A 144,179-nucleotide genomic window follows, 5' to 3' on the forward strand; every position below is an offset into this window, starting at 1 on the left:
TGTTCCAGTGTGTGTGTGTGTGTGTGTGTGTGTGTGTGTGTGTGTGTGAGAGAGAGAGAGAGAGAGAGAGAGAGAGAGAGAGAGAGAGAGAGAGACAGAGAAAGCAGGAGGCTGTGGGTGTGGTTTCTCCTTCCCCTATATCATGTAAGCATGCTAAGAGTGCCCATAATAGGATGACCAGTATGTTTCTCTTTCAGGGAGGACTTTGAGTTGATCATTTTGTACAGAGAAACAATTACATGGTGAGAGTAACAAAAATTAGGATTTTTAAACTAATTCTTTTATTATAGGGGGTCTTGAAATAATTCACTGAAATTTCTGACTGTTCTTTCTTCAAATTTATTTCATGTGCTTGGGTGTTTCAGAATGCTGTGACTTTGATAGAACTTAGGAAGTAATGTGTACCTGTATTTGTTGCCATTTATGGAATTTCTTAATACTTTTAAGTATTTCTGATAGAATGTGGATAAGAAAATGGTTTTTGCCCTTGCAAATCTATTCACTAGAGTTTTAAGACTTTGCCTTCGAAAATCAATGTCTTTCTACCTTGCTGAGTTATATCAGTTAACACAGAGTGATCATTTTTCTTCAGGAGGCCAAGACAGAGATGGACAATCTGGGGTCTCCTGTTTGTCCCTGTGTGCACAGCTGATACAGAATTCAATTCTGTAGTGCTACTGTATGACCTGTCCTTAGCTCTTCCTTGGGGAAAGGCAAAGTTTCAAAGCCAGCCATTGAGGTGATTGTAAATTCCATTTTGTCCCATGAAAGAGAAGTTAATCCTAGCAAATGCGGTGCTTTCTTTCCTAAGTTATTTGTGGACCATGGAGCATACACTAATAGACATTATGCTGTTTTTTGCTATGGCAACTGCAATGCATTGTCATCTAAATCTTCGTGCATGCATAATATCAGAGGCTTGGTGCCCATAGGACAAACCACAACAACATGGGGAGTGAAGCTGATGTCAGTTCCCTCGTTTTGTTTTAATGTCCTGCTGAAATATCTCTGAAGCCTCACAAGACGCTTTGCTTTGATCAACATCCTTCAACCTTCAAAGGCATCCTGGAGGTGTTTGTGAGACAGCTGCTTGCTGAAATAACCTTGATTGCTTTTTCTAAGAATTGTCACTGCACGCCTCAGAGATCCGTGGAGTCTCTAGCAAAAACTGCTGATAGTAGCACCCAAGTTCATCTCTATTCAACATGCTAAGTCCCCCCACTATTTTTCACGAGTGACACCTCAAATGATTGTGCACACAAATGTGCTTAAATGTAAGTCGTCTAAGATACCGGCCATTTTTTATTCCCAATATTCGCATAATTTTTCTTATATAAAAGTAACACATGCTCTAAGAGACTCTTAAAAACTGAGAACAAACTGAGGGTTGATGGGGGGTGGGAGGGAGGGGAGGGTGGGTGATGGGTATTGAGGAGGGCACCTTTTGGGATGAGCACTGGGTGTTGTATGGAAACCAATTTGACAATAAATTTCATATACTGAAAAAAAATGACAGAGAACTAAGGAACGAAGGTAAACCGATTATTGTTCTAGTAAAAGTTTTATGAAGTCAACAATAAAAGAATTAGATAAATTTAGGATTTAGAGGACTCAATGATCCTTTCAATATATTATGAAGTCATAATTAGTATAGTTCTTGGAATGAACAATTCTCTTTGGGGGTGTTTGGACACAGGGTGGTATAGGCCATTAAAATCAAACACACAAACATTATTATTACAGGTGGCGGTATTCAGTAAAAGTTTCTCTGTATTTACTTCATTCTAGTATTAGAAAATAAAAGTATCCTAAGAAAGAGTAGCCATAAATCAGTACATCTTGTGCCTTTCTAATATACTGCTACCAGGTGCCACTATGTGGTATAAAAGGAATAAAACTATATTCCTGAATGAGATGATCGAAAGGATGGGGGTTTTCTGGAATAAAGTATTTTCACTTGAAATCTAAAAAAAAAAAAAAAAAAAAAGTAACACATGCTCAATTGTAGAAAATTCAAAAGTTCACAAATATGAGAAGGAAAAATATCCTGAGACCACCACTGAAACCTGAGAGTATTTCTTTCTGTAATGTGTAATGTGTAATGTGAATAGGTTTTTGTAATGTGTACAGTAATCTGTAATGTGAATAGGTTTTGTTTTGTATATTGTTAATATAATTGTAAAGAAAAATGTATACAGAATAGAGCGTACAGGTTTATTTTTAAGCAGTTGCATTATATCTGCCTTTTAATAGTAAAAAGAAAAATCATCATGACATGACACTGACTTGTCGATTAAAGCTCCCTCACTCCATTAGCATTCTCATATTTTCCTGTTTCAGTTCCCAAGCGTTGCCAATATTCTTTATCACACAGAAGGGAAAAAAAAAAGTTAAATGGCTGGACACTTGAAGAAGTGTTGGTTTGGGACACATAAAAATCAACTGAATTGTAGGGTTTTTATTAGTATTATTATTATTGGACAAAAGAACATACTGGGCTGGAAGGTATTCTGTTTCACCCCCTGTGTTTGGAAAAGTGAAATTTCCAGCTACTTTTGGGCTGCTCACAGAGAAAAGACGGTCAAGGTGCTGGGGAAGATAATTAGCATCCACCTGGAATGGACCTTGTGATAGTAGATAGGGAGCTCAAAAACCATCTGAAGGAATTAGAGGATAAAAAGCCATAGTGATTTAGAAACTTTTGTAAACAGAATAGTGAAGGATGGAGATAAGAACAGGAGGAGGAAAAGGAACTAATATTTGATTTGGTACTTGGGCCAGGCACTGTGTTAGGCACTTTCCCAATATGACCTCATTTATCTTTACAGTATGCTACAAAGCAGAGTGATACATTGAAGCACAGAAACCGGAAGTAACACAAACCATTTTCTTCCAGTCAGGAATGACAGAAAGCTATCAGGTAGATTTTCAAAGCAAATCCAATCAGAAAAAAAGAGGGTTTTTTTTGTGTTTGTTTGTTTGTTTGTTTGTTTGTTTGTTTGTTGAGATATGTACAGATCATGGATAGTTGACAACAGCTAAGATTTTGTAATATCTGCTTGAAGTTTTTTTTTTTTTAATATTTGAGATAAAATATTTTCATCACGAGTTCCCCTTACTCTCAAACCACTTTCTGATCTTCCTGCTCACGGAAGTAACTCATATCATGGATGTCTCCTATCTTTCTACTTTATTTTTAAAGTATATTACATAACTTTGAAATTTTTGGTTTTAGTCATATATTTTTATACCAAACACGAACAACTGTTTTAAAGACGGTAGCATGAAGAACTGATATGGGAAAGCAACCAGTTAGAGAAAAAAGTAAGAGATATAATCTACTACTGAAAGTTCATTTTAGCAGTATTCATAAACTGAACTCATCTTTGCAAATTCCTATATGGTCCATCAAGATGACTTCAATGTTTCAAATGTTTAAAATACATAGCAACATTTCTATTCTTCTGGAGTTTTCATTTAATAGAAATATATACATTAAAAATAAAATCAGAGGGGCGCCTGGGTGGCTCAGTCGGTTAAGTGTCTGACTTCGGCTCAGGTCACGATCTCACGGTTTGTGAGTTCTAGCCCTGCGTCGGGCTCTGTGCTGACAGCTTGGAGCCTGGAGCCTGCCTCAGATTCTGTGTCTTCCTCTCTCTCTGCCCTTCCCCTGCACACGCTCTGTGTCTCTCTGTCTCTCAATAATAAATAAACGTTAAAAAAAATTGTTTTAAAAATAAAATCAGAAACTCGATCAAAATGACTCACATTGGCAGTATGTTATTAGAGGAGAAATGTTTGCAAAAAAGGTCCACATGGTCTCTATTATTTCATTATCTAAGATTACATTTGAAAGTTTTATATATATATATATATATATATATATATATAAAGTTTATTTATTTATTTTTGAGATTTAGAGCATGAACAGGAGGGGCACAGAGACAGAGAGAATTCCAAGCAGGCTCTGCACTGTCAATGAGAAGCCCGACATGGGTCTTGAACCCACAAACCATGAGATCATGATTTAAGCCAAAATCAAGAGTTGACACTTAACCAACTGAGCCACCCAGGTGCCATTGAAAGTTATATTTTTAAAAAGTGGTTGAATTCCAAACATAAAGACATGAAAGCAGCTTTAATCTATTTTGATAAAAACATGTTTAGTCTAGGGGTGTCTGAGTGGCTCAGTCAGTCAAGCTTCCGACTTGGACTCAGGTCATAATCTCATGGTTCATGAGTTCAAGCCCTGCATTGGGCTCTGTGCTTACAGCTCAGAGCCTGGAGTCTGCTGCAGATTCTGTGTCTCCCTCTCTCTGCCCTTCCCCAATTTGCACTGTCTCTCTCTCTCTCTCAAAAATAAACATTTAGAAAAATTAAAAAAATAAATAAAATTTAAAAAATATGTTTAGTCTAAACACAGAAATATAAAATACAACCTTTCACATTTATCCTGAAAAATCCTTTTTGATGAATATTTATTTAATGTGAATTAACAAAGGGAAGGAACAACACAATTTCATCTGTTGTGAAGATGTTGGATAGTGTATTAAATTAACTTAATTAATTTAATTAACAGTATTAAATAATGTACTGATATGGAATATTTGGATTATGACCTACATTACCTGTACCAAAATCTTGAAATTAATGGGAAATTTATACAACTGTTTGCAAGATTTTATATTATTAAGGGAGAGATTCACACGTTAAAAAAAAAAACAAAAAAAAAACCCAACAACAACAACAACAAAAACAGAAAGTGAGAAATGCTAGGTTGGAGGCTGTCCAAGGCCTTCCTATTCTGAAATGCCATGACTAGAGGGCTCTCATCCTTCCTCCACCCACGAACTGAAGGCCTTGACCGAAAGAAATGGAAAAAGAAGATATATAATAGCTCTGGTGGATCGATTCACCCATGAGGTATAAATCAAAGGGAAAAGTCGGGATTATTTTTAAGAAAATCTATGTACCCCCAACCTCAGATGAACCTTCTTGGACAAAACATTCCAACACAACAAAATGCTAAGCTCAGAAGTTGTACCTAACACTGGTTCTCAAAACTATTTTGACTAACAGAACTTTAAATTTCCCAGACAGCAATATTTCTAATATTACAAATTATTTTTTTTCTGCAAGTTGGCTAGTTATCAAGGTTAACATGTTAAGCATTTGGTAAGCCTGAAATGGCCTAAAATGACTGATGGATAATTTGAGTGTGCCCTCTGGCCTTTCTCTGGATTGAACTTCCTGTTGTATTTGGGGAAGGTAGTCAGTGTGCTCGATAAGTAATTACTGCACTTTGGTGTGAAAATTATGAGAATTATAGAGAGATATATTAAAGGGTTGAATTCAGCGTTATCGCAAATTAGCTAATCTAGTCTTTTGGCACAAAATAAGCAGCCTGCTTTGTACACATTTGGAAGGTTTTAAAAACAAATCAATATAGCCATACACTCTGGACTATGCTAAATAGAGCTGCCGATCCGCACACACTTCTTCGCCACAGTGGGCCCATTGTGGAGAGCCGCCACATCCAAAACACCTTCCAGCTGTTGTAGGAACCCACAGGAGAAGCAAGTGCAGACGCAGACACCCTCAGTCAGATAATTACCTTGATTAAGATTCTCAGAATTAAACGGAGTTTAATCAAGGACCCTGTGAAATTGTGAGAACGCCAGTTTTCTGGGCTTGTCCTCCTTTTCTGCAGATGGTGAGTTGCCAAACAAAATCAAAGGAGTCTTAATTACAAGGATGAGAGGCAAAGTCAAAAGGGAATGGAGAATCTGTGCTTTGTGATAGAGATGGACCAGCACCAATCAGCGGCTCCCTGGCACACTCCCCTCCCCCCTGCACGGACAGAGCTACAATGCCTCAAAGCTGAACACGCTGTCACCGTTCCTCAACATTCCCGACAATCCGAGGCACTGAATTAATAGGTATGCCAATATAGCCAAGGTAGTGGCTAATATTGAATCCTCTTATGATACATGCGAAGTTTTTAGGCAATATTTGGACTGATATTAGACAACCACGTCACTCCAGCCGTTATTAAGAAAGCATGACCCAACCTGAATCTTAATCAAACCATTATTGGAAATACATCGCCATATAAAGAGAAAGCCTGAAAATCAGGTATATGGGTGGTCAATACTTTTTCGAATTTTCCTGCTTCCTCTTAATTTGAGTTTGGATCACAAATGGAATTGATTATAAATGTAATCCATCCTATGATATGTGTCAATGTCTCCTTTAAAGTCCACTCACTAATGTCCTTTTCATGTACACTGCTACTAAGCCTTCTCCCGCTATCCTGTATGTCTACATTTGGTCTTTTGATGTGTTAGGCCTTATAGTTCTATTACTTTGTTTTGTTTTCATAAAATTTGGCCTATTATTATCAATAACATCAATGAATCATCATCTATTGGTACTAGTTAATTTGGTGCAGCCACCCTGGGGATAGGATATTATAAAAACCACCGTATCCCCTCCCCAAGTCATGTTTATAATGTCTTTTGACATTATAAAACATTTCAATACCAACATCAATAACATATCAATATATAACATTTCATGATTTATATTTTATAAATTAAACATAATCCATCCCTGTGTATTTTCCCTTTATTTACCATTATTACAAGCCACAGATGCAAACAGTTCATGGTCAATTTTCCTACAGGTTTCCTCTTATCAATGCTCTATAATTTCGATTTTTAGAAACTTGCAACTTTTTAAATTATTTTGTTTAGTTCTTCAAAGATTTCCTTTGAACTACTCTTCATATACTCTCTATCCTTTGGCACTGAAAGTTTTACATTTCCTCTTTTTCTCAGGTTCAATACCATCTCCCTCCTATATTTGGACACCTAGTGAGCGGTAGATTCTTCTACTTGGGCTTATTCTTATGATTTATGTTTACATTTTGTTCCATTTATGTATCTGGAATGATCTCTGCGGCTTCCATGTCTGTATCTCTGAGGATTTAAGGCTACATCTCTGACCATATGTCATTAATTGCTTTTCCTTCTGCAAGGTACTCTACACAGGTCTTCCCCATCATTTTTGCCACTACTGCTCATTCTTTGTTTTCCTTCCACCTTTTCTTGCTATACAATTTGCTATCCTATTTTCCAAAATTCTTCCTAAAGTGCCCTCTCACATCCTTGCTTAATTTAACAGATAAAGAAATTTTACTCCAATCATACAAATTCAGGTTTCAACTCAACTGAATGATGTGTCTTCTCTGCTGCATGTTGTGTGGATATGCATAAGCGATTTTTATCACTCTTTAGACATTATACACTCAAAATTTCTTAACTGCAAATGACATCCCAAACAATTTGTATAATATGCCATATATGAGAAGTAGCACAACACTAGAAGTTGAGAAACTTGCATTTTCACATGTAGAGTTTTTTTTTTTTTAATTTTTTTTAACGTTCATTTATTTTGGAGACAGAGAGAGACAGAGCATGAACGGGGGAGGGGCAGAGAGAGAGGGAGACACAGAATCGGAAGCAGGCCCCAGGCTCTGAGCCATCAGCCCAGAACCTGACGCGGGGCTCGAACTCACGGACCGCGAGATCGTGACCTGGCTGAAGTCGGACGCTTAACCGACTGCGCCACCCAGGCGCCCCGAGAAACTTGCATTTTCATTCTAACTCTGTCACTTTTTTTATGGACAGTTTTTGTTTTGGTTTGGTTGCTTTGATGTTCACAGGGAACATAGTAAAGTAAAATTGGTTGATCTGTATAATACTTGTATTCTAAGTAATGTCATCCATTTAACTTTCAGAAATTAATTTTAAAAAATAAACATTCCAGGGCACCTGAGTGGCTTAGTCGGTTAAATGTCGGACTCTTGATTTCAGCTTAGGTCATGATCCCAGGATTGTGGGATGGATCCCTACCTTGGGCTCCATGCTTATTGTGGAGCTTGCTTGAAATTCTTTCTCTCTCTCTCTCTCTCTCTCTCTCTCTCTCTCTTCCCTGGGCCCCACCCCCCTCTCTAAAATTAAAAAATAAACATTCTGATTCTCCCCCTATAACTGGCTCCCCCAAAAAGGAAACATTTTTTAAATGTATAAATACCCTGAATGTATCTTTTGTAATTTTGCTTGATGTGCTTTTTTTATATCCTGAATTCTATGGAAATTTATTAGTCATTTAGAAGATGAGGTCTCTTACTTACTTTTAAATTGGGCACGGAGCCGTAAGGAGGTACCACTGCACACTTATTAGAAAACTAAAAAACACTGTATCGGGGCACATGAGTGGCTCAGTCGGTTAAGTGACCGACTCTTGATTTTGGCTCAGGTCATGATGTCATGGTTTCATAAGTTCAAGCCTCACATGGGGCTCTACACACTGACCTCACACAGAACCTGCTTGGGATTTCCTCTCTTCCCTTCCTCTGCCGCTCCCCCGCTCACATTCTCTCTCTCTCAACATAAATAAATAGGCTTAAAAAGAAAAAAAAAAAAAAAACACTGACCATCTCAAATGTTAATGAACACGTGCAGGAGCTAGATCCTTCATTCACTGCTGGTGGGAATGTAAAATGTAACCACTTTGGAAAGTAGCTTGGCAGTTTCTTAAAAACTTAAACACATACCTACCAAGTGATCCAGTCATTCCATTCCAAGATATTAATGCAAAAACTGAAGTATATATCCATACAAAGACTTGTCATTAATGTTCCTAGCAATTTATTTTGTAGTCGCCAAAAAGTTGGGAACAATCCGGGTGTCTATCAAGAGATGAGGAGATAACTGATGGACGCATAAACACGTGGTAAACACATGAGCACATCAGTATGTCCATACAATGGCACACAACTCAGCAATACAAAGGAATAAATTATTCATATACCCAGAAACATGAATAGATCTCAAAGTAATTTTGTTGAAAAAAAGACACAGACAAATCATACTGTATGAGTCCATTTGATAAAAGTAAATATTTTTTAAGGTTTATTTAAATTTGAGAGAAAGAGAGAGCATGAGCCAGGAGGGGCTGAGAGAGGGGGAGAGAGAACCCGAAGCTGACTCCTCACCATCAGCACAAAGCCCAGTGCGGGGCTCGAACCCATGAACTGTGAGATCATGACCTGAGCCAAAGTCTGATGCTCAACCAACTGAGCCACCCAGGAGCACTCAAATTACACATTTTAAACATATGCTGTGTATCAAATATCAATTCTATCTCAATAAAACTGTTTACAATGAAAAAGAAATTGGAGATGTAGAAATGTCATTCTACTCAACAGCTGGAAAAAAAGGGAATTTTTAGCTTGTTGAACTTTCTTACATTTTTATAAAATTAACTGTTTTGTTTTTGTCAGTAAAATCTTGTCTTAAAGAAAGAAAAAATAATTAAAGCATATTGCTTCTAATCTAACTGGGGTTGAATATGATTAGAACCATGACGTTTGCTTACATTATCACACTTTCTTGAATATGCACAAACACTCCTTTGTGATCAAAGTGGTCAGAGGTACAATATGAGCTTGAGAACCCTCTAACCAGTTGGTATAGGGCAGGCCCCAAAACAGAGATCAGCTTTGAGATATCAGTATCAGGAAACTGGAAGGGAACAAGAGCATTTAGCAAAGTAGCTGACAGTGTGGAGTCCACAGCAAGATGTCCTGGGTTTGAACTCCAGCTCTGACACTGACTTGTAGTGTAACTTGGCAAATTATAAAACTTTTACCTTCAGTTGGCTTATCTGTAAAGTGGGGGTGATAAGAGTGCCTACCACGCAGTGTTATGAAAAGGATTAAATGGGCTAATTTATTTAAAACACTTAGATACCTAACACTATAAAGTGCTATTATTTGTTGTTCAATAAGAACCCAGGATTAAACCATAAGATGATCAATTAATGTCACCCTAGATCTGGAGTCGAAGCAATCACAATTCCATTAGTTGAAAGTTTGATAAGGAAAACCATAACTTGAGCATAATTATAAAAAAGTGATTATACGTAAAATGGATTTAAATTTTAGTTGGAAGAAGTATGCATGTTCGTAAGCTTTAACAAATCAGACTTCTTTATTTCTTTCTCTACCTCTGGATTTTCAGTTGACTAATTTTAGAAGCTTTGTTTCTTGACTTTATCCCCCATGTAACCACTACATGAAATAATTCAATGCAGATATGAACCTTGGTTTATAGTATACAAAACTGTTGACAAAGCCAACAACTACACGAAATAGAGTATTTTTTTCCCCAAAGTCTCTTCATTTTTCTCCTTGGTGACAAAAGAGAGAATTACCTTATAAATGTACTACTACAAAATGTTACTTTAAGATCATCATTTTCCAGTACATTTGTTAGGCTGTTTTAAATTTTAGTAAAGAAAATCCAATCTCAGTAATAGAGAAGTCAATATACACATGTGTATATGTGTATACACATATACTTGGAATAGAATTGAAACTAGAAAGGTTTCACTTTTATTGCCACATTTCCAGCATCTAGAATATTCCATGGGACATAAGAGAGTCCTTGTAAATATTTGTATAATGAATGAATAATCAAGAATCAAGGCAACCGTGGGGACAAGCAACTCTCTGTTTTTATGTCATGACTCATGATCTTCATGTTTTTTATTTCTTTTACCTCCAATTGGCCTATCTACCCCACATTCTCTATTTCCAGATCCCATAAAGTGATCATCTTGTTACTTTAGTACTACCCTTCATCCCTGCTAAACAGCATGGGTACTACTCAAACTAAAAAATACACTACTCTTTTTTTTTAAGTTTATTTATTTTGAGAGAGAGAGAGAGAGAGAGAGAGAGAGAGAGAGAGAGAGAGAGAGAGAATCTCAAGCAGGCTCTGTGCTGATAACACAGCCCCGATGTGGGGCTCGAACTTACAAACCGTGAGATCATGACCTGAACCAAAACCAAGAGTTGGAGGCTTAACCGACTGAGCCACCCTGATGCTCCCACTTTTTGTTTTTATTCTTTTTAAGTCTACACTACTCTTAAATTAAGTTTCCTCTCCTGGTTCACATTATGAACAGCACCAATGAAAGAACAGCCTGTGGCATTTTCTGGAATAAAACATGATAAGTGGAGCAGAGCATTCTCAGAGATCATAAGTACAATCCCAATTTACTGCACCAGTATCTGAGAGAAGAGAGACCTCACTGGCAAGTCATGAGGAAAGAGTTTATGATATCAAGTCCTCAAAATATTCAAAGTAACTCTGAACATCAAGTGAAAATATGATATATTTACTGAAGAAAATTGCTAAGAGTATGAATTAGAAAGAACTTCAGTTATAAAAAAAATCCAAAAAAACTGAATGATACTTAATGAAAGGAAAAAAAAAAAAAAAAGAATTACAGGGCAACCAAGTGAGATTGTCAAATGACCTTACCACTCAGTTTCAGTTTATCAGTTCTTGACTACTGACATAGTAGTTAATATTGTTATCACAACTATCTGTCTTTTTCATATAAGCTCTTTGAACAAACGATTTGCTTTTTAAAGTATATTTACACAGCACTCTTCAAGTACTCACTATTACTGCATTCAAAAATGTGATGTTTATTTCATTCTGGGTCATATGTCTTTTCTTAAGATAAATAACAGCTCTAAACTTACAAGAGGAGAATAGGCTTATACCCATAATTTAAAAAAAAAAAAAAACTATTTTTCCCTAGGACAAATGACACTAGAGCGGTAGAATTGCCTAACTTGCCAGGAAAGAGTATATAGTCATCGAGGAAAAAGTGACCTTAAACATAATGCAAGTTCAAGTTCTATCCTAAAACTTTCAATTCAGTGGGATCATTAGTGCCCTTATGTGTTATCCAGCCCAACACTTCAAATATATAAAGGAAAACTGAGCTTCAAAAATAATGATCCTTCTTTCAGGAGTTGGTAGAATAGAGAAAAAATTATACACCATCAACAACCTTGATCTTATTTATAACTATAGAACACTACCCCTAACATTTGCAGACATACATACTTTTCAAGGACATGTAGTATGTTTACCATGATAAACAATGTGTAAGCAATTGAGACAAATATACATAAATTTTAAAACATAAATTATACAAAATATGTTCTCTGATCACAATGCAATAGAACTTAAAAACAAAAATATATCTAGATAACCCAAAATATTCAGAAGTTAAATAATTAATTTTTAAAAAGTCCTCAAAGTCAAAGGAGAAATCATAAGAGAAATTAGAAAATATTTCCAAATAAATGAAAATATATCAAAATTTCATAGAGGCAGCTCAAGTAGTGCTCAGAGAGAAATTTAAAAGCTTTAAATTCAAAATAAGTGTGGTATAAAATCAATTACCTATGGTTCTATCTTTGGAAGCGAAAAAAATAGGAGCAAAGTAAATGGAAAAAAATAGAAGGGATAAAAAAACTGTAAAATATAAGCAATAGAAATGACTAATACAGTAGATCGAAAATTAGGGTCTTTGAGAGGCTCCTGAGTGGCTCAGTTGGTTAAGCGTCTGATTCTTGATTTCAGCTCAGGTCATAATCTCATGGTCATAAGATGGAGCTCTGTGTAGGCTCCATGTTGGGTAAGGAGCCTGCTTAAGATTCTCTCTCTCTCTCCCCCTCAGCCCCTCCCATGCTCATGCTCACACACTCTCTCAAAAAAAAAAAAAAAAAAGAAAGAAAATTAGGTACTTTGAAAGATCAACAAAATTGATAAATTCCTTTCTAAACTGATTAACAAAAATAATATAAAGTGCCAGTATCAATAATAAAATATGTATGATCACTTCAGATCTTACAGATTTAAAATGATACTAAGAAAATATTTTTAACAAATTTTATGGGAAAAAAAGTAATAGCTTAGATGAGATGACAAATTTATTGAAAAGTACAGCATACCAGAATTGGCACAAGATGAAACACAAAATCAGAATGTCACTATCAACGAGAGACATGGAATTCATTATTAAAATAAACCTTTTCACAAAGACCAGTGCTAATATTTTCTATAATACTAATATTATTATAGAAAAGACTTAGGTAATGTTTACTGTTTTATGTTATATGATTATGCTATAATTAGTTGTGTAATAAAATTATTTGTTAATCATAAAGTATGAAACTGAGGGGCGCCTGGGTGGCTCCGTCAGTTAGGCGTCTGACTTCGGCTCAGGTCATGATCTCACAGTTCGCGAGTTCGAGCCCCGCATCAGGCTCTGTGCTGACAGCTCAGTGCCTGGAGCCTGCTTCAGATTCTGTGTCTCCCTCTCTCTCTGCCCCTCCCCTGCTCATGCTCTGTCTCTCTCTGTCTCAAAAATAAATAAACATTAAAAAAATTTTTAATAAAAAAATAAAGTATGAAACTGATAAACTATTAATTATACACAATATTACATAAAATGTGTGATTTTATCTAGTATGTTACAGGTTTATTATTACGTTTATAATGTTTTTTACGTAGCAGATATCTTATATACATCATCTCATTTAACAACAATCCTGTGATCTAGGTATTATTATGTCCACTTTATCCAAGAAGAGACTAAGGAGAAGAAAGGCTAATTACCTAATAAAAGGCAGAGCTGGCTCTAGAGTCCATTGTGATGGGTTGAACTTAGAAGGTGGAAGGAAAGAGTTTGATACTAAAATACTCAAATGCTCCCAGCTTTGGTGACCAGTGTAGGGTGGTGCCATTAATGGGTTTAAGAAAGAGTAGTAACCACCCAAATTCCACGTTTGTGGAACTCTACGTGTCTAAGTAGTTCAGAATTGTTCTAATCCTTATTTTTCATGCCTACTCTTGGATATAAGAGAAGTGAGATTCAAAGATATTGGATTACTTACTTTCAGTAGATTATGCAGCTAGCTAATAAAAAAGTGAGAATTCAGATCCATGACTCCAAAGTCTTGCATTTTTAACTACCATATTGAGGGAAAAAATGCAATTCCACGTTATGATATACTAAATGTGGGATGTCTTCATGTGATCCAGATTAATAGCCTTCTGCTTTGTACCTTAGAAAAAAGGTACAGCAACCAAGTAGTCACTGAAGCCATATTAAAAGGCGAAATGCTTCATTCTGCTTGTGTAGACAGAATAGCTGCCATTTTAGTTTTAGGAAAGTACAACAAATCTAACAAGAGACGTATGGAAGCTGACATATTAAAGCCAACTCTCCAGAGTTGACATGCCAAGAATTCACGCTCACCTCTAACCTCTCAGGTAGCATAATTCATGTTGAAAGTAAAGAGCTTCGTGATATGCAAGCTTGGTTTTAGTGTGGAGGGAAGAAAAGGGATGATGTCAGAAGAGAAGAAAGATTTTGAGTGCTTCACAGTGTGGTATCCCCTGAACTGTTTTGACTTTGATCTGGACCCACCAGCAAAACTCAGAAGAGAAGAAAAAGTGCATTTCCTCCCATTTCAATGGGACACTCAAAGATCAGCTACTTCATCCCTGGTATAGGTGTTGACAGGAGGTGATGGCTGGTGCTGCACCCTGGCTGGCACCAGGGCCCAAAGTGCAGTGACTACGGACTCTACACCTACATCTACCTGCAGAGTACCAGAGCATCCAAAGAGGGATCGTGGATACCTCTTTAATGACCAAAGGGCCATTGATTGCTGTGCAAGGCAAGAGTCCATGGGAGGTCTGCTAACACATACAGAGAAGAAGGAGGCTTAGTGTCTAAACCAATGATGGCCTGGAGAACAGGAGATTGCTTTCCTGCCGTTATTCCTTGCATCTGATTGAATTGCTTTGGCTGTTACGGTCTGAGCAAACACACAGTAGCAGTTGTTCACTCTTTCCTGTCTCTAAGCATTTTTTCTGAGCTCTGCATATCCAATTCTAGTCAGTCATTCTAAAACCTGTTCCGGGAATCCTGAGCATCTAACCTAAAATCAGGATTCCTTTTGTATTGAGGATGCAGAATAACTTAGAGATTTATACTGCAATGTTTTACTTGTGTAACATACACACTAATATTTTCCAAATTATATTTATCGGTGCATTTTAATGCCCAAATGGCCTACAATTTCACTAGCCTCTTCATATTTAAAAAATAAAGTTATACGTTCACATAATTAGATATGATAAATGCTCAGAGAATTACATAATGAAAAGTTAAGTTTTCCACAACCCCCTGCCCTCAATCCCTCTTCCCAAAGGGAGCCACTATTAACAGGTAATTGTCTGTAAATTCAGAACAGTTTCCATGCATATAGCTACATATATATTTTTTAAACATAAAAAATAATCATACTATTCTTACTTTTCTGTAACATAATTTTCACTTAATAATGCATCTTGAATATTTTTATTCAATCAACCCATACATATCTACATTTCAGCAGTGTCTCTCATATGGGCGTATCATAATGCACTTACCAAGAAACTTAATTACAGTGACTTTTTGTTATTAATTGTTATTATGAAGAGAGCTACAGTCAAATCAGTGTACTTACACTAAAAACATTTTTTTAGTATAGTTGATGCACAATATTACATTTGTTTCAGGTGCACAACATCGTGATGCAACATCTCTATACATTATGCTATGCTCACCCCAAGTGTAGTACCATCTATCACCATACTGTACTATTTCAGTATCATTGACAATGTTCTCTCTGCTGTACCTTTTATTCACATTATTTTTTCACTCCATAACTGGCAGCCTGAATCTCCACCCCCTTTCACCCATTTTGCCCATCTTCTCACCCCCTTCCTTCTGGAAACCATTAATTTGTTCCAGGTCTGATTCTGATTTTTGTTTGTTTATTCATTTGTTTAGTTTTTTAGATTCCACATGTAAGTAAAATCATATGATATTTGTCTTTTTTAGCCTGACTTATTTCACTTAGCACAATACACTCTGAATCCATCCATGTTGTCACAAATGGCAAAATCTCATTCTTTCTATGGCTGTATGATATTCCTCTGTGCGTGTGTGTGTGTGTGTGTGTGTGTGTGCGCATGTACCACATCAACCTCATCCATTCATCTATGTATAGACACTTAAGTTGCTTCCGTATCTTGGCCATTATAAATAATGCTTTAATAAACAGGGATGCATAATATCCTTTCAGATTGGTATTTTCATTTTCTTTGAGTAAATACTCAGTAGTGGAATTATTGGATCATATGGTAGCTCTATTTTTAATTTTTTCAAGAATCTCCATACTATTTTCCACTGTGGCTGCACCAATTTACATTCTTACCGACAGGGGACAAGGGTTCCTTTTTCTCCACGTCCTTGCCAACACTTCTTATTTCTTGTCTTTTTGATTTTAGCCATTCTGACAGGTGTAAGGTGATAACTCACTGTGGTTTTGATTTGCATTTCCCTGATGATTAGTGATGCTGAGCATCGTCTCACTGTTGGCCATCTGTGTCTTCTTTGGAAAAATGTCCTCTCAGGTCCTCTGCCCATTTTTAAATTGGATTATTTGCTTTTTGGTGCTGAGCTGTATAAGTTCTTTATATATTTTGGATATTAAACCCATACTTATATGGCCAATTAATCTATGATAAAGGAGGCAAGAATATCCACTGGGGAAAAGAAAGTCTCTTCAACAAATGGTACTGGGGACACAGGACAGCTACATGCAAAAGAATGAAACTGGACCACTTTTTTAAACCACACACAAAAGTAAATTCAAAATGGATTAAAGACCTAAATGTGAGACCTGAAACCATAAAAATCCTAGAAGAGAACATAAGCAGTAATATCTTTGACATCAGCAGTAGCAACATTTTTCTAGATATGTCTCCTAAGGCAAGGGAAACAAAAGCAAAAATAAACCATTGGGACTACATCAAATAAAAAGCTTTTGCACAGAAAAGGAAACCATAAACAAAACAAAACAAAACAAAAGGCGACCTGCTGAATGGGAGAAGATATTTACAAATAACATATCTGACATCAGTGTTCTTATATCTTGATGCATTTTAAGTTTCAAATATATTTCAGATTTGGTAAAAAAAAAAATTGCCAGATTTCACTTGAGAATAGGTTTCATCAAGTTCCATTTTCACCAATAGTGTATGCCAGGCTTTCTGTCTCTCCAGACTGATGTTATGAAAACTTTAAAACTTTTGTTCAACTGATTAAAACAGTACTATATGGCAGTAAATACTATTGGTAATAAATTGCAGAAATATGAGGTTTTGAACATAATAAAAGTAATAGTAATAGATGAGTGCACCAGATTTGTTTGTTGATTTCAAATTCTGGTTCTATGTTTCACGGGTTGTATTTTTTCACCAATATGATATTGGGGTACTTAAAAAGTGAGAGGAAAAAAATCACTTGAGATTCCTTTGAAATTAAATGAAAGAAGATATAGACTTTCTTCCTATTGTGAATTGTGTATTTTCACATCTCCCTTAACAAATCAGCTTGGAATTTATAAGAACTCCAAATATTGAATTTTCTGGAAAATCAAATATTTGCCTTGGAAAGGAGAAATCGCATAGTCACTAAGGATAGTTAAATGGATTTACAAATAAGAAATACATTTTATCACATCATAGGATGTATCTCATTGACATGAAGCTTTTATTACATTGATTTTAGGGAGTAATTTTTATTGTACATTTGTACCTTTCTGGATGGCATAGTCACTGGAGAAAGAGGAGTAAAGGAAAGAGGAGTCATGGGAGGAAGAGTGAAAGACAAGGAGAGTAAAGGTAAGGGAGGGAGAGAAAGACAGAAACACACTGGTGTGAAATGGCCTATTTTTATTTCCTTGTACAATTCTCTTTACTTACTGAAAGATGGTTCTTTCTGACATAGAAGATTCACGCTGAATAATTCCAGTGTATAACATTTTCTTCTGAATTTTGGTTTGATTTTGTTGAAGCTGATCCCTGAGTAGACTGGGTTCACATTTGGAGGATTAACAGGTGTAAGTCAGCAGAAAACAAAATGCTTAGATGAGAATGAAAGATAACAGAATACACTTTAAACTGTTCAGCTTCAACGAATTCTCATCCAGAGTGATAGCCTATGAAATTAACAAAGATACCTTCACCAGTGGCTTTGTTTTAAATGGTGCAGGAGTGTTGTGCAAAGGGAACATGGATACACATGCTACACGGTGTAAATATTAAATAATGTTTAGAGGGTAAAAACTTATAAACAGAGAAACAGCAGAGAACACTTGATCCCCCCAATCCCTCATTATTCCATAGAGATATGTGCTAAGGCGAGCAGAGCTGGGCTGGATTCTTTCTCACTGAGGGGCCTGCCGTTTGAAAACTTCACATATATTTATAAGAACCAGGGGGGCAGGGAGAGCCTATATAGCTCTGCAACAGTGGAATTTCCATTGTCTAGAAGAGAAATGGGGGGGGGGGGTGCTGGGAAAGTCCCTCCAGTCTGTTCTTCCACTAAACTAACCCAAATCAGCTAAGTCAGGTCTTCACTACGCTGCCATAAGCAGAAGGAGGATATGTCTCCAGAGTCATCCGCAGATTGGTCTCTCCCCTGTCAGTCTGCATGTTAGAACACTGAATTATTACACACAATTAACTTGAGTCTCGGATTTCAATAGAATGTAGGATAAACATGACTCAGCTTTTCTTTTGTTTCTTCATTTCACTGAGCCTTTATTCAGCATTTTGGAATTCTAACCCTGCTACTTGCTATATGTATGACCTCAAGCAAGTTATTGAACTTCACTAAGCTTCAGCTTATTCACTTGTAAACCGGGGATAACAATTCCTATATTTGGTGGTACTGTTTAAGGAAGAAATAAAATGAGTCATGCAAATGCTTATTGAAATATGTTTCTTTCTTTTCTTTTTTTTTCTCTTCTTTCCTTCTTTCTTTCTTTCTTTTTCTTTCTTTCCTTCTTTGTTTCATTTTTTTTTTGGAAGAAAGGAAAGAAACAGTGTTTTCTAATTTGGTTATCCTGGAGAGGAAAGACCATCTAATTCTAAAAGCCCCACTTAATAAAATTTTTACCTAAATAGGACATGTTAAATTGACATCTCTAAAAGTCATTACTTCCTAGTTTTTATATCTCTGTGCATAAGGTCTTCTATATGAATAAAACAATGTGGAGTCTTTGAAATTCCTAAATCTTATGGTAGGGGGGTGTTTCTGAATAATTGTCCCATTTTTGACACAATGTGCCACAAATAAAGCATAGTTTCCAAACAGGTCCAAATACCCTCTGTAGTCAAGTAAGTGCAGAGCAATTAATTCTGGCTGAAGAGAATAGACCGAGACTACCAAGAAAGCTGCATTTACTGTAGATATTGAAGTACCAGGTGACAGAAAGGTCATGATTGTCATCTTCAAACCTACCATATTGAAACGGAATTGTTTAATTATTTTAATGTGAGTGACAAGATCATAAAAAGTAACCTCCAAATATCTCTAGTTTTAAATTCACAAAACTAAGTTCAGCTCAAATTCTAATCACCTGAGAATTTTTAATTATTTTACTTGTAGTTCTTGGTAATTCTTAAAATAGTATGGTTAACATTCAAGCTCAGACCTGCTATTGGCCCATTTCAACTCATGGACACAAATCTAAGCAGAATATGTCTCCTTGGTATGAGTGTTAGGGAAACAGGACATCAAATTCTTCTTTGGGTATTCTACAAAGGGCTTTTATTTGAGAGAGAGTGTCTCAAGAATATGTTTGACCTGAGGCATATCTGAAATGGAATAATAGAGACATGTGTCAAAATAGACTATTCTGTTACCTGCAACATTTCCCCAAATCTCCCACTGGTAACATAATGACATTTTGGTTCTGAAAAGTAGGTCCTCTCTGGTGGGAAAAGGCAGAGTCATAAGATCATCAGTTCTATACTTCCTAAAATCTTAAGGTACCAGGAAAAAATGTCACATTTTTCCCATTTGAGAACTCAAGTTAAAATGTCTTCAAAAATAGAAGATAAGTGAAAATTTTATTGTGTTTTATATTTGGGGAAAATATAAAAACAGTTACCTACTTTTGTAACGTTTGTCTCTAAAGGACAAAAGGGTTATGTTTGCTCATGTCACATCATCCATGGGCATTTGGGAACCTCTGAATTTTAGAGCTGCATTTGGGCCACTTCCCACTGTTGAGCAAGCTAATAGGCCTCAATTTGTCCATCTTGACCTCACATATTTTAAATGAGGATTAAATGTGGTCGTAAATAGCATGACCCTTATGTAGAACTTCTAAAAACGCAAATTCTCTTTTATTTTGTAAAAAAAAAAAAAAGGTCTAAAAATGCCATCACGCAGAGGAATCATAAAAGAGCAAATGACTGATTCTCTACCCCAGTTGCAAAGCAATGGTTCCTGAAATGCACTGCAAAATGCAGTAAGCTTAGACAGCTGCATTGGTCAGTTCAAACAGCTGGCAGCTGGCCCCTTTTCCCCACTAGTGTGACTGGAGAAATATAATAGTGTTAAGAGGTTGGCTTTTAGAGTCCAACAGTCATGATGCTGAATGATGACTCCACTATTGACTGCTGAGTCATTTACAAGGTACCTATACTTTCTGAGGCCATCTACAACATGAGTTAAGTAAAGTGTCGGCACAAAACTTTGTACTGCATGTTGTAAGCGCTCCATACATGTTATGTTTTCTCTATTTTTTTTTAAAGAAAAAAAAATCAGGTAATGTGTACAGTTTGAAAATTCCTGCTAATCAGAAGGGAAAAACAAAAGGACACTGAACAGAGTGCTTTGCACAGAAGAGAAAATAAAGGTATTATTAGGGGAACATGGTAAAGAACCCTAAAACCACCAGGTACAAAAGAACTATGTTTTCCTCTACCTTAACTGATATTACAACAAAATGCTATGACATCCATACAGCACCTCCAAATATCCTAGTGGGAACTTTGAGGGTTTTTTTTCATACGAGATTCTTGAGTTTGATTTCTAGCTGTCAATCAGAATGCTACCTCTAATCTTAATAGTTCCTGTCACTGAATTTTGATATGAACCCCATTAAGTTTTGTTGAAAAGCAGCCTCTATAATACAGTTGCCCTCCAAAGCTAATGAATAATGTAACATATTGTTCATATTAATTCATAAAACCCATAAATAATGAGACAAGAAATCTAATCAGTACATTTTAGACATAAATGTTTATCATTAAGAATTATGTGATGAACTATATTATATTGCAATTATTATTTTGTTAAAAAATTTACGATTTAACCCGTATGATGTCTGTATCCTGTGCATTTTAGCTTACTCCTAGGTAGCTAGCTGTTTGCCACTAAAATAACATATGGTCGAATTAAACAGATGTCATCACTTGTAGATGGGGTCCAAATTTTACAAAAGTTAACACAACTATGTAACTCACAGAAAGTCAAAAGAATTCTAAGCTCCTCTCCCCCCAAATAAGGTATGTGCCAAGTGGAATACAATTCTGGAAGAAGATAATCACCTCCAGGAAATTCCAAGGGGAGAAGTTGTACACATTGTCCACAGCCTCAGTGCACTGATTCAGAGTAAGGTAGCAAGAAAATTAAACAAACAAACAAACAAACAAAATAACCAAACAACTGGTTTTGAGACACTGTCTTTCAATACTTTCAAATGAACTCATCTCATTCTTACTCACGGAAGGAAAACACGTACACAATTCTGTGAAACCAAAGTCAATAGAAATATCCACATACCCAAAACAAGGATTTTTTTCAAAGAGAAGAGATGTGCCGAAAGTATTCCTAATATCAAATAACTTTGTACTTTTTTTTAATTTGACGATGTTTCTTTTGTGAAAATAAGTGGAAATGCAGCCTCCAAATTCATAAACTACTTCTCTTTCTGTCTTTCTTTTTTCTGGAACCTACCCAACTATCCAGAGGTATAAAATCTAGATCTCTTCAAATAGCAAGTGAAAGAGGTTTATCCTTACTTACAAAAAGTGGAGCGATACTAGAAAAACACTTCCAATTATAAGGACAAGACTTTTGCACAAGCAGTACGAGCAAGTTCATGGAGAAAAGAGCACTTCCGTATATTGTTGTTGGTATGTCAACTGGCACAAATGCTGTGGAGGACACTTTGACAATGTCTATTAAATAAACGGTTTACAACCTTTCACGTCAGAATCTTTTCCTGTAAGAATTTACTCTATAAATTTACTCGTACATGTGAGCATGAAAATGCCTGCTATCACGTTCGTTCGTAACAGCAAAACAGCGGTGGCTTCACTGCCCAGTGAAAAATGTATGACTATAAATTTGGTGGCATTAAGTAGAGATGTAAATATGGATAGGTGAAGAAGTTTTCAGTCACCACAAGAATCTCAAATGAAAGTATCCTCCTCATTTAGGCTAGGAGACAGTAAGCCACATTCAGAACATCTGATGGAAGGGAAAATTCAGAATGTTAAAAATGAATGAATGAATGAATGAATGAATGAATGAATCAGCATTTCTTTAGTGCTGAACTGATAAATGTAGTGCTATAAAATGCACAATACCTGGCTACCATAAAATGGTATTTTTATCTCTGCTTCCCATGCTTATATTTTTACAAATGGCAACCCTAAGCACTGTGATCCCTAGAGATTTATATTTTTTCCTCAGGATAAAGATTATGCAAATTATCTTTACAATTAATTTCGATTGCATAGAAGAGCAATTTATCTATCTCAGTTTATACTCAGTTGAATGTAAATTTCTCAATAAGATGTAAGTTCCTTGAAAGCCAGATTTTGTTTGTCCAATGTTGTATCCCTAGCACCTAGAAGAAAGAACTAGTGACCCACCATAGGCAATCAATATATATTTGATGAAAAATCACTAGGGTAATTCTTTTAAAGTTCTTCATTTGTAAATATTTCTGATGCAACTGTATTGTTCTTCCAAAAATAAAAATAATAAAACATAATTCTGGTCCGCAATGCACACTGGTCTATACCTTTACATATTTATCTTAAGCATCTTAGATAATTTGGGTCATCCACTGATGCAGAGAAGTCTAAGAACTTCCAAGAGGTAAAAGAACATCCAAGTAGCTGGCACTCCGTGTTATATGAAAACAGTAGGATCTGTTTTCATTCTATAGGCATACTAAGATTATGATGTTTACGATAAAAGCCTAGGGATACTAAAAAAGACAAGTTTATTGTGAAAATGGTTCTGCCATTAATTAGCTTGTCATTTAACCATGCTCTTTAATACTGGGTTTCCCTATTTTTATCTGGAAAAGTGCAGGATTAGGGTTGGGGAACCCCTAAGCTCCTCCCAGCTTTAAAATATTTGATTCTATGACATGGCATATACTGCTGTTACAAATTGTGCTCTCAATATGGAGTAATCTACAGAGCATAGATGCTAGATAGAAACTCACCCATGAGGCAAAAAAAAAAAAAAAAAAAAAAAAAAAAAACATAGAAAACCAACAACAATCTATTGTCATTTCCGCTCCTGTGCTGCTGTGTACTTACAAAAATTACTCGAAAAAAATTTTGACATGGGTATTAAATGCAGCATCTCTTGTCTCTCTCCCTGACCTCCACTTTTTTCACATTTCTAGAGCCTTCCATCTCCAATTCAGCACTTGCTGATGAATTTAGAAAAAGAAGAAATCTCTACATGGATTATTCATAGATCACTTGCTAATTGAGCAATGAAACAGATATTCACATACTGTTGTACCACTTACTGGTATAAAATGACAATATAAAAAGAAAGCTTTCAAAACATGTATAACATTTGATCCAATAATTCCACTTATTCAAATGTACTCTTTTAAATTATTTTGAGATAATTTCAGAGTTATGAAAGAGTTGAATACATAGTTCAAAGATTTCCTGTGTATCTTTCACCCAAGTTATCCAAATGTTAACACTTTACCACATTGTCATTCTCTCTGTCTATGTCTTGTCTGTCTCTTTAGATATTAAAAGCTATTCATTAGAGCATAATTTATACTGGAGAAAACTGGAAAAAATCTAAATGACAAGCATCAGAGAAATGATTCCTTAAATTACAGCATATCTACTATATGGAATATTAAACAGGAATTAAGATGTTGAAAGTGATTATTGTAAAGCTCAGGCTTATTAGATAATGCTAAATCAAAAGGAAGTTAATAAAATTTTAAATGATCATTATAAAGACTATAGTATAATGCTTATTAAATATTGCCAAGTGAAAACTCAGGATACAAATGTAAGAATATTTAAATACACTCATTTGAAAAAAGACAAGAAGGGAACATAAAAAAATAAATGAAGTCATATATATTTTATCGATTACGAATAGGAATGAGTTTTCTCTATTTTCTAAATACTATAACTTGTTGTGGACTATTCTTTAAGATCTTATGGATGGCTACTTGAAGATAAACAGGAGAAAATACTGAATTTGGCAAATTAATCATAAGATTATAAACAGGAAGCCATATGAATCACACACTATAAACTCTACGTTTCATGGGAAAAACAAGAAAAGAAGTAAATTTTCCCAAGGAGAAAATAAAGAGGACTCAAAACAGAGGAGAGATTATCTGAATAGAAACTTTCAAGAAAATCAAACACACAGGTTTTTGATGAATGTTTAACAAACAGAATGCTGAATTCTGCTACACATTGTACACATTGATTTAATGTTTTACTTTACTACATGATACAACTGGATTGCTTCTAACCTGAAATTTTGCTGAGACATTTTATTCTCTGGGTATTACTAACAGATACATACAATCTGACTGCCAGACTGAGCACAGAGTATAAACCAATGAAACAGATATTTTAAGCAGTTAGAATTTCTGATAATTAAAATCTAAAAGAAAAAGATGAGAATCTTTTAGCAAAGAACGTTCCATGTGTATAAGTGTTAAAAGTTGGATGGCATATTCCATACAAAGGGAAACACTTTTGAAAACAAAATGTTAAACGTCCACTGAATTCTGCTGCCACGGTGATTCAGGGTATAAAGAGCTCTGTTTCAGAGATTTCACATAGGAGATGTTTATTCGTCATGCAGGAGGAAATGATTAAATATCAAGTGGGCAGCACCAGTAAAAATACATGGTGAATTTCTGTCAAGAAACCTCTTTATCAGAAAATCTAGTCTGCATACAGCAGAGGTGATCAGTCCCTTAGTAGAACAACTAGGTACATACAAACTGGATTCCTTCCCAACATGACACTACCTGAGTAGGTTTAACACGTTAGAAGATGGTCCTTCAAAACCAGACTCTATTGAAGATAATACCTTTATTGTATCTAAGATATACTTCATGGTGCGTTAAAACTTTGCTCAAAGAACACTGAAAATCTAAAGCTGATCTTAACTCTAGAGGGAAACTAGCTTTTTTCTCTTTTTAAGAAAAGGATGCCTTTATTCTGCTCACAGCTGAGTTTGTCATCTATTGTTATTTCACAGATGACATAATTCACAAGTTATTAAAGGTTTCACTGCAGTCTGAACCTTTTATTGCTACACATTCCAAAACACTTTCAATTTTTTCTAACTACTCTCTAAAGTAATTTCAGTCCCAAAGAATAGAGGAAGAAAAAAATATACATTGAACATATAAAATAGAGGCAGAACACTGATCTATTATGACATTTACCTTTATGAAAGAAAAGATGAGATGACTGCTCATGGCTATATTATTTATAAGTTACTTCCCACTTATCTTATAGACACTTGGTAAAGAGATGTTAGGATTGGCGCGCCTGGGTGGCTCAGTCAGTTAAGCACCCGACTCTTGATTGTGGCTCAGGTTGTGATCACATGGTTCTTGGGATAGGGGCTCTGCCCTGATAGGCCCTGATAGGGCAGAGCCCAACTGGGATTCTCTCTCTCCCCTCTCTCTTCTCCTCCTCTGCTCAACCTCTCTCTCTCTCTCTCTCTCTCTCTCTCTCTTTCTCAATGTAAACAAAATAAACTTAAAAAAAAGAGGTTAGGATTTCTTTACATTTTATACCAGCCATCTGTCTTCAGTCTTCATGATTTTCATAGCTGTCAAATTTCAACTACTATAGGACAACTTATTTTTTTCAGAGTTATGACAATGACCTTCCACACATCACTGTTTAGGATTCATCCCTGAATAGAAATACAACCATAGTTTAATATTTTATATACAAAATCACATACAAATAAAAACTAGTATCTGTGAAAATCAAAATGGTATCCGGATATGATAATAATCAAAATAAAAGGGACTTTGAATCTCTTCAGTGTGATGTATATTATACTTTTAAATTATATAGTACTAAAGTTTCAGTTATACAAGATGATCTGCATAACAACATTGTGCCTATACTTAACAATACAGACAGAGTAGTTGATCTCATGTTAGATGTTCATAAATAAAGAAGGAGGTAAATAAATAAAATAATAGTATATTTATCAAGATACATAACCTATGAGAAAATGTAAAATAATATCGACAGCATGTTTGTATATGTCTAGAGGGAAAACATATAAACTAAACATATAAACATATATACTAAGGAGTTAGTCATTTTTTGTGTGTGGAGAAGAGCAATGATTACTTTTCACTTTATACATTTCCATATTGTTTGCCTTTTACAACAGGTGTGAGTTGTTTTGAAAAACTAAGTTATAAGGCGAATGAGAAGTGTGTGGAATAAAATAAATGTACATAATCATTAGAGCAAATTCACGTCTGTGAATTTGACTCAGAAGCTTAATGCAATGTCAAAAATAGTTACAAAATAGAAGATACATTATATGAAAATGAAAATTAAATATAGGTAGTATAAGCAAGCTTCTGTAGAAATGGAACAATAGATATACCAGAGACCTTCAAATTCTTCTATTTAATTTAGGAAATGGTTATTCAGCCTCTAGCATATAGAAGGATCCATGGAAAAATCCAGAATAAAAAAAAAAGTTCTTGCTTCCAAAGTATATGCTAATAGCAAATATCACATTAATGTAGTCTAACAAAGTAACCAAATCATACAGGGATTAGTATTACAAATTTGACTACATTATGATTTTGAGGCTACTGTACTTATTATTAAAAGAAAAACATTCTTTTACTAAATCAGGCTTGGAAAAAGTACCTTTTAAGAAATTAAAAGATAAACTCTGGGTCAGTTTCTTTGAGTCATTCTGCAAATATTTATCAAGTCTTTGTAATGTGCCAGAGATGCAGAAGTGAACCAACAAACAGAACTACTGTGCGGGTGAGTTACATTCTAGAGGGAGGAAAGAGAATAAACTTAATTAATAAGAAAATATATAGAATGTTACAATGTGATAAGGATGTGGAATAAAAACAGAGAGAGGAGAGAAACAGGGATTGAGAGAGTGGTTGTGAGCTTACTGGACCAATTTCAGAGAGTGCAAGGGTCAAGATCAGAGAGAAGTGGAGAAGAAGTCAGACCACTTCCGGGGGAAGGGCTTTCCAAGCAGAGAGGTTAGCAATTGCAGAGGCCAAAAATAATGCATGTTTTTTGTGCTTAGAAGTAAGGAGACCAGTTTATTGGATCAAAATGTAGGAGAGGAAGTCAGGTTGAGGCAGATCTTGTGAGGCCTCCAATCTTACGACAAGATTTTGCTTTTACTTTGTGTAAGATGGAAAACCAACGGAGAGTTTTGAGTAGGGGAAAGACACACCTGACCTGAGTTTCATCAGTATTCTTCTCACTATTATGCTGAGAGTATATTGAAGAGAGAAAAAAAGGAAAGCTGGAACACCATATAGGAAGTAATTGCAAGAATTCAGTGAGGGATGATGGCTTAGAGCCATTCCAGCATTAGAGGTTAGAACAGATGACACCAATGCTCTACCCATATTTCCTGCATCTTATATTTCAGTCCATGCCATCCAACTTCCAACTGCCATCATCTACAACTCTTTGCTTGAGAGTCCTCTGGGGTTGAAGCTAACTTTTCCCATACATGCAGAAGCCCAGAAATATCAAGTCTGTACTCTTGGATAACCCTCCACCAATGATAAACAGGAACTGATTTCTAAATACCATAGCTTTCTCACTCATGGAGTGGGATTAATCTTGAGGCATATGCTTAACACAGGATCCAGAGTTCACTAGGATGATTGAGGACCAGTCACCTACTGTGGAAACTTTCTTGGTAATGCAACTTTTACCAGCTGTCCTCCCTCACTTATCTCATTTCTCCACTCTCTACTGAAGTTTCCTAGAATTACGTACAAAATAAACTGGTAGCACTCAAATCATTGTCTCAGGATCTGATTCTGGAAGAAATCCAGAGGTTGCCCTAGAAAGCAGAACTTAGGGATGGTATTCTGAAATTTAACAACTCTTTGGTTGGCAACAAGGATACTTATGCTGATGATACATGGGGTGGCAATAAACCATGGATTGTTATAGCATAATGGTTCTTGAGACTCTCACTTGTGATAAATTTGGAGGAAAAGTAAAGAGAATGCACTTGCTTTTACAATAATTCCAGTATTTCAGATGCAGGGTCAGTAGTAATCATAAGGTCTATATAGTTGGTTGATTATTAAGTGAATCAAAGAGCTAAAAGAAGAACAGCTGGCTCATGTCAGTCAACCATTAATTCAGGCACCATATGAGAACCAGAAGACCTCTGTGAAATGTTAAAGCATTGCATTTATTTATTTTGAGACAGACAGAGAGAGAGAGAGAGAGAGAAGAGGGGAGAGGCAGAGAGAGCAGGAGAGAGAGAATCCCAAGCAGGCTCCATGCTGTCAGTGCAGAGCCCAATGCAGGGCTTGATCTCATGAAGCATGAGATCATGACCTGAGTTGAGATCAAGAATCAGACACTTAACCAACTGAGCCACCCAGGTGCCCCTCAATGGGAATTTTTGAAAGAATGAGGTGGTTGCTGCTAGCACATTTGATAAGTTACTATAACAATGAGATAGGCTTCAGAAAGAATTGGCTACTTTGCAAACCCATTTTAGGGAGGATATTGAAATGCATGAACTGCAGTGTTGAAAATTTATTTTCAACCAAATAAAAGGTATAGCCTTTATAACACAACCTTACCAAATCCAGGAGTCTCCAGACATATCTTCAAAGTGGGCCCTTTGTTAAGACTTGTGACAGAATGTGATTGGAATCTTGTTAATTCTCTCAGCTAAACAAAAGAACTCCTAGAATGATTTACAGTATAGTCTCACAGAACCCTCACATGTCTAAAATAAATACATAATTGAATGTAGGAGACATTTGTCCCAAGACAGAATTGTGTGAGTCGCTAAAATTCAATAACAAAAAGAAACTACAAAATTCTTGAGAAACCCATATTTATAAAACACTGCCAGTATGGACTAAATACGGTTGAGACTGAAACGTAAAAAGACCTCTCAGTCTATGACTTTCTATAGTCAAGAAAGTTGTCTAGCCACAAAAAGGCATATTCTACAATGATCTCTTCAGAAATTATGACAATAGAAAATAGCTTCAGAATTCAGAGCTAGTAAGGGCCATGGACAATAATACATGGAAGCTACTTCTAGGAAACAAAATCAGGAACTAAACAAGTAATATCTCTTACATTCTGGCAAAAGGGTTCTGACCACTTTTGCTTAGAAGGCTATCAGAAATGCCATGGATTAGTTACTTTGTCTTCCTATTTTCCGAGTTCCAAATTGGGATGTTTCTTGGGTCTCTACTGCCCCAATATCACCACTATGCATTGGATATACGTGAGGCAGATCACCTGTAGTTTTAGTTCATACTTTCCCAAATCAACAGGAGCCACATCTAGACTATGAATTCCTGGTGACTCTGATGCCATGATTAGCCAAGAGCTTGGGGGGGCAGGGAGAATCGAATGGGGTGACTGTATTTAGCATTGGGGTCCCAATATTTATGAAAAAAAGAATAGATTGTGATAAATTAAATTATTCAAAATTGTTCATTTGCTCCCCTACTATGTCTCTACCCCTTGACTGTGGCACAGCTATGTGACTAGCTTGGCCAATGGGATGTTATAAAACATGACACTAGCAGAGGATGAAAATGCTCTTGCACAGTGGCCTGTCTTTCTTGTACCTCTGCCATCACCATGAGAAGAGGCCTTATAAGGGATGCTGCCACATTCACAAATTTCTAAGTTTGAAATAACTCAAACATAAAGCTAAGAAGTTCCATAGAGTTTATTTTCACTTTACACGTGGGCCAATGGTCAAAATTAACTGGCAGGATTATCAGATATTGGATTACATGGGCTCCTCCATGTGTTTACCCATGGTTCTGGACTACCCCAAAGGCAGAGGGTGTTATGGAGTAATTCATACTTCAAGGATTTGTATAGTAGTTAAAGGAATAGGACAATGTGTTACATCCTGGTATAATGATAATTTGTTCATCTTGATTTATAGAATCATCTATTTCTAATGTTTTTCAAATGTGTTTATGATTGGCACAAGGCAAATCTTTGTCATAGGGAAGAAGAGAATTGTTGATATAGCATGCTACAAGGTTAAGCTTGGGCTCAAGATACTTAAAGTTGTCGCCAATGACCTTGACACTATGAGGTTTGGATCAGGATGTGAAACTGCACCTAGAAGGCTATAAGGAGAAGATAATCAGAAATGCCCAGAATGAAATTCATCGGTGATGAGCATGAGAACAGAACAATTCACTTGAGGGAATAAAACCATCTGGGAATCAAAGTTAGTTTCATTTCTGTCAGGAATGATTTAACATAATCCTACCTGAGGGCAGGAACTCTCTGAATCTTTTCCAGTTCTTTGATACTAAGATCTAAAAGGAAAAGGAAACTTTGAAAAAAAAAAAAAAAAACAACTCTGTGTATGACTTGAAAGACTGTACATTTGAATTGATATTTAATATTACCATCTCATTTCAAATGAACAAGTATTTAAGAATGTAGTATCAATAGGATTTATAAGCACCCAAATGCTCAAACACCTGCAAATTAATTTTATAATATAACCTTGCACGTATATTAAAAATTTCTAAGCTTTTGGACGTGAAGGATATGTTCATTACCTTCTTTGTGTGGGTGATGGTATCATGGATAAAACTTATGTCCAAACTCAGCAATCTGTACCATAGTTTTTTTGTATAGCAATTAGACTTTAATAAATATGTTTAAAAATTTTCTCATGGACCAACACAAATTACTTGCTCATAAAATTTTCCTCTATTCTTCATGCATTTCCTTCTGTCAAAGACTTAAACACCAAGGAAGTGAGGAAGCCATGGCAGGCCAACCATGATCAATGTCCAGTGGCCTATTTTAAATTTTGGGTACCTTTCATAATCCATGAAAATGTTTCCCTTTTCCAATTTATTTTATATCAGGAGGTCTACAATCCAAGCAAGTTCTGTTCAGCTTTGTTCAACATGTGGTTTTTGAGCACTCTCTAATTATCAGGCAGGCTCCAGAGAAGATGACAAGGATGACAGGAAGTTCCCTGTCCTCAGGAAGCTTAAAGTTTGAGATAATATTATTTTTATAAACTTACATTTCATCTTTATATGATGCCATGTAAATGATTTCAGATGAATTAAAAAATACAAGCATAAAAGAGAAATTTAAAGTCACAGTTAAACCCACCACCCAGAGAAACTAACATGATCAATTTGATACATCTTTTGCATTTTTTTCTATTTTATATTTAGATATACAAAAACATCATTTTGAAGACACTATTTTGCAACCTGCCTGTGTCAATATTTTGGAACCATCTTTTCACATCAATAAATATAACTCTATCATATTGATTTAGTTCCTGCATAATATTTCATGCTATATATTATGAATAAGCCTAATCTATTGAATGAACTGTTCCTTATTTTTTGAAATATAGTTATGGACAATATTTTTACTATCATTAACAAGCAACCTCCATCAGTCCCACTTTTTAGTAAAAGTGAAATCCTGGTTTTAAATAAATGTACCATGTTTAAGGCTTTTAGTACATCTTCCCAAACTACATTCCTTTTCGAGTAATATTTATAGAATTATCCAATCCTAATATACTTATCATAACAAAGGAAAAATTGCTCAGAGCAGTACTTCCTGAAGGATGTTGGTTGAACAAATCTCTTCTGCCTTCACTTGATGCTGCCCAGGAAAAGAGTTTGGTTCAAAGAAGTTTGGGGAACATATTATTTCCCACACTTTGATATTCACAGCTCATATTAGCATTTCAAAGACTCTGAAAAGTCCAGCACTAAGGAAACATGTTCAATTTTGTTTAAGTCAACAATTATTAGCCAGGGCACACTGTTTGATGTAATACTTATTGGCATGCTTTAGAACATCCCTTGCTGCTTAAGAAAATAATTTAAAATGCCCAGGTTTAAATAAAATGAAAATGCACTCAGATTTTTACTCAAAACAAATATAATTTAATACAATTTATTTAGCATTTAGCATTGAAATACAATTGAAAATAATTATAACCATAAAGAAATATAGTAACCTTGAATAATACTGTTACTGGAAAATCTCAGTCTGATATTATTATCACATTTTATTGATTGCTATGTTTGAGATCAGCACTTCATTTTTACTATGTCTAAATCCACATAGTAGCAAGTTGTATTTGATAAGACTCTATAGCATATCTAAGAATAAGATTGGGATCAAGGTTTATAGTTCATATACTTCAATGGTTAAGTATAGTTCTCATATATGATACTGTACGAAGATGCTCTAAATAAATCCTAAAGTAAAATCAATTTCATGACCATTATATATTAACCAAAAAAAGAAATAAGATATTAATGTATAATAAAATGCTTGCTGGCCATCTTACACTTTACTTTTGGATAATATCAACTTCTAGATGGAAATATAAGGATATATTGATCTTTCTCATATGTCAATCAAATACCTAGTTAAACATGAGTAGAACATCATATCCATGTGTAAAAAACTGCCTTGTCAATCAAATGTCTTGTTACACATAAGCCTGACATCAGATTTAAATATAATAAGGCATAAGATTGACAACTAATTAGTCAAATGTAAGAAAAATAAATTGTCCTTTGTTTTCCTTTTTCTTTTTTAAGTGAGACAGTTCTTAGTTTTTTATTCGCTCATTGCTAGTCCAAATTGTAACATTTCATTCTTATTGCAATGCCTGTGCCATAACTTCCTTTAATTTTGTGCCATTTTTCTTACTTTTATTGGCATGTAGATATATATGATCTACCTATGTTGATGGTACATCATGGTACTATGGTACTAATAGGTCAAATGTCAGTGGATATACAGTTATACCAAGAGAATTCTTTTAATGAGAAAGGTAGTGCTTCACAAATTATCCTAAAGAAAAGCAACCACAAGAAATTAAACCCCCAAAGAATATACAAACTTTGAATGCATTGACACTAACTACTAAAATCCATAGCAGTCCTATGTGCCAACAAATGTCACTAAACTCTTGTACTTACTGTCCTTATCTCCCAGAAACTAGGACATTCCTAGGAGGAGGAATCACATGTATGGTGGAACTCAGTGTCCTATTATGCTTAAAGCTGCCCTATCAGTAAGACCAAGCAACAGGAACACCTGAGTTGTTACATCAGTTTACCAATTCTGTGATTGTGAGCCATCTTTAGGACTGCATAAATTTTGAACAAAGTTCAGTAATCTTGGAGGAGACCAAAACTATCCCAGTACCTTGGTCTTTTAATATTCTCAGGGTTTGAAGGCAACCATCAGAAGTTTTTCTGAAGCCAGAAGCATTAGGTGATATGGACTCAATGTCAAGAACATTGGACTGAATAAGAGCAGTTTAATTCAAATAAAAATGTATCAAGCTCTCTCTTAGTGCAGGACACAGTCCTAAATTAAAGAAGGTAAAAACAACAGTTGGCAATATACAATGCCCGACTTCAACGTATTTGCTCTAGTAGGGGGTTTGGGCATGATGAAATGAAGGAGTTATAAAATAAAGCAAACCCTCACATAGGCTCTCAGAGAGGCACCACAAATATTGTGAAAGATTAAAGAAGAAAGAATCCATATTTATGGCAGATCATGAAAATTTATTACTTGACTCAGGCCTTGGAAGGAAGAATAGAATTATGACTCAGAAAAAAAAGGAAGACAAAATACCATGGTATGGAAGTTCAAACGTACTGATTTTGGCAGAACAGGGAGAAGTTCAATTAGAATAGGGGTTGAAAAACTGGAAGATAAGTTGCTTGTCTCTTGTAAAGGAAATGAATGAGCCCGAAGGTTGTGCATCCAGTTCAATAGGTAGTCAGTTATCAAGTAAAAGGGTTTTTCTTATTGATTTTTGTCTGTATGGGACAAAGACAATAAGAGACAGAAAGACCATCTGGAAAGCTATTGCATCATTCCCAGCAAATGGCAGTGAAAATATAAATGAGAAAAGCCAAAAGGAAAGTCAAGGAGAAACTGGAGGTGAGAGGCATTGCAGAGATACATTGTACTAGACTCAGCAAATACCTGGAGGTGGGAAATGAGACAGGGAGACACCAAAAACAGCCCCAAGCTACTGTAGTGATAACAGAAAATAAAGGTTGAACAGAGTTCTGGAGAAGGAACGTGGAGAATTAAGACTAGAAGATGGACAGTACAAAAATAAATTGGAGAAGCTGATTGTGTAGATGATGAAAGTTTAGAACGATTAAGAGACAAACAGACTGAACACAGAAAAGTTGGGGGTGGGGAAGCAAAATACAATGTATGATTGAAAATACAATGTATGATGTGTATAATATCAGCACAGAAATGGAATATAAATAAAGCTCTTCACAATCAACTAGCATTTCTTTTCACCTCTTGCTAAGGCACCACAAGCCCTAATCTAGAGTTAAATGGCTGCCTGCAGATAAAGCTGCCTCCCAGCCCCATCAAAGGGAATCATGCTCAACCACCCGCTTCCTTTTTTTCCCTTCTCTTTTTAAGATCTGAATGCAAAACAATGTATGAATGGCAGAACCAATCCCTCAATTCAGCCATATTCATATTCCTCTGGCAAGATTTTTAAACTGAAAATGGAAGTTTTCAATGGAATCATGGACTAAAAAGCTAACCTCTATGGCATCTCATGATCATGACATCCAGACTGTATTATGGTCATGAAAGACCTTTCACACTAAACAAAGATGTGTTTTCTGAGCCCAGTCACACTTATTGTGACGTCCTGAGGCTGCATATCACAAGAATATTTTTGGTAGAGTATAATCATGTTCTAACAGCTGTGTGCTCTAAATACTCTTTTTGAAAGTTAGTACCTAAAAGAGAAGTTTCCACTTGAGTCTGATAAAGATTACATTTTAGCTAAGATATCTTCAAATGTAAATATCATGTATTCTGGTTTATCTTGTATTAATCTTTCTTCGAATGAGGAGACATTGCTTAAAAAACAAAATTATATTAATTGGATTTTTAGATAAATGCATGATATGGTCAGGTAGGGTTATTCCAGCAATATAAACAAAGAGAAAGAAAGAGAGCTGAAAACTGACAGAAAGAAATAATCTATTCTGACATGTGACCTTATCAACTTTGAAAGTGTCATCATGGTCATTTACACGTTCTGTGGAAGAGATGGCATGTTATTTTAGGAGGTTATTTTGTTTATTAATTGAAAAAGCTTTTGATGGACTAGTAGAAAAGACAATTTACAGAAATTGTGTGTGTTGAAATGCACAGGGAGGTATTTCAACAAAACTACAAACTGAATCTTGAAATCCAAGTGCTTAACTGCCATTTAGTCTACTTCAATACAAACTGAGGATCTACAATTACCGAATATAATTCTAGCTTGAAGACACTGTCTATCCAAACACTAAAAATATACCCTCACTTTGTTATATGTTTTCACACTTGCCTTTTTGTTTGAACCGAATGATATTAGAAGGTTGGAAATAAATTATTTCTCCTTTTTTTAATCAAAAGTAACAGTCTGGGGCACCTGGGTGGCTCATTTGGTTAAGCATCGGACTCTTGGTTTCAGCTCAGGTCATGATCTCGTGGTTCCTGAGATGGAGCCCCACCTGGGGCTCTGCTCTGACAGCATGGAGCCTACTTGGGATTCTCTTTCTCTCCCCCACCCTCTCTCTTTCCCTCCCCTATACTCTTTCTCTCTCTCTCTCTCTCTCTCTCTCAAAATAAATAAGTAAACTTTTTTTAAAGAAGTAACAATCTTGCTTTTCCTGTATTACTATAAATAATATTTTTTAAAAAATTTTTTTAACGTTTATTTATTTTTGAGACAGAGAGAGACAGAGCACGAACGGGGGAGGGGCAGAGAGAGAGGGAGACACAGAATCAGAAGCAGGCTCCAGGCTCTGAGCCATCAGCCCAGAGCTGGATGCAGGGCTCGAACTCACAGAACACGAGATCGTGACCTGAGCTGAAGATGGACGCTTAACCGACTGAGCCACCCAGGCACCCCTACTATAAGTAATATTATATACAGGTTAACAGAAGCCATTTGTCCAAGACTTTACAAAATACGTTTTGCATTTGGGAAAGACAAGCTAATTCAAAATATGCACTTACTCAAAACTTTTGGGCAAAAAGTACCAAAAACCCCATCCACTATTTCTTAGCATTTTTCAACTGAAAGGCATTTCAATGTTATAAATTAACATTGGTCAGATAAATACTTTGATTTGGTAGGCAGAAGCAGAAATTCTGCTGAGGCCATAAAATAACAATATATCTGTTTTATTTGCATGAAATAAAAAATTCTAATATGCATCTATCTAGCGAAGGTATTTGGGGTTATTATGGGATACATGTCAAGTGATCTGGTTCCAGATTTATACAAGTATTCTCATCTGCCAGTCTCTCCTCCAGGCAATGAGAGCAAAATACTCTAAAATTCCTGTCCTCACTTGAAAATGATAAAGTGCTAAGGCGGAAATGGGGAATAGAAAAGAGTTAGGGGATTGGACAGGCTTGGGGAAGGCCTTGGGGAGTTCTATTTTAGAGTGGTCAGGTCCAACCACCTTGAGAAGATTACTACTTGACAAGGATTTGAAGGTGGGGAGGGAGGTAGAGGAAACAGCCAATGCAAAGGTGCTATGACAGGAACACGCCTGGTATATACAAGGTACAGTAAAGTAGTTGTAAGGAAGAATGAAGGAGAGAGGGAGGGAGAAGTGGCAGGAGAAGACAAGGAATGGGTACCAGATCCTATAGAATCTTGTAGGCCATTGTATTCTGGATGGAATGGGGGACATGGCAGAGATTTAGAAGAGGGGTGACATCATTTCCCTTACATTTTAAAAGTTTCACTCTGGCTGCTCTTTGGGGAATTGTGTGGAAGCAATAAGATGAATTAGGAGACAGTTACTCTACTTAGGCTATTGTAGATAAAAGATGGTGGGAGCTGAAAAGGAGGTACAATCAATGGAAAGGTGATAAGGGTGGGTTTGTGGATATATTTGGATGGTAGACCTTGCTGATGGATTTGGTGGGAGGTACTGGGGAAGGAGGATTTAAGGATGATATCAAGCCTTTTGCCCTTGCACCTTGGAAGAATGTAGGTGCCATTTACTTTCTTCCAGAACTTTTGCTTTCAGTATCTTCATGACAAAAACAAGTTTAATACATAGGAAAGTGATACAGCTTTCGGGCTATTCTGAAAATCTATTGATTTCTCAACTACTTCAGAATTGATGACAACCTACCAGGATTAGGTTGGCCAAAGACTTCCTTTGTATCTTCTTTAAAGGAAAGATTTGCAAAGAATATTAGTACTAGCTACAAAATTTTAGGAAGGGAGGAGGGAAACATTAACTTGAAAAGAAGCTCTGTTTTTTTAGAAGTGTCTTTTTATACAGGAAGATTTTTGTCTGAATAGAAGTCCTTAAAGAAAGACTGTGAAACCTGAGCTTGGCAACACATATTTTTGTGTTGCTGTGAACAGCTGCTTTGCCTGAGTCAGCCATGAAGTTAATCTGTCTCTCCCAAATACATACATGGGATATAAAAAAATGTTCAGCCTCACTGGTAATCAAAGCCATGGGAATTTAATCAGTAATGACCTCCATCAAATTCATCAAAGTTTAAATTCTTTCAAAGAACATCTGATTTTCAGGTCCAAGATTAATTGAGTGCATAATTTGCATATCCTCTTGGCCAGAATCCCACTGAAATTAGATTGGAGATGTATACACGTGGATATATGACGGTGGTAGCAAGGGAAGTGAGCACTGTAAGCAGATAAGGGATTTGACAAGCTTCTAGAGGATGGATTGCGGGTGGGGTCATTTTTAAAGATATGTCATACTAGAGGGAGCAAAAGCTCAGAATGTGTACAAGAAGACTTTTTCGGAGGCGAAAATCACCATTTCCATCAATGCCCTGGACAGGTGCCCACCTTGCAGTCAGCAGATTTGTAGAGCCGCTGTGAGCTGTGGAGCTGAAATCAGTACAATTAGTAATGATGTTGTCTACAGCTGGAAGATCCCCTACCACGACACCACCCTGTGCGCATACACACTGCTAGCCTGTTGGCATTTGGCCTCTGAGCAGAAGCTAGAGAACTTTCCTCCAAAGACACATGACAATACTGAGAGACAGTGGGGAAGAGAGAGTACGAATAAATTTGAAATAAAGTCATATTCCTCACTGAGAAATAGCAGCCCTGAGAGTTTTTTTTTTAACTAAACAAGGTATACTTATCTCAGAAATATTTAACCTAAAGGTTGTCAAGCTTTACCATTCCTAAAATATCATTAGGGGATTGATGATTCTCCAACTCAAGTGTTCATAACATTACTAGACGAGCAAATTAAAAAGTGTAAGCTCCAGATAGTCTGATTTAGTAGGGTGGCAAAACTTAGGAATATGCATTTTGAAAAAGGACCTCAATTGACTATTATGTAGATAGTAGAGAATAGAGTAAAAGGGAAAGAAACAACAGGCACATTTGAGGTACTCTCTTGTATTAACACGTGTCCTCACCATTCTCTCTTTATAGAAGAACTTCCCTGCTCTTGCGTATTTATTCATCTTCTCCTCATCCAACAAAATACCAGTCTTCACCTACCTCCACCAAAATCTCTCTTCTCTGAATGCCTATACTGATTTTTCTTTTCTTTCCATGTATATGACAACTATGCACTTTTAAACATTAACCATCTTATATCACTGAAATGTTATTTTTGTATTTCATTATTAATATTCCCATGTCTCTCTCTTGTCTCACTACACAGTGTAACCTAGCCAAGTGCTTTGAATACATTAGCAGTACCAATAATTATTCATAGACGATGGACTTATTGTCTTTATAGTATAAATTAGGTTGATATTTCACTCCTCCCAAGATTTCCATCTTATTGCTCCACACCACAAAATGGGGAGGGGTGCTGTTGCTGAAGGAGGAAGGAAAAGAAAGGAAACATAAGGAGCAAACTCTGAAACCATGTCACTATTTTAAAATACATCATTTTTACCATCTCTATTATCGTTTAGTGAATTTGAAATTAAATAACAGAGATGTTGAAAGATAAATCCTTGGAACCCCATGAACCTGTACCGGTCCACATGTTTTTCCAAAGGAGTTATTATGTATAGGAATGGAGGATACATATTACTATACCCAAAAGGAGCTTATAGTCAAATATGAGAAAGAAAATAAAAATCAAAAGATAAATTCAACATTAAGTGCACTAATTTGAATTTAAAAACCTACAACAAAGCATTGGTATATTCTAATACAAATATAATCTTAAGAATTCTTTTTTGATTAGATTTTTAGATCGTGTATAATCATAATGATCTTGAGTTTGAAAATATTTTATTTTGATTTAAAAAACAACATTGTTTACATTGCAAATGCAAACCATACTCATTTTACTAAACAGAGACATTAAAGACAAATAAATGTAAGTTTTCTTTAAATTCCTCATGCTCTTCTACTCACTACACTCCTCTACCCGAGGGCAAATTGCTATTAACACTTTATGTGAATTATTCCAAAGTAGGATCTTTATAATTGCAAAATAAAGGTGATGACATTTATAAAGCATTTGTTTTGTGCGGAACACCTGGGTATGTGCTTTACTCAGACTACTTCATTGACTCTCATAAAGACCCTGTGAAATATAGACCATTCATATTTCTATGGTGCCAGTGAAGAAACTGAGACTTGGAGAGATTAAGTAACCCATCCCTAGGCATAAAGCTAATAACCAGTGAAGCCAAAATTCAAAGTAAAGTAGAATGGCTCAGCTTCTGGTGTCTCCGTACCATAACTGTCAACACACATATCAAATCATATATGAAAGATACATAAATGAGATATAAAGGTATGTGTATGACTTTTGTTACCAAAATGAGATCATGTCATATGTATTCTGCTATGGCTGTGAAGACGAAATGAGATGGGCTAAGTGCCAAGTATGGTATATGGTGTGGTCTCAAACAGGCTCCCTTCCTTTTAACTTCCCAACACAGTGAGGCATTGGACCCGAAGTTATTTCTGTTCACCATAGCACCTGTCACTTACTAGTACTTAATAAATATTTATTTCAGCTTTGTTGCACTTTTTAGACAGTCTTCAATTTCAGTTTTAAGGGAAACATTTTAATCCAGATCTCATGTTCTGAGTTTTAGACTTAAGCCAGTTTACCAGTTTACACGCACACAAAATATGGCATGGAACTTAATGGTGACATCAAGAAATAACTGACATGGGAATGCAAGCTGGTGCAGCCACTCTGGAAAACAGTATGGAGGTTCCTCAAAAAACAAAAAACAGAACTACCCTACGACCTAGCAACTGCATTACTAGACATTTATCCAAGGGATACAGGTGTGCTGTTTCGAAGGGACACATGCACCCCATGTTTATAGCAGCACGATCAACAATAGCCAAAGTATGGAAAGAGCCCAAATGTCCATCGGTGGATGAATGGATAAAGAAGAGGTGGTATAGATATACAATGGAGTATTACTCGGCAATCAAAAAGAATGAAATCTTGCCACTTGCAACTACGTGGATGGAACTGGAGGGTATTATGCTAAGTGAGATTAGTCAGTCAGAGAAAGACAAAAATCATACGACTTCACTCATATGAGGACTTTAAGAGACAAAACAGATGAACATAAGGTAAGGGAAACAAAAATAATATAAAAACAGGGAGGGGGACAAAACAGAAGAGACTCATAAATATGGAGAACAAACTGAGGGTTGCTGGAGGGGTTGTGGGAGGGGGGATGGGCTAAATGGGTAAGGGGCACTAAGGAATCTACTCCTGAAATCATTGTTGCACTGTATGCTAACTAACTTGGATGTAAATTTAAAAAAATAAAAAATAAAATAAAACACAAAAAGAAAAAGAAATAACTGACAGCACCATCAGCTTAAAATCATACTTCTTAGCAAAATATATATATATATGAATAAAACCATATTTTTATTCATATGAATAAAATGAATAAAAGCAGGACAGTAAATGCCTGTATGTTCTACCAGGCTTTATTTTTTAAAAAGAAGGCATAGATGAAGAAAAGTATAAAAACTGGAAATGGATGAAATTATTAAGATACAGGAATAGTTATTATTTTTAGTACACAAATAATTTTTTATTTTGAATAAAATAAAATATTAGTTGGTGACCATACTATTATGCTACATCTTTTTCAAACAAATTTGGCTAAGAACATTTTTTTAATAGAAGAGTTTATTCAAAATTAACTAAGATGTAACAAAGCTTCAGCAAATGGTTGGTGGAAAGATGGATGATGTAACCTACTTTCCCCTTTGGATATACCTCTAATGGAAGGTAAAGAGGTTTCTGGAAGGCCATACGTTCATTCCATTTTTAGATCACTTTATATAGTTGCCCCTACTCTAACTGGGGAGCGATCAGATACTTAATCAATGAGGATTTCCTTTTAGTAGATCAAGTGGTCTTAGGTTTACTCACATATATTATAGGAAATTTAGTCTGTCTCAAAGTGGGGACAACCTACAGCAGAATCACCTGCAGTGCTTGTAAAAATGTGTCATTTCCTGGGCAGATGCAGAATATCTCAAGTGTGTTCTGGAAACTTGCATTTTTAATAAGCATTCCACTTAAAACTTATGTTCTCGAAATTTTAAGAACCATTGACTTGGATTTTACGGTAGAATTATGTTGCTAGAAGGATTAAGATGCATTGATAAAATGTTTAAATTAAGCCAAACTTTTCCTAATTTTTAGTGCAAAAATAATAGAAATATATGACTTTTGCCAGGAATCTTCCTTTTGAATGAATGACTTCATTTAAATGCCTTTGTGTACGGATATAAAAGGGCGTTAATATACATTTTGATGCAACATGTCACAACTCCTCATGTCTAGATAATTTTGCCAGCAATAGCAAGTATAGCCTTCCTTTAAGAAATTAAATGTTAGATTTTTCACACTTTGTTTTGGTTTCCATAACAGGCATCTTTTTTGCGCAGGGCAAATTATCAAGTCTTCACTGGTTTGTGTTTTCCTCTATGATGAGAAATTGCAGTTTTTGCCTCTCTGACTTTAGAATGTGTTAAATCAAGTCCAAATTTTTGAAGAAACAGTATACAGAATGAATTCGAACTGAGTCTATAAGCAGGGAGAAAGCCCAAATTGAATCAGAACTAAAATTACACTTTGATGTCATTATCTCCACTCTCCCCATCCCCCCAGAAAAGTGTTCCACAAATGGTGGGAAACAATGCTTCCAACTTAAACAGGAAATAAAATAAACTACTGGTTTCATGGCATATGGTACCACTGAAGGTTTGACAGAGGAACAGATAAACTATATTAAATATCAATAGTAATTACACACACACACAAACCCTGGATGATACACTGTACTGGAAGGTACCCAGTAGATAAGGCATGGTCTCTGCTCTCTGGGAGTCAACAGTCTACAAGTGGAGGGAAAGCGTGACACAATACAGCAAGTGAGAAATGTTATAAAGGAACATGAGTAAAACGCAAGGGGAGTTTATAGAAAAGCAAGATTATTTTTGAATGCAAAAGGATTATGAAAGTCTTCAAGTAAAGTTGACATGTGAAATTTATTTTGAACAATTAGAAAAGGGAGTGATAATTCAAGGTACAGGTATCTGACAGGCCTTTCTACCTTTCATTTCTACCAACATTTTTGGTTGTGCCATAGTCTCCTTGGTGGAAGAAAGAACCAAGCAAATAGAAAATTGTCACAGTATTTTGCAACCCAAGTCAGCTACAAAAATCCTTATACTGGAAGAATAAACTATACTATTGCTCAATTCTGGGGCCTCTTCCCATGTACCAGTGGGCACTAAGTAGAGAGATGAGACATGTAGACATAGCAACACTTAGATGTTTACTCTGTCAGTGGGATACACTATAAGGTCTACAGAAAAGCTGCAAGCCCATAGGCTCGGGGAAATCAGTATTATGGACAACCACAACCATTTTCCTGTGCGTTCATCCTTTGCCTAACACAGAATCGTCTTCTAAAGTCCTCCTAGACCTTACCTGAAGACAGGGCTAGTTAGATCACGTGTCTTTCCTCTCCGATTACTGTTTTACTTTATATACATTGGTTAAGGTCATCATAAAATAAAAATAACCTGTAAAGGAACCCTATCTTGGGCAATGTTTATGCAACTCAGTTTAAATTGTTTACATACATGATTTGGTCAAACTCCACTGGGATGTTGGCCCATCAAACTCTCTTGGGATGTGAATGTAAACGTTTTTCACACTCCTCCTCCAGATGTAGTCTTCTTTTCTAAAGTATCTTTCTGACCTGTATATTATCTTGACTCACACTGATTATATCAGTTAACTATCAGGTAACTACTGATATAAACTACTGATATAATCATGCTAAGCAACAACCAACCATAAAACCTTAGTAGCATACATCAATACACACCTATTTAGCTCACGCATCTCTGGGTCAAACAGGTATTGGTTGATCTAGGCAGGGCTCAGCTCAGTAGCTCTGCTTGTTTCAGCTACATTTGTTTATGCATCTCTCATCCTCCTCCTGGGACCAGTAGGTGAACCAAGACATGTTTTACTAACAAAATGGCAGAGGTACACAGGAGCAAGCAGAAACATATTGGGCGCCTTAAGTCTAAGACTTGTAACTGACATATGGGCACTTCTAGTTCATTCTGTTATCAAAAATAAATCACAAATTCCATTCTGTTATCGAAAGCAAATCACAAAGCCAAACCCAAATTCAAGAGTCAACGCCCCTTTAGAAGGAGGAACTGTAAAATCAGATGGCAAAATGCATCGATACATCTCATACATTAACTAGGTCTTTCACCTGTATACTTCCTTAACACGTGGTGTTTACTGCCAAACCTAACAGCCAACATACTAGAGGGATCTTACGATTTGCTTCCCCAAAAAGAGAATGATGTTCTTTAGGGCAAGTACTCTTCCATATTCATTATGACAGTATCTCCAGAACCTCAAGGAAAGTGTGATGTGTAGAAACTAACACTTCCTGATAGATGACAGGGAGGAAAGAAGCTAGACTATCACAAGCACAGGACAAAATTGCTGTTAAACAACTACCCTAAAGGTATAGCAGGATTCTATTTGCCAAGTTTTTAGATCTGGTACTGCTTATTTTGTTTTGTTTTGTTTTGTTTTTACTCCTCCAAGAATAACTGAAAACAAGTTCTTAATAATACCTGAAATGATCAGAGATAAACAGAATATACACCTAATTCTTTTTATTAACTACCTCCATGAAAACTAGATTAAAATACTCCTTCACTCCGAGAGTCTTTTCCAGATCTTGGAGTGAGTAATATCAGTAGTCATTGCCAATGTTACTGGATATGTAGTATGGTAAGGAAAGGCACTCACTTTATTACTTGGTAGTGGTAAGAAATTATATATTTTTAAAATTATTTTTATGTTTTATTTTATATTGGAGAGACAGAGAGAGAGAGAGAGAAAGAGAGAGAGAGAGAGAGAAAGAGAGAGAGAGAGAGAGAGAGGGCATGAGCAGGGGAGGGGCATAGAGAGGGAGACACAGAATCCAAAGCAGGCTCCAGGATCCAAGCTGTCAGCACAGAGCCCAATGCAGGGCTTGAACTCAAGAACCATGAGATCATAACCTGAGCCAAAGTTGGACACTTAACCTACTGAGCCACACAGGCGCCCCAAGAAATCATATATTTTTAAAGGCCACTAATGTAATTAAGTTTGGTGCATTGAAAGGTGAGGATTTGTCAAGAGACTAGGACATTTAGGATTAAGAAATGCGGATTTCTTTACAGGTCCATTTGGGTAAGCTTCTTAAAATTAAACCTCCTTAAAGCTCCTCCAAGCTTCAGTTGATACCACATGTATAGATTTTATTACTAATGGTGGTCAGTCCTTTGTGTTTGTAGGACATTTTCTAATTTTTTGAGTTTTCTTTATTTAAGTAATCTTTACACCCAGGTGGGGCTCAAATTCATGACCCAAGATCAAAAGTTGCTTGCTCTTCTGACTGACCCAGTGGGCACCCCTATGGTATTTTTTTAAAGTTCAATGAGTCCCAATTACTAAATAGCAGTAGTGATTACTAGGTAATTACTGCTAACTACTACTACTCAAGTTTAGAATGCTTATGGCAAAATGCTAGTGTGCCTGGCTAGTGCTAGCAAAATGCTAGAGAATTTACATAAGTTATTTTTAATCCTTAAAGTCACCCATTGAGGAATCATCTTTTGTCCTTTTTTGTAGAAGAGAAAACTGAGGCTTATAGAATTTGAGACACGCTCAAACCAACACAAAGAAATGCTGGAGCCAGAATTTAAACACAGATCAATACAATTCTAAAGTTTGTAGAATTATTTATTATTATTAATATTAATATTATTATTATTATTACTATTACCATCATTATTATTATTATTTATTTACAAAATAACTGCCTTTTTTTTAAACCAATAGAATAAAGACTTGAAGTTATAGGCAACACCAAGGTCTCTAACTTGCTTCCCATCTGACAACCTGTGGTTGCTAAGCTCACATGGAGTTGTCGATATTCAAACAATAACAACTGCTTATTATTTGGAGTGAGACACTGGGAAGACAAAATTCACTGACAGTACAAAATTATCCTGAGATCTATGTATTAGACAACATGTACTTTAGGCACTATCTTAGGATTTTAGGTTACATGTTATTTGTGTGTTTATTTTTTTTTTTAACTTTTTTTTCAACATTTATTTATTTTTGGGACAGAGAGAGACAGAGCATGAACGGGGGAGGGGCAGAGAGAGAGAGGGAGACACGGAATCGGAAAGAGGCTCCAGGCTCTGAGCCATCAGCCCAGAGCCTGACGCGGGGCTTGAACTCACGGACCGCGAGATCGTGACCTGGCTGAAGTCGGACGCTTAACCGACTGCGCCACCCAGGCGCCCCGATGTGTGTTTATTTTTAAATCTCTAGTTATGTTTATTGGGATTCCTGGCTGGCTCAGTCCATTGGGCATCTGACTCTTGTTTTCAGCTCAGGTCATGATCTCACAGTTTCGGGGGTTCAAGCCTCCTATTTGACTCTGCACTGGCAGCGTGGCACCTGCTTGGGATTCTCTCTCCCTCTCTCTCGGCCCCTCCCCTGCTCATGCTGTCTCTGTCTCTCTCCAAGTAAATAAATGAAACTTAAAAAAAAAAATTTTCTAGAGCTCCAATTATGCTTATTAGGAAAATAGGGGAAGGCACAACAGATTGAAACAGATCTGAAGAATATGATTTTATTTTAAATGGCAGATTAAGAGATCAAATGGATCATGACTCTTCTTTATATCCAATGCCCAGATGTCAAAAAGAAAAATTCCCTTTTCTCTCTCTCTCATACTCTGTCCCTTTCCTTCTTCCTTTCCATTTATTTTTCCTTTAAAAAGAAGGAATGAACATTTGTTGGATTTTTTTTTAAGTTTATTAGCCAGACAACGTTTTAGCAACATTAATGGAGTTTGAAATAAATGCTGAAGATAATCACACACACAAACCTCTTTTCATCTCCCAACTCCTATTCAAGGTGAGGAGAAAATGAGATGACACAGGTAGGCTAGAATAAACACCAAATAATTACCTCAGTAATGAATTGTTCAAGTGCTCAGAGAGGACAGTGCAAGTCAATGAATATGTCTTATCAACACATTAAAAAGGCATTTAAAAGTGAACTGTGATCTTTAGCCACCATTGCTTCAGAATTGCAAGTAGCAAGATCAAAAACCTAGGGCAGGAAATGGCCTTAAATTGGAATAAAGAGAAAGATTGGCACTAACTATGTTTTTGTTTGTTTTTATGTGAATCAGGGATGCCCTGGTAAGTGTTTAATTTGTGTAAATACACACATTGGATTCAAAATGGGATTAATTAACATGCAATCAATGGTATTGCAAATGCTTTAAGCCAGCACATAAAATCAGGAATCCACACATAAAATCCGCACTGGAAAATACCTAGATGGAAAATCTGAGTGGCAGAGCCGTCAGGGACCAGACAAAGGCCACTTTGTTACCTAGTGAGAGAGTACTCATTAGACACCATAAAGATGAAGAACAAGTCAAGAAGCAACAAATAAACCCACAATTTTTCACATGTTATTTTAATCTTAAATAGAACTCTCAGTGATACATGTTACTAAGCAAGAACATGTATATTTATCCAAAGACACTGAGAATGTGCAGTAAAGGCAGGATTCCAGCTATGTGTTTCTGAGACCACCATACCTATGCAACATCATTACTCTTTTCAAATTTATTCTCATCTGCCGTTGTATTAGCAACTCCTCATAAATGGATACCTTCTGCAAAACTGATGATTGAAGAATTAGTTCCATTATCCGAGAACATATTGTAGATATTGCATACAATGAATCTGACCCAAGGAGGTAGCATCATCACTGGTTATAGTATTGCTTTCAGTTGCCTAATGTGTTTCCTAATGTAATCATTACCCTTATGCTAGCTATAAGAGTAGAGTCAACATTATACTTCTTAGATATGACATGAGAAAATAGAATGGAACCTGAGATACAGAAAAGATCCTTATATGCATGTGTTACAGAAATATGATGAAAACAGTAAGAGAGGAAGAAACATACTACTTGAGTACATAACATGAGCTGTATAGATTATCACTCGCCTGAAACTCAAAGGGTACTTTCTCCTTCACAAGTAGAACGTGAAGATGTGTCTGGAATTCCCCCAAATATGAAACATTCTAGTAAAAGATTCATCCGTGCCCCACAACTCTGTGCAGAGATGATCTTATTCCCAGTTAATACATGAGGAAAATGGGAATGAGAGAGGTTATGTGAAGTGCCAAGGTCATTGAGCTAACAAGATACAGGAGTGGGGATTCCTGAAACAAACGCATATGCTCTCGACAACACAAACTGCCTCTCAGCCAGCCACTTTTGTTGCCCAATTACAGGTTTCTTTGGGTCACATATGCTGTACTCTTACATGAAATTTTAAATTCAATACAGCCACACCAAAATGAGAAAGAAGATTTTGACACGCCAATCGAAAATTGGGGGGGGGAAAGGAAGTGAGGAGAATCCTATCCTTTGGGATGTCTTTCTTTAATCTCCAAGTTGGATTGAGTACCCCTCCACCGTGTATTCTTCCAGCACAGAGCTCACCACATTACACTGAGGTTATCTGGTATTTTTGCCTTTGCTCATTTTGCCAAGCTGCAGAAAGGTGGAGACCACTGAATTTAGGATCTTACTTACCTAAAATGGTTTCTAATATATCAGCATCACTGCATAAATGCTTATTGTCTGAACTGGTTGAATCACCACCACTGGGGACTGCCATTTTGTCAGCAGTTTAGGACTTTTCAAGATTTTCAGTCCCTAACACACTGGAGAGCCTGTGACATATTATTCATCAAGCAAAATGGTAGCCATCTACCCCACAGTAGCATACCTATCTACCCACTGACGTGCTTTGAAAAAAGAGACAGTAAGGCAAATTAGGAAAGAGAGGCCATCATGCACACTAAGGCCCCCTTCACCACACACAAAAGGGTCTTTCTGCACTACGCAGACAATGGAGAATGGGTACCCTGGGCCTGTGGTCATCAAAGCATATCTCACATAATCTCTGCAAAGTCTCTTCTGAAAACCCAAGAAGATACAGAGCCTCAAGGCTCTCACAGTCTCATCAGAGACAGATGTGAAATATAACTACCAGCCTCCTGAAATAAGTTCATCAGCTCAGAAAAGAACAAACGAGACTTGACAACATTCTTGTCAAGAGAATTGATAGGAAAGGCCAGGGCTTTGCCACATGAGTACACACTGATTGTTGCTCGGGGCTTAGAGAATGATGAGCAAGTGGAGGCTCTTCGCTGGGAATGTTAGCCATGAACATTCAGAGGAAGAAAAGGGTGATTAGAGCACAAAGTTGTGAACTCTCAGATGCCATTGTACCTGAGAACAAACTAACTTTTTCTCTCCGAGTTTTCTGAAGCTGATCTAAAACGAAGAAGAAAAAGAAAAGGAAAAACCTGCACATTTTTTCCCCTTTCATTTGTGATAATGTTTCAATGCCAAAGAGAAAATGTGATGAAAATGCCAAAGAAAAGAACTGTGGAATCTATAGCGTTCATTGTGTTTATATAGAGATTATGCTTCTGGTTGTTAACAGCCTCCAGAAGGTAAGCAAGTGCTATATCTATGCATTTAAAATAGAAGAAAGCAGGCACAGTTCCCATTTTTTTTAGTAGAGCAAAATGATTTGGGGGCTGAATATAATTTCCTTGTTCCATATAATAAAAACTTTATAAGAAGTTACTCTCTAACTCAGAGTTCCTTTATTTTTTTTCTCTTTTCTTTCTAAATCGTCTTCATGACAAAAAGCCACAGCCACGCAGTTTTGATATTTCACTCCCTGAAACTGTAACGCAATTAGAATATTTGAAAGGATTAGCAGATATGTATTCTTGCTGTTGTCTTTATCTGCTTTGATTATGGTCACAAGTTACTCCCAACCTCTATTCTACCCCTGCACCATGCATGTGTACATATTGGAACACACACACACACACACACACACACACACACACACACCCCACACATTATTTCAGGCTTCAGTATAAGGTTATGCTTAATGCATTCAGAGCAAAACATAATGTGTTCCATTTCTCAGGGCTGCAAATAAATCAAGTTGAGAAACATAGAGGAAATGCAGATAGGAATAAATTATCCCAAATGACTCCATTTACAATATCCCCAATATTATTGCATCAAGAATGTGCCGACTGTATTGGTTAAGTGAATTATGGCACAGTCATGCAATAGGCTACTATTGAGGCCATTAATAACGGTGTCTTGGAGGAATATGTAATGACTTTCAAAGATGTCCGTGATATATTGTTGGCTGAATAAACAGACAACAAAACAACGCCTACAGTTTATTCCCAATTTTGAGACTACAAAATGTGATTATTTTACGACTAGTCTCATCTGCATCTAATAGCAAAGAAAAAAAATAGTCTAACCTGAAGCTTCAGAATGTATTTGGAAAAAAGATTGAAAGGACAATATTCACAAAGATGTTTTTTCTCAGAGCGGTAGACTTTTCTCCTTTTTGCTTATCTAGGAAACTAAGCAATGACAAACGACAAAAAGTAAGATCGCCTATCTGTTTCCAAAACCAGTGGGTTTGAGGATTTTTTAAAAATAACCTCACAAATAAGTTATAATTGGACATTCTTTAATTGAGCTTTCAATTAAGAGAAATTCGTTACTGATCTCTCAACCTTAAATAGTGAAATGATGAAACGCACAACCCAGCCAGAGTCCTACTAATCACCATCAATACAATTGTGAAAATAACAACTGACAATGTTGAACTCTCTGTAATCTGGAGCAGTGAGAAAAAGAAGGGAAAATATGAGGCAAATGAAAATTAGTAAAAAAATTCATCTCCTTACAATCTTTCCTCCATGTTTCAACTTCTCCATGGATATTTTTAATGAAATTATTTCAAAATTACATGAAATACAACATGTAAAGGTAAATCATTTACGACTCATAATATTTCTCCTTTCATCTGCCTCCACAGGTAGGCTGGATCTCATCCACTCTGCTTTTCCATGAAGATCACTGACTACTCTAGAATAACTAAAAATGATTAATACAGCTGGAGGGAAATATCACCTGACACTAAGTTCTCTATTTTTTTTTCCTTTGATAAATTTTTTCTCATGATTATTTAGTATTGTGTGGGCACTAAAAGTCAACTATATGGTAATGATAAGCATCAAAACAAGAATAATCAAAGCTTCCATGTGTTGAGACTTTACTGGGCTAAACACTTTATATGTTTTATAAATACATACATGTATATGTATAGTCTTCACAATATTTCTGAGATATTTATCCCTATAGTAAATATTTTTTTAAAAACCCCAAAAACCTGAAGCTCAAGCTCGCCCCAATTCACCCAAGCCCAACTGGCAACCCAGCAGTGGAACCTGAATCAAAACTGCAGGTTGGTCCAATTCATAATCTGTGCACCAAATACTGATGTTATACCTCATTTCTGGCCGGTTCTTTAAAAACAGAGACTGGGTCAATCACTAACCCACCAAAGGGTTTTTAAGATTAATTAACGGTTCTCTTCTGACGTGAAGATGGAATTCTACAGAATTGCACAATTGGCTGCACATTCAAATTACAACAAACAGGCCTAAAACCACAACTAAACTGCAGGAGGTCACAGTACTCATTGACCTCATTTTGCTGGTCCTAATCCATCATAACCAGGTTCCAGGGAAGCATAGCAGTCTTGCCTTGGAAACAGAATATACACAAGTGGATACCAAATGAAGACATTCTAATCAGCTATTTTAATTACGATTCTCTTTGCATATTTGCATTGAAGGTGGAGGAAACAGATACAGCTGTTTGTGTTTTGGGAGGAAGGAAAGGAGAAAAAGGAAAAGATGAGGCAGGCAAAGAAAAGAAAATACGAAGATTCAGAGATTATTGTTTCCCTCTGCTTACAGCATCCGATTCGTTAATTTAAAGTTTCTGAGATGTGATCAGGTTTTTAAAAAATTCAGATTGTCAAAAGTGCAAAATAAATCAACACTGATGTAACAAAACTAGTCAGAAAATGAGAAAAAAAAATGACATCTTTCAAGATCAACTGTTCCACAGAGTACAGAACAAGCTGGCAGTCTGCAGAACATCATACATTAACTAGCATAAGCACTAAAAAAAAATATCTGACAGTCAATGCATATCAGAGTTAGAAGGCAAAAGAACCAGTGCTCCCTGGGGACCAGTGTGTTGTGGTATCTCTGATGGTAGGGATTTCTTAACCACATCCAAAGGTCTTATATTTTGTTGTGTCTATCATACAAAGTGTATGTCTCTCTTAGTACAGAATCCACAGCCAGTACAAAAAAAAAAAAATCACGTAGAAGAGAATGAATATGAGTTTGAGATATCCAGAAAGTCTGAAAGTGCAAATCCTTTTCTCCACTTATGGATACTTTATAGAATGACTCCATAGTGAGTATTATGGATGGGGAAGAGGGGGGAGAAGGCTTAGAAACCAGATAAAACTTAAGGAAAATGATTATCATACATGATGTTTATTCAAAAGGCCATCATTTGGAGTATGTGGCTGGCTCAGTTGGTTAAGCGTCCGACTCCAGCTCAGGTCATGATCTCATGGTTCATGAGTTTGAGGCCCGTGTCAGACTCTGCTGACAGCTCCGAGCCTGGAGCCTGCTTCCGATTCTCTCTCTCTCTCTCTCTCTCTCTCTCTCTCTCTGCCTCTCCCCAACTCATGTTCTGTCTCTCTCCAGTTCTTAAAAATGAATAAGCATTAAAAAAAATTTTTTTTAAGGAAGGCCATCATTTATATGTTTCCTACTATAGATTCTTTCTTTGCATTAATTAAATTTTTGTGTGTTTTCAATAAATCTGTATCAGTCATCTATTAAATGTTCAAACATTTTGATACATATTAAAATGCTAGAGATCCAATGATAAACTAAAATTATATTTAACCTCTAAGGGTCTTAGCCAAGTTAATATTTTGGTGCAAAACAGTGATTCACCTTATAAGAGAAAGGTGTCTTAGAAATTGGGGATCAGTAGCTAATGAATGAAAGTCAAGGAAAAAGACCAAAGAATGAAATGGGAACTGGAGAACTTTGGAACAGAAGGAAAAGGAAAGGAAGAATAATGCATAAGAAACAGTACTACACAGAGGAACAGGAGGAACTCAGCACAGATAGAACTGATGAAGAGAAGAACACATATCAGAAACCAAAGCAGGGAGCCTTCAGGAGGGAATTAAAAAGGCAGGATAAATATAACAGAAGAAACTAAGGGGTAAGAGGAATGTGAAATAAAGGGAAAGTTGAAGAAAACAGACTGTTGATTGGAAATGAGATAGTATGAGACAAGAACATCCTACCAAGAAGTTGAACTGGCAGGATTATTGGCTCTTGTAGTTCAGATTCACTGCAGAGAAATATAGAGGAAATCCAATTTAGGAAGAAAGTTTTTAAAGGCCTGCTGGAGGGTAGAGGTGGGTGAGAGGATGGGGTGGTCCTATTAACTGGCTGATCTGAAGCAGTGGCTCTGGGTTGGAGCAGAGGCAACCGAGCTCAGTTGTGGAATGATAAAACAGGAGTCACGGGCATTCTTTCTTGCTTTTCCTCTACCATTGCCTTGGGAGAAGTAGTACTTGGACCTCTAGTGCAAATGTGGGTAGGAGAAAAATCGGGAAGAATATGAGTCCTGTATCACTGAGGAGTTGAGAGAATAAAGGGAAAGACTGGAGGGGACTCTTGACCTCAGCTTCAGGTCACGATCTCACGGTTGGAAGGATTGAGCCCCAGCCAGCTTCCAGCTCTGCACTGACAATGCAGAGCCTGCTTGGGACTCACTCTCTCCCTCTGTCTCTCTGCCCCTTCCCTGCTCTCTCGCTCTCTCTCTCTCTCTCTCTCTCTCAGTAAATTAAGAAAAAAAAAAAAAAAGGAATGGACTAGGGTAGTTCCTTCCCCATTCTGTCCTCTTCAAATCCCCAGGATTAAGAATTCCCGCTTAAAAAGTCTTTTCTCCTAATTGTGCTCCTGCCTGATGTTCTAAGGATGGAGGGCTAACTTGAATAGTTCCATGGGGTAAAGGGTGATTCAAAGTCATTATCAAAGTCCAGGTTCTCTCCTAGGCACATCCGACACCTCCCCCACTCTGCTCATCTAGTTGAAAATGAGCCCCCAACTTCCCACACACACATTGCCTGTCAGAGTGGACAACGAGCACAGGGGAAAAAGGGTGAAAGATTTAAAAGCTAAGACATTTGAGAGAACAATGGTTTTGAAATAAAGACCGTAAACTGAATCAGATAGTTTTGCTTTGACTTCTTTCAACAAAGCCTAAAATTAAAACAAGTGCACCAGAATTTAAAATGAGCAATTTGAAGATAAAATTGTAGATTCTCCAAGAAGAAAAAAAAGTGAAGGAAAAAGAAACCAATAATGTGTAAATAATATCAAGAGATACAAAAGATTGAACAAAAGTCCTAACACCCAGAAAATAGGACATTCAGAAAGAAGGAAGATAAAAGTAGAGAGAAAAAGAAATATTTGAAAAAATATTAGAGTAAATTCTCATAATTAAAAAAAAAAGATGAAAAACAGATCTGATGGTTCCATAGAGTGCCAGAGCATCAATATCATTTTTAAAAACTCACATGTAAAGTAGAGAAAACTTAAGACTATTTGTAACAAAACAGATTTATCTTAGTAATTTCAACAATGACAAAAGCGGAGTATATACAAAGAAATCAGAACAGTGGATGCAAGAAGACAATGGGGTAATGTTTTCAAAATATTGAGAGTAAGGAAATTTGAACGAAGAATTTTATGCCCAGCCAAACTAGGATTCAAATATAGGGCAATGGTTACAAAAATATTCCCAGCCATATAAGCTTTCAAAACCTTACCACATAAATACTCACTTACAAAATAGTCTTGGATTAAACACTTAAGAAAGAGGAAACATAAATACAAATGCTGCAGGAGATGTATGAAGCAAAAGTGAGTAAACATCTAGTTAATGTTTGTTCTAGTCTTCTTAAAGTAGCTAAGACCAAGGTGAAGAAAAAAGAGAAAATACAGGCATTAAAGACCCAAGATTAAAAAACAATTATCAGCACAAGGGAATGGGAAAGAAGACCAAGATATGCGTTTTCTCAAATTCTTGTCTTCTTTTGGGGAAGTTTTAGATTTTAATTTTTAAAAATAAGGGAGGGGAGAGATTTTAAAGAAATAAAGTGGTCACTTCCTCTAAAACTCAACTAGGTAAGGTGAAGTCATGCTCTTGTTGAGAATCACCTGGACAACATAGATTTAAATCTGCTAAAAGCTACTGTCGAGCTGAAAAGGCAGTTAGGAATTACAGGGCCGAGATCTGGAAGAATAAAGAAATACAGAAAGATGAACTAGGCATATGGCACCATTTTTACTCTGGGAAGTTTCTGCCTACTTGACCAAAGGAATCTGAGAGGCTGAGAACCTCAGCAGAAAAACTGAAGGCTGTACAGTCCAAGGTCCATCAAGGAAGGTAAGGTGGCTAATAACACCCCATCCTTTGAGTTGGGAGCCAAGAGAGCTTAATTCTGTGTCTAAGAGTGAACTTAAATATACAGACAGCCAAGGGACCAAAGCCCCCAAATAACTTTCAATCCCTATTTGAAATAAGGTGATCCCCAAAGAAAGAAAGATTAATTGCCAGTCCTCCTTGCCTGTAACCAAAAGCAAACTTAAATTCTCTCATGAAGGATACAGGAACCTAGGATTCTCTCCAGGTTTTACACACTATATCCAGCACACAATATAAATAATCAAACCTGTGAAATTAGAGGTCAATAAGATCATAAACTAAGAGGAAAAACAAAAAATAGAAAATCACCCAAAGGGGATCCAGATGATAGCATTATCAGACATAGGATCATTAAAGGGATAAATCTAAAATATTATCTGTATAAGGCCATATAATAACAAATAATAACAGATGTGATTAAAACATGTAAATAAAAGCATGTGGACAAAAGCAGGAGAATAGAACAGAATTGTAGCATTCTCAAATCCTTACATTTTCTGGGGAAATGTAAAAGTATAAATTTATAATAAACTTTAATGAAGTACGCAAGCTGTAAGGAAATTATTGAAAAAATAAAATGATACCAATTATAAATAAAGGAAAATTGAAATAAAAACAATCAAAGGAGGGGCGCCTGGGTGGCTCAATTGGCTCAGAAGTCGGTTGGTTAAATTTCCGACTTCAGCTCAGGTCATGATCTCACGGTTCATGAGTTCGAGCCCCATGTCAGGCTCTGTGCTGACAGCTCAGAGCCTAGAGCCTGTTTCAGATTCTGTGTCTCCCTCTCTCTCTCTGCCCCTCCTCCACTCCTGCTCTGTCCCCCTCTCTCTCAAGAATAAATAAACATTAAAAAATTTTTAAAAAATAATCAAAGGAAAGTATGAAAAGAAAAAAGGTAACAAAAAAGAAGGGAAACAAATAGTAATAACATGACAGATATAAACCCATCGTATCACTGTTAACTTTGATAATGGTGATAATATTATATGTAAATTCATTAAATGCTCCAAAAAAAAAGAAAGAAATTGTCTGACAGGTTTTAAAAAGAAAAAAAAAAGTGCAACAATTTTTTATTATAGGAGAAAGTTTCTAAAACTATAGAAACTTTGAAAGGAAAACTTTATATACCAGTCAACCATTAGTCAAAAGAAAACTGGTAGAGTAGAAGAAAAAATTACTATTGGAGATAAAGTGGAAAACTTGACTGGATACAATAACTCAACTTCTTTGTACTTTAATGCAGCCTTGAAATATACTGAGCAAAAATTACAGAATGAAAAGGGAAAATGGGTATACAATGTGTAAATGTGCATCAAACCAGAGGTCCATAAAATATGAAATGTGTAAGTACATATCCCAATGGGGAATTTCAAAACACATTTTTCTGTAACTGTAGTTACAAGCAGACAAAAATTCAGAACAGATGCAGAATATTTGAACAATATAGTTAACAAATGTTACCTGATCAACTTAAATAAAACTGCACCTAACTACAAAATGCATGTTTTTTTCCAAGCACAAGTGTCCCGTTCCCCAAGACTGGCCACCTACTGGTCTGTAAAGTAAATGTCTACAATATTAAAAAATAAAATTATGCACATTATATTCTCTTCACAGTAGGTCAAATCTAGAAATCAGTATTCAAAGGGTTAGAAAATTCCTGTCTATTGAGAAGAAACACACTTTTAAACAACCAACAGATCAAAAAAGAAATCACATTGGAAATCAGGAAAAAAAATTAACTGAATGAAAATGAAAATGTGGTAATTGTTAAGATAGCAATATTTGGGACACCTGGCTGGCTCAATCAGTGGAGCACGTGACTCCTGATCTTGTGTCCTGAGTTCAAGCCCCATGTTGGGTATAGAGATTACTTGAAAATAAAATCTTTAAAAAAAGAATGATGGCAATGCTTAAAGAAAAATAAAAAAGCTTTAAATGTGTCTAACTGTATATACTTGTTTCTGGAAAATGTACTTATCAACTTCATTCAGTTTGTTTCTATTAGTTTGCTAAGAGATTTTTAATGGAAGCATTGCTGAATGTTAAAATTTTTCAGCATCTAAATACACAATCATTTTTCACCATGAATCTACTGATTATATTAACAAGTTGCTTAATGTTGACCATTACTTGTAATCCTGGGATACACACTAAATATTCAAGATGCAATAATTTTTAATGTACTGTTATATTTCACTAGCCAGTGTTGTATGTAAAATTTCTTGTGCGTGAGACTTAGCCTATGATACCGTTTTCCCTTTGCCGATTTTCTTACAATAAATACAAACTGTCCTTTCACCAGTTGGCAATTAAGATGATAATGCTGTTTTAGAATGACCTGAAAGGTTTCCTATTTTTCCTCTGTTCTGGAATAGCTCTGGAGAATTGTAGGCCCTTTGAAGAATTATTAAACCTTACTGCTGTCTGCTTTTGTCACTTTGGTGACAGTGAGGAGTGTCGTTGCATATATAAGTCTACATCTGGACTCCACATTATTCTATTGGTCTATTTGTACATTCTTATGTAGCTAATTGTTGTCAGTCAATAGAAATCAAGTATTTAATACAAAGCCCTTTTCCTCAGTGGCACTGAGAATAATGTCTGTGTAAGAGAGTCCATCCAGCAGCCCCACCAAAGGGAAACAGTGCTGGAAATACAGCAGGCAGAGCTGAGACTTATACATGAGGTTTAATTTACATTCCAAACTCATTAGAGAATTTGATGCAAGCACAAGGTTTAAGAAGAAACTTTGTACAAAAGAAAGTATCAGTCTATTTCATTCTAAGAATCAGAACACCAGTCAAGGAATAAATAACTTTGCTTCATAATGTCTAAACTATAAAATAATCAAATAATCATTTCCACCGAATAATTCAGGCTGTATAGATGCCCAGGTACATATTCTGCCTTCCAGCACTTTTCTTCTTCTTCTTTCTTTTTTTTTTATCTGCTTAGATTTAAGAATTTAACATCCACTTTACTATCTTTAAAATGAGAAAAAGGATTTTCCAAGCTAGTCCCAAGCCCCATTAGAATTATCGCCAAATCTAAAGTAAAGTCTCTTGGAAGCAAAGCCATATCCAAAGGGTTGGTTGTTACTACTTTTATTTACGCTTTTCTTGAAATAAATCTCAGGTATACTTACATAACCTACAGTTGACACCATACACTTTAGTTCTCTTACAGCCTCTGTACATAGCTTGACAGTTGTTCGACTTTTAAATCTGCAGAATCAGCACTGCAAAATGATAGGTAAATGGAGCCACCAGTGTGATTCTGTGACAAGCCCACTCTTCACCCAAAACACAGCTAAAGGAAGTATCAGTGCGACCCAAAGCTCATGCATGCCAGGCTGTATATATATCAGAAACAAACATCTTTCTTACATACCACTTTTAAGAGAAAAAGCATTTACCTAAAATGAAAGAAAAGCAAGAAATGAAGAAACCATCCAAACAAACTCAGTACAAAAGCTATTTGGGAACCACTGGTTCAGTATAGGCAAGAGTTTCCTTTAGCCTGGGTTTTCAAGATGGCCATTTCACTCACTCACCTATTCTAATGATAGTCTTAGATTAAAACCCAATTTAGGTAGGACCTATCAATATACAATTAACAGACACACCAACCAAGATAATGAAAATATGGAAATATGTAAGATACGAGTGGTATGAATAAGTTTAGAAAGGATATAGTACTCAAACAATGAAGAGAAGATAATTGGATAACTATTTGAAAAACAAACTTGAACTCCTGAATTATAAAATATTAAAAATACATTCTAGATGGATAAAAATCTAATTTTGAAACATGTAAAGTATTAAAAGAAAATTAGATCATTAGTCTTATAATTCTGAAGCGAAGGAGGTCTGTCTCAACATGACACTAAACATTTAATGATAAAAGATTGGCAGCCTTCACTATACAAATAATTGCAATATTCTCGAGAACAAAATCCCCATCATAAATTAATAAATCTAGTCAGCTAGTTAACTATTCAGTTAGAAGTATTTTCATACCAAAAAACATTTGAGGAGACTCAAAACTATAGATGCATCCAACGGTATTTCACTATTTTTTAAAAATAAACCAGAAGGTTGTAGAAATAAGAAAGGAAGGGGAGAATATATGATGATTTAATAAAGTCAAAAACCACAAGGATAGATGCTAATTAATTATAAACTAGGTGCACTCCTCTGTCCTAACCTCTCCATTACTTCAATCACGTCCATTTCTCTATGGAAGTACATATTTTAATGATCCAAAATGTGTGTTGTGACTTAGCAGTACTTACACATAAAAGGTCCAAGATAATACTTATGTCTACATCTTTGACACGTGTTCAGTTACGACTAAGAAGGTAGCATCCTTTCAAAACATGTTTTACGTGGGTTTAGCTCTCTACTGAGTTTTTCTGAAACTAATATCCACTGGAGAGAAAGTGAGTGTTTTTATCATTTGTTTTGACCAAAATTATTGAAATATTTTCAATATTTATGGGGTAGAACAAGAAAAACTGTTATGAGAGACCAGAAAAATTTTCAATGAATATTGCAATTGTTTGCAGAGAACTGCACAGTTCTAAGATACTTAAAAGTGCCCCGAAAGTTCTGAGTGTTTTGTTTTTAAAGTGTGCGTTTTTGTTATAAAATAATACAAATACATTACATAAATTAGGGAATGTAAGGGGAAATGGCATATAATTCCACCACAAAAACACAACCAGTGTTCAACATTTCACTTCTTGCCTTCCAAAACTTTTTTTTCCTTTTTTTTTATCTGCTTAGATTTAAGAATTTAACATGCATTTTACTATCTTTGTAATGAAAAAAAAAAAAAAAAAGGATTTTCCAAGCTAGTACCAAGTCCCATTAGAGTAATCACCAATTCTAAATCAAGGAAAGTCCAAGATAATGAGGTTTTAACAATGTCATAGAGAAAATCTTTGGCTCCCAAAGTGTAATACTTTCATATAAGAAATGCCTTGTAGGATAGGCTGAATCTACAGCATAAGTTAAAATAGTTTAAAATGTAATTAATGTTTCCTATTACATGGCTCTTTTTGCTTCTACATCTTAGTGCTATCTGTAAATGTTTTTTTAAGAAACTTATTTTTTACCAGATAGCTGCATGGATTAATCACTTATTCAGGGCCAATCCAAAAAATAATTCTTGTGTTTTAAGTTCAATCTCTTTCTTCTGTTTGCCTAGTTTTGGGTGATCTGTGAAGAAAGTGAACCTTTTAAAAATGTGTATGGGCAGGAAAATCAAAGCCTTCTGAAAACTTTTGGGCACTTAAACAGAATTCAGTCATCTGTGTGTGAGATCTGCATATAACTAGTAGTGACATTTTACAAACGCAACATGGTCCAAATGTTATAAAAACTGATTGTAAGGCTGTGTTAGTAAAATATTCAACTTGGTGTGAGTGAAATAACATGTTTTTCCCACATAAAAATATAGTTATACTTCTTCCAATACATGAGGAACTACTACATGCAATTTCTGATTTTGAATATGAAAACACAGATTTCTTCTAAAATTGCTATTATCCTTTACCTTTCCGTCATGATTTCACAGGCACATACACAAGGGAACTGCATAAATTGAATTAATTTGTACTAGTATTTCCTAGAAATTTACTCTTCAAATTTCACATTATTCAATTCCCAGTGTTATCAACAAATTAGCTGCAAATTTTGTTTTTTCTCTTAATAATAAAATGATTCATTCTAAAATTTCCTGTCATATTTTACAGACATCTACCCTGACTGGTTTGAAAACTCAATCAACTGAAAACCCAAAGACTAAATTAAAATACCAAGCCATGCATAAGTATGCAAATGCAAAGATGTCTTGCTAACATCTCATAATTCCTTATTCATAATCACAGGGAACCTGGCATCAAAAAGAACAGAACCCTGGGTAAAAGTTGTAACCACACTTCACAAGGAGTCGCTGGGGAAAATACATTGGTACATTGTGGCAGTGACATCACAGGAGTTAGTAGCTCTGGTCCCACCACTGACTATCTATACATATGATCTTGGACTAATCCTTTCCTTCTCTGAGCTATGATTCCATGAAAGAGTGCCAGTGCCACACAGACTCAAGAACGATTCAAGTAACAGAAAAAAAATAAATAAATAAACAAATATTAATTGCAGCACGAATTCTGAAAAATGAAAAGTCTGTGGTTTCAAATATTTTCTGGGTAAGCTCTCTCTCAAGTAAAAGATGCAACTGGCTATTTTCTGTTTTTGTGAGCAGCTCTTGAAAGGAAAGGGCTTGCCAGGATTTTTCTTGGAGTGGGGGTGGGGGATTGTCTTCCAATTATAAGAAGGCAAAAATCTTTCCAGAAATTATTTCCACTGTCTTTCTTATCTTGACCCAGGTTCTTTTTTTTTCCCCCTTTATTTCTTTTTTTAAAATTACTTACACTTCCTTTCCCTCATCCCCCCCCACCAAACTCTTGCTAGTAAAAAGCATCTACTAAATCTCGCTTCTTCTCTGAAGCCTGATCTTATGCCCACACCACACTTGCACCCCCGCCCACTTCCCCCTGCATCCAGAGGGGCTTAAATTCCAATTCTGACTCATCTGGAAAAACAAAGAAGATTGGAAGTGTACATGTGAGATATAAGAGAGTGAATCCTTCTATGACTGTCCCTACCTCCACTGACTGCCTGGATTTTTCCTGATATTTCCATGTTATTCTACCTGACTCCTCTCCCCACCTTCCACCCCCCAAAAGAAAGAAACTCTGTGAAATAGTCGGTTTCTCAGAACTTGAAGAATAATTAGTGACACCCAATTTTCTATTCTTCATTCACTGAGATTCTATGGGCAGTAGTGTTTCTCAGAATGTACTTCAGAAAATATGTGGGTAATTTCTTCACATTCAATACCATCAATTAGCTCCTATTTCAAAATGGATTTTCCTGTCCTCCAAAAAAGTCGATGCCCATTTACTTTTATCTCTTTATAGTTGTCCTTCCTCTTCAGCTAGAAAGTCTTTCCTTGACGTTAAGTATCTGCCAACTTGGAAAGCTAAGGCACCCGAAACTGGCAGAAATACACTATTGTCATCCCTATGTTTCATTTTCCCAGAACGAGGCATGGGGGAAAAATAAAGAATTAAAAACCTATTTTCACATGCAACTAACACTGGCTCAGTTGCTGAGATGAGCTCGTGCGGGTGGGGGAAACGTGTACCAGCTCCCTTTCATATATGTATCCTTTTTATCCTCTTCCATCTGCAACTCAATGGATAGAAAATGTGATGGGTTGGAGAAATCTGTTCATTCTGGTAAACTGTTTGGAGGTGTCAAGGCTAAGAATAGTCATGGGCTGACATTAAATAGTAGGGACACATGCTGAGCGGGCTCACCCAAAGCTGGTGTCTCCAGCAGCACACTAAATTAGAATTTAGATGGGAGACCTTTTTTAGAATATGCTTGGGTCTGATCAAAGGCATTTCAATTTAGAGATGCAATGCGGCCCTTGGAGGCATGGATTCCCATGGACAAGATTGGTTCAGGTGCTCTTAAAAACTGTCTTTAAGCCAGAACATAAAGGTGAAAAACTCTCCCAGTAACCTCCCCTCTGTCATGCGGGAGGAGAATTTTCCCTTGAACAAAGAGGCAGAACTCATATAAGGCAAGCAGGTTAAGCAGTAAAGCCAATCTAGAAGAAATTGTAATGCTTTCTAAAATTATGGAACAGTCCTGTTCTTTGATGTTTTCCAGCTTGCAGATTTATCTCAGAGCTTAGCTGATTCACAACTTGGCAACATCCATATTCAGCCTAGGTTAAATATACGTCTAAATCTATGTCACTATAAATGTCACGATTATGGCAAAAAATATCCATTTCCTTTGGAAGCTATTTCTGCTTCCAGTCATTGTTCCTTTAAATCACTTGTACATGTTTACACTTAGATGCCCCAGTGGTTAAACTGGTAGATTTGGAAAAGAACAGGCCACTCTAGATCAGATTTGGGAAACAATTTGTGGACATAACCGTTCTACTTTGGAGACTTTCCTGAGTTGTCGATTAAGAATGGGTTTTTCACATGCCTTCAGATTTTACCAAACTACTCTTTAAAAGTCTGTTTTCCTTCACAAACTATCAAACAAGTTTGTTCAAAGAGATGTGTTAATTCACAGACTCACAGGGCAAGGAGCCTTAGGCTCGAGAGCTCATGTGGCATTCAAGTACATAACCCTGCCAAAAACCTACCGAGGGAACTGAAAGTGTAACTTGTCTCCCAGAGCCAGAGGAAAGAAATCTGCAGTGATCCCAACACCCCATGTTGCCTACCTAGATGCCTAAAGGGGATCCCCCATTTTGTTATTCAAAACTATTTCTTCACATTTTGTTCACCAGAGAGTTGGAACACATGTGCTAATGAGCCTGATCCTCATGCATTTTCACAGATATTGGGTCAAATAACACCCATTTCTTTTTCCTTTTCCTCACAGCTCTACATATGAATTGTTTAGTCAATATCACTGTTTTGTGCTCTAGCATTACTAAGGCAAGAATTGGGGGCAAAAATACATTCTTCTATGCAAGTAAACTGCGCTGTGGGCTTATCTACTCATTCAACAAACATTCACTGAAAGCTCCTGTGAGTTGGGCTAGTTATGGGCACTAGTGTTAGAGGTAAACGAAACATAAAATCCCTGCCCTCTTGAAATGGAGACCCAATCTAGTGGGAGGAATAGACCATCAACAACAATATTCAGGTAAATGAAAAGAAATGCAGATATAGATTATAGTGCATTTTTGTTTTTTGGTTTGTTTGTTTTAATGAGAAAGGAAAGTCCATGGCAAGTACAGATTTAGGAGACAAAATCGGGAAGTTGGGTTTAGACATACTGTTTGTGATGCCTGTTAGATTGCCATTCCATTTGTCAAGTAGACAGTTGAATATATGCTTCCAGAGATGAGAGGAGATATCTAGGAATCACGTGTTGGCTCAAATTTTACTTAGGATTAATTTCCCTATATTTTTCATTTCGTGATGAGGAGCCTATCATTTCCATTTCAACCCCTCTCCCCATGCTGCACTTCTTTATCTTTTGCTCAGAACAACTGCTTCATTTCATCAAGTGTTATTCTAATTTTCTAATACATCTTAACAAGTATCTACTTGACTGTATTTAATTTCTAAGTTTAATGAGAAATTTCACCTTCTGCCAGATTACATTTTTGCCAAAAGTTATTAGGTGTTGACTTTGTGCCTTCTATTTTGTTAAGCACTTTGTATGTGTCATGTCATTTAATTCTCCAAGACCTTTATGAAATAGGTATTACCATAGTCTATGCTTTGTTAGTGAACAAATCGACATTTACCAAGTTGTCTCAGGTGAGACAGCCAGAGTCTTAAACACAAGGTTATTAGCAGCTGTATAGCCTACCTATACAGGTAGAAATATTGATATATAGCCTACCTATACAGGTAGAAATATTCTACCTATGAGTAGAAATATTACCTGACACCAGGTTACCCCACAACCTAAAGATACGTATTTCAAGGCTACAAATATCCACTGAGGGCTCTTCAGATGTGATGCAGCCTCTTTAAAACTGGGCTGAGGATGATTATGCATCCAAGAAAGATGCATTATGCATCCAAGAAAGACCTTCCTTAATGTTTAGTGAAATGCAGAGAGGTGAGAGATTGAGCATTGCTAAGCGTCTTTGTAGAATTATCTTTAGTATTCACATCAAATGTTAGTGTTACCTGGAACCTCAAATGGATCAAGTAACCAGCTCAAATCTTAGAAAATGTGAAGGTCTGGACTTGACTTAGAGCACGTCTGACTCCTGTGCCGTATTCTGTCCACTGTGAGAAGCTGCTGCACCTTTTAGTCTTCTATTTGGAAGAATCTAAACACTGAGGAAGGTTGAGTGTTAAGACTTAAATGTTTTCTCCCCAGTACTATCATGAATTTGTAATTATATAGCACCTGTGAGATAATAGAATCTATCTCTCTATCATCTATCATCATCATCATCATCATCATCTATAGTGTTTACCCTCTCCCACCCCTATTGCTGCACAAAGCTCCTAAAAGCCCTGTGACTTCCTAAGTGATAAGAGTGTCTCTTTTTCTAATATTTGGTCTTTGTCTCTGACATAAGATTTCTAAAACTTTTTTAAGTTTTTAAGTGATAAGAATGTCAGGAGTATCTTTTGTTCTACTGAGGCAACTATGGGCAGGCTCCTGCATAAGGACCATCACCAGAAAAACTAAGCCACAATTAAAGCTTAGAATTTTCATCCCACCCCCCCCCCCCCATCCTTCAGAGAGGAGAGAGGGGTGATAAACGGACTTACTAACGGATCATGCCTATGAGAAAGCCTCCATAGAATCCCAATAGAACACAGTGAGCTTCCAGGTGGGTGCATACATCCACATACCAGGAGGGTGATGCTCCCCAACTGCATGGGAACAGAAGTTCCTGTACTCAGGACCCTCCCAGACCTCACCCTATGAATCTTTTCCTCTAGTTGTTGATCCGTATCCTTTATCATATCCTTTAATAAGGTGGCAAATGTGTTTCCCTGAGTTCTGTGAGCCACTCAAGCAAATTAAGCAAACCATAGGAAGGGGTCATGGGAACCTCAGATTTATAGCCCATCAGTCAGAAGCACAGGTGACAACTTGGACTTGAAATTGGCCTCTGAAGGCAGATGGGGAAATACTGTGGGACTGAGTCCTTACCCTGTGGGATCTGATGCTCTCTCCAGATAGATAGTATCAGAATTGAGTGAAATTGTAGGACACCCAATTGGTGTCTCAGAATTGTTTTGTGTCAGAAAAAAGCCACACATTTGGTGACCAGTAGTATCAGAAGTGATATGTTCTGTGTGAGTAGTAAAAGATACGCACAGGAGGAGAACGGCTTGGGTTTTCCTACTCAGCATCATTTCTCTATGAATGATGGAAAATAGCTATCACTTATTGGGCAGATAAGATATATACTCAACCAAAAATAAATCTCAAATGAAGAGCGATTAAGTGATTTGCCCAAAGCTGTACATAAAATTAAGAGCAGGACTTAGAATAACACAGGTCTTCCGTTTCCAATCCTGTTTTCTATGCTGCCATATATGTGTATAATAGAGCCTATTAACTCAGGTTGTGCCGTGAGACAGAAAACCATGAGAACCATAGTAATTGCATTCTCTCAAAGCCAACATTTGCCTCCATGCTCCTTGCCTTGATTCGGTCCTAAAAGAATCCTGGAAAACAGGTTACTTCATAAAAAATGGACTAATTTGTGACATCTACACCTTATAACAAAATGATTTGGAGTGTGAAGTCACTTTTTCTTCTTCCCCCATCTCTTACACTTTCTACCCAAAATATATACACAGATTGTGTAATCCCTGTAAATTATTATAATGCTTAGAATTGCTATAATGCTGGGCTTCCTATGGGAGGGACAATTTCCAGGGAGTTTTATTTATAAGGAGGTCATTTTGAAATTTCAGTAGCTTGGATGGGTTCCAAGAAATACCTGTCTTATGATGAATTTTTCTCTGTCATGAATAGAATCCCAGAATATAGCAAGGTTGGGTGTAATATATCCCTAGTTCAAGCTGTAGAAACAGATGAATTGAGATTGAACTTTCATATGATAACTAGGACCAAAAAATTTTCTCCAAGCTGTAAGAGAGCAGAAAAGAAATTGATTATGGGAACAAAGTCTCTTCTAGAAAAAAAAAAGTTATGAAAGTAGTCTGTAAAAATAATTTATAGCAATTTATAACTTCAAGTACTTTTATTACACATTCTAATATTTGATCCTGACAATAAGTAGGTAAAGTACCACTATGTTCAAAGTACAAATGAAGAAACTGAAGCTGAAAAAGATCAAGTGGTCCATGAAGAGACAGAACACAGGCAAAGATTAGAATTTCAGAAGATTTATTGGCAGAGGGAGCAGGAAAAGTGAAGACAGCCTTTAGACTGCAATGTAGGTCTGACACTTACAGGAAAAAAGAATGAAGGAAAAGGGATTGGGTAGAAAAACTCTTAGATTACAGCACAGTTGCAAGAAATCTTCAGCCAAAGACTCTCAAGCCCATTGTTTTGCCAGAATGGGCCTGCTTTAATATCTCTACCATGTCCAGACTTTGGCTGAGAGCAGCCCTCAGGAAGCCTGGTCTCAAGTGAACACAGTGGAGGGTCCAGATGAGTAGGAGCCTGGGATGTTTAAGTTTCCTCTTCACAGTTGGAGATCGGACCAGCACATCTTCATGACTGCCACAATCTCCTATGATCACCCAAACAACAAGTAGAAATGATGTCCCAAAAGTCTCCTGATATCTGAGAGTAATTTATTTGGTCTTTTAAGTACACATGATACTTACACATTTTTTTGCAACTAGGATCATGTAATCACTGAATACAATTATATAAGTTGTCAGATTTTGCCATTTTTTTTAAAAAGCCAAATCTCTACTAGCTATGCATACAAGCACTGAGTTGTAGAGTAGACTTACTAAAGTGTTTCAGATGTACAAAAACTATCCTGAATACAAGTAAAGGGGGAAAAATCCTCTCCTGTAACTTTTGAAAGAAGACTTCCACAGATGAGTATTGTTACTAGCTGCCACTCACTCTGAACCCTAAATATGTAAGTATTTTTAAAGCTCACTAGGTGAAATCTTGATGGACACAGAACATTCTAGAACCTATTTAGGTTCATCCATATATCTAAGTAATATGCATAAATAAGTCATGTAAAATAAAAAAGTCATTCCTCAAAAGAGATAACAGATATATTTATATTTATCAAGTACCAGCTGTCCAGGGCACTACAAGGAAACTCAATTTTCCTGAAAACAAGTCTGTAGATATCAATCATTCCTTCAAAGTGCATATGTAATTAAGGCTTGGAGGCATTAACAAGTTAAGCTGTAACAGGGCATCGTAAAGTCAAGACTTGAATTTGGCTCCACTGCCTATTAAAAGGAGATGCAACATAGCCAACAAAAACACAGATTAAAATACTATAGCTTTAAGACACATACATTTGATTGCTTAATATTACTTATTACTTGAGTGATAAATAGAGTTTTTAAAAAGTAGACTATCAAGAGATACAAAAATTTTAGAAATGATACATTACCATGATTGTCTTTACAACAAGGAATAATTTTTCTACTTGTTCCCATCTATCCCCCTTCTGATAAAATAGCCTAGCAGAAACTCTTCTTGGTATTATGGATCAAGAGAAAACTATTGAATTACCTTTTTGTCTGGACCATGTTTTTGGAGATTCTAGAATAAATCGGATAATTTTTTAGATCTAATGGAATAAAAAGTTTTCTCTAGCCACAAAAATGCGCAAAGGTGATCAAAAGGAATCAAATGCAATTTTCAGTTTTTCTCCCATGTCACAATACCAATATCATTGTATATGCCCATTTTTGTGTCTAAAATGCTCTTTTCCGTGTCTCTGCCATTGAAATCAGTCTCTAAGATTCAGTTTAAATCTACTTTTTTTCCCCCATGAAACCCCTGCACCATCGCTCAGTCCATTCTCTCTTCATCACACCTGGAAGATGGTTGACTTTTTTTTCTGCACAGTGTCCTGACTCTTTGTACAATACCTCCATTATAGCTGCCATAATACCACTGTGCACTTTTTGTCTGCCTTTCATGACAGCCAAAGAATTTTCTTAAGGACTAAAACTCACTTTTGCTCAATTCTGTGACTTTGATACCCAACACTTCACAAATATGTGCTGAAGGAAGACAAGACTGCAAGGAGAAATTAACTATAGATCTTAAGAATTTAAAAAAATACATGGTCATTTATACCTAACCTTCTAATTTCCTTTTTACAAGTATAATCATGCAGGTTTTCAAAGGAAAAACTGATATTAAACTTTCGTTCATCTTTATGGTATTATTACTATCAAAACCAAACTGTAAAAAAAAAACCATAATTACATTATATTCTCAAGATAGCATTCAAAATAATATATAGATGACAAAATAACAGATGAACAGCTAGATGGATAAAGTATGGAAAAAGTAAAGTAAGGAAATATTTTAATATATTTCTAAGTCCCTAAAACAATCAAAGTTGTGAAAAATATTGACTCATATTTCATGTGAATAGAAACACAACAGAAATGACATAGTGAGCATGGATTTAGTATTAAGTAAATTTTCCTCTCTGCACTAGCCTTGAACTTGCGTTGTCTTCCTGTGCCTAAACACAGTATACTATTAAAATTTCATCTGTGGGACAAAATTGACTAACTGCATCACAAGTCTTGTAAATTGTAATATGGTGGCTTTAATTTTGTAGAGTTTGCAATAGAATAATGTACATAATCTCATTTTATTTGGCTCAGTATTATATGGTTTATGCATCAGTATCACTTACTAGACTATAAACCACTTGATCTTAGCCTTCCTTATAAAGTTCCCAAAGGGTAGCCCAATATTTTGCACATAAAGGCACTAAAACATGTTTGTCAAATTCAATTATAACAAAAATAAAATTGAAAGGGAAAATAAATGTCTTGACAACAAATGAAAAAAATCAGTTTGTGGGTTTTTTTCTGCCAAATATAAAGCTATCATTTTGTCTTAATATAGCCATAAAATGTTTCATCATTTCTGTCCATCACCAAAAAGCATTCATTTATAGAGCATTAAGCTCATCTGAGTATCATGTTATAAATCTAGAGACATGGTATAGAAAATTGCTGTGCCCTGCATTCTAATAATATCCTTGCAGAAGAGCAAAGCAACCTGTCATCACAAAAAATCAAATCACAAATCTTTCTGGGAATAAAAAGAAGGAAAATGCTTTATATTAATTCTTGAGTAAATATGACTTAGTGCAGTTATAAGTTTACGTACTCCACAAGTGTTTGTATAGAGAACAGATTGTTATATGTTAGAAACATTGTTATATAGTGAAAAAGTGATGGGAGTCAGATAAGGCAAATCCTTATCCATCATTATTTACCTATGTGACTCCCCTCAGCCCCCTGAGCTCTCAAGTTGAGTCTCCTTTTCCATGGATACCTAGCCCACAGAGTTTTTATATGGAACAAATGAGAGAATGCATATTAAATGCATGTTAACTCCAAACTGGAGTACTCAGAAACAATATTATACCATGTTTATAAATCCCACATAAATGCGTAGACACACTATTCAAGAGAATTAAAATATATCCATTGCATGAGCATATGTGCATTCCACAAGTAGCACCGTGTCCTAACAGATTGCTGTCACACTGCATTTGAATCTGTAAGCATTAGTGCCATTTTCGCATACCTGTTAAGCAATCTTCTGTTATTACTTTGCAACACATCATTTATGTCTCTCTCTTTACTAACATAAGACCATTATCTTGCCATTCAGCAATGACAGATGATTCATCCAAGATTCCAAATGACACCTTCTTGATATAAGTGCGGCGGGGGGGGGGGGAACCCAACAACTTTGCTTCTCCCGTTTTTTTTGTTGTTGTTTTTTTCAAGATACATTCTGCATGTGCCTTGCATTCAGTTCCTGAGAAAAAGTCACAGAACATATTTGGTAGTCCAAACCCCAGGAATTCATTATATTTTCAATGGGTAGAGGACAAAAGATACCTTTTCATCACCAGTAACTTGTAAGTTCTAACCTTACAGACAATTCTGCATGGCAAATCCAAAACGATGGGAGTTTGGTAAAGGGGAGGGAGTGGAGAAAGCAGTTAAAATGTTGAACTCAGTAACACAAAATCGACACACAGCCTGTTTTACCAGGCTGTCATCAGCACAGGATTGGAATGGCCAAGAGGTGAAAAGGTTTTTCTTGTAGTCGTTGATATGGTGATCTTATTTTCCATCCCAAGTCAGGATTTGCTATCTCTGATTCATAAATTTATGTATCAATATTTTATTATCCATGATGGCTAACTTATACTGAATGCTGACTATGTACTAAACATTATTGTATTATCTCATCTAATCATTAAAACAACTTTGCACAACAATTAGATACAGATAAACAAGTCTTAGGTTATGTAGAGAATTAGTGAAAAAGCATGGATTTGAATCTAAGTGTACTTGAATCCAGAAACCTCCGCCCTTAACAGCTACTTTATTTGGCCTGTCAGGGCAAATGGAAAGACGAAGCCAACTAAAGGCAAGAAATTAATTAACACCTGAGGGCATAATTACCAAATCCCCTTTATTGAAGAGTTTCTTTTAAAAGGGAAGGAAGGTGCTGTTACTGCCTAAGAAGTACTCAACCTCTGTGGATACAAAGTCACCTTCCATCAGGACATCTGTGTATGTGGAAGACACAAACGAGAACAATACAACCCGGTCTGATACCTGATACAAAGATGGCCTAATTGCCTGGTGCCATTAAGGAAAGACTTCCCTGAGGAAATCCAATCTGGGACAGAATTGTGAGGGGAACAGTTTCCAGAGATGTGGAATCGGAAGAGGAGGTTTAAGAAGGGCGAGGGCATTTAAGGTAGAAGAACAGAGCATGCATAGGAGTGGAACTATGAAAAAGCAAGATGCATTTAAGCAGCATGAAGTTCCCTCAAAGGGGAATGAATGGAGATGAGATATAAAAGATACCCGGAGCACCAAGAATTCGGAATTTATGTGTGAGGCAAGAGGAGGTTATTGAAAGATTTTAAATAGGGCAATAAATTGAACCGCCTTGCATTTTTGATAAATTATCCAAATTATCTTAGTCCAAAAGTAGATGAAATGGGATCAAAGCCACAGACAGGGTGACAAGGTAGCCAAAGTTGCCCAAACTAGACTAGATATTCTTACGCAACTGAGAGATCTAAAAAATATTTTTTTCTTCTTAGTGTTTTGAGCATATGAAATACAATCTTATAACCAATTGGTGCATTGGAACCCTTTTGTTGCATTTATATTTCTAATGTCAAAAGGACAACAATGGTCTCAGGTACAAACCCATATTCCTACTGTTCTCTTACCAGTTCAGATAAAAGTCTCTTTTGCCATTATAATTGCCATTAAAAAACATTTTTCATAGACTAAGGCTTTGGTTTCTTAAATTACTTGATAAAATAAGACTTAGATTTGATATCACAAGAATGATGCAACAGAGAGAAACCATTATTTTAATTGTTAAGGGAAAATAACAAGATAAGGACAGATTTTTAAGTGGTGAATTTCCAAATGAGAAAAAATGAGAAATTTTGATTACCATGGAGCACAGACTAGTACAAATATAATAAACTCAGAAGAAGTGGTGCAGTAGCATCAAAAGTAAAATTCCTATCATCATATGTTCCACTTAGAAGGTTACGAGTAAAGAAGCAATAAAAGAACTCTGCATTACATTTTGACGGTGATGAATCTATGAAGTACCATTAAGTTCATAGACCTATCAAAATAGTTATTTAGTTGTTAAAATGCCATTGTTAAAAAAGAAAAGGGATGGGGCACCTGGGTGGCTCAGTCGATTAAGCATCCAACTTCGGCTCAGGTCATAATCTCACATTCGTGGGTTCAAGCCCCACATCGGGCTCCGTGCTGACAGCTCAGAGCCTGGAGCCAGCTTTGGATTCTGTGTCTCCCTCTCTCTCTGCCCCTCCTCCCCTTATGCTCTGTCTCTCTCTCTCTCTCTCTCTCTCTCAAAAATAAATAAATGTTAAATTTAAAAAAAACAAAAGAAAAGGTCCATACATGGTCATGATGATGGTGACTAGACCATATATGCTAGTTTATTACATTTAGGGTCAAAAGAATTAAGCAGACAATAAATACAACAGAGAATTCAATAATACATTTCTAATAGCAAATCTAACTTTGGATCTTGGTTTCAGCAGGAAAAAAAAAAAGTTCCATAATAAATAAATCTTATCTCAAATGCTATCATTTTGCTGTTTTGTTTGTATTTACTTGTAAATTTGTTTATATTTGAGGTTTAATTAGAAAGTATAAGCCCAAGGAGTTTATGCCTAGTGTTATAGAGCGTGATAAAATTAATTTTAAATCAATACTTGGCATTTGTTGGATTTATTTTTCCTAAAAAGGGACACGTATACTACTGAGGTTTTTTTTTTTTTTAATTTTATTTATTTTTTGAGAGAGAGACAGACAGAGTGCAAGCTGGGGAGGGACAGAGAGAGAGAGGGAGACACAGAATCCCAAGTAGGCTCCAGGCTGTGAGCTGCCAGCACAGAGCCCGAAGCAGAGCTTGAACTCACAAACCACAAGTTCATGACCTGATCCAAAGTTGAAAGCTTAGCCAGCTGAGCCACCCAGGTGTCCCTATACTAATGAAATTTAAGAAACACTGGCCTGCATGAGAAATGATGAGGGTTTAAACTAAGACATTCAAGGAAACATTGGAAATGCTCCTATATCAGTGCTTGGGAAATTAGGTGGATAGATTCATACATTTATTTTCAGCGAAAATATCTCTCACTGGCTACCCATAGTATGTAAGCTACTGTCTTCAATACGAAGGATGTGGAGATAAAAGCCATAGTCCTGCCCTGAAGGGACATGGACGTTCCATACTTTAATTGATGGCAATGTGAAGCTCAAGCAATATGGCTCCAGGATTTTATCCCTAGGTGCTTCCAAAATCCCAGGTGATTAGAGGCTCGAGACAATAATTTCATAGTTTCTCTCTAAATCGGTGAAAAAATTTTACCTGCCAGTCACCATTTCTTTCATAGTATTAAAAATACAAGAGGTGATAGCCTAAAACAGCCTTCAGGCAAGCTGAAATATTTACAGAGCCCTAACACTTCCTCCAATCTTGAATATCCCTAGGAGGTATACAGGTAGCCAAGTACAGAAAATCACAGTTCTTCCTTATTCACCGAGGAAAGCTGATGACTCTGCTCAGAGAAATGGATATTTGTCTCAAAACCTGATTTTGAAGTTTATGCTCATATTTAAGTCATGTTTATGTTGTCATATTGACAAATATATTTGCTAGAGCATTTGCATAGGAATTAGCTTCCCTTTCTATTTTACTAAACATGTGCTCTGACAAGCATTTTTGAAAAATAACAAGGGAAGAAAGAAGAGAGGGAAGAAAGAAGGAAAAGGAGAGGAGAGGTAGGTATAAAAGGGATGGAGGGAGAGGAAGCAGGAGAGAGAGGGGAAGGATGAAGCCTATCAAGAAGGAGAAGTTCTTAAATCGGGACAGACAGGTCCTAAAACTGTAGTAATACGGCATCTCAGCTGCGTCTTTGGATTGGCAGGGGAAAGATGAGCACAGTGATTGCCTTCAAGCTATCACTTGAGACATTTTCTTGAAGCCCACAGTCAATCTTATCCCAGTTCTGCTACTATTTCTTGCTCTTAGAGTCTCTGTTTTCCGTTTCCTGATGAGAACAATAGACATGAAAAGGACTGTAACCCAGAGAAAGCCTGAGAGCATTAGAAGAGTAATGCATGCAGAGCACCTAGATCGCCATCCAGCCTGCATGCGGTGAGTGTTAAGTCTGTGTTTATTATCATCATCATATTATGTACTAAGTGTCCACTGTTAACAGAACACCATCCCAGTGGCTGAGCAGAGCCATTAGAAAATTTGCAGTTAATGCTTCTGCCCTGCAGGGACAAGACACTTCTTTGGAACCAACAGTGTGATGACTGTTTTACAGGGAGCTCTAGTTGAACTAATAACCACCTACACCCATCTGTGCCATTTGGTTCCTAACCAAAACGGTACATGTTATTGCGTAGACATGGACATATTCTTTCGTAGGTTTGGTTTAAGGTGGTCATTCCCAGAGGCTTATCTGAAAAGTAACTGCATCAGGACCTACCAGAGAAGTTGTGAAAAGTGATGAACTTCTAGGTCCTACCCCCAATAAATAAAGAGCTTGAATCTTTAAAGACTGCACAAAAAATGCCATCCGTGTGCATATTACTCATCCTCAGACACAGAGAATAGAGCATAATGGAGTGCATTCAATTTACATGTCGAAGAATATCCAAAACAGACATTAACGCTATTTATTTGGAAAGGAAATGATGCCATGTCATTGTATGATTCACAGGGCACCACCTGCCCTAGACATCGAGAGTCAGCAGCTTTTAGTGAAAGTTCTGCAGCCAGACAGATTGGGTTGAAATCTGGCTCCTCCTCTTAAGATTATTTAACTACTCTGTGCCTCAGAATTGTCATATATAAAAGAGGTATTATAACCATAGGTCTTATTCATTGGTTGTTATGAAAATCATGGGTGCACCAGGGAGCTCAATCTGTTAAGGATCCAACTTCCGGTCAGGTCATGATCTTGCAGTTCTTGAGTTCAAGCCCTGCGTTGGGCTCTGTGCTGACAGCTGAGAGACTGGAGCCTGCTTCAGATTCTATGTCTCCCTCTCTCTTTGCCCCTCCCCTGCTTTCACTCTTTCTCTCAAAAAGAAATAAACATCAAGAAAGAAAGAAAGAAAGAAAGAAAGAAAGAAAGAAAGAAAGAAAGAAAGAAGAAAATTGTGTACCATAAATGCAAAATACTTGAAACACTACCTAGCACACAGTATATACTCACTAAATGTCAGTTATCATAATTAGCATCAGGAAATGCTGTTAATCTAAGTCCACAACAAAGAGTTGGTGAATGCTTCAGCATTAAGGGATTTCCTCTCTTCTATTTATATTCTCAGTAATTCGTTGAATTAGGAGTCTTTCTTTTGCAGCTGTCCCTGAAAGTAAGCTTTCCAAAAAAAAAATGAGTTAAGATGAAAAATAACATTTCAGTAGCTCAGGAATTAATCTTTCCAATGCTATGAATATCTTTTTAATTTGGCATGTTTTAATGCAACACAAGGAGAGAGAATTGCTTAGCAAATTCTGAACATTTATTACAGGCAATTTAAAAAAGTAAAAAAAAAAAAAAAAAAAAAGAGAGAGAGAAATACATCCATAGGGGCAAAGGCAGAGGCAAACATCCATCAGGAAATGTAAAGAAATTAATCAATAAATCATCCTTTCATGTGAATTCCATTTTTCCATGTAAATTTTTATTAAAAACAAAAAAAGTAAAGCAAATAATCTGTTTGCTAAAAGTATATACAAATCCTACTCATCCCTGCACTATAGATTCCAAAGAATTCACAGATACACTGTTAATACAGAAAATTAATAAGTTAATCTTTGCCTAAGTTAACTAATGTGAGTCAGAAATCTGGGGTTACTTCTGTGAGATTATAGTCTGTGTGAAATGTGCCTTCACAAACACCCTCCACACTACAGGCCCATAAATTATTAATGTCTGTTACAGTTGTTAGGGGCAATGTATGGAAATTTATCTAGATTTCAAAATCCCGAATAAAAGTAAATGGTTAAAAATGAAAGGGAGAGAAGGAAGGAGACAATTATATTGGTTTGGTGAGAGCTGGAGCATTTCTACTACTCCATCAGCATTGATTTTAAAGATCTAAATGACATACAGACTGATGAATAATTCAGATTTCATTTATTAGTCCACTGACCCTACACATGGCTTCATAAAAATGAAAATAATGTTATTCTCCTGCTTCATCCTCCGTAGAATGGAATATGCCTATGTAGCTGGGGAGAATTTTTTTGATGTAGTTTGCTCTGGCACATTGTATACACATATATTTGCATGTCATACATTTGGAGGAAATGTTGAGATGAACAATTTCAATAACACATATAAAGGAGACCATTTTGCCCCCTACTGGTAGATGACTTAGGTCTGTAAAAAACAATGCTGATTATCATGTAACAACTGGTTACCTGGCAACTAAAAACTAGACAATGGAGTAATACAATTCTATGTCCTCAGTCTAGGATTGACACAAAGGGAATTGCCACCAATGCATCTGCAGGGCTACATCCTAGAAGATTATGAATTTTCTCCCATGGCCTCCCATCTCTGATGAATGTAAAACCATCACACTAAAGTCCCTGCTGCAGAGACAAAGCAGAATAATACATTTGTAAGAATGAATTTTATTAGTTTAATTTTTCTGGTCTTTTGATACAAAATTTCAAGAAAATTTGATTGGGGACTTTAAAGAGCTGGACTTCTGCTTCTAAGAACGGAAGCTTCCAACTTAGCTTTGGAGCTTTAATTTCACTCCGGAAAAGTTATAGGAAGAGTGAACTTGTATGCAAACTTGTGGTACTCCTATAAATTGTTACCTTAAATTATTAGTATAACTGAATATTGTCACAAACTCATTGTAAACCTATGTCGACCTATACTGGACGACATGCTGGGAATTTTGTAATGGTCACTGGAGAAACAGTGAATTTTCATTCCTGTGGGTAGTGAGGCCTTGATAGGATTTAATCAATATGCTGTTCTAATCCATTTCTAAAATTTCTGGAAGCAAAATTCTCACCAACACCAGCAGTTCAAGGAGGATGCCCAGGGGAACAGCTGTTATTAGGGAAGACAACGTATGCAAATGGAACAGGCTTCCTATTTCAGACAAATGGGTTAAGAGAAGCAAGTGCTAAGAAAGTAGGGAATAGCTCAGGAGAGACCTCTTATCTCCCCCGTTCCTCAAGGTTTCATAAGGAGTCACCCTGCTGAAGCACTAGTGACCATTGGGTTGGTGAGAGATAGCTGTCGGCCCACCCCTCTCACTTTCTAGGACTGAATCTCCTCAAAGATCAAAACACCAATATTTTGTTCTCTTTCATTTCCTCTCTGCCTATGATGATGAGAAAGTGACACTAGACAAATGTATCTTATTTGAAGAATCAAAACTTCCTTCACATAGGCTGTTTCTACAGCTAGAGTCAGAGTAAAAGAGCAGAGGGGATTGGTAATATCATTTGTTCCTTTACATCTAAGCAAAAGTGAGAGCAAAACAAACAAAAAACGAGAATTCGGTAAGAGAAATGGCAAAAGGAGTTGCTCAGACAGAAGAAAAATGACCCCCGGGGGGAAACATGGAAGAAATAACAAGCAATGGAAATGGTAACCACATAGAATAAATCAAAATATATCAATTCAAAAAAAAAAAGCATCCCAGTATCTTTAATATGTCTAATCAAAATGCATGGCAACACAAATTGTGATCAGCAGGTGGTAAATGAAGTTAAAGTGTGTCAAGACTCTCACATTGTCAAGCAAGTGGTCAAAATAATCATTTTCATTAGACTCTAGTAAGCTAAAATGCATTTTATAATCCCCAGGTTAACCAATAAAATATCAGTAAAAAAAAGTAAAACCAAAGGGTCTCGTTGACAAATTAGTCAAGGAGGCACACAGATTGATAAAAATATTTAAATACTAAAAACAGAAAGACAAAAAGGGAACATAAAATAGGTGGACTAATTGGAGACAAATAAAATGGTAGAAACAATAAACACATATAGAGGGAACTAAATACTGAAGTAAAAGTATATTATTATTAGACTGGATAAAAAAAAGTAAAACTTTGTTACATGCTGCTTATAAGAAAACCACCTTAGATATACAAATACCAAAAAGTTGAAACCAAAAGGATACACCACCAACCAAGCTATAGTAATATCAAACAAACAGAGTTGAGGCAATAAATGAGATAAAGGAAGATATTTCTCAATGATAAAGAGGAATGGTAAACCAAGAAGATATCATTTTCAATAGCATCACGTAATTCAAATACATTGTAATTGATCTGAAAAAAGTTCAGAAGACCCTTTCAGTGAAAAAACCTAAAATAATATTGGGAGGAATTAAAGAAAATCTAAATAAATAGAGGAACATATGCTACTCATGGATTGGAAGCTCATTATAGAGATATCAATTCTCCTCAAATTGATTTGCAGATCCAATGCAATCTCAATCAGAATCCCTGAGAGATTTATTTTTCTGTGGACATTGACAAATTGATTCTAAAACTTACACTGAAAATGAAAGGTCAAGAACAGCTAACGTGACATTGAAAAAGAACAAAGGTGTAAGATTTATCCAAATATCAAGGCCTATTATGAAGTAATAGTAATTTAGATAGCATGCTATTGCTGAATGGAGAGAAAAAATAGACCAATAGAATAGAGAGAGAGAGATGAGAAACAGACATGCATGATATAGAAGAGAACGTGTACAAACAGATCCATATATATTTGGTACTTTTGTTTATAACATAGGAGATGTTACAGTGCAGTAAAGAAAAGATGGTCTTTTTAATATGTCGTTCTGAATCAGTTGGTTACCCATATATCAAAACTAAATCTATCTTCATACTATACACTCATACCAATTCCAGATGGATTGGAGATCTAACTGTGACAGGTAAAACAATAAACATTTTAGAAAAATAAAATATTTTCAAAAACTTGCATAGGCTAAAATTACTTAATAAGGATACAGATGACTAACTCTAAAAGGAAAAAAACTAATAAATTGAACTTAAAAATATATAAGAAGTTGAAGTTTTATTTATTAGGACATCGTCAAGAGGGTTAAAATCATGCCATGAAGTATCAGAGAATATTTGCAAGACATATACTGACAAAAATACACAGGGTTCCTATAAATCTGTTAAGACAATGGCAGAGATTTGCAAAAGACTTCACAAAAGAGTATCTGTAAATGGTAATAAGTATATGGAATAGTTGCTAAATATAATTACTTGCAAGGGAAAATTAAAACCACAAAACACAGAAACATTCATTGCAATTGATTTTCAACAATGGTGCCGAGACAACTCACAGGAGAAAGAATGGTCTTTTCAATAAATAGTGCTGAAACAACTGGATATTCACATGCAAAAGAATAAATCTGGAACACTACCTCACACTATATACACACACACACAAAAAAGAATAGCTCAAAATTAATCAAAGAACTGAGTGGAAGAGGTAAAACCATAAGATTCTTAAACAAAAACACAGTGTGAATCTTCATAACCTGGGATTAGGAAATGTTTTCTTCAATATGACACCAATAGCATAAGCAACCAAACTAAAATTTGATAAATTAGACTTCATCAAAGTTAAAGCTGTGCACCAAAGGACATCATCCAGAAAGTTGAAAGACAACTCAAAAAAATGGAAGAAAATCATGTATCAATGCAAATCATATATCCAATAAAAGTCTAGTATAAAAGATATAAAGAACTATTATAGGGCACCTGGGTGACTCCGTTGGTTAAGCATCCGACTTCAGCTCAGGTCATGATTTCACAGTTTGTGAGTTCGAGCCCTGCATGGGGCTCTGTGCTGATGGCTCAGAGCCTGGAGCCTGCTTTGGATTATGTGACTCCCTCTCTCTCTTTTCTTCTCCCCTACTCTCTCTCTCTCTCTCTCTCTCTCTCTCTCTCTCTGTCTCTCAAAAATTCATAAACATTAAAAAAATTTACAAAAAAAGAACTATTACAATTCAACAATGAAAAGACAACTCAGTTAACAAACAGTCAAAGGATTTATATAGATATTTCTCCAAAGAAGATGTACAAGTGGGAAATAAGTACATGAGAAGATATTCATTAGCATTAGCCATTAGGAAAATACAAATCAAAACCACAGTACTATACCGGTTTATACTAACTGGGATGGCTATAATCACAAAAGGTAATTGATGAGGATTTGAGAGGTTGGAACCCTCATAACTTGTTGAAGAAAACATAAAATAGTTTGGTAGGACCTCAAGAAATTAAACATAACATTACCACATGACCCAGCAATTTCACTCCTGGGTAGGTATTCAAGTGAGCCATAAGTATATGTCCACATAAAAACTTGTACATAAATGTTTATTCATAATAACCCCAAATGGAAATGAACCAAATTTCCATCAACTGATGAATGCATTAACCAACGTGGTATATCCACATGGAAATATTAGCCAACCATAAATAAGAATGAATACTGATTCATGCTACAACATGGAAGAACCTTGAAAACATGCAAAGTGAAAGAAGCCAGACACAAAAGGCCAAAGATCGTTAAGATTCCATTAATACAAAATGTCTAGAATAGGCAAGGCCATGAAAACAGAAAGAAGATTAGTGTTTTCAGGGCCTGGGGGAGAGGGAAATGGTGTAACGCCAAGAGGCATGGGATTTCCTTTTGGGATGATGAAAATATTCTGGAATTAGATAATGATGATTGTTATATAACATTATGAATATGCTAAAAAGCACTGAATTGTATATTTTTAAAGAGTGAATATTATAGTATTTGAATAATATTTCAATTCTAAAAACATGAAATGAAACAACAATCAATGCCACAACACACCCATCAGAATGAAAATGAAAAGGCCTGACTACCTAATGTTGCTCGATGGGGCGCCTGGGGGCCCAGTTGGTTGAGCGTCAGGCTCTTGATTTCAGCTTAGGTCATGATCTCATGGTTCCTGAGATCAAGCCTCACATCAGGCTCTGTGGTGACAGTGCAGAGCCTTCTTGGGATTCTCTCTCTCCCTCTCAGCCCCTCCCCCATTCTCTCTCCCTCTCTAAAAATAAATAAATAAACATTTTTAAAAATGTATAACAACTGCAATATATATATGTATAACATATATACATACACATGTATATATACATATACATATGATATACATATGTATATGTATATATACATATACATATAAAATATATATTTTTATGTATATGTATATGATATACCTATGTATATGTATATATACATATACATATAAAATGTATAACAATTGCAGTATAATATCCTGCAATTCTCTCAGCATAGATGCTATAGAAATATGTAATATGGTATCACTTGAGTGGCTCAGTAGGTTGAGTGTCTGACTGTTAATTTTGTCTTGGGTTGAGATCTCAAGGTCCTGGGATTGAGCCCCACCTCAGGCTCCACACTGAGCATGGAGCCTGCCTACAACTAACTCTCTCTCTCTCTCTCTCTCTCTCTCTTTAAAAATAAAAAAAATTTAAAAAGAAACATATAAATATGTTCACACAATTCACATAATGTATATTGCAAAGATGTTCATATCAACACTCTTCATACCCCCAAACTGAATACCCACTCAAATGTTCATCAACAGTAGAATAGATTATAAATATTGTCCCAATGTTTGTGCATTGAAGCAATACATACAGCAATGAGGATGGACAAATTATTGCTACATGCAACAACACAGATGAATCTCACAAACACAATGCTGAGTAAAATAAGGTATGCACAAAAGAATACCAACTATATGATTCCATTAATATAAACTTGAGAAATAGGTCAAACGTAATCTACTGTATTAGAAGTCAAGGAATGTATGATAATGAGGAATGGGTAGCATGAGAGACCTTTTTAAATTCTGGTAGTTTTCTTTCGATCTTGGTGCTGGTGACAAGGGTGGGTTAACTTTATGAAAATCATTGAGTTATATATTTATGTGTAGGGCACTTATACCTCAGTTTACAAAGTTTATGTTAAAAATGAAAAATAGAGTCAAGAGAGAAAATCATGGGGGCACCTGGTGGCTCAGTAGGTTAAGCATCCCACTTTGTCTCAAGTCATGATCTTGCGGTCTGTGAGTTCCAGCCCCATGTCGGGCTCTGTCCTAACAGCTCAGAGCCTGGAACCTACTTCAAATTCTGTTTCTGTCTCTCTGCCCTTTCCCCGGTGGTGCTCTGACTCTCTCTCTCTCTTTCTCTCTCTCTCTCAAAATAAATTAACATTAAAAAAAAGAGAGAAGGGAGCCTGGGTGGCCCAGTCGGTTAAGCGTCCAACTTTGGCTCAGGTCATGATCTCATGGTTCATGGGTTCGAGCCCCAAATCAGGCTCTGTGCTGAAAGCTCAGAGCCTGGATCTTGCCTCAGATTCTGTGTCTCCCTCTCTCTCTGCTCCTCCCCTGCTTGCGCTCTATGTGTGTGTCTCTCTCTCAAAAATAAATAAACATTTTAAAAAATTTAAAAAAAGAGAGAGAAAATCATGTATATGAATATATATATTAAAACTAACATTTCATATCATTTGATGGTATTTTTGGAGTGGAGATATAACAGTAAGACTTTATGTGGAAATCCACTAATGACTTCCCTCTAAATTAGAGACCAATCTAATAACACACTCTTGCAATAACTGATAATTTCATTTTTATTTTTTAATGTTTATTTATTATTGGGAGAAGGAGCACAAGCAGGGGAAGGGCAGAGAGAGAGGGAGACATAGAATCTGAAGTAGGCTCCAGGCTCCAAGCTATCAGCACAGAGCCTGACACGGGGCTTGAACCCACAGACTGTGAGATCATGACCTGAGCCGATGTCAGAAGCCTAACTGACTGAGCCACCCAGGCACCCTGGTAATTAATTTCAAATGTTTATAAAATATTGGCAATAATTTCCCATTTCCCATTTGATTCTTTCATTGCTATGATCATGATATCCCATAGCACTGGCCTTCTCCTGCTACAAACTTAGTAGTGTAGTCTCCAAAAAGGAAATGAGAATACCTTACTCTAATTTCTTTACCTTATTATAATTACCTTATTATAATGTCTTTAAGTAATCTCTACATGCAACGTGGGGCTCACACTTACAACCCTGAGATTAAGAGTTGTATGCTCTACCGACTAAACCAGCCAGGTGCCCCAAGACTTGATTTTTCTTACTGAAGCTATGATTGTCCCTAGGGATTATCACAGTCTTTTCCAGTTTTCTCACTATAGTTTAGAATATTGAGGAGGACTGAGATCAAGGTTATTTACCTATAGTTTTAAGAACCTATATTATCCAGGGGCACCTGGGTGGCTCAGTTGGTTAGGCATCCAACTTCAGCTCAGGTCATGATCTCACGGTTTGTGGGTTCAAGCCCCACATTAGGCTCTGTGCTGGAAGCTCGGAGCCTGGAGCCTGCTTCAGATTCTGTGTCTCCCTCTCTCTTCCCAGCCCCTACTCTCACTTGTCTCACTCTAGCTCTCAAAAACTAAATAAATGTAAAAAAATTTTTAAAAGAACCTATATTATCCAATTTGAAAAATGATACAATTGTTTATTTCCAGCTTTGGGGGGGTTTTTCCATATTTTCTCAAAGAGTAATAATCAGTATGAGTCCATGTCAATTTATATATATGTAAAGGAATTCAAAATTTCATTTAATCCCAATCTTTATAGTCAGCTACTATTCCTGATCATTCATGCTTAAAGTAAAATAAATAATTTTGATATTTGTAATATTACAAGCTGTGCATCTCCTTATTGGGAAAAATTTTTATTAGCTATTAAATTTTTTACGCTTGCAAGACTCCACAACATTTTTCAAGGCTGAATTCAATTCCAATTCCCTGCCTTCACATTAAAGTCTACATAAACTACTCCATATGAATAGTTACTTAATATTTTATTAGAGCTTTTAATTTTACTATCCCCTCAGTAACTTATTCCCTTGCTTACAAACCTTATGGTCAAGAAATTCTTCCCAAGAGCTAATATGAATTTTCCATCCTGTGCTTCCTACCATATTAAAAGACTTGTTAAATCGCCCTACCTACCACCAATTCTTCTCTAAACACACAATTCTTTTTTTGTTCTGCTTTCATTTCTAATGCCAACTCTTGCCTCACATTGGTTAGCAAAACCTGCCCTAAATGAGCATAGCATATATGCTAAGGTCATCAGCACAGGATCAGAAAGCTTTCATATTATGAGTGTAATATAAACTAAATTACTGAACTTCTGTCAACCTCAGTTTCCTGATCTAACAAATCAAAATAATAATAGTATCTACTCCATAAGGTTATTGCTAAGATTACATGATACAGAGTACAAGGTAAACTAATGCTTGCTTATACTAAGAGCTCAATCGTGGAAAGACTGTAGTTGTTAAGATATTTTTTTAAATATTTATTTATTTTTGAGAGAGACAGAGACAGAGAGAGAGAGAGAGAGAGAGCACCAGTGGGGTGGGGCAGAGAGAGAGGGACACACAGACTCTGAAGCAGGCTCCTGGCTCTGAGTTGTCAGCACAGAACCCAACATGGGGCCCAAACTCCCGAAGCGTGAGATCATGACCTGAGCCCAAGTCAGACGCGCAACTGACTGAGCCACTCAAGCACCCCAATTGTTAAGATACTTTGTTCGCAAGTCCATGAATTAGCTAGATTTACCAAAAAAAGAGGAGGGCAGGGCAGAGTATTTGAATGACACTTGGAAGAAGAATTCAAGAATCAACCGTCTGGATACACAGCAGGTAGGGTCACTCAGGGGCCACAGAGGCACAAATCTATCACCATCAGCTCTAATGGCACACAACACCAAATGTGCTCTCTCTCTCTCAATTCCAAGTTCCAAGTTCAAGAAGAGAACCTCATTGCTCCAACATGGTTCCACTGACAGAGGGTCAAATAATATGTAAGTTTAGCCTTCCAGAAGCATAAACCTTAGATTAAAATAATACTTAAAAAGTTTCTTCAAAAACGTTACCATTGCATCTTGATTCTGTAATAAGAGTGCCAATTAGGTAAAGAGGATAAAAGTTTAAAGGCATAGATGAGACAAGAGGTTTTCTCAAGGCCAAATGGAAGCCTGTGGTGTGGTCAAGTCAGAACAAAAGCTCTGTCTCCAGACTTAGCTGTATGCATGCTTTGCTTGAGCTCCAGGAGGCATCCGTTCCAGGGTTTGGGGTCCTTGTCGTACATTAGGCCTTTGATCTATACTTGAATATCAGAGCAGCAGGAAACACAGGTAGGTAGAAAACCAAAGATATTCACTGTGTTCAGAGCAGATACAATGTGTTGCTTGTGTAAAAACAAACAAACAAAACAACAACAACAACAACAAAAGCCTAAGACGGTGTAAGCAGAGAGGACAAACGGCACACCGAGTAAAGGAATCTCAACAAAGGCACAAACCAGGAGAAATTTACCTCAGTTTCAGGAAGAGAAAAAAAAAAACAAAGAAAAAAAAAAAGAAAAAAAACATTGTGTGTATGGAGGGAAAAAAACCAAAAAACAAACAAAAACCTCACACCCCTGGTGTAGCTTACCTGGCCAATGCAGCACAGGCCAGTCACCTGTGTTCTGTGCCTTTACTTACCACCCATTACATCCACTCTCAACAGAAACAGCTTGGTTCCAGCTAAAGAAGCCAATGGACTCGGGGTGCGTTCTTGTCCAAAAGATACAAAATGGGGCGATGAATTAAAAAAAAAAAACACTAGGCTGTTTTCCTCAAAATATTTATGGAAACCATGCTGCAAAGCTCCTGAAGAAAAAAATAAAAGAGGATTGTTATGAGGTGAAAGGAATCAGGATAAGGAAGAAAGAAAAACAAATATAGGAAAGAAAGGCCTTTCACTGAGTTTGTATTGCGCATGTGCACTTATTTTATTCAGAAGAGAGTTGCTGCAGAACCCAGCAGGGGTAAACTATTATTTATCTCTGGTTATTAGCCAAGCCTAAATTATGTAGCAAAAATAACAAAGGATTTTCTTTACATCTAATTAGACATAAAGGCTAGAACAATGTTCTTGTGAAAGGATGCTTTTAAGATGCTTTTTTGGAATTGAAAGAGTAACAACATTTGTTTTGTGTGGTAAACAGAAGCCTTTTGGCAGTGCAGTTGCTTTCATTTTGAAACTGCCAAGAATTATTTGCTTATCTATGGAATTTCAACGACTTTCCCTGCCTGTGAGTCATATGGATGCTAATCTAGAATAAACAGGGCCCTTTAGGAGAATACTGGGGTTTACCATGGCCATGGGGCAACTCCCCCTCCATGTAGGATCACATAGTCAGGTACCACAGTACTCCACCAGGGGCCCCAAGACACAAAGAAGATGGGGAAGAGGGGCGCCTGGCTGGCTCAGTTGATTAAGTGTCCGACTTCCACTCAGAAGTTGGCTCATCCTCTCACAGTTCGTGAGTTCAATCCCTGCATCGGGCTCTGTGCCAACAGCTCAGGGCCTGGAGCCTGCTTCGAATTCTGTGTCTCCCTCTCTCTCTCCCCCTCTCCCATTCTCTCTCTCTCTCTCTCTCAAAACTAAATAAACATTTAAAAAAATTTTTTAAAAGAAGACAGAAGAGGATGTAGACGGAAGGAGAGAAGAAATGCAATAAGGGAGGGAGGGACACGAGAGAAAAGGAAGAACAACGTGAGAGAGGATGACACAATTCCTGAAGGCAACATCATCGAGGCAGATGGCAGAAGTGTCAAAAAATAAATAAATACAAAGGAAGAAGGAAAAGGGAGAAATGGGAGAGAGTTGGGTAGACAGAGCAAGAACAAAAAGTGAAGGGAATAACAGGGACAAAATAGGAAAAGGCATGGAAAGATTTGGGGAAGCAAGAATAGGCTAATGTAATTCGGAAGGGACTATAGAGTTGTCTAAATGATAATGGTATTTAACAGTTTGATATGTATTTATAGCTGTTTCCAGCTCTTTCTGAATACTATATAGGATTATCCAGATTTTCTGGGGTTTATCACCACAGGCATGTAGGATTAACAACCCAATTAAGTAAAGTATTATTCTCCAATCCCGTCCTTAGGCTTGTATAGTACTCTTCCCAGGTTTCCTGAAAATGGTACACGAAATGCCATAACCAGAGGAAAGGTAGGAGTGTGTGTGTGTGTGTGTGTGTGTGTGTGTGTGTGTGTGTGTGTACATTTATCTATCAATACCTAAGATTTTTATTTTTATTTATTTTTTTTAATTTTTTTTAACGTTTATTTATTTTTGAGACAGAGAGAGACAGAGCATGAACAGGGGAGGAGCAGAGAGAGAGGGAGACACAGAATCTGAAACAGGCTCCAGGCTCTGAGCTGTCAGCACAGAGCCCGACGTGGGGCTTGAACTCACGGACCGTGAGATCATGACCAGAGCTGAAGTCGGACGCTTAACCGACCAAGCCACCCAGGCGCCCCAATACCTAAGATTTTTAAATCTAGACTGGAAATCCCCAAAAGTACTAACTTCAGAGAAATTTATTAAATTGGCAAATATTATTTTGCACCTACTATGTATCAGACACTGGGAATTCATTGGGGGAAAAAAAAAAGACACAGCCTCTGCCACACAGAGCTGAGAGACCAGAGCACGGAGTATATGGCAAATGGTGTGACCGAGGAAGTAGTACAGAGCTATGGCTATCGTGTAACCAGAGACCCATCTCAGTCCAAGCAGAAAGTAATGTCTACGCTGAACACTTAAAGATGATGACCAAGTAAAGGCTGAAAGAAATGGAGGGGTGTTGCAAGGAAACAGGAAGGGAACGTTGGAGGCAGAGGAATAACAGAACAAAAGAATAGTCCTTTTGCTTCGCAATAAATCTTTGTGTCCCTAAGCACAATGGATGGTAACAGCGTTCAAAGAGGATGTTGTGGAGGAAAGCAGAGCCAGGTCACAAAGGGACTTAGACATCTGCTATGGATTTCAGGTTTATAATCTGGGCAATAAAATGCTACTCAGATGTTGTTTGGGTGGGAATTAACCCCACAACAATTTTATTTTATAAACATCACTCTTCGTAAAGTAAGCGCAAAATGGAAGAGACAGGTGTCAAGAAGTTCAGTTAAAAAGCTCTTATAATAACCCATACAAGAGAAGACAGAGGGTTGGACCAAGTTAGTAGTAGAGATGACAGAGACAGATTTGGATTCTTGAGATAATAACTTGCAGAATCAATGGGATTAGGTAATTGACTAAATTTGGAGACATCCTGGTGATACCTGGAGTCAATCTGTACAGCTGGGTAGACCGTGTTACTTTTTACTAATCTGAGGGTAAGGGATCAGAAAGAGTTGCAACTCCAGAAGTTATAGGAATGCCAAACTCCTTGACGTCAAGGTCCATGAATCCTTAGCAACAGGTTGTTGACTGAACCGGATGGACCTTTCTCCTCGCTGAGGGTGGCAAATCTTACACTCAAAAAGGAGTCAGTCTCCCAGTTTCAGGGTATCTCATACTCAAGGTGCTAAATGCAGAGCAAAAATAAAATCCATAACAGAAATAGTACTGAGGTCTGAAAGCTTCATTTAAGAATGCAAACACAGATTTACATACTTTCTAGGTGTTGATTTTTCCCAGGGAGATGAACAGTTATAAATCATGGTATCCTTGTTAATGCTTTAAAAGAAGCCCAATTTAGACTTCAGACTTTGGCATAATGAGTGTTAACTTCTATCTTACTACATCCTTGGATGCATCCATGCTTATTTAATCATCATTTTAGTATGCTTTGTAAAAGACAAATAAGGTAGTAAAATGGTTTCAGTTCACCCTTGGAATCAGAGTTCTCTGGGAGTTTTAAGATCAAAACAGAAAAAACAAACAGCAGGATCTAATAAAAATAAATCTTTAATTTACTGTATTTTAGTACCTCTCTTGACCATACATGTGTGCTCACACGTATAACTGGAGGTGGAGAAATGGACATCAGCCAGTATGTGCTAAATTACCCAATCATCACCTAAATGAGCTCTTCCTCCCTTCTACAGTGTTTCCAATGCAATGCAGAGAAACTCGTTTCTCTCTCAACTCAGTTGTTAGCCTATTTAATAATTCAGAATGGAAACAGCCTTGCCACTACGGGATAGGATGTTTCAGGGGATAGCAATATCAATATGTAAAGTATGAACTTCTAAATCTGTCAGAAAAAGGCAAAATCTGAGGAGCTCACATGGAACATGGGGCTCTGAACGAAAAGCTGAACAAACAGCAGAACAAATGTAATTGTTCTTATGGTAAAACTACCCTGTTAATTTCCGTATCGGAAGTAATTTCTTTTTTACTAATACTAAAATTCCATTCCCTGATGTTCAAACCTCCAGAAATAGACATTCTATTTCCTAAATTATTAGGTATTGGAGAAAACATTCAAAACACAAGAACCTACAAAGGATGTAATCCTTTTTTTCACCACAATACATTATTTCACTCCATCTTTAAAACGGGGGTAATCATTATTCTCTTTTGGGACTATTGTAAACCTTAAATGATTTAGCGCATGTAAACATTGAACAAACATGATACTGACTCACGCGAGGTGTATGACAAAGACTAGCATATCTGATATTCTTTTTACATCATGTTGAACTCTGTGGGAACAATCCAGAAATACTTTTTCCTCCAGCCAGTTCCTTCCAACATGCCACACTGGGTATCTTTGCTGGTCCTAGGCAACACTATCAGTGATTCCTTCCGTTTTCGGGTCACTTCATTTATGAGAAAAAAGTCACACTTTGGTATCTGAGGATTCGCTTTCAGATATTATACAGCCTCGTAGGAACCAAAACTGCAATTTCATACCCAATTCAGTCTATCCTCATATCGATTTATAGATGACCCAGGCTTAGAAACCTCCATGGGGAAGATGGGCTTTGACTCTTCAGTGTTATTTCCCTTTTCCTTCACTGTTCCCCTTGCTTTCCTCCACTTTTTTCCTCTCTGAGGCTATTTGGTCTCCTTCCTCCTCCACTGTAAGTGGTATTCAGGGGGAGGCTTGGGGTGGGAAATAGGACAAAGTGTTGTATCATCTAAATGCTCCCCATCTTGGAGACCACATTCACAGCTCTTTCATAGGCCCCACAGTGACCTTCCTGCCATACAGTGTCTTCAAGCGAGCAAAACAATAACTACCTGACCTCTTGCAACACCCACTGTTCATCTCCTGCTACCAGCAGATACTCCTCCAATTTCATGCTACTCAGGGTTTCTTGCCTAGGTAGGCTGTCCTCATGGGCATGGTCCTAACAAAGTGTCTTGAGTCCAGTTTCCTTTTAAGGTGCTCAGTTAGCCCACAGAAGACCCATGGATTCTTGTCAAACCAAGTTAAGGGTTCCATCTTCTTGCTACTGCCCTCTTCTTTTGGCCGGCTGTCGCAGACCACTCCACTCAGTTTCTCAACTTTAGAATTCTCCAGGCAGCAGCCAAATAGCAACCTCTTGATTCTTGTGTATTCCAAAGCTCAGAATGCACCTCAAGCACTTCTGAGAACTCCCCCATCCTCACCCTACTCCTGTCTCAGAATCAAGTGAGGAAACTAGTCTCTGCAAGGCAGCAGACATCCAGTTAGTGTGTGAGATGCCATTCTCCCATCTTGCAACTACCTTCAAATCCCTGAGACACTCTCTTAGAGTCTCCCTCACTTGAAGATAAAGGAGAGGGGAAAAATATATTTATTCTAAGCCTACTAATCCTTAATCATATGCATTTTTTCCTTGATTTTCTATCTTCTGAGTATATAGGTTGCATGGTGAAAGAAAAACTCAAAGGTCCTTCTTAGAGGAGGTTTTAAACCATAGCATCATTAACACTGTAGATAAGATCTTTTGTTGTTTGTGGAGGCAGGGCTGTGCATTATAGGATATATAATGTTGTCCCTGCCTTCTACCCACTAGATGCCAGAAGTTTCCCTTCCTCTTGAGGTATGGCAACCAAGTATGTCTCCAGACAATGCCAAATAGCCTAGGGGGGAAATCCAGTCTCAGCTGAGAACCACTGCCCTAGTTAGCTGCAGAAGGTGCTTTTCTTGGCAGTCCTTAGCTTTGGGGTTTTACACCTAAAATTTTGAGGCAACTAAAATGTCCATGTAGTTATAGTAGTAGTTTCCCACCTTCCTATCTTCATTAATTTAGCAGACATTCACTCTTTGCTCATCAAATAAACATCCATGTTCTGCTATGTACCAGACGCTGTAACAGGCACTTACCGGAACAAGACCCTACCCTCTAGGAGCTTACAGATTAGTGACACTAGAGGCATTGTAGAGCATTCAGTAGATAGACAATATGGTCAAAGTGGTGATCGGAGAAGATTATCTGGGCATCACTGTGTACAATGAAAACAGAGGGAAATGTGGGGGCCAGGAAGACCAGTTAAGAGGCAGTTGCCATTAAAAAAATAAGGGAATAATGATCTGGATATGACCCCCAGAAATGAAGAGGAAGGAATAAAACTGAGGATGAATTTGAAAAAAAAAAATTGATGGATTTTGGAAGTGGTTGAATAGATGTAAGTAGAAAAAAAAGGGATTGATATCTTCTCAGTGTTCCTATGGGAGACTACCACAGTTGTTCTATCACTAGCAGATATGGGTTTGTTAGATTTAAAAAAGAAAAGCAAAAACTGAGGCAGATGATTGTAGCAAATGCAAACATGAGTTGGGTTTCGGGATATTTATCAATGATAGGCTTGAGGTGAAGATGGACCATACTCTGTATACAGAAATCTGTATTTCTGTATACAGAAATCCAAGGCCAGGACTTCTCTAAAACAGATGCATTGTCTTCACCTCATTTCTCTCTGAAATTCATAAGATACATGCAAGTGGATTGATCTCTCAATCATATTTTCAGAAAAATAACTTATTATCAACTCAGAATCTCAAACTAGTGTCCAGACCATTCAACAATAAAACAATAAAATTTAAATTACCTCTGCTGACTTTACCTAAGCAGAATCAACCTAAAGAAAGAACATATTTTATCTTCACAGGACCTTAAAATGACAGATATTTTAAAAATAAATGCTAATTAGAAACGTAAGAAGATTTTCTTTCAAATAATATGGCACTCGGACAGCACTTGTTAAAATAATCAGGTTCCAAAGATAGTATAAAACTATAACGCAAGTGGCCATACGATTGCATAAATATTTTAGTGGTACTACAATTTGAACTATTCTTCTTTGTCCCATTTCTCCCCTGTTCACTTGTGATTTCTCAAATTTTAGATCAGGAAGGTTAAATTAAGAAAACCTCCATTCCTTGGGAATGAACCTATTGTCTCATGATCCCCTTGCTCCTCTGCCAACCATTCTACAACTCTCTAGTTGGTTCCTTGATTCTTTCTCTCTCTCTTGCTTCTGTTGAGATATAAGAACATTTTTAGGAGACCTGCAGCCCTAAGTTCAGATCTTAAGTATATCCCTATAAGGTTACTCCCTAAACTCAGGCAAGTCCTTCTCTAAGATATCATTTCTCTAAAGTAGAAAGAACATTTTCCTTACATGGTAGTTATGTCAATTAAGTGAGTTAATTAAAGAGGCACATAACAACAAGCACAGAATTCATTTTAGTTTTTCCCCTTCTTTTCTCCTTCTGCTAAGTGATTTGGTAATAGGAGATATCAAAAGCATGATACACCTGCTGTGTATTTGCCATCATACATTAAAACAACACAGGTAAAAAAAAAATACAGGGTTTTTAGTGCACTACAATTTAAACAATGTCAAACCAATAAGGCAATAAAAAATGCATAAATGTGAATAGAAAAGAAATGTAAGGATATAGTTATTAACAGTGATTATTTTGGATAGTGGAAAAATGAATAGATATTTATCCTTTTCACTGTTCTCTGTTTCCTAATCTTTGTATAATTAATATTTAATTTCCTAATGAAAAACATAAATAAACTTCATGGAAAAAGAAAAGAAACTTTTCAGAGTAAAATAAATTCTAATGTTCTCATTAGTGAAAGCAAAGCTTACTGGATTCACTAGCAACTCAGAGAAATAATCCTCATACTAAATAAGACAATGTTCTTTCATACTCCTCCATGAACTGTTTTCCTGCCTATATTATGAGTGAACCAAACACCAACGGTTCTCATAAATATATTCTCAGACTCTGTGTACAGCAGTGACTCTGGTCTTTTTTAATAAAAAAAATGGTATTTTTCAAATGAATCTAGCCATTATCACGGTAATAGCACTAATCCAATCAGCATTTTAATAAGTCGATTATATTTATGCAGATTAATACTAAATAGTATGATAATTAACATGGCTTAGACATGTCTTTTTTCTAGCGAGAGCACAGAATAAATATCAATAGTTAGAAATATATATTCACAACATTTCAGCTCAGTTTTGTCTTTTATCTTCTAATTTAAGAGTCACTCAAAGAGTTTAAGTACTGCAGCAATAGGAGTCTAATTCACATACCGTGTTGCAGTTTTAATTTGGAACCACCTAGACCCTGTTTAAACTGTTGCCTCTCTGCCTGCCACCCCCAGCTGTGACCTCCAAAGAGAAAAATGAAGACTTCAAACAAGAACTTCCTTACTCTATTGCCAATAGTCACACATCTATTTTCCTCTAATATTGTGTTCTCCTTTAAGACAAGGGGGGAAGTTCTGATCTTATTTGTATCGCTTAATCAGTTGCTAGGACACAGGACATGTTCAATCATAAATACATGATGAATCAGTGAATGAATGCATGGATATTTGCAATGGAAAGAGTCTTAAAGATCATATAGCCCTGATTCCCACTGACTTGTGGAGCACTTTCATAACCAACAAATGGTCTGTCAGACTTGCTCTGGCTCTCGTTATCCTGTGACAGGACACTCGGGACTGTAATCCTCTTCATCCGATTTCAGAATCCAGGTCCGTCCCAAACGTGCTCTTAACTGAAATGTGTGATTCATGGATTATTTATCACTTGGGCCTCTTTTATTTGCCCACCTTCTATTTCTGAACATATCACACTAGTGTAGCTTTCCCTAAAGCTTCTTCTGGATCATATTTCTAAAGACTGCCACTCTGAACATATCTCGTCCCTATTTACACCGCTTTCAACTGTCCACAAGGCAAAATCCATATTATTCAATTTGTGAGTCAGGAACAAGATGCCAGTTTCCATCCTCGTGCCTTGCCATTTATTAATGTATTCTTATAATCATTAACTGTTTATTGTACATCTACTGTGTTCCTCACACTATGTTGGACTCTGGGGGAGTAAGAAATCACTCTGACCTGCCTAGAGCATAGAGCCCAATGGACAACACGTAACAGTATTTTAGAATAGTGCTCTTCCTGGTTTCTCTTTCAACTGAGAGACCAAATAGGTATAAATTTACCAGCAGAAGTATGAAACAGATATTCCCCCAGATGCAGAATTTATAAAGAGGCTGAAGAACCACTTATATGTACCTCACAGATGCAGGATATTTAAAAAGTCAGACTTCCACTTCTGGCCATAATGAAGGCTACCAAAAACAACCAGAGAACTAAAAAACCAAAAACTATATGAAATGACTGCTTTCAGATAGCACAACACTTTGTGCTTTAGGTAGCACAACACTTTGATCCCTGAGAGGAGGGAAACAGATAAAATGAACACTATGATCACATCAGTGTTATGCTTTGAGGCACTTTCCAGACTGCAGTGCAGGGAGAGAGATTCCAAGCAGAGAGAGAGCACTGTGGCCTTTCTGAGTGGAGGAGACAGAGATTAAAGTTTAGGGTAGCTGAGGTGGCAAGAATTTATAGAGTAAAATACCAGAGAGAAGGAAGCTATGCAGAGAAAGGGCTCCAGATATCTGCATAGGGATCCTCCTGAGTCTTTGATTGAATATTATCTGTGCTTCTATAAGGAAAAGCTGCATGAGGCAGAAAAAGAAAAAGAAACATCAGAGGCTTATTGCTGAACAATTCCCAAAGTTCACACAGGGCTGGGAGAGATTAGAGTTCTGACTAGCCAAAGCAGAGAGAATTTGTTGAAAATGAATACACTCAAGAGAAACTCCAGAAGGGTCACATCTTAATAATAGACTAAACTAGCCCTAGAATACAGACTACTCTGGAAGCACCAGAAAAAAACAATTAAAAATTAAAAAATAAAAAAGCTTCAAAATGATCAAGCTAAGCCTTAAAAGTCACTTAGCTATCAAGAAAACAAATTTCAACAGTCTTTAAGACAACAAACTTGAAACATCAACAATGTGAGATTCACAATGTAGAGCATTCGTAAATAACATCTGGACTTCTGCTTCTACCAATGAAGAAATGTCCACCTACAGTAAAAAATTAGAAACTGTGAAAAAATATATGAAACAACTTTTTCAGGATTTCTAAGTAAAATACAAGTTGCTAAATTAAATGTGAATTTCAGACCAAAAAATTAGTAAAAGTATGTCCAATGCAACATTTGAGACATACTGATACTAAGAAAGTATTTGTGGGGTGCTTGAGTTGCTCAGTCGGTTACGCATGTGACTTCGGCTCAAGTCATGATCTCACGGCTCATGGATTGGAGCTCCAAGTCGGGCTCTGCACTGACAGCTTGGAGCCTGGTGCCTGCTTCAGATTGTGTGCCTCCCTCTCTCTCTCTGCTCCTCCCTGACTTGTGCTCTCTCTCTCTCTCCTTCTCTCTCTCTCTCAAAAATAAATAAGTAAACATTTAAAATTTTTTAAAAAAGAAAGTATTTGCTGTTTATCTGAAATTCAAATTTAACTAGGTGCCCTGTATTTTTACTAGAAATTCTATGTTCACTGGAAAACAGCCACAGGACTGTGAATATTGAAATGAGGGAATATAATGAGATGAACCCAGTGACAGTCTCAGCTTTCAGGTTAGAGGCAATTCTGAACTATGGTTCAGGGTAATGGAACCCAGATTCCAGAAAATCTTAACCAAAGTGAAACTGCAGACAAAATTGGAATTTAGGGAAGCAAAGGTGGCTAAACTTTATAGGACAGAGTACCATAGAGAAGAGAGCTATGTGGAAACAGACATCTACAAATCCAATGTCCATTGAGTCCTTAGTTGTGATTGCTTAGGATAAAATTTCATGAGGCAGGGAAAACAACTTTGAGGGGGAAAAAAAAATCAAGGCACTATACGTTAAATAATTCCCAGAGCTCACAAAGGGCTAGAATCTCTACCAATCAGAATAGAAAGATTCAAATAAGCATGTGGGACTTTTAGTAAAGATTCCAGAAGAATAAAATCTTAATAGGCTAAAATAGCTCTAGAGTCATTCTACCTAGATGGATCACAAAAAGATAAATAACAAGCCTCAAAAGAATCAAATTCACGGGGTGCCTGGGTGGCTCATTCGGGTAAGCGTCTGACTTTAGCTCAGGTCATGACCTCACAGTTTGTGAGTTCGAGCCCCATGTCAGGCTCTGTGCTGACAGCTCAGAGCCTGGAGCCTGCTTCAGATTCTGTCTCTCTCTCTCTCTCTGACCGTCCCCCACTCATACTCTGTCTCTGTCTGTCTCTCTCTCAAAAATAAATAAACATTAAAAAATTAAAAAAAAAAGAATCAAATTCACATACAAGTAACTTAATTGTTGGCCAGATCAAAGACCAGTATTGAATGCCACAAAATTTACTACTCAGCAATGTAAAATTAATAGTCTTGAGCATCCAATATTTGCAGACAGGAAAGAAGTAGGAACACATTATCAATTACCAAGAGAAAAAGCAGTCAATAGAAATGGACTGAAAAATGACAGAGATGATACAATTAGCAGGTAAAGACATTTACAAAACTATTGCAAATATGTTCAATCCACACGAGGCTATAACATTAATATGATGTGGAGATAAATGAAGGATATTTTTAATTTTTTTAATTTATTTTTGAGAGAGAGAGAATCTGAAGCAGGCTCCAGGCTTTGAGCTGTCAGCACAGAGCCTGACGCAGGGTTCAAACTCACAACTATGAGATCATGACCTGAGCCAAAGTTGGCCACCTAACCAACTGAGCCACCCAGGTGCCCTTGAAGATATTTTTTTAAAAGAACCACATGGAGTTTCCAGAGCTGAAAATTACAATGTCTGAAAAAAAAAAAAAAAAAAACCCTCACAGATGTGCTTAACAACAGATTAAATACAACAGTAGAAATAAAAAGACTTAGCAATTGAAAATATTCAAACAGCCATGGAGGGAAAAAGAACTGAAAAAAAAAAAAAAGATTCAGTGACATGTGTAACAATATCAAGAAGTTTAAAATAGTAATAGGAAAGAAGTTCTCCTAGAAAGAGAGAAGTTCTGGGGTTACAGAAAAAAAGATGTGAAGAATGGCTAAATTTGTCCAAACATGATTTAAAATGTAAACTTATAGATCTACAGAGATCAACAGACCCCAAAGAGGACAGCCACAGAGAACACCTATTCAGGCATATCATAATCAAATTTCTAAAAATCGGTGATAAATAAAATGTATTAAAATCAGTCAGTGGAAAAAGGCCCACAGCACATAGCAGAAAGTAGATAAGAATTCGCCCTGATTTTCTGTTAGCAAAATGAAAACCATAAGATAATGGGACAACAACTTTAACTTGCTGAGAGAAAAAAACCAAACTTTCATCTTAGAATTCTAAATCTAGGGAAAAACTCTTTCACAAATAGGATAACCAAAGACTTTTTCAGAAATACAAAAGGTGAGAGAATTCATCATCAAGCAAACTTGCAACATAAAAAAAAGTTAAACTTTCAAATGCGGAGAGAATCTTACACCAGATATACACTCAGATCTGCACACACAAGAAGATAAATAAAGAGCGCTGAAACAGTAAATATATGGATAAACATAGACAATGTACTTTCATGTTTTAGTTTCTTAAAAGATTAATTGGGAAATGAGACTTCTAGAACAGCAGAATATCAAATCTTCTCCCCAATAAAACTTGATAAAGTTGTCAAAAATAATCATTTAAGGGTTCTGGAAATCAACCTCAGGCATACAACAAATTTAAAAGTGTTTATTCAAGAAAAGCTACTGAACCTTGGATAAGAATATGAGAGTGTGTCACATTTTAGCCAGGGGGCTATCTATCATACAACCCATCCCCTAGCTTCATCAAAATGGTAATTCTACCACAAGAAAGTAAGCTCTGACAAACACACAGAGGTGGCTGACTTGATTTTGAAGTAGACCATGGGAAAACAATATGTCCCTGCACATAGTTGGCAGCCCAAGGGAAGGTCAAGTTACACCTATTCTGAAATTGCAGTTTCAACTGTGGCGAGAAACAGATCAGCTGAATAGGCAGAAATATAATCCGAGAAATGAGAAAGTCATAGGAGGCTTTGAGGAGCTCCTACATACTTTGATGGTCTGAAAGGCCATGTGCATTTACAAGGTTGTGCACAAGAACAAGAGAAAGTTGAGGGGGAACAGTCAACTACACAAGCCCTAAACGAACATGAAAACTTGTGCATTCACAGAAGAGACATGAGAGCAGAAAGAAAAAAATGGGTCAAACTTATAAACTGCTTGAACTTTGAATGCATTCCCCAATCCAAACACAGATCCACTGGCAAAGAGTAGAATCTTTACTGACTCGAATGAGGTTGTATTTGAGTAGAAATTCTGTTCAATTAATGTCTAACCACTAAGTTATGCTGACACAAGGATACTTTTTTAATATGAGCAGGAATATCAATTGCCATATATGGTCACACACCATGGGGGAGAGTATGTCTACAGAATTAGTGCAAGCAAGTTACAAAACAATAAGAACTATGGGAGGATTCTGTACAGAGTTGCTATAATATATTATGTAAAATGTCCAGCTTTCAGCAAAAAATTGTAAGACATGCAGAGAAATAGGCAATATGACCATACTTGGGGGAAAAAAGCAGACAATAGAAAGTAAGGCACAGATTTAGCAAACAAAGACTTCAGAGGAGCATAGAAATATGTTCAAGGAACTAAAGGAGCTCTCATCTAAAGAGTTAAAGTATGTAACAGTGATCCAATACACAGAGAGTATCAATAGAGATGAAAATTATTTAAAATAACTCAATATACACAGTATATTGAGTATATATATACATATATATTTAGATCTACCTCAGTTCCTTTTATCGCTGTTTTGTAGTCTTCCACAGAGAGATTTTATGCATATTTATTAGACTTATACCTAAATACTTTACTTTTTGGAACATTATAAATGCCATTTAAAAAAATTCTACATGTCAGGGTGCCTGGGCAGTTCAGTTGGTTAAGCATCGAACTCTTGATGTTGACTCAGGTCATGAACTCCGACAGTTTGTAAGTTCAAGCCCCATGTGGGGATCTGCACTGATGGTGTAGAGCCTGCTTGGGATTCTCTCCCTCTCTCTCTGCCCCTTCCCCACTCTAAACAAACAAACAAACAAATAAACAAACATTTAAAATTTTTACATGTTATTTGCTGGTATATAGCATCATAATTGATTTGGATACATTGACCTTGTATCCTGGAAACTGGTTAAAATCATGTATTAGTTTCAGAAGCTTTGATAGATTCTTTGGTATTTTCTATATCTAAATAATATAACCTGAGCACTTTTATTTTTAAAGTATAGTTTCATTGAATATAGAATTCTTGGTTTACTTTTTTTTATTTCAGCATTTGAATGCTATCCCACTACCTTTTGAATGTCATGATTTCTGGTGAGGAGTTAGTTGTTCATCCATATTGTTTTTCTTCCTGTAAATGAAGAGTTCTTTTTCTCTTGCCATTTTCAGGGTATTCTTGTTGTCTTTGGCTTTGAACAGTTTGACTATGATGTTCGTAGGTGTGAACTTCTTTGCGTCACCAAGAAGTTTGGTAAACTTTTTAGAAGTCAAAATTAATGTTTTTCTTCAAATTTGGGAGGTTTTTAGCTATTCTATAAATATTTTTTCTTCTGCTTTCTCTGTATCCTCTTCTGGGAGTCCATTAGGCCTATATTCATGGTATACCACAGGTTTCTAAAGTTTTGTTGCTTTTTCTTCCTTTTCTTGTTCTCGTTTCAATTTTGTTTTTCTTTAAGTTTGCTGATTTATTTCTTCTACCATCACAAATCTACTGGTGAGCCCCTCTAGCAATTTTTTTATTTCAGTTATATGTTTTTTATCTTCAAAATTTGCATTTGGTGCTTTCTTTTAATGTTTACTTATTTATTTTGAGAGAGAGAGAGAGAGAGAGAGAGAGAGAACATGAGCAGGGGAGCAGCAGAAACAGAGGCAAAGAGAGGATTGCAAGCAGGCTGCATTCTGTCAGTACAGAGCCTAATGCAGGGCTTGATCCCACAAACCATGAGATCATGGCCCAAGCCAAAATCAAGAGTCAAATGCTCAGCTTACTGAGCCACTTAGATCCCCCACATTTTGTGCTTTTTACCAATATGCATCTATATTGATCATTGTAGTTTATTACATTAATGGAAAAAATGAAAAAAAATATAATACTTTCAATAGACACATAAAATATTGCAAAAAATTACTCATTCAGAAAACATTTTTAAACAAACTAGGAACAAAATAAGGGATTTTACTCAACTGGATAAAAAGCATCTATGTAAAATCAGTAGCTAATATCATATTTAATGTGAAAGATAGGATGATTTCCCCAAAGACTGGGAACAAGGCAAGAATGTTCACTTTCATCATTCTATTCAACCTTATACTAGAGGTCCTAACCAGTGTAATAAGACAATATAAATAAAGGAATCCATATTAGGAAAGAAAACATCTTTATTTGTAAGCAACATGACTCTGTATGTAGAAAATACTAAGAAAACCACATCCAAAAATTAGAAGTAACATATGAGTTCAGTGAAGTCAAAGGAGCCAAGATAGATATAGAAACATCAATTAAATATCAGCAATGAACCACCCACATATGAAATTAACAATTCCATTCCCTACAGCCTCAAAAAGTGAAAAAAATACTTAGGCTGAAATTTAATAAAAGAAGTACAAGTCTGGTACACCAGAAACTACAAGACATTGCTGAGAGAAATGAAAGAAGATATAAATAAATCGAGAAGCATTCTATGCTCATGTTCAATAGTGTTAAGAAGGCAGTTCTCCTCAAATTGATCTATAGATTCAAAGTAATCTCTATCAAAACACCAGCAGGCATTTTTTTGCAGAAATTCGCAAGCTGTTCCTAAAATTTATATTGAAATGCAAAAGACTGAAAATACCCTAAACCATTTTCAAAAAGAATAACAAAGTTAGAGGACTTACACTTCTAATTTAAAAACTTATTTGGGCGCCTGGGTGGTTCAGTCAGGTAAGCCTCCAACTTCGGCTCAGGTCTTGATATCACGGTTCATGAGTTCAAGCTCCAAGTCAGGCTCTGTGCTGACAGCTCAGAGCCTGGAGCCTGCTTCGGATTCTGTCTCTCCCTCTCTCTCTATGCCCCTCCTCTGCTCGCTCACTCTCACTCTCTCTCTCTCAAAAATAAATAACCATTGAGAAGAACTAGAATGATACAGTAATCAAATTAAGGTGGCACTGGTTCAAGAAAAAGTATATAAAATCAAAGGAAAACAGAAATCCAGAAGTAAATCCTTACATTTATGGTTAATTGATCACTAATAAACATGCCAAGGCAACTCCATGGGGGAAAGAAATAGTCTTTTCAACAAATAGTGCTGAGCCAATTGGATATCACACATAAAAAGATGAACTTAGACCTTTACCTCATTTCATACACAAAAATTAACTCAAAATGGATAATATACCTAAATGGAAGAGCTGAAACTATTAAAATTTTAAAATAATTCATAGAGAAGATACCTTCATGATTTGGGGTTGGGCAGAGATCTTAAACACTATACCCAGAGCATGATCCATATAAGAAAAAATTGATAAATTGCCATCATCAAATTGAAGATTTTGTGCTCCAGAACATGCAATTGGGAAAATGAAAAAATAAGCCACAGATTGGGGAAAATATTGCAAATAATATAGCTGATAAATACCTTGTGACCATAATACATAAAGAATACTTACAACTCAATAATAAAAAGATAAGCACAATGAAAAAATATTAGAAAAAAAGAACTGAAAAGACACTGTACCAAAAAATATATATGAATAAATAATAAGCTATTATTATAAACCTTCACCAGCTTGACTACCACACCGTTCAAAGGTCTCTTCTTGGGGCGCCTGGGTGGCGCAGTCGGTTAAGCGTCCGACTTCAGCCAGGTCATGATCTCGCGCTCCGTGAGTTCGAGCCCCGCGTCAGGCTCTGGGCTGATGGCTCAGAGCCTGGAGCCTGTTTCCGATTCTGTGTCTCCCTCTCTCTCTGCCCCTCCCCTGTTCATGCTCTGTCTCTCTCTGTCCCAAAAATAAATAAAAAAACGTTGAAAAAAAAAAAACAACAAAGGTCTCTTCTTTAAAATCTTATATTTATTTCCCATATCATTCATTTAACATTGACCATCTCTCATGTATTGTTAGATGTACTTACCTATGCAGGCCTTGACTGTTAAACTGAGAGATTTGGAAATATCACTAAACAGCATGTTATAATTATTTGAGGAAACAGAGACTAGTATGGATGTTGCACAGAATAGCTATTAAATAGTGATGATTAGGGAATCAGAAGACAATAAGAGACCTTTCATACAGCTTCACTGAATGTGAAAACTTCTTATAACTCATGTTTACTCAAGAAGTTTTCAGAACTTCTTTTGCCAAGTCTTTTTGGTGTTAACGACTCTCATGATCGACCAGCATTATACACAGTTGGTCTAGTGCTTTTAAGTTCTATTCCAGTTAATATAGGTTCCTTTTTTAAAATAGTGGTTTAATTTGGTCATTCAAACAAGGTTAACAATCAACTTGAAATTCTATTCTACCATGCCAAATCAGCTGAGCCTACCTTCATTAAATTCACAAAGCCTTTAATAATACAAGAACTAGACACTCTTTACGTCCAATATCTTAAAGATAACATGACCCCCGGAGAATTCTACTATTGGTATGTCTAGCTGTGTGGTCTATCAAATTAATATTATTTTTCAATCTGATCACTTTCAATACATTGGTTTTTTTTTTAACCAAACAGTGAAAGACACAGCCTCCTTGAACTGAGTACAAATACAAAATAAATAACTAATCATTAATTATGCATGACATTATATACCAATTATTTGTGAAGAAGCCTGAGCGTGTTATAAATATAATCTCATTAGTTTTCTCAAATTTTCCACAAGCTTTAAAGGTATTCATTATTATATCTATATTTAACACATTACTATATTAATAAAAACTATAGACTCTTTATTTTACAAAACATATTTACATTTATCATTCCATTGCCCTTTTGTGAAATAGACACTATCATCATTCCCTTTTTTCCAACGAGAAAACTTGAGTTTAATCATTTCCAAGATCTTTGTAATCATTAACATTAATGAAAGCTAATCTGTACTACTGAAGAAGTACCCTTATTCAAAGGATCAGCCTAATATAGGAAAGAGTTGGAGTACCTGGTTTGGTATTAGGAAATGAGATAGTAAGGGGCAGAAAAGGAACCTTTATGGACCAAAACTAAGTGGTACTAATTAACTCTAATGCAGCCAATGTCTAAAATTGTTTTGCCATTGCAGTCATTGCTCCTGGAAACTTCCATCAAAATTTGAACTGATATATTTAATCCTTTTTAAAATTAATTTAAGTGCCATTGACACACAATGTTATGTTAATTTCAGGTGTACAACATAGTGACAAGTTTATGCTATGTGCACAAGGGTAGCTACTGTCTATCACCATACAAAGCTATCACAATATCATTGACTACATTCCCTAGGCTGTGTCTTTTACTCCCATTACTTATTCATTCCATAACTGGAAGACTGTATCGCCCACTCTCCTTCACCCATTTTGCCCATCCCTTTCCCCTCTGACAACCATTAGTTTGTACTCTGTGTTTACAAATCTGATCCTGTTTCTTATTTATTAATTTGGGGTTTTTCTTAGATTCCACATATGTAAAATCATCTGGTATTTGTCTTTCTCAGTCTGACTTATTTCACTTAGCATAATACCCTCTAGGTCCATCCATGTTGTTGCAAATAGCATGATCTCGCCCTTTTTATGGCTGTATAATATTCCATTTTATATGCGTATATGTGTATGTATGTGTGTGTGTGTGTGTGTGTGTATATATATATATATATAAAATCTCTCTCTATATATATATATACACACATATATATATGTATATATATATGTGTGTATATATATATATATATATATATATATATATATATATATATACAATCTTCCTTTTCCATCTATCAATGGACTCTTAGATTGTTTCCATATCTTGACTATTGTAATAATGCTGAAATGAACAATGGGATGCATATATCTTTTCAAATTAGTGTTTTTGCTTCCCTTGGATAAATACCTGTAGTGGAATTATTGGATAACATAGTATTTCTATTTTTAACTTTTTGAGGAGACTGCATACTGTTTTCTACCATGGCTGTACAAATTTACATCCCCACCACATATATTTAATCCTTGACAAAACATTCTAAAGTAGAAAAAAAGAATATGAGTAAAAGAGCAATGATATCTCAAATAGTTATTTTTTTAAATATATTTTAACATTTATTTATTGTTGAGAGACAGAGCATGAGCAGGGAAGGGGCAGAGAGAAAGGGAGACACAGAATCTGAAGCAGGCTCCAGGCTCTGAGCTGTCAGCAGAGAGCCAGATGCGGGGCTCGAACCCACGAACCATGAGATCATGACCTGAGCTAAAGTTGGACGCTTAACCGACTGAGCTACCCAGGTGCCCCTCAAATAGCTATTGAATATAGGGCCCACAGAGCAAGGCTTACAGCCTTCAAGCTCTCTAAAACCCTGTGTTCCTCTAGGTTCCTTCAGAATTGCCATTAAGGAGTCAAGGCTACTTTTTATGTCCGCTTTAGAAAACTATCTACTTGTTCCTTCTGATTGGTAAGGTTTTTTTTTGTTTGTTTGGTCATTTGTTATTAAGTTGTATGAGTTCTTTATATATTTTGGATATTAACTTCTTATCTGATTTATGGTTTGCAAAAACTTTCTCCCATTCAGTAGGCTGTCCTTTCATTCTGTTAATTATTCATTTTGCTGTGTAGAGAGGCACATGAAGAGATGCTCAACATCACTAATCAGAGAATTGCAAATCAAAACCAAGATGAGATATCACCTCACACATGTTAGAATGGCTATCAACAAGAAGACAAGAGAAAACAGGTTCTGGCAAGTATGTGGTGAAAAGGGAACCCTCATACATTGTTAATGGGAATGTAAGTTAGTTCAATCACTATATACAACAATATGGAGTTTCCTTAAAAAATTAAAAATAGATCTACCACAGGAGCCAGCAATTCCACTTCAGGGAATATATCCAAAGGAAATGCAAACAGAATTTCGACAAGATATGCTCTCCCATGTTTATCACAGCATTATTCACAATAGCTAAGATATGGAAACAACCCAAATGCCCATCAGTGGATGGATGGGTAAAAATGATGTGTATGTGTATGCATATCAATGGAATATTATTCAGCCATGAGAAAGGAGGATATTTGCCATTTGCAACAACATGGATGGACATTAAGCACATTATGTTAAGCAAGATAAGTCTGAGGAAAAGCAAGTATTATATGATATCACTTATATGTGGAATCTAAAAAACTAAAATTCATAAAAAGAGAGTAAAATGGTGGTTACCAGGGAAAGAAGGGTAAGGAGAACAGACCAATAGTGTTTGAGGGCACAGATTTATAATGAGTAAACAAGTCATAGAGATCTAATGCACAGGATAATGAATACAGACAATAATGTACTACAATTACATAATTTGATAAATATCACTACAATGTCAATCATATAATATATAAATGTATCAAAGACATTGTACACCTTAGATTTATACAATGTGACATGTCAAATTTATTTAATAAAAATATAAATGCAACTGCTTCTAAAAAATTAAAGTGCTGAAGAGAAAAAAGAAAGTCAAAAGGCTACTGTCATATATACTCTGCCTCTTGGTGGCAGATATGAACAGATGCCAGAAAATGCCACTGGAGCAAGCCACTAAGGTTGAACTAGCCACTAGCAACTACTACATCTGTCAATGAGTAGCTCCCTCTTCGTGTTGCTGACTTTTACACTAAGCACTCTAACATTGCCACTACATTGTAACACAACGCTATTTTGGGGCGGAGTATTTTTTAATTTTTTAATGTTTATTTATTTTTGAGAAAGGGAGACAGAGTGTGAGTGGAGGAGGGGCAGAGAGAAAGGGAGACACAGAATCCGAAGCAGGCTCCAGGCCCCCAGCTGTCAGCACAAAGCCGGATGTGGGGCGCGAACCCATGAACCATGAGATCATGACCTGAGCCAAAGTCAGACGCTAAACCAAGTGAGCCACCCAAATACAAAAACCATTATCCAAGGAAGAAACTGAGGAAGGCAGTAGAGGTAGTATTTAAACATCTCTGCTACTAAATAAATGTGAGGTTAGACAAACCACAATTCCCCAATGTGTATAATAGTAACCCTAGGGACGACTGGGTGGCTCCATCGGTTAAGCATCCGACTTCAGCTTGGGTCATGATCTCATGGCTCCTGAGTTCCAGCCCCCTGTCGCATGGGGCTCTGTGCTGACAGCTCAGAGCTTGGAACCTGCTTCAGATTCTGTGTCTCCTCCCTCTGCCCGTCCCCCACTCGCACTCTGTCGCTCTCTCAAAAATAAATAAACTGTAAAACAATAGTAACTCTAGTGCTATCTACTGAATTCACTTAAAATATTTGGTATATACAAGCTCACAGAAGGAAGGATGAGAGGCACAATTCTGGTCTGAGCTTCAGCTGTGCCACTAACCTTCCCATGTTGTGGTCTTTATGAATCTCCATTTCCCCATATAAAAAGTAGAGCTAGAAACGCCTACATGCTGGAGTTACCTGATTATTTTTTATTTTGAGAAGCAAATGAGATAATGCCAGCAAAATAACTTCATTGAGAATGTTTTTTAAATTAACTATAAAATTATAAAAATTTGTCGAGCTCTAGGTATCTGATGGAATCTCTCACCCCCAACCAAAGCACGAGGTGTACCCCCTTTGCCACCACCATGCTTAGACCACTCTCAGGGCCATTTCTGTCACCATCATTTGACAGAAGAGGTATCCTGTTCCCTTTAAGCCAGGGACAGAATACTCATATACTCATATACTTGGAGTATAAGTATATACTCATAAGGTCAGCACGGAGAAGCAGGGGAAGCAGTAACGGCATGTATATTAGAAGACTTACCTTGAGTTAATTATTTCCCACACACTGTACTGCATTCGTTAACAATCCATTCAGGCGACCATCATCCCTTTATCTACATACACTTTTGTACACTCTGGGCATTTACCACATATACCAAATGTTGGGCACAATAGATTTGTAAATGGATGACTATATTTTATGTATATAAATATATTTTATGCATGAATATATTTTATGCATGAAAGTACTGTCAAAATGCATGCTAACATTATTATCTCTGATAACTTCATTGAAATGTTTATAACATGATTTTGAGTCACATTTGGCAATCAAGGGGGGAGTTTTCATTTGTCTTTCATACACTCAAAATTATTCCTAAAATATCTATTGTGTTATGCATCTGGTCACTTACTAAATACCACTGATCAATCAAATAAGCATGGTTCCTGTCTTTACAGATTTAATATTCTAGTGGGAGAAAGAAGATAAAGAAATAAAGCAAGCAAGTTAGCATATTATGCTACATTAACGAGCAACCCCCAAATCTCAATGACTCCATACCAGCAAAGCTTTCCACACCCCACTCATGCAATTTGCTCAGTGCAAGTCTGCAGGAAAGGTCTGCATATCTTTGTCACTCAGAGAATCAGGCTGATAGATGCTTTACTTTAACATGTGCTTTGAACAATCTCCACGGCAGTGGGAAGTGAGTGTGGCAAATCCCACAGTGGTCTTAACGTTTCTGTTCAAAAGTGGTTCATATCCCTCCTACTTGTGTCTCATTATGCAAAAAGCAAGTCACATGGCCATACTTAAATATGAAGAGAGTGAAGACATATAGCACCACAGTGTGCTCACATGGAAGAAATTCAAAAATATCAGTGAATAGCTCTAATGATTACCACAATGTAAAATTTCAAATAAACAGGGGGAGGAAACTCCTTTACATGGGATGTCTGGAAATTCTCTTGAGACATGAATAGATGAGAAGAAGTCAGCCCAATCATGAGAAGAAAATAATTCGTGTCAGAATAAACATGGGTGGAATTCGGAGGCTGACAAGAACGAGGCAAATATAAGGAACAGAAAAAGGGTCACATGATTAAAGCATACTCAGTGAGAAAGGCACTGGAAAGAAGGGCTGGGATGAGATTCTTAAGGGCTTCATTTGCCATAGTTAGGAGTGGGAAGTCGAGGAGGGCTTTAAGCCAGGGAGTGGCATCATCTGATTTATGGTCGCTGTGTGGAACATAATGGTGTGGGTCAAGAGTGGCAACTATGATGGTACAGCATTATTAAAAGTGGAAGGAGGGGCACCTGGGTGACTCAGTCGGTTAAACATCCAACTCTTGATCTCAGCTCAGGTTCCTGAGTTCGAGCCCCCCACTAGGCTCTGTGCTGACAGTGTGGAGCTTACTTAGGATTCTCTCTCCCTCTCCCTCTCTCTCTTTCTCTGCCCCTATCCTGCTTGCCCTCTCTTTCTCTCTCAAAATAAATAAACTTAAAACAATTTTTTAAGTGGAAGGAAATCCACCAGCACTAAAGAAAGAAAGGACAAATACATTCCCAGATATATTTTGATGGTAGAAATAATAAAACATTCAGATAGAGGAGCTTTAGGGGTTAAGGGAAAGATGACTCAAGAATAACTCCTGGATTTGTGCTCTGAGCTATGGCATGGAAGGTATTACCATTTACAGAGCTGATTAAGACAGGCAAAGGGCTCATTTTGTTGGATTATTGTTTAGTTTGTTCATTTTTTTTTTTTTTTTTTTGGCTGGCTACTCGGCTGGTTGGTTAGTGAGGGTGGCTGTGTGCAAATTTAAATAAGAGTTTGATTTAAAAGTTAATTTTAATAAAGCAGTGAGATATGCAAATGCAGATCAAGGAGGAAGTGCATAGTCAAGTCTAGAATCTACAGGTGACCTAGCCGGTTGTGTATGTTTGGAGGTTGTCAGCATACATGGGACAATTAAAGCCAAGGAAACAGATAACATCTTACCTAAAGAGTGAATTTAAGGAAGAGGGGAGGGCTCAGGACAGTGTCCCGTCCTGGAGAGCTCTGATATGTAGCCGTCAGTAGAACAAGGGCTGGCACAAAGTCAGGAACAAAACAATTCTTACCACAGAGTTCAAGGGCAGAGTGTATCTCATTATGGAAGGAAAAATAAACTGTTTAAATGTTCCTGGAAAGTCTTATTGGATTAGGACAGAAACAATAGCATTGAGTTTTTCCTTCCTTTATCTAGTCGGGAAACAATTCTAGCTTTGTTTCATTCCTTAATCTGACCAATATTTATTCTTTGCCTACTGTGGACCCAAACTATTCTAGGTGCTCAGAATAGGGTGGCAAATGAGACAGCCAAGGTTTCTGCATCTATGAAGCTTACATTCTATTGGGGTGTACATACAACAAACAAGTAGGTGAATAAACCAGGTAATTTCAAGAAAGAAAGTGCCATCAAGAAAGAAAGACAAATGTTAGAGCATCATTAGGCCAACTGGTGTAGGTTTAGAAAGAGACAAGGGGCATCAACACGTCTGATAGCATGTAATTATCAACAAAATCGGCTTCTCCCTGAGTTGTTTAATAACTAATACGATTTGGTTTCAAACATTGAAAACAATATGAGCAGAGACAATAATGGGAGACACCTTCATTAACTGGAAGTCAAGGCAACGTTTAGGATGCTAGCCCTGTTGCTAACTCTGTGAGGAAAAGAAAGTAAGCTGTTTAGGGCAGTTCAAAGAAGTGAGCAGAGCTCTCTGGATGCAACCAATGCCACGGGATATTTCTACCATATCACAAGAACTGTAGGCTTCTTCAGATTGATGTTAACATGTTTTCTATCAAATATTTTCTAGGAGAAGCAAATATATTTTCTGTGTCATCTACAGTTGTGCTCCATATAATTAAGATGTGTGACAACTGTCTATATGTATGTGTTCCAAGAAGGCAGTCTGCCAGGCAACGCAAGAAAGAAAATGTCACTTATTCTATACTCTGACCACACCTCTCCTCTCACATTGGCTGTTTCTGTCCCTGCCCCAGAAAAGGCCATTCAGTTCACAGAAGAACCTGGAGATCCAGGGGGAGATGTGGCAGCGAAAGAGGCTGCAAGGTTTCCTTTGGGCGATCAAGTTTGCAAAACTTTTCCAATGACCATGAAACATGAGCATGTTTCGAGGTACCTCAAGCTACACAAGTACTTTTTTTGGAGGATAAAGTTTGTCTTCCTGGAGCCACCTGTACTTTTAGAGTTCTTTTAGGAACCCTATCCTAGACTACTACCTGAAAGTAGCCAGGTTTGAATTCAAATCCATACCAATTAAAATTATTTCCCCTAGTTTCTTCAGAATTGGGCCCTTATAAACATATCTCCCATTTAGAAGGAAGCAATTTTAAATCTTTAATTTTCTTTACCTGTTAAGCAGAGCTAACTGGGGATGACATATACTCCTTATCGCCTCAGAGGATTTTCACCTTCCTAGAGTAGATAATCAAGGTTTAAGTGATTTCAGTGTTCATCTGATCCAATATTGTTGCCTATAAGGTAGAATACAAAATTCTATAAAAATTGCTACCAAGATATTAAGAAATGTCTAGTCTTTATGGGAAAGAACCAAACATTGAAAGGGGTCTTGAGCTGATAAGGAAAACATGGATGGGGATTTGCTAGGATGAACATGTTCCAATGAAAGTCAAAGTCATTGACTCCTCTTGTCTCTCATATAAATATTTCCCTCCATACCACACCCTCTCTAGTAATAGTGTTGGCTGGAGACTGAAACACTTAAGTAAGGCTAATTTAAGAAGTGATTCCTGTGACCTATATAGGTCTTCTATTCAACACACATAGCTTTGAAATAATCTTACGTTATCTAATTGCCTGCCTCCCATGAAGCTTGTTGGCTTCACAAACACTATAAATTTTCTCAAGTTCCTGAAATCCAAATTGCCCTTTTTCTTTATGAAGTTATCCCAGAAACTCAAAAGGAATGTGAAAAAAGAACTGAGATCATAATGTAGCAAACAGTGAAAGTTTTCCATTTCACCTATGACCAAATATGCATGTCCCAGCTGAGGCGGGCTGGCTATGAAAAGAATCAAGTTTGCCATCAGCCTTCCTTTTTCTCTCTCTCCACAGTTGACAGCTCCCAACCAGCTCCTCTGAATATCTGATGTCATCCTCCCCCAACTGTGAGAAAGCCACACCCTAGAACTGTTTCATATCTCATTCCTATGACCCTAAGTCACCAAGTGGTGAATGTCATCAAGTAAACCATGTACCAGTAGAAGAGAGGGAAAAACACTTGTAAACGACAGAGGATATTGCTATTTGTTTTATAGCCCACTAGTGAACTTCAAGCAAGATGAGAAGGGTACCATCTGAAGCAAAACAGACCACTTAGGAACTGCTTAAGAGTCCAAACAAGGAATCTACCTTATGCATGACTGGCTGAGTTGGGAACAAGACCAACAAACCAGATGCCTCTCATTAACTCATCTACGTTACCTCAAAATTTATTGATCTACGGGGTGGCAGTGATCAAATTATAAACCATTCAATCAATATTTGCTGCTTTCTAACCTCATAGAAACCGGTCCATATGATAAACAACAAGGAACAAGGGGTTCCCACGGCCCTAAATGCTCCGCTCCATGCTACCTGAATAGGTCTCTTTCCCTCTTCTCAGGTGTGAAATTCTACCAAATCAAGATTCATTTGGGTTAACAAGCCCATTTTGAAAGGTAAATAACTCTGAGAGAATTAGTTTAACAATTAAGTCCTTTATGGAGAATGCACTGGCTGCTTTCAATTACTTCCCTCCTAAACTCCAGTTGAGATGTCCCCAGAGTAAGGAGTACTTTAATAGCAGAGACTGAGAAAACTGAAGAGCAGTGTTGGAATATGAGAAGGGCTCTAGGTAAAAACATGCTTAGGTAGAACTTAAACATGGAGGGGCAGAGGAGCCGGAAGCCTGACAAAGTCAAGAGAGAACAGAGGAGAAGATAGAGAAGTAGGAAGGCCCGGCACACCACGGATAAATACTTCAAACACGTGTCCTGGACTAGGCATGCTCCCAGTTTTCAGTGTCATATTGCCTCTTGACCACTCAGATATGAGAAGATAGCAGTATAACAGTCTATACCGAAAGATAAAAGTCAAAAGCAGCCTTGATCACCTCACACTCCACAGAAACAGATCATCTCACAATTCAATTATGTGATTAAAAAACTCCATATATCTTTAGATTCCAAATTTTGATAACAGCTAAATGTTCTGATGTTCTTCCCCAAAGCCTTGCTGATTTAAAAGAAAAAAGCAAGTCAAAAGGCATATCCGTTTATGGAGGTTGGTTGTCAAACGTGGGAGTCAAATGTGGGCCATTGTCTTAATTCACTGTCTCGTGCTTCCATTGTTCAGACCATTATTCTAGTCTGCCAAGGCCAGAGATGAACATATGTTCACTGGGATACAAACCACCTTTCCTGGAATATTCTCAAGGTTCATGGGCCTCCAGAGAAGTTGTGCACCGAGTACAGAGGAAACTTAAGAACACCAGTGTTTACCAGACTCCAGAGTCAAATGAAGGCATCTTTACTGTATTACTTATCCTGCAGCTCAAATACATTTTGCCAGAGATTATTTATCGTTGTGGACACCAAATGGATGATCTGTAAACTGCCTGTGGCGAGAGCTGCTTTAAGAATCCCAAACCTGGCTGGAGGGAGCAGCATGGGGACTATCGGCAGCGCAGTGACTCAGTGGGCTATGAGGGGACTCCAGGGTTTCTGTTTTCACACCAGCTCTGCCCTCACAGCCTCGCCACGTAACCCCGGGCAGTCTTTCAACTTGTTCCAGCTGTACTTTTTTCCAGTCTGTGAGTTAATCAGCAGCCCTTGGGAGGAAAACCTAATTGAAATGATTTGTAAACAAAAGTTTTATGGAGTACAATTAATAATAAATAGCAAGGCGTTAAGCCCTTGATAGCACAAGTGAATCAGTTCCCCAGCACTTTCCATATGCTATCAGCTGCAGTCATAGGCAGGTTTTACAAAATGCTCATGTCTGCCGTCAGACCAAACCTTCCCGGCCCTGCTCCGTTGTGAAATCTGAGGATTTTAAAATTACCACCTGAGTCCATACCTAAGCCCACCTAAAAGGTAAGGTCTAGAACTAACTTTTCTTTAGGGCCTGCTGACAGTGGCCATTTCCTGGCTTTTGTGAATGTTAGACCCAGAGCCAAGGAGAGCCAGACGCAGCAGCCGACTGGAATCCCCTACTCATACCAGATGAGATCTGAAAACGGTTCCAAAGCTGATGTATTAAGGTTGAGGCATGAATTTTTTCTTTAGCGTCCTGGGAAAGCCCTGGAAACACATCTGAATGCCAACATCGCCTTCAGCATATATGCCCAATATGGCAGACTCACCATTCAACCCATGACCTTGACCTAAACCCTAATCTATGCCAGTCTTTCTTCTACCTTCACAGGTCCCCAGCTTTGGTGCTGGGCTCTTACTGCTTCTGATATCCCAATCTTTTCAAGGTAGAAAGAAAACAAGCTGAGTAAAAACAATATTCTGCAGCTGTTATGGCTTACCTAGTTTATCCCACTGAGATCCAGAGCCTTGATTTCAATCAGTCAAGTTTGCTCAATCCAAACGCCCATTGATAGCAATACCAGAGCTGGTGGTTGTAGTTGTTTATTCTGTTGCTGCTTTTAACTAACACTTTGTGAAACGATAAACGTATGGGTTTAAAAATGCTTTACTTATACCATGAGATGAAAACTATATGCAATTTGTTATATAGCTAACTTGAGTATACTCACATGCAATTATTAGAGTAGGATGACTATAATACACATGCAGCTCCTCTCACTAAACCGTTAATGAAAATCCTTTGTCGGGGTGTTAAAAAGTAGTCTCCGTTCTAAACCGGCACGGTTTCCTCTCCTTGCAACATGCAGTCCCTGCTAAATCTGTTTTATGGGCCCCATGCTGTGTATATTGGTTCCAGCCTAGGCTGAAACAATGTTTGCTTTTATCAGGATACTTATTCATAGTCTCCTTATGAAAACTGCTCTGAGTTAAATACTAGCTCTAATAATTGTATTTCTAGAATACCTTTACTGCCCTCACACGCCCCGAAGAGTATCCGCCACTAATTTGTCCTCATGTTGTTTCTGTGATGCTACAGTGCATCTCCCACATCTGACTGCCCCATGTGATGGTGTTGGGCATGAATTCTGCACGTGGCTGTGACGGAAGACACGATCAGTTCTGATCCCTTTAGTAGATAAAATAGCTTCTGGAGTGGGTTTACAAACCAGTAATGTACTCATGCACTTTGTAGAAATATGTGCATGATGATTTCATCTCTACACCACCAATAATCTCCACACCAATTCTCCTTCTGGTCACTCCAACAATAAAACCAATTCTCCAGCTTCTCCCTGGAACGAGCTTGTCCATACACCCAGCACCCCAACTTTTGTGGCTGCCATCCAAGAGACAGGCCCCCAAGTCACCTAGCTCTAATAGTCAATGGGGCTCAGCATTCATGTCTCACAGGACCATAGTAAATTAAAAAAAAAAACAACAGTTTTCAAATGGACACGGAAGCTTCATGCAGCAATTTCTCCTTGGCTCAGCACATAGGAATAGTCACACTGCGTCCCATCACCCATGCATTTTCTGTGAACTTTGGACTTAGGTGTGGTAGACTACTGGTCACTCCTAGGAGGTTCAGTTTTTGACTTTATGGTTCCTGCCCGAGTTTGTTCCTTGCTTGAGGAAGCTCAACGCATGAACTGTTAGCAATTAAGAACTTTTAGAAATAGTCCAGATTGTTCAGAATTAAAAGCAGCAGTAACCAAACCTCACAGATGCTTACCTAACTCAAGGTTTCTTCCTTTCTTTCTTGTTTCCTTTTTCTTCCTTCCTTCTCCTTCTTTTCTTTCTTTCTTTCCTTTCCTTTCTTTTCTTTTCTTTCCTTTCTCTTTCTTTCTTTCTTTCTTTTCTCTTTCTTTCTCTCTCTCCCTCTCTCTCTCTCTCTCTCTCTCTCTCTCTTTCCTAGGCTGTAATACTATCTTCTCATCTTCCTTTAACCCTCAAACTTATTTTCCCTCCAGCAGAAAAAGACTGCCCCCCCACTCCCCCCCACACACATCTACCTCTATGGCTTTAGGTGAAAAACACTGACATCATAGCCGCCTACCATCATGAGCACATGTTGCCCTCAGCTCTTAGCAATTCTAGCATCAATGATGCTTGTCCCTGGAGACTTGCTTCATCATTCTTGCTTCATTCCTGGAGGCTAACATAATTCTAACCCTCAGAAACTCCTACCTCTTCCCTTGCTAGTTTGTACTAAATTCATGAAAAGTATTTTAGGTTTCCTTTCCCTCTTTCTAATATTTGCCTGAACTGGAAAGAAAATAGTATGTACAGTACCCGGAAAGAGTACACAAAGCGGGGATATTTATAAACAGGCTGTGAGCTTCATTCAAGAAAGAGCCAGCGAGCCTGGTTTGGTATTTTCCATCGATTTATATTACTTGAGAACCCCAAGCTATCATGCCCTTAAGACTCCAGCCATTTGAATTGTACCACTTTTTCTGGATGTTCCCATTCCAGTTTGCCAAGAAATCGCCTGAATATGGATTGCTTACATAGCTTTTCCCACACTGAGCAGATCAGCTAACAAAGTACACGGATTCGCTCAGAAGCTGAATTTCTCATTATATATTTATGCATTACTGTGGTTTGTTCATCACTGTCTTATGAGTCTGGTTAGTGTGGCTCATCTCCTAGAACATAACACTTTTAAAAAACATAAACATTCAAGTTTCTGACTAGGAAATATTTTGGCTCCAACCTCAGACTTTTAGAGACTCAGAAAGGTAACCAGGGTTAAATGCTCAATCCCACTATATTCCTGGGAGTCCCTTAACTCACAGCTGGGCCCCTGTGTTCTTTATGTCTCCTTTTCAACTTCAGTTACCACAAAATTATATACTCACACACATGCACACACGCACATGAATTTTTGATTACTTTCATTGGCTCTTGTGAATGAAATTGTCTTTGAATTCATCCATTTTGAATTCTTCATTTACAGTGAGTTTTGGCATTTTTTAAGGCCTGTGTCATTTTACTTTGTCAGTTGTTTGATAAAATTGCAAAAGTCTTGGTTTCTTCACAAAGTCTAACATGTCCCCAAAATTTCAAGCCAACAACTCTTCTGAGGAGCCCATTAACATATTAAGGAGAAATCAATCCAATGTTTCCTGCTAGCAAGCATAATATATTTATCTAATTACCTCTTCTTTTTTCCTAAATCTCCCATCTTTCCAGATTATTGCTTTAAAACTCTTTTCAAGGCATCACAAATTAAGTTAGATTGACCTACCTCAGCAGGTATCATCATATTTGGCTTTTCCTTCCTAGCTGTGGATTTTTTTCTGATCCTACTACATGCATTGATTTCTTTCCACAAAGAGTCTTTTGGTAATCTTCAGTTCATAAACATTCTAGCCCTTTGTCGACTTTTTAGGAACTGCCAAAACTGGAACCTGTTATACTTGTATAATTCATGTTTGACTATTCCAACTTTGACTTCATTTTTAAATACTCCATTTTTCTCCCTCCTCTCTGTTTTTTTTTTTCTCAGTATATTCTGAAGAGGCAAGCATAGGGGTCTGAATTGCAAACTTTCCTTTAGAAACAACTACAGATTTTGCACCATGCCTGAATCATTTTCTCTATGGAGACACATACACCGTCCCCTCCCCACCAACACACACACACACACACACACACACACACACACACACACACACACACACACTGAAAGGTGAAGAGTATCAGGGAAGTCTCTGAAGGTAGCCCCACTCACATTCAGCTTTTAAGAAGGCTGTTGTTTTTAACCATATTTGTGTAGACCACATGAGAATTCTTTCGAGTTGTCTCAGTAGACTTCCCCATAACGCAGCCAGAATGATCTTTTCCAAAGCATACCTTTGGCCCCTGCAAGACAATGATGATTCAAATCCTGAATCCCCTTTCTCCACAAAGTGACACCCTAAGATAAGCCCAAGCTCTTCCATATCCAGCCTCTTCCTTTCTCAAGGGTCCTTCCTTTCTCAGGAGCCTTTTTTCCCAGAGCCTTCTTACTCAATGTATTCAAACTCTAACAAGCTACTAGAGTTCCCAAATGAACCTGTGTCTTGCACATGCTGTTCCCTATGTGTACAGTTCCCTTTCCCTCATTTCACCCTGAAAATGGATTCATTTTTTACTTACAAAATATTCATTTTAAAGTATATTTTCCCCAACCATTAACAGTCTCTGTTCAATTCCCTCAGTGATCAAAAGAATTCATTAATGGGGCAACTGAGTGGTTCAGTCGGTTAAGCGTCCGACTCTTGATTTCAGTTCAGGTCATGATCTCGAAGTTCATGAGTTTGAGCCCCAAGTCGGGCACTGCACTGACAGTGTGGAGCCTATTTGGGATTATCTGTCTCCCTCTCTCTCTCTCTCTGCCCCTCCCCTGCTCTCACTCTCTGGCTCTTTCAAAATAAATAAGTAAACTTAAAAAAAGGAGATAATTCACTAGCAAGGCAATTGGCAAAGATTATCAATGTGGTCAAGCAGCAAAGTGCGTCCACGTGGTCTAGGTGACCCATGATCCGCTAATAACCCTGTGTTCTCACCAGTAGAATAGTGTCATACAATATAGTTAACACACTGAAATATCACTCCTGTGCACACACACATGTACTTTCCAGGCTCTGGGTTGAGATTAGTCTGTAAGCCGACATCAACATGCAAAATGTTCAAGCCATAATATTTACCAAAGTAGGATTCCCACCTTAGCTAACCTTCTCAACTTGTGAAGGCATATTTACCTGGCAAACTCCAGGTTAAAATTTTTTCAATGGTCTGACTCTCTGGGGGTCTAAATATAAAGAGGATCAAGATTAAAGGGTTACTTTTTGGAATTTCTTTCAAGCAGTCAGAAATCAAGTAGTTAGAAATTTCGCCCAAAATCTTTTGCATTGCCCAACTTTAAGTTAAATTCAAGCTTGACTATAATCTCTTTAAAACCTGTTCTTAAACTGAGGGTTGATGGGGGGTGGGTGATGGGTATTGAGGAAGGCACCTTTTGGGATGAGCACTGGGTGTTCTATGGAAACCAATTTGACAATAAATTTCATATATTGAAAAAAAACACCTGTTCTTATTGTCTTTAAAATTACTGAACAATGATATGATCTTTAGGAACAAAGACAGTGTCGGTTCTATCTTTGACTCTGACAGAATTAGTAGCATTCTTGTATATTATATTCTATGTACATTTATTCATTATCTGCATGAAATATCTCATTACCACTTTCTGGTCTGTAAATATAGATGAGCAGTGCCATAGATATTTATGCTTCTAAGTGTAATGTGGACAGACATTCTGATAAAAACTATTAACTGCAAGAGAACACCAAAAAAGGACAAAATAAGCTAAATTAAAATATACTTTTTTCAGGGCCTGGGTGGCTCAGTCAGTTAAGCTACCAACTCTTAGTTTTGGCTCAGGTCATGGTCTCAGGGTTCATGAGTTCCAGCCCCGTGTCCGGTTCTGCAGCTGGCAGCACGGAGCCTGTTTGGGATTCGCTCTCTGTCTCACTCTTCCTCTGGCCCCTCCCCCACTTGCACTGTCTCTGTCTCTATCAAAATAAATAAATGAACTTAAAAAAAAACATACTTTTTTTTTTACTATTTCAAATGTCTCTTTAAATATCAGAATTCTATGGGCAGTTACCATAATTTATTCAGTATGTATTATATTACTTAGGAGTTTATTAAGTTATTTAGGCTTTCCTTGTATTCATGGCATTTTACCCCAAAAATGAGGTATTGTCAAAACATCCTTTTCTTTCTTACTAAAAATTATCTGATTTATATTAATAACTTCATTCCAAAAATTATTTTCCTTGCTATTTTAAATAGCTATTTGAAGACTTTCCATGTAAATTAGCCAACTAAATAAAATTAGCTATTACTATTTTATAAAGGGAATTTTTGCAAATCCCCAAATGGAATATGTCTGACCTTTAGAAACCGATACTTGCAAAATAATTTTCTGATCCAATCAAATATAAAACACATTAAGTGAATTAGATAGATTAAAGGGTCAGTGTGAAAACAGGGGACTTTCTCTAGGCATTTCAAAGAAGAAGGAACTTAATACAGGGAAATAGTACTCACAGAACTGATGCAAGGGCCAAGGAGAAAATGTGGGGGAAAAGACTGCTGGGAAATTTAAGAAAACAGGAATCTGTGGACAATTAAGGAAATTATCATTAATGAACTCAGCTGATGGTAGCACTGAAGCAGAGATTTGCCACCTGCCCACCGTTGTCAGGTACTAAAAATGGCCTCTCTTCCAACTTCCAAATATCATGCAAATGCCTTATTGTCAGAATCCAACCTAGAACCCTATTAGACAGGACTTACTACTATTATAGCAAAAGGACAAGAAACAAATGCATAGCCTGTCCTCTGAGCAAGCCTGAGAAAGTATTAATAAAATACCTTTTAATTTTATTTTATTTTGGTTTGTGTTTGCTTTCTAATGTACACATGTGGTAGTTTTTTTGTTTTGTTTGTTTTGTTTTGTTTCGTTATTGCTGCAAATCCTTTGACACTTCTCCCATCAGAAAGTGTGGTCTATGTCATCTCCCTCCCCTAGATGCTCAGGGCCCTTGTGGCTGCTCTGAAGACAGAGTATAAAAGAAGCAAAGACCCGTGATTTGTACAGTTGGGCCATGAAGAACATAGAGCTTCTGCCTGGCTCTCTTGGAATGCTCGGTCTCAAGGCTCTCCTTCCTGGAACCCAGCCACAATGCTGAGAGAACCTGTGGAGACAGTCCCAGCCAAGCACAGCTTTGAGTCCCCAGCCAAGACATCAGACACGCAAGGAATAAATCCTCTAGATATTTGTCGCCATGGTTCCACTCACCCCTGGGGACATGAAGACTGACATATTGTAGAGCAGAGACAAGCCATCCCTGTAATATTGTGTCTGAATTTCTGACCCCCAGAATTTGTAAGCATTATAAAATAGCCGCTTTACACTACTAAGTTTGGGATAATTTATTACTCAGCCGTAGTTACTTGAACAACTCGTGAAAACATGAGAAGTAAGAAAAGGTAATGAAGTGGATGGAGACTTAGAGACAGTGGAATTCAACTTGAGTATGCAAATTTGAAGGTTGCCCCAATAGCCTAAGAGGGGAGATTTATGCACCAAGCTATGCAATTTGGCTCACAATCATCCGTTAAAAATCTGTAGTATTCGTCTTCCTCCATTTTGTTCCTTCTCCAGTTACATGATCTCAAGTCTCGAGTCGGAAAGCTCAGAGAGAAAACATCAGGTAGGTCTGGGTCCTCTTTACCATTCCCACGTCATCACCCAAATGACACAGATGTAGTGCAATGGGTCTTTCAGAAGTTGCAATTTTCAAAGACACTGTGCAGTGTTACCACATTAATTAACTTTCACCCACACACTCCCAGAGGAAAAAAAGGAACAAAAATTCCAATTACCAAATCCATTTGCTAAGGAAACTGAGTTCCCTGTAAGCGGAGCCTATCATATTTTTCTACACCTTTCCCTTGAATTTGGCAATCCACAGCTACAGAACATTCTTATGGCTAAGTTTCTCTTCTGTTGATGCCCCTCGCTTTTTATCCAGATGTTCTCTTTGATTTTTATCTTTTCACTCATTTTGCTCTGCCATCAAGAGTGATAGTTATTATATGCTTTTATGTGGCATTGTATGTTATCAAGCACCTCAAGGATTAGATCTATTCATTATTCTGTTCTGAACTCATTACCACCCCATTCTCTACATTTTTGAGTGTCCAGTGTGTACAAAACTGTAGCTCAGTCCTAGGGCAAGTAAAAAAAAAAAAAGTATTGGAAGACATAGTTCCTTGCTGCAAAGCACTTCTTTTCTGATGAAGATAAGAATGGTATATATAAAAGAGAATGATTTTTTTTAATAAAAAACAAGAAAGGAAAACAAACTTGCTATAATTTAGAAACAATAAGAATAGTTTTATAACTTGGCCAGGCTCAGCTGGAGGACACAGTGGGACCTCTGTGGTGTTGGCGATTGGCCCAAGGATTGGGCTTGGGTTCTCCATTTCTTTCTCCCCACTTTATTAAGCAACTAATGCATGGCAAGGAGTATGCTAATAAGTTTACAGTCTTATTTAGCTGACTCAGAGATTAGATTCCTGTTTGTAATGTTAGGCAATAGTCCAATAGGTCAAATTAAGACACACATTTGGGGGTTTGTTCAAGACAAGGGAGGTTCGAAGGCGACCAAATGTGAAGGGGCAGTGCCAAAGCGACAGGCGATCAATCCATGAAAAGCAGAATTCTAGTCAAGTCTTTCACATGCCGGCCACTTCCCATGTAATAGAAACTGTGCTAAACCTGGAGATAAAGGATAGTCAAGCCCTCATCTCTGCCTACGATGGGCATAGGTACCACAGAAGTACACATAAGGCCAGGTGGAGGCACAGAGAAAAAGTCTAACCCCAGAGGGTAAGTAAATAAGTAAGACAGGCATACAAGATATCCAAGGACTGAACAACTGGGGTATAGTTTAGGATGGAGCCTTATTCCTCAAAAGTAAACTAGCCAATTGAAAAACAAGAGATACTGATACAAACAACATAGATGAATGTCAAAAGTAGTATATTTGACAAAATTAAGAAAGACCTAAATGAGTACATGCTCTATGATCCTATTATAAGAAGTCTGAGAATAGGCAAAACTAATCCATGTGGAAAGAAATCATAACAGTAGTAGCTTCTACAGGGTATTGACTGGAAGGAAGCACAAAAGAGTTTTCTAGGGTGATGAAATACTCTATATCTTGTTTGAGTGTTCATTATAAGATAGTATGCATTTGTCAAAACTTACTAAATTGCGAACTCCAGATCTTCTCAGTATTTTAGACTGCTTTATGCTTGGCTTCTCAGCTTCTCAGACTCTCAGTCCTGGGCACTTTTACATCAGCATATTCCTCAAGGGCAAGGAAAGCAGAGAACATTTGGTTCCTCTCAATGCGTCTCCCGCTCTCCAGTAACTGGGTCCCTTAAGTCCTCAAGGGCATGACATTTCACCAATACCTGCCAAAAATTCATTTTGTATTGTTATCATTTTTATTTTACTGTTTCCATTTTGTCTTACCAAGATATAAGCTAGTCCATTCCATCTAGAAGTAGAGGTCTAAAGTAAATTTTTTAATAAAGTTTGTTGCCAACCAAGAAGCCATATGGAGTAAGAGAAAACTGAATCTGTTCCTCTTCACACTATACACCTGTAGGAATATCAAGTGGATCAGAATAAGAAACCACAAGCACAATAGGGAAAAACAAGGATGAATTCTTCATAAGCCAGGGGTAGATAATTCTTCTAATTCAAAATTGAAGCAATACAGGAACAACTTAACAAATTTGGCTACATAAGAATTAAAAACAAAAAAGTTTCCATCATAAAATACTGTATACAAAGTAAAAATATCAATGAGCTTTCTTTCCATGCTGATAACAATCCCACATACTTGGTAAATTGTTCTTAAAATCTGCTGGCCTGTCTATAAAAAGCATGGCAGGCATCAACCTCATAAAATGAGACAGTACACAAAAGGCACGAATTCTCTGTATGCCCAAGAAAAGTACCATGATGACAGGGAACGGAGTGGCTATGGTGGACAATCTGAGCCAATATTCTGGGAAGCGGCTAAAACTACAAAGAAGATTGTGCTAAGGCTTGAATGTGTTGACCCCAAATACAGATCTAAAAGAATGCTGGCTATTACGAGATGCCAAACATCTTCTCCTTTTTTTTTTAAGTTTATTTATTTTGCGAGAGAAGGAGGGCACATGCACACAAGTAGGGGAGGGGCAGAGAGAGACAGGGAGAGCAAGCAGGGTCTGTGTTCCACGCACTGAGCCCAACGTGGAGGTCAAGATCCCGGACCATGAGATCATGACCTGAGCCAAAATCAAGAGTCAGATGTTCAACTGACTGAGCTACCCAGATGCCCCAAGAAATGCAAACATTTTAAACTGAGAGGAGATAAGAGAAAGGGCCAAGTGATCCAATTCTAAGCTTCATCTTCTGTCCTATTATGAAGACAATAAAATCTTGAGGTTATGTTCACTTCAAAAAATAAGTAAATAGGGATGCCTAAGCCAGTTGAACAACCGACTCTTGATTTCAGCTCCGGTCATGATCTCAAGGTTTGTGAGTTCAGGCCTCGCCTCATGAGGGCTTTGTGCTAACAGTACAGAGGCTGCTTGGGATTCTCTCTCTCCCTTCCTTTCTGCCCCTACCCTACTCACACTTCTCTCTTTCTCTCAAACTAAATAAATAAACCTTAAAAAGAAGTAGGTAAATAAATGATAAACTGAGAAAAATGTTTGCAACTTACAGCATAGGGTTTGGATATCCCTAACATTTAAAAGGATCCTCATAATTGAGAAGAAAATGATCAAGCACCTAATATAAAAATTGGCAGAAGATGGGAAGAAAGCACAGAAAAAGAAATTAAGATGCATCTGGGTTGTGTGTGTGTGTGTGTGTGTGTGTGTGTGTGTGTGTCTAATCTTCATCGCTCATTCATAATTAGGGAGACAGAAATCTTAAACTATATTCTGTAGACTTAATTTTAGGACTAATGTTAGTGTTTCTATTTTTAAACTATTACAGGTATATTGTGAGTAAGTAACTGTGTTAATGTCCATGAGAACAAGGATTTGGGAGGCTTCAGAAAAAAAAAATTCAAGAAGTAAAAAAACTCTACATCTTAAAAATGAATTAGAGATTCATATAAAATGATTTTATCTCTCTTGTTTAAAATTATTATATCGACTAGTTCTGTCTACTATGTGTCTGAAAATGGTAGCAAGTCAGGAGCGGTGATCACCCCTGGGACCCAGAATGTGATCTCTGGGTCCCATTCCCTCCTAAAAGGAAGGGGAGTTCTTTGTGGAAAGGTTGAAATCAAGCCCACCACAGATCATACCCTATTTGAACTAGCCAATGAGCGGCAATTTGTCTGTAGAGAAAAATTATAGCTAACAAATATGTGAAGTGTGTTAGAATTAGAAACCCATCCTTTTGCAAATCTAATGAAAAATAATTTACAAACAAGTGTGTCATGAATGTACACTTTTAGGAAAAAAGCTGAAGGGGTCAATAATTACTCAGCATTACCCATCGTGAGAAAACCAGACATTGTACGCTTCCAAGTGTGAATCAAATACACATCTATGAGGTTTGCAAAAAAAAAAAAAAAAAAAAAATTAACGTGCTCTAATCAAGCCTTAGGTAAAGTCCACTCTTCAATAATGTAGAGCATGAAGGAATGAGTAAAATTATGCCACAAGAAGCGAGTTCAGCATGTAGGAGATTCTACAGGACAATTGGGCCAACATTTCTAACAAGTCAATAGCATGTGAGAAATAAATATTTAAGAAGATGCTTAAAAGACATAGCAACCATATTCAATGAGTGGACCTTATGAAATAAAATCAACTTTAAAAACATATTTTTGATACCATTGAAGGAATTTTAAAATGGACAAAGCATTCTAAATTATTAGAGAATTATCATTAACTTTGTTAGGTATAATAATGGTACCGTGGCTCGGTGAGAAAATGGGTTTTAAAAATAAATATATACAGTAGTGGATTGAAACAACATGATGTATTCATCATCACTACTAAATATTGTCTGTCTCATTACATCGTTTTGAATGATTTAAAATTTTTAAATGTTTTAAATTATGTGTTAATGGTTAATATAAATATAATTCTTTTCAGGACACATTTATTTACTGACCCAATTTCTAGCTAATCTTGAGGTGGAGTATAGTTCTGAACAATGAGTTTACAGGAGACAGTAAACAGGTTGACTAGTAACTCTTATTTGGGTGTGAAGCATTATCATGTTTTATATCATATTCCCATGAAATAATTCATCTCCAATAACTCTTTTATCCATAAATCATTCTATAATGGAGAAACTCTTCTCCATCTAAAAAAGGGGCAGTGGGGTATGCTCATCTTTAAACAAACAAACAAAAAAAATTGACAGTTTTCAATGGATGGAATCAGAACCCTGGGATAAATGGAATAGTCCCCAAGGATGGTCAAATGTGATTCTCTGCAGATGGCTGCACAGGATGACACTTCATAAAACATCATTTCTCTGCTACGCTGCACAGCATCTCTGGTGCTTCAAACATATTGTTTATCTCATCAAGAGGAGCAGGTTCTAAAGGTAAGATCTGAACAAGTGCCATTGCTAAGGAAAAGAGCAGATGGCCCATCTACGATGGTCTGCCTTCGCTTGATGAGAGACAGCTCCAACCCCAAGCAGACCAGTTGCCAGTTAAAAAAGGTCTTGGCTGAGGGATCTGTACTTTCCTGTGACACAGAATCAGCTTATTATTTTTCTCAGACTCTGCCCACTACCTGTTCCAGCACTGCCCTCTCCAGAAATGAAGAGGCCCCTCATGGCCAGTTCTCTGGAATATTCCGTGGATACATACTAGTGAGTATCTGGATTTCTCCCAAATTCTCACTCCAGTTCCAGGTGACATTTTATTTTCAGACCCTTTCTAGCTTAATCCCTAACAAAGAAATGTGTCTGTGCTTTGTAAAGAACTTCAAAGACATGAGTTAAACATAAGAGAATTGTCTCGACTTCCTTTTGCCACAGAAATGGGCTTAATTAACTACTCTCTCTAAACACACTTTAAGTGAATATAATCCATTTAAGTTTTCACAAAAACAGGTGTAAAAGATATGACTAGCAGGCATATTTTAACTTTCAAAGTTCAGGATCCTGAGCTCCAGTGTTGTCTAAAGAAAGCAACAATAGGAGTCTGAAGACAACCATCAGGATCAAATGTCCAGAAATCTCAGGGGAATCAAAGTTTTTTTCTTATAAAGGCACTTAAGATATTCTGATCCTCTGTATACATTTTTTTTAACTTAGTATTAAGAATTAGGTCTTTAACTTCTTTTTCCTGTGCTTCATAACAGCTTTCAACGCGATCTCCCTGCCTCCAGCCTTGCTACCTTGGCACTTCATCTTCTACACGCCTCCAGTGTAAACCTTGCTAAAACTCAGATTGGGTCAGGTCAGTAGTGCTTCTGTTCCAAAATCCCTTCATGGCTCAGAATTCCCACCTTCGTATGGAAGCAAACGCCCTTCCTCTTCCTTATCCACAGGTCCCATCCATGAGCCACACTCCTGCACTGCTGGCTTCCTTCCTCCTGAACCCTTCCATACCTCTGCTTTTGCTCTTTCCTCTGTTATATATGCTCCTTTCTTCATTTTCATCCTGGCAGTATCCGACTCCTGTCAAAATCTAATTTAAATGCCACCTTATCTGTGAAGCTTTTCTTGACTCATCTAGATAGAATTAAATCACACTTTCTGTGCTCTTATACCTTAATGTAGAGTGAACAGATGGAAGTGAAAGCTTTAGAGCCAGAAAGATCTCATTTCCATTCCTGATTCCTCTGCTCACTGTGTGACCTTGGGCAAAACACTTAAGATCTCTGAGCCTCATATTTCTCATCTATAAAGTGGGTATAATAACATCAACGTATCAGGGGCCCTATGAAAACTGTGATCATGTATACAAAATGCTTAGCATAAGTCTTGGCTACATAGTAAAAACTCAAAGAAGGTATTTACCTTGCTTTTTATCATCTTATTATCACAATCTGATTGATACTGATAGCTGTATGCCTGCCCAACCCACTAGGTTTTCAGTCATTAAAGGCGGGTATGTGATAGTCATATATTTATCCATGGTGCCTAGAACAGGACCTGACTCACTGATGGTGCCATTTTATTACTTATTGAATAAAGTCAGCCTGTATTTGATACAGTGATTTCCTGAACTTTTCTGAGATAACGTTTCACTATATCACAACTGTTGATTCATGTGCACCAAAATAGGTGTGCTACTTTAACAACATAAAAATATATGGTGTTATAAATTGTTCTCGTTATAGCTTTGCACATAATAATCCCTGAAAAGGCAGCAGGACAGGAACTATCTCTTTTTGCCTCCGTTTTAACCGTAAGTGTAAAATTAACATGACTCTGTAAGATTTACAGAAAATAATATATAATTCACCTCTAACCTGTATTTCCACCAACATAGCTGCTGGGGATACCTTGGGCTGAGAATTGCATTAAAACTCCTGAATGATTCAGTTCACTCAGTTCAATTGCTATTTAAGTATGTGCTATTCCCAGTTTATTGGGAAGGCAGTGTGGAACAAGACAACATAAAAGGTTTTCTTTCTAGTTCAATTAAACAATGACATGTGCCCTGTTGAAATAACAACTGAACAATAGCATGAGGTCCACTCCGGATATCCAAATGGGAAATGAATGTGTGATGCGATTCTCTCAGTCTGACCAGGTCATGTCTGTCTCCAGCCTCTGGTCCCCAAGAGAAGCACTCCTATGCTGCCACCAATGTAAGCCTTCAGCTGTGTCGCCACCCAGCTAAGATTCTTCCACGGTTGCCCCTCTCTGGCTTGCAGCACACAGTCCCAACGTTTGGCCTGGCACAAAATGCTTTGGAGAAGCGTGACCACACCTATTTTTCCAGCCTTGCTTCCTCTTGCCTTCTTCATACCTCCTATGTTCCAGTGACATGAAAATTATGTCCTTGGACCTCCAGTTTCAACTCCCAACAGAGTAAAGAGCTTAGAAGTCATTATTCCTGTCCTTATAACAAATAAAACCTAAAAACCTGAAAATTACTTTTCTTGGAACCATCAGAGAACTGAGGTCACGGGGCAAGCTACAATGTTGAAGGTAAGACCTGAACAAATAGGAGAAATAGGCTCATCTAGACAAACATGGCCAAGATCTTATCTGGAGAAGTCCACTGGAGCCATAAACTGGTAGGAATACCTAAATGGCAATAATACTGAAATGGTAATTTTGATGAGCTGCTGGAGGCTGGGGGTGGGGCTAAAGAATGAGAAATTCCTGAAGACTGCAGTCTTGGGATTTGGGGGAAACACTTTCATGGGTTTTACCACTGAGAAACTCACTGCATTCTCATGGTTAAGCTCTGAGAAAGATCCCCTGAAGGACTCTGGCAGGAGGAGCGAAAGAGTAATAATTGTGAAATATGAGCAGAGATTTCTCCATAATTAAAGCTCCCAAGTCTGGGAGAAAAGAGTTTCTCAGAACATTTTCCCTACTGGGGAAAGGCCTTCCCCAGCACTGCGGCCTCCTCTAGCCTTCTGGTCTCATCTAAGAAGATGAAAACATGGTGAAGAGGGGTCCAGGGCCAAAGGAAGTAGACTGGGAACACTGCAGCCAGGCAAAGATACAGAAGGTGGCGGTTTGGGGGGGAAGCTATTACCACTGGAAAGACCCCTCAAAAGTCACAGCCCCAAGATACAGGCTGTGCAAACGGAGATTTAGTCAAAGGATTACAGAGTGTTCCCCGTCCCCATAACATATCATCAGACCACATGTCAGACCAAGACTCCAATATAGTAACAACGGAGTGCAGCAGAAAGAGCAGCAAGAGACAAATTCTGTACATTTTACTTAGGGAAGTCCAAGGCCAAATAGGGAGAAAAAACACACACACAAGAGAGATTTGAACCTCTAGCACCTACAGCTCAAGCAAATACTAAATCCAACCAAAAGCCTAGCCAGATTACATAGAACCTATATACTTTAGTTCCTGCTACCTGCTAAAACACATCTGGCTTTCAACAACAACAGTAGGGGCACCTGAGTGAGTTCAATTGGTTGAGCATCCTGCCATTTTTTTTTAAGAAATTCTTTTTTTAATGTTTATTTATGTATTTTGAGAGAGAGAGAGCGTGCATGAAAGTGGGAGAGGGGCATAGAGGGAGAGAGAGAATCCCAAGCAGGCTCTTGCATTGTCAGCCCAGAGCCTGTTGCAGGGCTCAATCTCACAAACCATGAGATCATGACCACTTAACCAACTGAGTCACCCAGGTACCCTGAGCATCCAACTGTTGATTTTGGTTCAGGTCAGTGTCCCAGGGTCGTTGGATCAAGCCCTGTGTCAGGCTCTGCACTAAGCGTAGAGCCTGCTTAAGATTCTCTCTCTCCCTCTGCCCCTTTCCCCAACTCACACACTCTCTCTCTCTCTAAAATTATGTGTATATATATATATATATATGTATATATATATATACACACACACACACATATATGTGTGTGTATGTATATGTATATATATGTGTGTGTGTGTGTGTGTGTGTGTGTGTGTGTGTATACACACAACAATCATCAGAACCAGAAGTATATCTGGCACAAATTTGGGTATTATCAGAAAAGGAATTTAAAGTAACTATGATTCATATGTTAGAGACATTTTTTATTTTTGATTTTTTTTGTTTATTTTTTGAGAGAGAGAGAGAGAGAGAGAAGGAATTTAAAATAACTATGATTCATATGTTAGAGACATTTTTTATTTTTTATTTTTTTTAATGTTTATTTTTTGAGGTAGAGAGAGAGAGACACAGCATGACCAGGGGAGGGGCAGAGAGAGAGGGAGACAGAATCGGAAGCAGGCTCCAGGCTCTGAGCTGTCAGCACAGAGCCCGACATGGGGCTTAAACTCATGAACTATGAGATCATGACCTGAGCCCAAGTCAGACGCTTAACCAATTGAGCCACCCAGGCACCCCCCATATGTTAAAGATTTTAACTGAAAAGTAAACAGCATGCAAAAACACATGGGTAGTATAAGCAAAAGATGGAAAATCCAAGAAAGAATCAAAAGGAAAGTGTAGAGATCAAAAACAGAGTACAGAAATGAAGAATGCACAATGCACTTGATAAGATTAGCCAGTGATTTGACACAGCTGAGGAAGGAATCAGTGATTTTGCAAATAGGTCAAAACAAATTACAAACTGAAATGCAAAGAGAAAGAAGAATTTAAAAAACCAGAATGAACCATGCAGGAACTGTGGGATAATTTCAAAAGGTATAACATACACATAATTGGAAAATTAGAATGAGAAGAAAAAAAATGGAGAACTTTCCAAGTACTTTCCAAAACTGATGACAGATTCCAAACTACAGGTCCAGGAAAGCTCAACAAACACAAAGTAAAATAATCATACCCCTCTATATGTGTGCTTGCACACACACACACACATACACACACACACACACACACACACCAAGGCATATCATATTAAAACTGCAGAAAGCAAAAAACATTGAGAAAATTTTCAAAGGTGACAGAGGAAAAAAAATAGTAACTTACCAAAATGATATAATGAAGAAGAGAGTGCAGTAAAATATTTTAAGTGTTGAAAGAAAAAATCACCAACCTAGAATTCTATAGCAAGTGAGTTATTCTTTACAAGGGAATGAGAAATAATGTATTTCCCAGACAAGCAAAAATCAAGGGAATTCATCATTGACAGATTTGCCTGAAATCCAAAAAGAAGATTTTCGTGAAAAAAGAAAATGATACGAGTCAGAAACTTTGATCTACCTAAAGACAAAAAGAGAATGAAAAGGGTATAAATGATTTTAATTTCCTTATTCTTTTTTTTTATTAAATTTTTTTTAATGTTTATTTATTTTTGAGACAGAGAGAGAGAGTGTGAGCAGGGGAGGGACAGAGAGAGAGGGAGACACAGAACCCAAAACAGGCTGAGCTGTCAGCACAGAGCCAGATGCGGGGCTCAAACTCACACTTCGAGATCATGACCTGAGCCCAAGTCAGATGCTCAACCAACTGAGCCACCCAGGTGCCCCTTACTTTCCTTATTCTTAACTGATCTAAAAAATAACCGTCTAAAGTCATAATAGTAACAGTGTACTGGATGACTGTAAGACATGACTAAGTGAAATAAATGACAAGGATATCACAAAGGGAGAAATTGGGAATACTCTGTTACAAAGTACCTTTATTACATGTGAAACAATATAGTATTATTTGAACATGGAATTAGATTGTTAAAAATGTATATGTAAACTCCAGGGCATTAAAATTTTTAAAAAGAAGTATAATTGTAATGCTGAAAAGAGATAAAATTGAATCATATAAATTTCTCAGTTAAGACCACAGAAAACAGAAAAAAAGAAGAAAAATGACAAGGGTGAGGAATAGAAAACAGGTACAAACACAATAGATATTAATGCAATTGTGTCAATAATCACCTTAAAGTATGAGTGATCTAAATACACCTATTAAAACCTGAGATTGTCAGAGTGGATAAACAACCCATACCCAAATTTATGTTGTCTACAAGAAACCCACATTAAATATAAAGACAGAGATAAATTAAAAGTAAAAAGATTTAGAAAGACATACCATGATAACACTAATTCATAAAAGTTGGAGTAGGTATACAAATTTCTGACAAGTCTACATTTACAAAAGAGATTATCAGGGATAAAGAAAGCATTACGTAATGATAAAGTGATCAATTCTCTAAGAAGACATAGCAATCCTAAACATGTATGCATCTAACAAGAAAGCAACAAGGCAAAATGCAATAGTACTACAAGGAGAAATAGACAAATCCACTATAGTCAGAGACTTCAACATACTTTTGTCAGTAATAGACAGGCAGAATATCAGCAAGCATATAGTTGACCTTAACATCCCTATCATTTGACTTGCTCTAATTGACCTTTATAGAATATTCCATCCAACAACAACAGAATACACATTCTTCTCCAGCTCATATCCACAAGTGTAGGCCACATTCTAGGTTATAAATCACTCACCAAAAAGAGAATAGAAACCATACAAAATATATTCTCAGACCACAATGGAATTAAGCTAGAAATTAATGACAGAAGGACAGCTGGAAAATCTCCCAAATATTTGGAAATTAAACAAAAGACTTCTAGATAATACAAGGATCAAAGAAGTCTTATGAGAAATTTTTAAATATTTGAACTAGATGAAAATAAAATACAATGTATCAAATTATTAGGGATGTAGCAAAAGCAGTGCTTAAAAAGAAATGCATTACATTAAATGAACATACTAAAATAGAATAAAGGTAAAAAATCAATAATATAATCTTCCTTTTTAGGAAACTAGAGTAATTTAAGCATAAAGCAAGGAAAACCAAAATAATAAAAATTAGAGCAGAAGTCAATGAAATTTAAAACATTCAAACAATAGAGAAAAGCTATTTTTAATTTCAATAAAATTGATAACAAAGAAAAAAGGGAAGACACAAATTAACATTAAACAGAAAGAAAAGAATTTTCATTACTCTTGATCTCAAGTACGTTAAAAGAATAATAAAGGAATATTATGAACAACTGTGTGCCCACAAATTGGACAACCTAGGTGAAATGGACCAATTTCTTGAAAGATACAACCTACTAAAATTCATGTGTGTGTAAATAACTTGAAAAAAACCTATTAAAGAAATTGTCTCAACAATTAATAAACTTGCAAAAAGAAAAGTACCAAGCCCAAACGGTTTTACTGGTGAATTCTACCAAACATTTAAGGAAGAAATAATATTGATTCTTCATAATCTCTGTCAGAAAGTAAAACCAGAGGGAAGACTTCCTAACTCATTCTATAAGGCAAACATTGCCCTATTAACAAAATAAAAACTTTACCATGCTCATGTGTGTGAACACACACACACACACCTACAGAAAATAATTCACATAAACATAGACACAAAATCTTCAATAAAATATTATTGGGTTCTGTTTGCTAATGTTTTAAAAGAATTAAAACCTACAACCAAGTGAAATTCATTCCAGGTATGCAAGAAAGATTCAACATTCAAAAATCAATTAATGTAATCTATCACATCAACAGGCTAAAGAAGTCATGTGATGTTATCAGTCAATGCCAAAAAATTTTTTGACAAAATCTAACATTTATTTATTATATTTTAAAAAATACTGTCAGAAAACCAGGAATAGAAGAAAACTTTCTCAACTTGACAAAGAACAACTAACAAATACCTACATTCTGCATCATACTTATTGGAGAGAAGCTGGATGCTTCCTCGCTAAGATTGGGAAGAAGTCAAGAATGTCTTCTTGCATCATTCCTATTCAATACGTAATGGAAGCCCTAGCTAGTACAACATAACAAGAAAAATATATAAAAGTTATACATGTTGGAAAGGAAGAAATGAAACTATTATTTGACACAATTGTTGTGTCTGATATCCCAAAGAATCTACAAAAGAAGTGTAAAATGATTCATGGTGTAATGGCACCAAAGTTGGGCACATGAGTACAAACTCATGTTTAGCTCAACATTGATATAGATAGGTACATATGTAAGTATTTATAAATATGTATCTATACTTTTTTGTTTTATACATACATATTTCCTTTCTCCATCAAGCCTGGAAGCAATGACATTGCAGTAGAAACAAACAAACCTAGCACCCAGATCTTGATTTCTAATATCACCCTCCAATACACAGAACAAGGAATCTTTGGGGAAATGGAAGATTTTAGGACAAAATAAAAAGTAGAAAAAATATACAGTGCCAAAATGTAAGGGGGGAAATGATAATGATAGGAGTCAAAGGGACACAGGAACCAACTGAAGAAGCTCCCAATGGCCAAGTCTGGAACAATTTAAGCAACAAAATAAAGGATTATTTGGATTATAATATGAAATATAAAATAAATATCCATGGGTTCATACTGGTATATATAAATGATTGAATAAATAAATAAATGGGGATAATTGTTCATGCAGAGGAATTGCAAATTATTCATGTAGCTACTTCACCCTCAAGGAGTTAGAATACAACTCCCTACTCTTTGAATACGGCTGTGCAAGGCCACTTTCTTCCAAAACACCCAAAACAGGATGAAAAGAGAGGGGAAAAGAGTAACAGTATAGTAGAGAAACCTGACAAACATTGCCTAAGCCAGGTGATGTTAACATCAAAAGTGATAGATGTATCAAAGCATCTATTGAAGAAAACAGATCAATTCTACACAAGGAAGATTCTACAAATTGCCTGACAAGTACACTTCAAAACTTTAAAGTCATCAAAAACAACAAAAAACACTGTTACAGCCAAAAGGAGCCAAAAGAGACATTATGACTAAATGCAATGTAGTATCCTTTTCTGGCTTGGATCCCAGAAAAGATAAGACATTAGGTAAAAGTTATGGAAACTGGAAGAAAGTATTGACTTTGGTTACTAACATGTCAATATCGCTTCACTAATGTGATAATTTTATCATACTAATGTAAGATATTAATAATAAGGGAATCTGGGTATGGGGTAAATGCATGAATCTCTCTGCAATATTTTTTTAGGTGGCTGACATCTTTTTTGCTGGGGCAGGTGCTCAGGAGCTCTTGGTGGGAAGGCCGTCCCCCCCTCTTCACCGTCACAGGCTTCTGGCTGCACAGGATAGCACTGGCTCTGCGAATGGCAGGCATGCACAGATCTGGGCCATAACTGTTCTTGTGGATCATGGGCCAGATGCTGCTGAGGGCGGCCCAGGCATTCTTGCTAATGGTGGTCAGCACATTGGAGGTGGCAGGCTTTTGCTGGAGGGTTCTGTGCTTTGTGACCACCACTATACCTTTGCCCTCTGCCCCCAGCCCCACACCCACAGTCTTGCAGTGAATCAGCCCATTGTAGCAGAAGGAGCTGTGAGCTTTAAGGTTAGTGGGCTCAGTGTTGTGTATCTGTTCGTTCCACTTGATCAGAAAGCTGGAGCCGTTCCCCACAAGCACCCGTTGCAGGTGGGCAGACATGGCGGCCTCTCCTTTCACTGCACCAGCGTGAGACAGCCTCTCTGTACTACATTCACAATTTTTCTGTAAATACAAAATAAAAGCCTTATTTAAAAATATATCTTAGTTGAGGGGCACATGGGTGGCTCATTCTGTTAAGCATCCAACTCTTGATTTTGGCTCAGGTCATGATCTCACAGTTTGTGAAACTGAGCCCCCCATCTGGCTCCATGCTAACAGCACTGAGCCGGCTTGGGATTCTCTCTCTATTCCCTCCCCTAGTTGCTCGCCCGCTCTCTCTCTCTCAAAAGAAATACACATTTTTTAAAAATATGTTTTTTAGCTGAATCATTATGTTGTACACCTGAAATGAATATACCACTGTATGTTAATCATACTTCAATTAAATATATTTTTGTTACTTTTATGCTAACATACTCTGTTGCTCTTCTCTCTACTTGTCATTATGATGTTTTCTTGGCCAGACATAAGCCTACTTCTCCATCTGACAAAATGCTAAGACAATGCTTCTTAAAGTCATCTTTAACCTCTGCAGACAGTGTCCTTCTTTCTCCTCTTGATGCCATGACAATTACCACAATGGAATCACGTGCTCACCTCTTCTCACACTAAGCTGAGTCCTCTGTGGCCTCCACCACAGGTCATTATTCCAACACTGTGCTAGCAAAGTGCTGATCACAATGGAAGCACTCAACTAATGTGTGCTGCCTAAATGAAAGATCACGTTAATAATGCTCTTGAATTTTTAAACAAGTTCACATACATTGTTCTGTATGTTCATCTGACCGTCCCCTTGTGTGCTTAGAGACCACTATTTTTTGCCATTTAAAATGAATAAACTGAGACTCAGAGTGGAAAAGATTTGTCCTCATGTACACAATTCAAAAGTGCTGGAAAAGGTATTTATCTCATTTTTACAACTCAACATCTACTTTCCTCTCCCACATAGAGACAAGCTGAGACTCCACCTAGGTTTAAGTGCTGGCTCTGTGCACTGATCTCCTCTCTGATCTTGGGCAAGTCACACAATCTAGCTGAACTTCAAAACCCTCACATATTTTAATGGAAACTAATGTTAATTTTTACCTCAGAGTTTTGTTGAGGATTAAAGACACAATGCTTGTAAAGTGACACTTGGTAAGAGGTCAATAAATTGCAACTACTTTCATTTTTTTCTTTCATATTACTAATAGTATAACTATTTTAGAGTCAACCAATCAGTTTTGCGGGAATAGAAAGAAAGAAAGAAAGAAAGAAAGAAAGAAAGAAAGAAAGAAAGAAAGAAAGAAAGAAAGAAAAAGGGGAGGAAGGAAGGAAGGAAGGAAGGAAGGAAGGAAGGAAGGAAGGAAGGAAGGAAGGAAGGGCTACATTCTTTCTATTTGCTCTACTTGGGCCAACACACAAGTCCTTTTTTTTTAAAGCTACCCTCCCATTTAAAAAAACAAGTCCAATGGCAAAGAACCAGTCTTCTATTGAGATGGGCATTTGGATTGTATGACCTCTAAGATCCTTTCTGCATATACTCCTCCACATTCTTTATTTCCTTTGCAGTCCCCCAAGCATTGTAGCATACAATATCAGAGGTTCAATAAAGGTTGGCTGAGTGAGGCTTTCAAACTCCCAACACAATCACTTTCATGTTGCCAACTTTGATTCAATTTGTGATTTATGGGCATATGGAGTGTTTCGCATCCCAGAGTTTCCTCTTTTGAGTCATGATTTGCAAATGGATATAATAACCCATAAACTGATATCAGCATCAAAACAGATCCATCCAACTCCAGTAATAAATGGCCTCTGGAATGAAAAGACACCAGCCCATTAGGAAGGGCTCAAACAACAAGCAAGGGAGTGTGAACAGCCACCTTCATAAAGTCAGAGTTTCTCAGTTCATTCCCCACATTCTGTCCGTTCTAAGACATTGTGTGTGATGAGGGCCTAATGCAATCGGACTCTCACTCTCCTTTGGCAGGCAGGCCTGCAACAATAGACTAAACCTTGGCCCTGCCAACCCCAAACAGGCATGCCAGTCTGCCTCATTCCAGATTTGTGGCTTGTCTCCACAAAGTAATAGTGATTCTCTTGTCTATACCAATTGCAAGCTGCAGATGGGTAGCCTAATGTTGTAATGTCGGACTAAATTCTACACAGATGAACTGGAAAATTTCCTCACTCATTCAGAAATCTGCCAGCCAGCTGTCAGGTCTCCAGGACTCCCTCACTCGCCCAAATCACCAGTGAACAGACGGTGTTCACCACAATGATTAGGCTGTGTTTTTAGTGCAAACTCTTTGCTCCCATCGAAAGATTTAATCCATTCTTCTTTCTTCAAAGACTCTGGGAAATGGCCATTGTAATTTTCTTCAGCAGAAGGATTCTTCAAGAAGGCAAAACTGAGAAAACTCCTGAAACCACGTTGGAATCAGAGATAAAAAGTGTGTCTTTGTGAGCTACTCGGTGGCCATGACCCCACTCCATGCCTGATCACTATTCCAAGGTGCCCAGTGGAAGACAAGCTTTTGTGCCAATAGGGATGGGGAATTAGGAAGCAGGTGCCAGCTCACTATGTATTTGACTGTCACCATCAATAAAGGACACAACATAATTTTAGGGAACTCCAAAAGCCAAGACACCACATTTAAATAGCAAAGAAATTAGTGAAAAATGAACCCCAAAGAAGTAAGAAAGGAGGGAAGAATCTATTTCATTTGCATTTATAAAATATGAGAACATTTTACATCCAAAAAAAAAATGTTGTTTTGGCTCTCACATATTTAAATAAATAAAGAGAACTTAGAAGGATCATCATGAGGGGCACCTGGGTGGCTCAGTCAGTTAAGCGTCTGATTTCCACTCAGGTCATGATCTCGTGGTTCGTGGATTTGAGCCCTGCATCGGGCTCTGTGATGTCGCTGTCTCTCTCTCTCTCTCTCTCTCTCTCTCTCTCTCTCTCTCTCTGTCTCTCTCTCTCTCAAAAATTATAAATATTAAAAAATCTTTGTCAATACTAAAAATAAAAAAATTTAAAAAGGATCATCTGTGTATGGACTTTTTAGAGGGCTTTTAGGGTTTTTTTTATAGAGTTTGTTCCTCCTTTAGCCTTTGATCTGGGTAAAATTAGTTCAAAAGCATCTTAGAGTGTCCATTCATAGGGTCCTTCCCTAGGGAGTGTGGATTTTGAAAAATCCCAGAGTTCTTTCTGAATATGTTTCTCTCAGGGCACTTCCTTGTCAATCATTAGCGTAAGTGATTCGATCACACAGACCTTCCCAATGAGCATGAGCTTTGGAGTTAAATAAGCTTCAGTTCAAAAGCTGGCTCTGTCATTTCCAGTGTACAAAAACATTTAGAAACCTGTTTAATTGTTCATAGCCTCAATTTCCTGATATTTCAGTCATTGTGAGGTCTCCATGCCTGCTGTCAAGCCACCTGTCAACAACTCCCCAAACACTCCCCTGATAAACTGTATAGAGCCTCCCAATCATACTAAGTCTGGCTCCTGCTTTCCCAAGCTACTCTCTTCCTAACGCTTCATGTTTGAGGACTCTGGCCTACTTTCTGTTCCCAACATATACAAAGGGATTCCTCTTCTCAAGACCCTCACATGCCTCGTCTTCTCCGCCTGAAACACCTCGCTCCCTGCTCTTTTCAATGATTTTTTTTCTGACTCTTCGGATTTCATCTGGACTATCACTTCCTCAAAGAGGTCTTCTGAGAGACTTTATCAAAAAGGTCCTCCTGTCATGGTGTCTGTTGGTTCTTTACAGCCCTTTTCGGTTTGCATTTATGTACTTGTCTCGTATTACCTTTCTCCTTCATGGAGGTGAATGGTGTGTCCGCCTGGAAGGTTCCTTTCCTCACAATTCCATTGCTTTGACTAATTAGTATTTATCCTTTTTAAGTGACACTACCTGGAATTCCTACACGAGGCTAAGCCCCCTCCCTATGTATTTCCTTAACTCCCTGCACTTTCCTTCTGGAACTCTCTAGACACTTATAATTACTTGGCCATTGTCTCTCTTAATATACTTACAGGACAGGGTCCAAGTCTGCTCTCTACTATGCCCATACTGCTCAATATAGTGCCTAGTACTAGGAGATGCTCAATAAATGTTTATTCCTATATGTCCCCATATATGAATGAATATATGTTATTATTCATTATAAATCCTATGAACACCTTAACTTTCCCCTAGAGTCTTCTTGTTGATGACCCCTCACATGCAGGTTAAACATTTCTCTTCAGTTTCTCTTTCTTTACGCCATGACTCTTTTCTACTTCAAAACTATTGTCAAAACCTAGAATTACTGATTTAGACACATTTCCCGGGTGTTAGACTCAAAGAATGTGTAAAGTCAGAACAAAGCATAATGTGTAGACTGTGAGGTGAAAACGCCCACCTCATTTACTTTGGGGTTTAGGGTGGGTGAACTATTATGTATACATAAGCAATGACTTAGCAAGTAAGACCCAAATAGTTTGTGGAAGCTTCTGATCATCTGTTTCCTAGGTTTACAGTTACATCTTGTCTTCTTTAGCATTTAGATGTTTCTCCTTTCTTCTTATTCTGCCTCTCCACAGCAGCCTGGTTTTCACTTTCTGTATCTCCTAGCAGTAGACATTTTTCTCAAACATCACACCCAAGATGGTTATATTGGTTTGCACTTCTCTGTGGAATCCCCTGCTCAGAAAATCTCCAATTGGTAAAACTCATACCTCAGGGGATAGTTGTCATATAACCAAATCCGAAACAAGCTGTCAAAGAAATAGGACCATCAAGTGTTCTAGACATGCCAAAAGCAAATAAATACATAAAGGGGTATGGACATCCACAGACTACTGATAGAGTTTTTTTGTTCCTGTTCTGGAGGGCTTCTCATGTTCAAAGTCACCCTCATTCTAAAACTCTGAAAAATGCAGTTAAGTAATAAGTTTATATTCTTTTGGCTCATTTTATCATAATAATTAGTAAGAATATTGCAGTAATCCACAGAGTTTTTTTTTTTCTCAAAAAAAAAAAAAAAGTATTCTCCTATTTAGTCCCAAACAAAATTAAAGTAACCTAAAATTTGGGAAACTGTATGAAAATCAATCACAGAATTACTATCCAGAGAACCATAGCAATCTTCTAATGGCATGAGTTAATGATCTAAGCATTTGCAGAATTTTAAGATGTCGGGATAATAGGTCAAATTTATTGAAATGAAGCTGAGCCTTGAAATGTTTAAGCTCTGTCAGAAGCATAAAAAACATTGAGGTTTTAGTAACCTTTGAACATAGTATCTCTTTAAGGATTAACAATGTGTAAAATGGTCAAGAAACAACATTCTGGGCTAAACATGAAAGCGTCTGAGAGGTCAGCTGCAGGGAAATACACAGGTCCTACTGATAAAGGACAGTATAGGTTTTGGTTGCTGACTACAGCAATGAACAAACATAGTTCTTTGAAATGCAGGTATTATCTAGGTTACAAAGAGTTAGATAATATTGCAAAGCTAAGTTAATGTTTGCTTTTTTAAAAGACATATTTTCCCTCCTTTCCCTTCCTGTCTTCTGTATCTATCATTTCCATATGGCAAATAACCCTGCCCCTTCAGGTCAAAGAGGCTGGATTTCAATCCTGACAATGTAACATTGTGCAAGGTACTTAAACTCTCTGAACCTCATCAAATAGGGTTAACAGCTGTCTCATAAGGTTTGGGGGTTGAGCAAGGTGAGGTATGCAAAATTCTTGATATAAAGGCTGGCATACATTCAGTGCTCAATAACTATGGGAAAACCTCCATCGTTCACTTGAGGAAAATGGAAAATACACATCTCTTGTTACCTTATGACTTAAAATGTGCCTTCTTGGTCAGTCCTCACAGCACCCGGTTGTATAGACCTGAAATTCCATTATACCAACTGAAAATGTTTTATAGCAGTAGTTCTCAAGACTGAGAAATAAACAGTCACCATTCAAAAGAGGAGGGTGGGAAAAATCGTGGACGAACTGAAATCTATTAGTAGTCACCTGAGCACTTAAGTTATAAAAAAAAAATCCATAACTAAAAGTAAAATTCTACCTCTCTTGGCAATCACTTGCAACAGGCAATTGCAAACACATTTGCAGTTTGGGTCACGAATCAAGTGGAAGGTTAACAAACTGGCCATCCAAATAAGCCAGGACAGATTTGTACAAATGTTTAAAATCATTTTGAAAATTGAAACATAAAACTTTTCAGTTCTCAAAGCTTTGGTGGACTCCCTGAAAAGATATTACCATAGATGTCAGTTTGAAAAACAAAGTTTCATAGTAACAGAATTTTGTGTTTTTCTAAAAAGCAGATTCAAGTCTTCAGAGGCTAGATGTGAAACTGAGGTATGTGTCTTTATCCTTATTTAAAATGCACTTTAGGGGTGCCTGGGTGGCTCAGTTGGTTAAGTGACCGACTCTTGACTTCAGCTCAGGTCATGATCTTACAGTTCATGGTATTGAGCCCCACATTAGGCTCTGCTCTGATAGCACAGAGCCTGCTTGGGCTTCTCTCTCTTCCTCTCTCTCTGCCCCACCCCCCCAACTTCTCTATCTCTCAAAATAAATAAATTTAAAGAAAATTTAAATGCACTTTAATCCAAGTAAACATCGGTGCTTTGATGAAAGCAGGATAAAAGGAATTATGAAAACACAACTCACTCTATACTTTCTTCCTATTTTTGAATCTATGTTGTGTTGCCTTCTCTCACTCATTGTTTGGGAATTTGGGTATCCAGGGTCCTAATCAATGCTATGCAGCTAAACTCGGACTGTGATGGAATATACCCGGCCACATGTAAGGAAATAGGGAGTATTTCCCTTCCTCTGACGGTAGGTAGATGCTCCTCATGGGAACTCTCCTAGCACATTGTGCTTACTTAGCAGGGTATTTATATTAAGGATAAGAGCTATCTTCTATTACAGCATTCTGACACAGGGCTTAAGGGTTCAATAAGTATTCAAAAAATGAAGGAACAATAAGTGGCTAATTTATATTTAATAAAAGGTAGCTATCAATTCAGCTTATCCCATTTAATGCCATATCATTTACCTTCTAATAAAGAATGTTTTAAAAATAACAGAAACAGGGGCACCTGGAGGAAACTCATTCGGTTAAGCATCCGACTTCAGCTCAGGTCATGGTCTTGAGGTTTGTGAGTTTGAGCCCTGCGTCGGGCTCTGTGCTGACAGTTCAGAGCCTGAAGCCTCTTTCAGGTTCTGTGTCTCCCTCTCTCTCTGCCCCTCCCATGCTCATGCTCTCTCTCTGTCTCTCAATAGTAAATAAACACTAAAAAAATATTTTTTAATAGCAGACATAGACCCCTGAATACAGCGAAACACTGACAGTTGTCAGAGAGGTGGGCAAAATGGGTGAAGGGGAGTGGGAGGTACAGGCTTCCAGTTATGGAATGAATAAATCATGGGGATAAAGAGTACAGAACAGGGAATATCGTCAATGATATTGTAATAATGTTGTATAGTGACAGATGGTAGTTACACTTATGGTGAGTACAGCATAATTTAAAGACTTGTCCAATTACTATGTTGTACACCTGAGATTAATGTAACATTATGTGTCAACTGTACTCAAATAAAAAGAATATTTACTTCCTGCCCCCTACACAAACACCCCCCCCCCCCGCTGATATACTGTGGCTCCTCACCTTATAAGGGCAAACAAAACTGGCCCATAGATCTTTTGTCTCACCACATGGGTTGAAAAAATTGAAGAATTTGAGATCCATTGCCCTATCAGAGGAGCATGAACACATGTGATTGCAACAGTATCATCTAGCTGTTTATTTTGACCAAAGGTTATTTCCTCTAAATTGGATAAGGGTTAAAATTAATTACAGACATCTTATAGCTGAGTGGCTCAGTTATCACTGCCTGGAATGATCCTTATGTCCTGATGTCTATCAATACATGCAAACCACCCATCAAGTCACTAATTGGCATGCTCTGAAGAAGTCTCTGGAGAAAAGCTAAGACTGAGCACATCCTAGCTTCAGTGTACTCTTGAAGCACGCTTTCCCTGGAGATCAGAGCTGTCAAGAGGCACGTTGATCATGGGAGACCATTAAAGCTCCTCCTCACTTT

The 144,179-nt window shown here is 37.0% G+C and overlaps 1 protein-coding gene across 1 annotated transcript; it reads right to left on the reverse strand.

The window, feature by feature from the left end:
• Positions 1-134,025: 134,025 nt before the first annotated feature.
• LOC123381659 (60S ribosomal protein L28-like) lies at positions 134,026-136,133 on the reverse strand. Its single transcript, XM_045043268.1, has one exon. It carries the CDS (start codon positions 136,060-136,062, stop codon positions 135,541-135,543), a length of 522 nt encoding a protein of 173 aa, XP_044899203.1. The 5' UTR covers positions 136,063-136,133; the 3' UTR covers positions 134,026-135,540.
• Positions 136,134-144,179: the final 8,046 nt, after the last annotated feature.

The sequence above is a fragment of the Felis catus genome, chromosome D4, assembly GCF_018350175.1.
Source record: "Felis catus isolate Fca126 chromosome D4, F.catus_Fca126_mat1.0, whole genome shotgun sequence".
NCBI lineage: Eukaryota > Metazoa > Chordata > Mammalia > Carnivora > Felidae > Felis > Felis catus.

Excerpts from the sequence above, each read along its gene's own strand:
- LOC123381659 (XM_045043268.1), bottom strand. The coding sequence starts at position 136,062 with ATGTCTGCCCACCTGCAACGGGTGCTTGTGGGGAACGGCTCCAGCTTT.